At 38.0% G+C, this 144,179-nt stretch overlaps 1 protein-coding gene across 4 annotated transcripts; it reads left to right on the forward strand.

The window, feature by feature from the left end:
- The first annotated feature begins 21,923 nt into the window (after positions 1-21,923).
- On the forward strand, positions 21,924-114,052 carry MME (membrane metalloendopeptidase). 4 transcript variants are annotated; one of them, XM_057545997.1, is made up of 23 exons: positions 21,924-22,021; positions 27,320-27,489; positions 28,221-28,256; positions 55,844-56,005; positions 56,972-57,052; positions 57,139-57,234; positions 57,353-57,468; positions 59,434-59,499; positions 67,693-67,827; positions 69,815-69,916; positions 71,608-71,744; positions 71,854-71,947; positions 73,098-73,226; positions 73,999-74,097; positions 76,679-76,759; positions 78,112-78,215; positions 91,130-91,188; positions 96,657-96,776; positions 98,521-98,654; positions 98,768-98,833; positions 101,841-101,936; positions 102,280-102,356; positions 112,843-114,052. In XM_057545997.1, exons 2-23 carry the CDS (start codon positions 27,330-27,332, stop codon positions 112,940-112,942), a joined length of 2,250 nt encoding a protein of 749 aa, XP_057401980.1. In that variant the 5' UTR covers positions 21,924-22,021; positions 27,320-27,329; the 3' UTR covers positions 112,943-114,052. The 4 variants fall into 4 exon arrangements, with proteins under 4 accessions (XP_057401980.1, XP_007164872.1, XP_007164870.1 ...); XM_007164810.3 differs by lacking the exon at positions 21,924-22,021 and adding an exon at positions 22,591-22,734; XM_007164808.2 differs by lacking the exon at positions 21,924-22,021 and adding an exon at positions 26,909-27,012.
- The last annotated feature ends 30,127 nt before the right edge of the window (positions 114,053-144,179 follow it).

Below are 144,179 nucleotides of genomic sequence, written 5' to 3' on the forward strand. Positions count from 1 at the left end.
AGCAACTGTTTCTCATTATCACTCTCTCCCCTACCAGACTGAGACTCTTAAGGAGAGAGAACACATTCTGTTTATTTTTATATCTTAAGCACCTACTATATATACTAGCACATGTATGTCCTTAATAAATGTTTGTGAAATGAAATGAATGAATTACCCTTCACCTAGATCCTGAAGACCCTCCAGATATAAAGACAGGTGGAACTGTTCTCCTTTAAATCTCAGCTAAGGTAAAGTAGAATGGAATATAGTAATACACAACTTTCAACAAAGTACAGGCTATAATTATCCTTAATTCTTTATAAAATCTATGTCAATAAAGTGAAATTTTGTCTCTTTATCTGTTACTACATAACAAAAAATAGCATAACAGAGTCTCACAAAATTTGAAGGGGCATTGTCTAACTTAAAACATGAGCTATATGACATAAACAAAATCTACTTTGTAGAGCCCTGGGAGGTGCTTTAAATAGACAGGCAGTCATCGTCCAGAGCAGCCAAAGCTGAGGTAAAGCGAGGGCAGTGACTAATTAGAAGAAGCATTCCATACATAATAAGACACTGTGGTCATAAAAGAACAGTGTTTTCAAATTTGAACCAAACTGTGCTGATATGGGCTGATGTTCCAAATTACTGTTGTTGCTGTATATGGAGCTGTTTTCACACGGGCAGCTTCGTACGTACGTATAGCATCTTCCAGGATGAATAAGGAGGGATTGATTTTTTAAAGCCATTTGGGAGCTTCTAGCTGGTTCACTTAACAGAATCAAGGACTCTTAGACCAGGAAAGTATGTTAGATAACATATAGTCCAACTTTCATTTTGTAGAAGTGAAACTGAGGCTCACCGATTGAATAAATATTCTGAGTTTCAAAAATCAACTTTGAAAGACTATTTAAGATGGAAAATAAACATTTCCCAGTATTTATTTCTTAAAGAAGTACATAAAATTATGACATAATCTCATTTATAAAATAATGTATATGAACATAGAAAAAGAGTGGAGGATGTATAGTAAAAGCATATACAAATACAGATGATTATTGTCTTCTTTACATTTTCTGATGTTTCCTATTTTCTATAAATAAATAACATGAGCTGCTGTGTTTGATCCCAAGGCTGGGCTCCCTAAAGTTGTTTGCTCACCTCTCCTTGCTCACCCATTGCCAATAGTGAAGGCACCTCCATGTAAAACTTAGTTTTCTGTGGAGCAGAGTTTTAAAGTAATTACGATAAACATTAAAGCAGTTTTCCCCAAATTTCAGTCATTTGTATATCATGTTAGTGAGTTTGACATATCTGAGTACAAGCTGAATATTACTTACCTTATTGAAAGTTTTTAAAAATTATTTTTGAACAGACACTTTAGCAACAAGATATAAGGATACCAAACAGGCACGTGAGAAGTTATTCAAAGTCACTAGTCCTTAAAGAAATGTAAACTGAAACCACAATGAGACACACTACACACCTGTTCCAATGGCTAAAATTAAAAGATTGACCATACCAGTGCTGGCAAGGATGTGAACCAAACAGAACTCTCATACATTACTGGTGAGAATAAAGAAAGCTAAAACCACTTTGGAAAACAGTTTGGCAGTTTGTTAAAAAGTTAAATATGACTACCATATCCAGCCATTGCACTGCTAGGTATTTATCCAAGAGAAATGAAAGCATATGTTCATATAAAGACTTGTACATTAATTTTCATAGCAGCTTTATTTGTAATAGCCTAAGTGGGAAACAACACAAATGCTAATGGATAAACAAACTGAGGTGTATCCATACAATGGAACACTACTCAACAATAAAAAAGAATGAACTTTTGCTATTACATGGATGAAGATAAGAATAACTATATTAAGTGAAAAAGCCATACAAAAAAGAGTATACTTTTATAAATCTAACTAACTACATATATATGTGTATATATATATGTAATGATTACATTTACATAAAATTCTAGAAAGTGAAAACTATCATATAGTGACAGAGAGCCAAAAATTGTTGCCTGACCATGAGAGAAAGTTAGGGGAGGGCAGGAGAGAAAGATTATCAAGGGGCAGGAGGAATTTTTGGAGAAGGATGGATAAATTTATTTTCTTGATTGTGGTGATTCTTTCATGGATAGGTACATATGTCAAAACTTATCAAATTGTACACTTAAGTATGTGCAATGAATTATATGTCAATTAAACATTTATCATGGCATTGAAGCCAAAATAATTCCCCCCAAAACTTGGATACTGTAAGCTTGTCCAATGATACAGTATCATTGGTGTTATTAATCAGCTACTTTTTTTGAAGTCTCTATACTTATAACCACCTTTTCCATTCTAGCTGGACTACCACTCACTTAACAGAAAAAGTTTTACTAAATTTGGCTTAGTGTGAGTGACATTTGAGACCACAGAATTTTACAGCAGTAGGGAGTAATTGAAAGTTTTTGAACAGCGGAGGAGTGAAATAATCTGAGCTTCTGTTTAAAATAATCAACCAGGGAGTAAAGTGAACAATAAATTGGGATAAAGAAAAGATGAAATTGTGTATTTGTAAGGACAATGATTAAAATGTTAGTATAATAATTCAGAAAAAAATAAGAGCATTCATGCTGGTTAATGTTGGCTTTGGGAATGGCATGTAGGGGAAGAATTCAAGAGATCCTGTGGAGATAAAAAATGTTAGTACTTGGAAACTTCCTGTTTGGGTAGTAGTATAGAAGTCATTAAAGATCACTTGGATGTGTCAAGCCTAGATGAACTTGGACAATGTTGATTCTATAAAATGTATGGGTTCACAAAAGCATGGGTATGTGAAGTGTCCTGCAGATGGAAGGATAGGTGGGTCTACCACTCAGGAAATACACTGGACAAACTGATGTAGACTTGGTAGTTGTCTGTCATGAGATCATAGCTGAGATAATGAGAATGGATAAAAATAATCAAGGAAGAAATGGTAGAGAGAGATTGGTTCAAGATGGTGGAGTAGAAGGAGGTGCACTCACTCCCACTTGTGAGAGCACCGACCGGAATCACAACTAACTGCTGAACAATCATCGAAGGAAGACACTGGAACTATCAGAAAAGATACCCCACATCCAAAGACAAAGGAGAAGCTGCAATGAGATGGTACGAGGGGCGCAATCACAATAAAAACAAATCCCATAACTGCTGGGTGGGTGACTCACAAACTGGAGAACGCTTATACCACAGAAGTCCACTAACTGAAGTGAAGGTTCTGAGCCCCACATCAGGCTTCCCAACCTAGGGGTCCAGCAATGGGAGGAGGAATTCCCAGAGAATCAGACTTGGAAGCCTAGCAGGATTTGATTGCAGGACTTCAACAGGACTGGGGGAAACAGAGACTCCACTCTTGGAGGGCACACACAAAGTAGTGTGCACATTGGGACCCAGGGGGAAGGAGCAGTAACCCCATAGGAGACTGAACCAGACCTACCTGCTAGTGTTGGAGGGTCTCCTGCAGAGGCGGGGGGTGGCTGTGGCTGACCGTGAGGACAAGGACACTGACAACAGAAGTTCTGGGAAGAAGATGGTGGAGTAGAAGGACGTGCGCTCACTCCCTCTTGCTAGAGCACCGGAATCACAGCTAACTTCTGAACAATCATCGATAGGAAGACACTGGAACTCACTAAAAAAGATACCCCACATCCAAAGACAAAGGAGAAGCCACAGTGAGACGGTAAGAGGGGCACAATCACAATAAAATCAAATCCCATAACTGTTGGGTGGGTGACTCACAAACTGGAGAACACTTATACCACAGAGGTCCACCCACTGGAGTGAAGGTTCTGAGCCCCACATCAGGCTTCCCAACCTGGGGGTCTGGCAATGGGAGGAGGAATTCCAGGAGAATCAGACTTTGAAGGCTAGCGGGATTTAATTGCAGGACTTCCACAGGACTGGGAAAAACAGAGACTCCACTCTTGGAGGGCACACACAAAGTCGTGTGAGCATCAGGACCCAGGGGAAGGAGCAGTGACCTCAGGGGAGACTGAACCAGACCTACCTGCTAGTGTTGGAGGGTCTCCTGCTGAGGTGGGGGGTGGCTGTGTCTCACCATGAGGACAAGAACACTGGCAGCAGAGGTTCTGGGAAGTACTCCTCAGCATGAGCCCTCCCAGAGTCTGCCATTAGCCCCACCAAAGAGCCAGGATAGGCTCCAGTGTTGGGTCGCCTCAGGCCAAACAACCAACAGGGAGTGAACCCAGCCCCACCCATCAGCAGACAAGTGGATTAAAGTTTTACTGAGCTCTGCCCACCAGAACAACACCCAGCTCTACCCACCACCACTCCCTCCCATCAGGAAACTTGCACAAGCCTATTAGATAGCATCATCCATCAGAGGGCAGACAACAGAAGCAACAAGAATTACAATCCTGCATCCTATGGAACAAAAACCACATTCACAGAAAGATAGACAAGATGAAAAGGCAGAGGGCTATGTACCAGTTGAAGGAACAAGATAAAACCCTAGAAAAACAACTAAATGAAATGGAGATAGGCAACCTTCCAGAAAAAGAATTCAGAGTAATGATAGTGAAGATGATCCAGGACCTTGGAAAAAGAATGGAGGCAAAGATCGAGAAGATGCAAGAAATGTTTAACAAAGACCTAGAAGAATTAAAGAACAAACACCTAGAAGAATTAAAGAACAAACAAACAGAGATGAACAACACAATAACTGAAATGAAAAATACACTAGAAGGAATCAATAGCAGAATAACTGAGGCAGAAGAACGGATAAGTGACCTGGAGGACAGAATGGTGGAATTCACTGCTGTGGAACAGAATAAAGAAAAAAGAATGAAAATAAATGAAGATAGCCTAAGAGACCTCTGGGATAACATTAAAGGCAACAACATTCACATTCTAGGGGTCCCAGAAGGAGAAGAGGGAGAGAAAAGACCCGAGAAAATATTTAAAGAGATTATAGTTGAAAACTTCCCTAACATGGGAAAGGAAATAGCCACCCACGTCCAGGAAGTGCAGAGTCCCAGGCAGGATAGACCCAAGGAGAAACATGCCGAGACACATAGTAATCAAACTGACAAAAATTAAAGACAAAGAAAAATAATTGAAAGCAACAAGGGAAAAACAAAAAAATATATACAAGGGAACTCTCATAAGGTTAACAGCAGATTTCTCAGCAGAAACTCTACAAGCCAGAAGGGAGTGGCATGATATATTTAAAGTGATGAAAGGGAAGAACCTACAACCAAGATGACTCTACCCAGCAAGGATCTCATTCAGATTTGAAAGACAAATCAAAAGCTTTACAGAAAAGCAAAAGCTAAGAGAATTCAGCACCACAAAACCAGCTCTACAACAAATGCTAAGGAACTTCTCTAAGTGGGAAACACAAGAGAAGAAAAGGACCTACAAAAACAAACCCATAACAATTAAGAAAATGGTCATAGGAACATACATATCAACAATTACCTTAAACGTGAATGGATTAAATGCTCCAACCAAAAGACACAGGCTTGCTGAATGGATACAAAAACAAGATCCATATATATGCTGTCTACAAGAGACCCACTTCAGACCTAGGGACACATACAGACTGAAAGTGAGGGGATGGAAAAAGATATTCCATGCAAATGGAAATCAAAAGAAAGCTTTAGTAGCAATACTCACATCAGATAAAATAGACTTTAAAATAAAGAATGTTACAAGAGACAAGGAAGGACACTGCATAATGATCAAGGGGTCAATCCAAGAAGAAGATATAACAATTATAAATATATATGCACACAACATGGGAGCACCTCAATATGTAAGACAACTGCTAACAGCTATAAAAGAGGAAATCGACAGTAACACAATAATAGTGGGGGACTTTAACACCTCACTTACACCAATGGACAGATCATACAAACAGAAAATAAATAAGGAAACACAGCTTTAAATGACACAATAGACCAGATAGATTTAATTGATATTTATAGGACATTCCATCCAAAAACAGCAGATTACACTTTCTTCTCAAGTGCTCATGGAACATCTCCAAGATGATAGATCACATTTTGGGTCAAAATTCAAGCCTTGTTAAATTTAAGAAAATTGAATTCATATCAAGCATCTTTTCTGACCACAATGCTGTGAGATTAGAAATCAGTTACAGGAAAAAAATGTAAAAAACACAAATACATGGAGGCTAAACAATATGTTACTAAATAACCAAGAGATCACTGAAGAAATCAAAGAGGAAATCAAAAAATACCTAGAGACAAATGACAATGAAAACATGATGATCTAAAACCTATGGGATGCAGCAAAAGCAGTTCTAAGAGGGAAGTTTATAGCAATAGAAGCCTATCTCAAGAAACAAGAAAAATCTCAAATAAACAATCTAACCTTACACCTAAAGGAACTAGAGAAAGAAGAACCAACAAAACCCAAAGTTAGTAGAAGGAAAGAAATCATAAAGATCAGAGCAGAAATAAAGGAAATAGAAACAAAGAAAACAATAGCAAAGATCAATAAATTAAAAGCTAGTTCTTTGAGAAGATAAACAAAATTGATAAACCATTAGCCAGACTCATCAAGAAAAAGAGGGAGAGGACTCAAATCAACAAAATTAGAAATAAGAAAGGAGAAGTTACAACAGACACCACAGAAATACAAAGCATCCTAAGAGACTATTACAAGCAACTCTATGCCAATAATATGGACAACCTGGAAGAAACGGACAAATTCGTGGAAAGGTATAACCTTCCAAGACTGAGCCAGGAAGAAATAGAAAATATGAACAGACCAATCTCAAGTACTGAAATTGAAACTGTGATGAAAAATCTTACAGCAAACAAAAGTCCAGGACCAGAAGGCTTCACAGGTGAATTCTATCAAACATTTAGAGAAGAACTAACACCCATCCTTCTCAAACTCTTCCAAAAAATTGCAGAGGAATGAACACTCCCAAACTCATTCTATGAGGCCGCCATCACCCTGATACCAAAACCAGACAAAGACACTAGAAAAAAAGAAAATTATAGACCAATATCACTGATGAATATACATGCAAAAATCCTCAACAAAATACTAGCAAACAGAATCCAACAACACATTAAAAGGATAATACACGATGATCATGTGGGATTTATCCCAGGGATGCAAGGATTCTTCAGTATATGCAAATCAATCAATGTGATGCACCATATTAACAAATTGAAGGATAAAAACCATGTGATCATCTCAATATATGCAGAAAAAGCCTATGACAAAATTCAACACCCATTTATGATAAAAACTCTTGAGAAAGTGGGCATAGAGGGAACCTACCTCAACATAATAAAGGCCATGGACGACAAACCCACAGCGAACATCATTCTCAATGGTGAAAAACTGAAAGCATTTGCTCTAAGATCAGGAACAAGGCAAGGATGTCCACTCTTGCTACTATTGTTCAACGTAGTTTTGGAAGCCCCAGCCACGGCAATCAGAGAGGAAAAAGAAATAAAAGGAATACAAATTGGAAAAGAAGAAGTAAAACTGTCACTGTTTCCAGATGACATGCCACTACCCATAGAGAATCCTAAATATGCCACCAGAAAACTACTACAGGTAATCAATGAATTTGGTAAAGTTTCAGGATACAAAATTAATGCACAGATATCTCTTGCATTCCTATACACTAATGATGAAAAATCTGAAAGAGAAAGGAAACACATTTACCATTGCAACAAAAAGAATAAAATTCCTAGGAATAAACCTACCTAGGGAGACAAAAGACCTGTATGCAGAAAACTGTAAGACACTGATGAAGGAAACTAAAGATGATACCAACAGATGGAGAGATATACCATGTTCTTGGATTGGAAGAATCAATATGTCAAAATGACTATACTACCCAAAGCAATCTACAGATTCAGTGCAATCCCTATCAAATTGCCAATGGCATTTTTTAAAGAACTAGAACAAAAAAATCTTAAAATTTGTATGGAGACACAAAAGACCCCGAATAGCCAAAGCAATCTTGAGAAAGAAAAATGGAGCTGGAGGAATGAGGCTCCCTGACTTCAGACGATAATACAAAGCTACAGTAATCAAGACAGTATGGTACTGGCACAAAAACAGAAATATAGATCAATGGAACAGGATAGAAAGTCCAGAGAAACCCACATACCTATGGTCAACTAATCCATGACAAAGGAGGCAAGGATATACAATGGAGAAAAGACAGTCTCTTCAATAAGTGGTGCTGGGACAACTGGACAGCTACATGTAAAAGAATGAAATTAGAATACTCCCTAACACCATGCACAAAAATAAACTCAAAATGGATTAATGACCTAAATGTAAATGGGACACCATAAAACTCTGAGAGCGAAACATAGGAAGAACACTCTTTGACATAAATCACAGCAAGATCTTTTTGGACCCACCTCCTAGAGTAATGGAAATAAAAACAAAAATAAACAAATGGGACCTAATAAAAGCTTTTGCACAGCAAAGGAAACTATAAACAAGATGAAAAGACAGCCCTCAGAATGGGAGAAAATATTTGCAAATGAATCAACAGACAAAGGATTAATCTCTAAAATATATAAACAGCTCATGCAGTTCAATATTTAAAAAACAAACAACCCAATCAGAAATGGGCAGAAGACCTAAATAGACATTTCTCCAAAGAAGACATACAGATGGCCAAGAAGCACATGAAAAGCTGCTCAACATCACTAATTATTAGAGAAGTGCAAATCAAAACTACAATGAGGTATCACCTCACATCAGTTAGAATGGCCATCATCAGAAAATCTACAAACAACAAATGCTGGAGAGGGTGTGGAGAAAAAGAACCCTCTTGCACTGTTGGTGGGAATGTAAATTGATACAGCCACTATGGAGAACAGTATGGAGGTTCCTTAAAAAACTAAGAATAGAATTACCATATGACCCAGCAATCCCACCACTGGACATATACCCAGAGAAAACCATAATTCATAAAGACACATGTACCCCAATGTTCATTGCAGCATTTTTTACAATAGCCAGGTCATGGAAGCAACCTAAATGCCCATCAACAGGTGAATGGATAAAGAAGATGTGGTACGTATATACAATGGAATATTACTCAGCCATAGAAAGGAACGAAATTGGGTCATTTTTAGAGACGTGGATGGACCTAGAGACTGTCATACAGAGTGAACTAAGTCAGAGAAAAACAAATATTGTATATTAACACATATATATGGAATCTAGAAAAATGGTACAGATGAACCAGTTTGCAAGCAGAAATAGAGACACAGTTGTAGAGAACAGACATATGGACACCAAGGGGAGAAAGTGGGGTGGGGGGGTGGTGGTGGGATGAATTGGGAGATTGGGATTGACATGTATACACTAATATGTATCAAATAGATAATTAATAAGAACCTGCTGTATAAATAAATAAATAAATAAAATTCAACAAAACAAAACAAAAAAATAAGAAAAAATAAGAAATGGTAGAGAGATGAAAAGAGAAGAAAAGATGCTTAATTTGCTGGACACAGAGAGGGAAAAGAGGACAGGGGAGGCTAGTGTAGGCACAGTGATAGCATAGTGTTGCAGAAGCTGCGAATTGAAAGTTCAAGAAATATATGTGTTAAAGATTTCAGGACTAGAAATAATGGAGAAAATTAAAGAAGGTTTTCAGTAAGAAGGGTGAGAGTGGACAGCTCAGAGTTAAGAGAGGTTTGTCCAGGCCCAGGATAAGGTTGGAGGGACCATGAGCATCCCTGTAACAGAAGAGCACTAACCTGACACTTTTTTTTTGAGGCACCTTAGAAGAATATTAATCATTTCTTGCTAGAATGTGAAATGGTGCCCTAGCAATTTATTGAAGATATTGGAGGAGAAGAAAAATTGTACTTTATGGAGAAATCTGTTTTACTTTTATATTAACACCTACTTCAAAGAGTTACTGGAGAAATTAATCTGGCCCTGGATTCCTTAGCAGAAAGAAACTCACTGAGTTTCAAATGAGTGAAAAGCAGTACCATCAGCTTACTGGACTGGGAAGAGGCTCCAGTACCTTCAGCTGCTTTAATACCCGGATACTGGCTCAATTTAGCAAGAATGTGACTGAACTTATCCCTTATCTTGTGACGTCAGGCAATCCTAGCAAAAACACCTTACTGAGATCTGCCTTCCTACCCAGCTCCAGAAGCAGCCGGAAGTGGGCATAACCAGAGAGATGAGGACGAGATTATTTTCCCTTGGGAACGTAACTGCCACCTCTACCCAAAACCAACAGGTATCACAGGTGGACTTGGGGAACAGACAATAACTCTTCTATAAAAATACAATTTGTTTGATAGGACAGAAAACATGACAAACCACAATGTTTAATATTTTTGAATCTTTCAGTTATATCAGTTTTGTCCTAGTCAAATTTCTTTAATTTTCCTGGCCTAGTTTTGAAAGTTACAATGTATTAATGTGTACTGAATAAACTATTGTGAAGTAGCATTCCCAAATCACTATACTTGAAAAGGTTTTTTACTTTAAAAAGCATCCTGCAGCAATGAGCTGTTAGTTTTACTTAGGAACTGGCATTCAAATATTTTAAACATTCTTAAATAATACATGCACTAAAAGCCACTACGTACATACGTCTGCATGTACAGATCAGATTGAATTTTTAAAAGTTTTCTTTACAGTTGAACTTAATGTAGGTAAATGCAATAATCTGAGTCGGTAGGAATGACTGTCTGGTGGAAAGGATAAAGATTGATGGGGTTAAAATAAGCTTTATCTTTGCAAATGAATTGGTACAGCATAAAGCAGAAAACATAAGAGTCTAAAATCAAGATATTTCTATTTCACTTGGCACTTTTCCTGGAAACATTAGGGATTCAGGAGAAGTTGGGAATCAATTATATTTAAAATATGAGTATATCAAGGTAAGATGCAAACTTCCCCCTTCAGGGGTTGCTTAGAAGCCACATTTCTTTCCTTTATCTTACTTGTCCTAGTTTTGACTATTTGTAAACAGCCCTCTCCCCCCTCCGCAGTCAGAGTCAGAAAGTACCAGAGATTTAAATGTAAACTGTGCCAAGGCTAAACAGCTGTCCCCAATCTGGGTTCTGCCTGTGGCTGCTGCTGTGTAGTATTCAACTCCCTGCTCCTACCCCCAGAGCCAGGGCCACAGATGTCCACAGGAAATGCATCAGAGAGGTCTAACGGGAGTGAATCAGATGCATATGTTTCTTGGTATGTGGTCATAGGCATCCTCAAAGTGCCTGTCACAGGCAGTACTTCCTCCAGGCCAGAATTTGTGAATTTAGGTTCCAGGCTTGTGAACGCCAAGTGTCCACACAAGTTTGCTGTAAAACCACCTCTCCTTCCCCTTCTCTGTACATGATCAGTTACGGAACTTTGGAGAGTTGCTGTGATGAAACGCGTAATCATCTTGGGATGTGGAGGGATGAGCACATCTTTGCAATTGAGCTTAGTCAGGTCCTCATGTGAGGGGGGAGTGCAGGCTGTCCCCAGAGGGACTTCCCTGCCCCTCAATATCAGAGCACATGGAACAGTTTAGCCGGAGAATAGGCTCAATTCCACGTTTTAAAACGTAATTTTCAGTCAGTTATAGTCAATCAAAAAACTGCTTGATGGGTGAGGCTTGAAGTTACAATGTTTCTGAGCCTTATTTGTTCATCATCACAATTAAGTATTACCTTTGGCACATAACAAACATTTAGATCTTTTGCCAGATTGTCAGAAACAACAAACATCCCATTGTTATGTTCTGTCATATGACAGAAATGCTACAATTTCAACAATTTGTTCAACATTCTATCTACAACTCACCACCGCCAGCACCAAATATTCCCTGTCTCAGTGCAGTGATAGATCCAACTATTTTCCCCAAACTACAGGAGTCATTCTAGATTCCTTCTTCTGTGCCTTCAATATTAAAAAATCCTAAGGCCTATGGTTTCCACCTCAAAAATCTCTCCTTTGATTGCCTTTGATCATGTGTTTTTAAGACACCTCTCATAGGAATTACTGCGCTCGCTTTCTAACAGATCTCTCTGCCTTCATTTTTGCCTCCTCTGGCCATGCTTCTCATTACCATCAGTGCGGCATAGGTATTCTCATGTACAACTCCGACCTTATTGCTCCCTTGCACAAATTTTACCAAGCTTTCTATTGCATGCAACCAAATGTAAGCAATTTACAGAGCATAAAAATTCCTTCATTATCTGGTTCCTACCTCTTCAGTCTTCTCTTGAGAAACTGCTCCCCCCTCTCCTCCCTCCCCATGCCTTTTATACTTCAGCAGTACCAAACTGCTCAAAGTCATCAAAATTTTGCAATGTACCTCATACAATATTCAAGACATAGAGAAGGTTCTCTATGTTCTCTCTGTCTTGAACATTCTTATCCTCTCCTTTTTCTGCCAAATACCTCAAATCAAATAAGAAATGTGTTAAATGATGGAGCGTTCTGATGTACCCAATGGTAAAAAGTTGCCCTGTCACATAGTTCAAATGAACTTCGTATATATTACTCAATTATAAAAATAACCATGTTCTATTGTAAATGCTTGTTTGCATTTCTCTTACCCACTAAACTATGGCTTCCTTGATTACCTAATCGTCTTATCTTTTGTTTTCTTTGTATCTACCCAATCTTGCAAAGGATTTGCTTGCTTTTTCACTCAACATTATCTTTCTGAGTCATCCATATTGATTCGTTTAGCTGCAGTTGGTTATTTTGCCTTCTGGGTAGTATTCTAGTATTCCATTTTATGAATGTATTACAATATTTTATCCATTCTTCCATCAATGGACTTTTGTGTTCTTTCTAGTTTTTTTCTTATTATTATTATAGACAATGCTGTTATGAAGCCTTGCACACATCTCCAGATGCACATGTGCACAAGTATGTATTTGAAGGTAGACTTGCTGGATTGTGAATCATGTACTTCTTCAATTTTTCTAGATAATGCAAGTATTTTCCAAAGTGATTTGCTAAAGTGTAGTTTTGTTTTGTTTTTTTTCAAAACTATATTGGCCAGTCAAAATTTTATTGGCCAATGCCAGTTAAATGTTATGTTTGGCGTTATCTTTTCAATGGAAATCAGTAGAATCTCTGTCAGAAAAAGTTATTTGCATTGTTTTAAACAACAATCATTTCTATTGCTATCAGTTTCCTATAAATTACTAAATCTTTGAATACATTTACATTACTATTGATTTCCAGAAAGGGATACCTTTTCAGAGTTGTAAAATAGCATGGCCCATTGAGAGTCAACCGCTGTATAGACCAATAGAATCAGTTAATCCTGGAGGATCTGCTAGCCAGGGATCTGCAAACTATAGCTGGCTGGCCAAATCCAGTAGTAGCCTGCTTTTTAGGCCCAACATACTAAGATTTTTTTTTTTACATTTTTAAAGAGTTGTAAAAAAAAAAAAAATAAAGCAACAAACATATGTGGACAAAGCCTAAAACATTAACTATCTGGCCCTTTACAGAGTAAGTTTTTCTACCTTTGTGCTAGCCAATTCCCCAAATTCCATTAAAAACAATCTCTTTTTTTTTTTTGTAATTTATTTATTTATTTATATTTTTTCTCAGTTTCCCCATTTTTATTTTATTTTATTTTTTTTCACACACACACTGTATTTTATTTTTACAAGAGATAAATAAACTGACACCAAGCATTGTAAATGGATGACCACAACAAAAGCAACGATTGCAATTACCAAACACGAGACACACTCATACTATGTCATAATATTGACATTCAGTCCAGTAATCTTCCACTGTAACAGCTCCTTTACTTTGCAGTGAAAACTGATTTGTATATTTTTTGCCTCTGAGTCCTTGTGGAATCTCTTTTGTCCTTTATAAGGACAATTTTTTTTTCCTCCAGGCAGATTGTACAAATTAATATTCTTACCAGTGGTGTGTAAGAAGTCAGGTGAGTAAAATTTGGTTTTATGTTGGAATTTTAATTGGCATTTACCTATTAATTAGTGAGATTGTCTATTTTCTTATATGCTATGGTCATTTCTATTTAATATTCATTTTAATGCCTGATTATGTCTCTTATTCATTTGGGGTGATTATTTGGCCTCCATTTGCAGTTCTTTATATACTCTAATAATTTTCCACTTTTATGTGTTGGAGATACCTTTCCCTAGTGCATTGCTTGTCTTTGTATATTCTTTGCAAAGTTTTTTTGGCAAGGAAATAGAATTTAATTTGTAATTAAACTTATCAGTCTCTTTATGTTTTGAACTTTTTGGGCTTTGAAATCACTCCATATCACAAGGTCATAAAGATATTCTCTTATATATATTTCTAACACTTTTAACACTTTAAAAAAATTTGTTTACCACATTTAAATTTCTAATTCATGTATAAGTTTTTGTACTGTGTAGAAATGCAATATTTTTCCATCTGAGGTCTCATCACAATTTAAAGAATTTTAAATCCTTTCTCTATCTGTAATGTCAACTCTGCATATATCAAGTTTTCTTAAATACATGAGTCTACTTTTTCTATCCCTATTTTATTCCATTGATATATTTTCTTTGAACCAATAAACTACTGCTAATTAGTAAGTTAGTAAATTGCTATTAAAATTACTTTGTAAGTCTTGTCATCTAGATGGTCAAATCCTTTCTAGTGGTTCTTCTTTTTCAGGATTGCCTTGGCTATAATTTTCTCTTTGTTCTTTTGTGAACATTTTATAATCAGCTTATCATCTTTCAAAAAAATATTTTGGGCATTTGATTGACATCTAATTTAATCTATAAATTAAGAATAACTGATATTTCTATAATATTGAATACTCAACTCTGAGTTCTTGATTTGTCCCTCAGTTTACCTGGTTTTCTTCAGTAACTTTCAGTGAAGATTTATAACTTGCATGTCTTTTATGAGATTTATTTCTAGGAAATATCTTTCTGTATCTGTAATTATATTTATATCTATCTGTCTATACAGATATATGTATTTGTTACTGTAGACAGGACTTTTTAAGGTTACATTTTCTAAATTTTATTTCTGTTGTAGAAAAATGCAATTAACTTTTTAATACTGACCTTATATTCAATGATCATATTACTCTCTTACAAATACTAATTTTTTTTATTGATTGCTTTCATTTTCCAGTATTGACGTTCATACTATTTTCAAACAATGAAAGTTTTGCCATCATTTGCTTAGTTCTTTCCTTCTTTTTTCTTTTCTCCTTCCTCCTGCCTTCCTTTTCCTGCCTCCTCTCTTTCTTTCTTTGTTTACTTTCTAACTGTATCGTCTCAGTCCTCTAAATACTGTACTTAATGTTGAACCAAACTTGTATTCCTAGTTTTGGGGTCATTCTTATACATTGCCTGCGTTCAGTTTGCTATTATTTTGTTTTTGCTTTGAAACTCATGAGTGAGTCTGATCTTAATTTTCCCTTCAGATACTCTTCTGTTATTGGTGTCAAGGTTATATTAACCTCATAAAATGAATTAGGAAATATTCTTCCTTATTATATTCTTCAGGAAAGTTTGTATGAGAATGGAATTGTCCATTAATAAGGTAGAATTTGCCTAAAAAAAAAAAGTCTAGGCCTGTTTCTTTTTTCTTTCTTTATGGGAAGATTCTTAACTGTTAGTTAATTTTATTTAATGATTATAAGATTATTTAGGTTCTCTATTTCTTCTTGAAACAGGTTTTGCAATTTGTATTTTCCTAGGCAACTGTTCATTTTATCCAATTTCTTAAATATATTGGATATAGCAGAATATAACATTTTCATTATCTTTTAATTTCTGCTTTATTTTTTGTTTTTTCTTTTATTCATGCCATATAATGTTCAATTACAACCTCCCGACTCATCCATCTTATTTAGCCTTGCCAGTTTTATTTGCCTTTTCAAAGATCCAACTTTGGATTTGTTGCTCTTCCCTATTATATATATTTCATGAATTTATTATTCTAAGGTAATTATTTCTTTCCTTCCATTTTCTTAGGATTTATTCTGTTGTTCTTCTTCTAACTCCTTAAGTTGGATGCTCACCTCATGAACTTTCAGCTTTTTTCTTCTAAAATAAAAACTTTTAAGGCTATAAATCTCCTTCTAGATAAGTCAATTGTTATTGATATGCAATATTTTCATTGTCATCCAGTTATGTTTTTTTAACTTTCGCTATGATTTCATCTTTCATTCATGTGTTATTTATTTTAAAACACAGTTCAATTGAGTAAAATATAAAGATCTAATGGTATTTATCCAACGATTCAGGAAAGAGGCAGCATTCAACCTAGCAGGTAGATAGGAGCTCTGAAGAGCTATACAGGGCAAGAGATTTTATAGACATAAGGGAGCAGGAATATGGAAGTTGTACTAGGGAAAAAAAAGCAGATTAGTTATTCCTTTGGAGGATGGCAGGGGTCCACCAGGCAGATTACCTAACTAGTGCTGATCAGGCAATCCTGATTGGCTAGTTTAAAATTCCATTTTTAGAATAGCCAAACCTGTAATTAAGTTCAGTCTCACTTTGGTGTTGTGGGGCTTAACATAAGCTAAACTCCATTTGGGGCCTGTTATCTTGTCTTTAACATATTTAAAAGTGTCTATGTGCATCATTTAACAATTTCTAAATGTACATGTGGTTTTGATTTAGCTTTCCTTAGTTGTGTTAAGTTCCAAGAATGTGTTATTTATAATGAAAAGTCTTTGAAATTCATTGGACCTTGTTTAATGGCTTGGTATATAATCAATGTTTATAAATATTCAATGGATGCTTTAAAAATGTGTGTTCTCCAATTCTTGGGTAAAATGTTCAATACATTTCCATTAGACAAGCTTTTAGTATTGTTATTCAGATCTTCTGTATCATTACTGATTTGTGCACATGGTTTATCAAATATTGTGGACAGTGTATAAAATCACCCATTATCATGGTGAATTATTAGTTTCCTCTTGCAGTTCTTCTGTTATTTTTTTATAGTACACAGTTCAACTTTATGCTATTGGATGTAACCAAGTTTAGAATTGTATCACCCTTCTGAACTGATTACTGTCATTTTTGGTAAATTTTAAGTTTATTTTGTCTGATTACAATATAGCTACACTACACCAGCTCTCTTTTGGTTCATATTTGTTTGACATATCTTTTTTCCATCATTTTGCTTCAACCATTCTATATTATTATGTTATAGGGGTGTCTCAAACAGAAGATCGCTGGATTTTGTTTATTTGTTGTATTATACAATCTTTGTCCTCTAACTGGAGAATTGGATCCAATTATATTTATTGTAATTAATATATTTGGATTTATTTCTACCATCTTATTTTTAATATTTCATTTTTTCTCTTTCCTTATCTTCATTTAGATTGCTTTTTATTTAATTCTAGTTTTTTTCCTTATGTGAAATTTGACCTTATACACTCTATTCCTATTTTTTTGGTGGTTACACTAGTAATTTTTACATGTATAATTAATTTAATAAAGTCTAAAATTAATCAGTATCATTATCATTATATTAGAGTGCTTTAACTTAATTAACACTTTCCCAAGTTACAATCACCATTGTCCAGTATTTTAGTTGACCTTTTTTCCCCCATATATTTTTTATAGTCTGTGTTTTCTTAGATTTACCTATATTGTTACTGTTTGCTTACCAGTCCTTCTTGCATATCAGATTTTCTATCTAGTATTATTTTGTTTCACAAATTCATTCTCAACAAGTTCCTTTAGTGAGAGTCAGGTGGCAATAATTCTCTCAATTTTTGTTTGGCACAGTCTAGATGGGACCACTTTACTATAATTTTTTAACTTGGGAATTTTCAGGTTGCACAATTAATATAAATCTCAGCCCTACATCCATCTGAAGTCTGGTCTGATCATGAATTTTCACTGGAAGCTTTTTGGTATAAATTTGCCTGCCTGAAGTAGAGGCTAAAAAAGCAAATATATTTATGTTTGGGGAGTGGGAAAGAGTGGAAATGGGATTTGAGTTTTTTCTTTTTTCTAGTTCACCTCTTCACTGCAGATGTTTCTTTTCAGTAGTCTCTGCTTTATGTAGGAATCTCTGACCTGACTTTCACCTTGTTCTGGACTAGGTTTTGTAAGAAGTCACAAGTTGTGTTAAAATTGAAGCTCTAGGTCACCTAGGTTTGACAAGGCCTCCTGAGATAGGTAAATGTCCCTAGGGCAGCACCATCTTCATCACTCAAATGCCTTTCTGGATTCCTAGCTCTCCATTTTTTGGCTTCTCATGTTTTCCTTCCCTTTCTTGCTGGCTCAATGGTGCATTTAAAGGGGCTTTAAAAAATACTTTATCAAGCATTTGTAAGTGTTGCATACAAGTACAGCTTTTAAGGATCTACTCTGCATCTTTCTAGAACCAATGCATTCCACTCTTAATAACTTATGCATGGCAGCCAGGAGGACTACTGTTGTTACCAAAAGGGGGACCCCTTCCAGGGCCTGAGAGTGCGCTCTTGTCTAACACTTGGAAATGAATTGTCTGAGGAGAAACATGTGCTGACAAAGCCAAAGACTTTATTGAGAAAGGGCACACAGGTGGAGAGCAGCAGGGTAAGGGAACCCAGGAGAACTGCTCTGCCACGTGGCTTGCAGTCTCACATTTTATGGTAATGGGGTTACTTTCCGGGTTGTCTCTGGCCAATCATCTTGCCCGTGCCCATATTTGGCCTGATTCAAGGCCCTCCCTGGCAGTGCGTGAGAATTTCTCAGACAGCATGGTTTCCAGCACAAGGATTTCTGGGACGTTGGTGGGACATATTATGGGCTGACATCTCCTCCCTCCTTATGGCCTCTCCCGAATTCTCCAAGTTAGTTTTCAGCGGCAGCACTGTGTTCCTTATCGTGACCTCCTGTTGTAAAACAACTTATACAAGCGGTTATTACCATGCCTGGCCAAGGCGGGCAGTTTCAGTCAGCAGTTCCCTAACATTTTCTCCTCCATCCCTGTAACTCACCAAACTGCATGCCTTTGGACAACCTCTGCAAACCTCAGTTTTCTGAGTTTCATTATCTGGTGCCTCCTTATTAGATCCGTTAAAAGAGAAATTTTTTCAGTTTACATAACCTCCTTCTGGGAAGAGATTTAGCATTTTTGATAAAACCCTTAAATTTCTGGGGAACTTTAATAAGATTGAGACTTCTTGTAGGAAACACACACTTGCTAACAGGCGAAAGTCTCATTCTAAAAATAACTTTACACTTTGATTTTCGTTAGCTGTATACTCTATATCCATTCTTTTCCCCTATGAAATACCCTTATCAAGAGTGAATCTTTGAATTGGATTCCTGCAGGGTTTTTTTTAAATTTTACAGTAAGATAGATAAATATGATATATGCTCATAACTGAATAGTCTGAAAAGTTTTTATTAGCTAATCTTTAATTTTTAAGAAAATTTAAATGAATTACTTTTGTTTTCATCTTTCAGCTCTAAGATTAGAGGCACTATAAACAAATCAGACTATCTTAGTTTCTACTGGAAATAAGATATTCCTGAACTGCAAGGATAAATATTACCTTCCAAAGGAACTTTTTCTGTTTAAAAATTTTGTGCAAATTTGAAAACAGAACCTAGCTTGAAAAGTTTAAACAAAAATGTTAAGACCAAGCCTATAAGTTTTACTTGCATTTCCTGTTGATATGCAAATTTGGTGATTATTCTGGCCAAGGCATTCCCCCTCTACCACAAACTTTCATCCTTATGTTAATCAGAAGAAATGTATTAAATTTTTAATGAACATGGCTCCTTATGAAGAAACTAAGGACTGGCTACATGAAAAAAAGAAAAGACTTTTCTAGCTCATTTTAATTTATTGTTAATTATGTAAGTTTGAAATAACATTTTGGTGATTTAGCTGAAAAGTAATAAAAATTAATTACTGGAGTGTTAGAAAATCTAGATTTCTCACAGATTGAATTTGAGTAAATCACCTTTCTATGCTTCAATATTTTCTATAAAGTGAGGATAACAGTAACTCAGCATTTGAGTCAAAATGAACTGGATTCAAATTCCTGGTAGTTTTAATTTAGAAGAGCTCCTTATGCTTATTTGTGGGGTAATTACATCCATACTGTAATACTGTGAGGACTAAGTAGTATCTGCACCATGCACCAAGAAAGAGTAAAGAATAGAGATATGAGGAGAGTAATTTTGTTGCCGGTGAATTTAAGGTTCTTTCTTCGTCGCGAAAGAATTCAGAGACGAAGTGATAGGTAAAAAGTGGATTAAGTTAGAGATACCACAGACAGAGCGTGGGCCATCTAGGAAGGCAAGAAGCAAGAGGCCTTGAAATATGGGGTGGTTAGTTTTTAATGGGCTGGATAATTTCATAGGCTAATGAGTAGGATTATTCCAACTATTTTGGGGAAGGGGCGGGGAGTTCCAGGAATTGGGCCACTGCCCACTTTTTGACCTTTTATGGTTGACCTCAAAACTGTCATGGCACTGGTGGGTGTGTCATTTAGCTTATGCTAATGTATTACAATGAACATATGATGAGGCTCAAAGTCTACTGAAAGTCAAATCTGCCATCTTGGATCCAGTTGGTTCTCACTAGTTTTCGTCATGTCCTGTGGCTATGTCATTCTTTTAAAGGTTGTGCCCTAACCCCCTTCCCTCCTGTTTCATTTTTGATTTTGCTATATTAATCTAATTATTTAATGATTGTTTTAACTTTTTCTTAATGTCTCGCCACTGTATTCCATTTACCCTTTCATTAGCAAGTACCACTTTTTCTCCTTGCTTTTCAACTTTCTCTACTATAAAAAGGATGCAAAATTTGTCAGTGCAAAGGGACTTCTCTCAAGCACTGCATCATTTTGATGTTAAAAATAGCAATTGCATGTTCAGGAAAACCCACCTGTATTTCCCTATGAATTCCCCAGGGGGTGTGTGTGTGTGTGTGTGTGTGTGTGTGTGTGTGTGTGTGTTTGCAAATATATAAGGAAAAGGGGATCAATGTTAAAGCTACTTATATACTTGGCATTGATTCATTGAACCAAAAATCATGGAAGCAAAAAAAAAAAAATTAGAAGAGGTTTAGTTCTTCTGAGTTTATAGCTGCTAAAAACAGCTTTTATAAAGGAATCGCCTTTGTGCAAAAAGTATTTTCTTGTTTTTTACGCCCTTGAAAAGGAATCACATGTCTTACATGAAAATGGTGTGCTGCTTGACTGCATTAAAATGACAAGGGTCCAGCAGACACATTATAGCTAATTTTAGTAGGTAGAGCAGACACACTTGAGCTTATTCTTCTCTGACTTTCTCACTCCCCATTCCAGCCCCTCAGGTACGCACGTTACAAGATTCCCTAGAGTCAGAAGATGGGAGTGGAGAGTTTCAGTACAGAATGTAGCTCTGGACATCACCAAGAAAAAAAAGGAAGGGAAGAAAGAGAAGAGAGGGTAAGCAAAAGGGAGGGGGAAAAGGAACGGAAGGAGAGAAGGAAAAAAGGAGGGAGGGAGCACAAGAGAAGAATGAAAGAAAAAAACCAGAAAGCAAGGAGAGAAAAAATAAAGAAAAACTGAGAAAGGAAGGAAGCTTCGCTGAAGGGAGGAAAAGGAGCGAGGAAGAGGGGAAAGAAGAGTGTGAGAAATGTTTTTGTCTCAGGTCCATTAGAGAGAGAAATAGAACCCGTATCAGCACTACAGAATCTCGAAGAGGCAGTGTATTTTCTTGAAAGCCCCGAAGCTAAGCAATTCCAAGAATGTTTGGCAAAGCCCTTTGGGGAAGGGTGAGGTGGGGGACGGGCGTGGGGGGGGGCTTTCTCACACCCCCACCCCCGGCCCCGGCCCCCTCACAGGATGTGACAGGATTTGGGAGACCTAGCGGAAACCTTCAGGTCACCCAGGGAACTGCTCCTCTCGCTGGTCCTGCAGTGGCGAGGCGGGGTGGGGGGGGGGGGGGTGAGAGCGCCGAGACGCGCGGGGCGCGGAGATGTGCAAGTGGCGAAGCTGGACCCAGCGCAGGCGGGAGAAGCCGCCCGACTCCCGGCGCGGGATCTGCTGAGAGACCACGGTGAGTCTCTCCGGGTGCGGGTCCGAGGGATGCCCGGGTTCCGCGTCGCCCCCGGGCCCGGGCCGAGACGGGTCTGGAACCTCCCCGGAGTCCGGCCTGGGCTCGGCGCCGCCGCCCGCCGCCAGGAGCCCGCGCTGCTCCGGACGCGCCTGGGCGGACGCACCGACCGACCAGCGCTCTGCGGCGCTCCCCGCCGCCCGCCGACCCCGTGCGCTCATTGGTCGGGACATGTCTGCTCAGCAGCCTCCAACTTCTCCCGAATCCCACGGGTGAGTCCCGAGAAAGCGAGCTGGCACCTGGGAGCTGGGGGGAGATGGGTCCAAAGGGCGCGAGATCTCCCCCGGGGGCGGTGGGAGCCGTTGGGACGGGAGCCGGAGGGGAGCGGCGGCCGCGCGGAGCGGCTGCCTGGGAGGCGCACGGAGCAGGGTCCGCGGCTCAGGTCCGGCGCGATCAGAGCGCCCGGGACCCCGCGGCCGTGGGCGAGGGAGGCGTGCCCTGGGAAGAAGCTGCAACTGAGACTTGAAGAGTGAGGGACTGGGGTTAGAGAGGGTGACCTGGACGAGGGCTCTGCAAGTGATGTCAGGTCGACTGTTCAGGTTCATTTCCATAGCTTCCTGCAGCCTCTGCCTCGGAGAGTTATGTCCGGTTACTGAGATCAGCGCTACGAAATTGCAGCCTGGCTGATTTGGGGGCTGGGAATTTGCCATTCCGCTGTAAAGATACTGTTTCTGTTTGTTTGTTTTTGTTTTTTGTTTGTTTTTTAAAGTAAGGTTTGTTTTCATTTTGGTTTCTGTCAGATTTTCTTGTCATTTGTAACTCACTTTTCTATTTTTACTTTCCCTACCCTGAAGATCTTTTCATTATCCTACCTCTTCATCTTGCTTTAAACCATAGTTTCCTCTTACATAATTTATGCTGATAGAGTGCTTAAATCTCGAGGGTTGGTTGGTGGGAGTGGTGGTGGGAGTTCTTTTGCAGATGAAAGTTTCCTTAATCGGTCTTAACCTATTTGTATTATTTGAACAAAAGAGTAATTGCAACTGAAGTGTTCTCTTTATTTACTTATTTTTAAATAAATTTATTTATTTTTGGCTGAGTTGGGTCTTCCTTGCTGCGCGCAGGCTTTCTCTTGTTGTGGAGCACAGGCTCGCGGGCTCAGTAGTTGCGGCTCGCGGGCTCTAGAGCGCAGGCTCAGTAGTTGTGGCTCACGGGCTTAATTGCTTCGCGGCATGTGGGATCTTCCCGGACCAGGGCTCGAACCCCTGTCCCCTGCATTGGCAGGCGGATTTTTTTTTTTTTAATTTATTTTTGATTTATTTATGGCTGTGTTGGGTCTTCGTTTCTGTGCGAGGGCTTTCTCTAGTTGCAGGGAGCGGGGGCCACTCTTCATCGTGGTGCACGGGCCTCTCACTATCGCGGCCTCTCTTGCTGTGGAGCACAGGCTCCAGACGCGCAGGCTCAGTAGTTGTGGCTCACGGGCCCAGCCGCTCCGCGGCATGTGGGATCCTCCCAGACCAGGGCTCGAACCCGTGTCCCCCGCATTGGCAGGCAGACTCTCAACCACTGCGCCACCAGGCAAGCCCGGCAGGCGGATTTTTAACCACTGCACCACCAGGGAAGTCCCAAACTGTTCTCTTTAGCTGCTTGATCAAGTTTACTCCTCCCCCATATACGATGCAAATGGTAATTTTATTAAACTGAAAAGAAGTACCTCGATTTGCAGTGTCAGCATTTGGAAGCTACTAGTCCGCAAACCGGCTATGAAGGCATCTAGCTGGCATTATTGCTGGGTTCCAGCACTTTAAAAAAAACTGTCCGACAGTTTCTTGGACTCCATGCTGTGTCTTTTGTTGTATAGCTACACTGCACATGGGAGTAATGTGTTTGGGGCTTTACGTTCAGAACTCCGTATATCAGATCCGGGAAACACCTACAAGTTTTCCTTGTCTGGAGAAACAAGGATGTGATTCCTCTACCACATGTGCCTCCTCAAATTTGCAGCTATCGTCTAAATATGGAACCTGTTTCTCTCTGTATTTTTTGAATTGAAGTACAGTTGATTTTAAATATTGTGTTAGTTTCAGGTGTATAGCATAGTGATTCAGTACTTTTGTAGATTATATCCATTATAGGTGGAACCTCTTTCTCTTGCTTCCTGTACCTCAGTTTCCATAATACAAACTGTAATTGCATTGAGTAACCTCAGAGACTTGCAGAAATGTTAATGTACTAATGTGTTGTGAAGATGAACATTGTTTTGGTTTATAGACTTTTCAACAAACCAGTTATCCTCTGGGTTCTTTGATTTGACGATGTGATAAAATAATGTGTACACTCAACTGGTATAAAAATTGCTGCTGTATATTGCTTTGAAACTCAGTTTCTACTTAAGCAAAAAAATCTTTTATTCTTTTGGAGATGTTGTCAAGCTGAAGTTTGCAGTATTCTTGTTAAGGTAGATGTCCTAATCCTCTATCCTCTCTTGCGGAAGTGTCTACTTTTTGGCTTGAACTTTCCAATATATCTCCAATTGAGTTGGAATACTTTAAGGATGTAGGTATGTTTTGGCATATCCTGCTTTATATGGGACTACAAGTATCGACTTTATAATTTTTGTATTCTTTTGTATAATTGCCTCCTTTCCCCCCATCTCTAAAATGGGGTTGGGTGTGGTTGCATTGGACATCCAAGTATCTGAGGGATGGTGATATGTTTTTCCCTGAGGTTCAAGATTCTGATCCCTATTTTCTTAAAAGAAAATAGGGAATCAATTGGAATTACTGGAAATGAATGACAAAGTTAATTAGGAGGTTAAACTTGCCTCATTTCTGCTTTGGTCATTGCTGTTGAAAAGTGCATCTTAGGAGCAAAAGACTGAAAATTTGCAGGACGTTTATAGGAGGGGCAGATGGAGAGTTTGCAAGTGATTCAAAGATGATATTATTTTGATTCAGGTATAAGGACTAAACAGCTTCAGTCACTGCCTTCATTTCTCCCTGTAACAATTTCTGCTGTCTAAGGTGCAGAACCATTAAGAGCCCAGCTGCCTCAGTACCCCAATCTCAAGGGTAAGAAGTAGACGCCAGGGAAAAGTAACCCAGAAAGGAGAAAGACATACCTGCCTACTAGTTTTCCTGCATGGTGGAAACCTGGTGGCGCCAATGAGCAGCTTCAATTTAACCCGTGGCTGCCCTGGTTCCTGGCCCTAGATTTTACTAGAGAAACTAATTGTTTTTTCTAAGAAAGAACTAAAAAGAGAAGTGGGTCATATTATTAATATATCAGGAGAACATTTCTCTAGATTGTTTTCTGAAATATTATTAGAGCAGGGGGAGAAATACTCAGGAAGTGGAAATACTCAAGCAAATGTGATTAATATTCAGATGTTCTTGAAGTCAGTCTTGAATTCATCTGGGAGAAGCGGGAAAATTATTCTTTATTGTTTACCTCTCTGTATGGTGTCCAAGCGTTAAGTGTGTTTCCATCTTTTCTTTCCCCACCCACCTCCCCTATTAAAAATCCAAGGACTACTATCAATGCAATTCCATATCATAACCCAAGAAAGAGGCTGTGAGACTAAGCCAACATGAGTCATATAACCATTAAGACATTTTAACATTCAGGTACACTACATTCCACTTTTATTGAGCAGGCATGGTTTTCATGGTCTAATAAAATATTTTTATTTGATAGTCTGTCCTTGGTTATAGCCTCATGTAATGCCGGGGACAACATGCTTAAGACTTTGTATCCAGAACTTTAAAGTCCAGTTGTGGCTCACTTATTAATAACTCACTGGGGAAATTAAATTCCTAGTTATCTGCTGATAACTGATGGCCTGATCACCCAGGCCATACTTCAAATGTAGAATCCGTTTCTACTTTATCCTGTGCCTCAGTTTCCACAAAACACACTCTCAGAAAATTATGTGTATTCAACAAAGATTTCTAGCTATGAGAGCATCTCTGAGCAGTCACTTCATCTAGGAACTACATTATATGCTTAATTTGCATCAAGCTATAAACAGCTAATCTGTTAGTTTACGATGCTCTTTTCTACAGTCAGGCAGAAAAATTGAACTTGTGTGTTCTAAGCTTTGGTGAATGGCTGATAAAGAGTCACTAGACCTCTAAAAGAAACATAATGAAATCTAATATTTAGGCTAATATCCCCTTAATTTTGCCCCCTAGACTTCTGCAATAAGGTTTAAAGTAGCTATCATTGTATGATGATGCAATTTTCTTTCAAAATGTGTTCTTTGTAATTGTATTCTTTGAAATGTGTTCACTGTAAATGTGTACTTACTTGTGTAGCTTTTGGCAAGTTACCTGGCTTTTCTGTGCCCCACTATCCTAAGGTATAGAACTGGAATATTCAAATCCGCCTTACAAAGATTCAGTGAATTAGTACATGCAAAGCACCAAGAACTGTGAGTGACACATGGGAAGTACTCAATAAATATCGGCTATTATTAGCAGAAGTATTAATATTATTAATTTAAAAACAAGTTAAGTATCTTAACTGTTATCCTGACCTGGAAGGTTGAATTTTTTTAATCATATTTTCTTCTTCTTCAGTTGTACAAAGAAACAGTACTTACAGTTAGTATCTTTCATCCCAGATTGTAAACCATGACTTTTGGTCCAGTGAGTGACCATTTTCAAAATGTTGTCTAACCAGTTAATAGATACCCATATTAGCAGTTGTTGTAATTTTGAACTGTAAAATAAAAGATGTTTTTAAGATGAAAGAAAAAAACTACTACAAGTGTTTGTTCCTTTTTGTTTTTATCTGTACTCATATTTAAAATTATTGCTTAGTCAAAACCTCGAAGCATTAGTCATTGATTTCTAAGCTTATAAAGGAAGCCAGTGGAGCAAGCTATAAAATTCACCTTTGATGTTGTACAAAGTTCAGAAGGATGAGTTTAAAACTTTCCTTAATGATGGTACAGAAGTTATTTTGCTTATGAACTGCTGAAGGAATCCTCCGTGAGTATTTAACTGAGTTTCCTTGTCTGATTTTGCTTGGATCTTCAGTGATATGTCAAAAAAATCCAAAAGATTGTGACCAGGATCTGTCTAACTTATGTGACTATATACTCTTTGCTTTCAGAATCAAAACTTTGACTTTCAGCAAAAAACTTTTATTTCTAATTTAAAATGAGTTAACCTTTTACTTTATTCAGCCACATTAAGCATTTAGAAAATTGTATATAGATCTCTTCTTTTTATCTATTGATTAATTTATTATGATTAGTTTTTTTTAATTTTTTAATGTGTTTTTTTTTTTTTTCAGACTTTAGGTAATGGGCAGATCGGAAAGTCAGATGGATATAACTGATATCAACACTCCAAAGCCAAAGAAGAAACAGCGATGGACCCCACTGGAGATGAGTCTCTCCGTCCTTGTCCTGCTCCTTACCGTCATTGCAGTGACAATGATAGCTCTCTATGCAACCTATGATGGTGAGTTACTCACACACCTGTGCCCACAAACATGCAGAAGACAGTGAGATCTTCATCTTAGGTTTTTCCCATCTATTAAACAATGTGTTAAGGAAAGAGACACTTAAAGATGGTGATATAAAGGTTCATTTATAAAATGTAACATCAGTATGCCAGAACAACTAACTTTGACTAAAGTACAATGTCTTTTATGCTTGAGCTAAGTTATTAATTGCCAAATATGTTTAGTGCACTCATATGTATTTTATGAAGATTCTAATGTATAATTTTACTTGATGAAAGTATTCACAGTTTCATGGCCAACTTCAGTTAGTCAACTTTTGTTGTGTCATTGAAATTCGAAATGGCTTTATAAGAATTTAAGAGGTCTAATTTGAGCCTTAGAAGTTTTTCACAATAAGGATTAGAAAAGATGGGTTCATTCATGGAAAAAAAAATGATTACCAGACTAAAACAACTGATGTTTCAACTTAATAGACCTAGGGCTTAGTGGTCAGGGATGATATAAGAAATACATTTTTTTCCTTCATTTAAAAAATTTTAAATTTAGGATTTGCTTATTTTATTCCTCTATATTTTCTTCTAACTACTGTCAATGATATATAATACTTAGGTTTTAGTTCTTGCTTTAAGGAATTGATTATTTAATTGAGCGTCTATAAAAGAACAAAAGGTAGGGAGAAAGAATATGTGTATTGCAAATATTTATGCATATATCCTCCTTTTTCTAGACGGTATTTGCAAGTCATCAGACTGCATAAAATCAGGTAAGAAGATAGTTTTTAAATTTAATAGTTTTACAATTAATGTATAACATTTAAAAATCAAATGCTAATAGATCTCTATATTTGCTTTGTGTATATTTTTATGTGTTATAGGTCATTAATTGTCAAAGAACATCAAAATATACTTAAGTAGTAGATTTGTTAATTTATTCATTCCAAAAAAGAATTCACTCTTTTCAACCCCAGAGTTTATGGTAGGGTAGAGATGGAGAACTATATCTGTAGCTTTATGGAGCTTGCCATGTAATTGGAGAAAGAAAATCAGCACTTGAAATGGCACGCATCATATCATTAAGTGCTAAAATTCTCAATGCAGATCATTAGAGGGGTAAGAATGAAAAAGGGAGTGACATATAGTCCTGTAAAGCAAGGTGGAGAAGCTAGATTTGGGAGGGGTCTTGAAGCAGGGCTAGCATTTGGAAGTGGAGGTACAGAAGAGGGAATTCCAAACTAGGAGAAAGAACAGGAATAAATCGTGTAGAGAAGCAGTGCAAATGTAGGCATGATAGATAGGAACATGTTATGGAGAGCTTTGAAAATTCATGTTTAGCCTTGATTTTGCAGTAAAAGAGAAAAGGATGTTTTCCTGAACAGATCACTCGTTAAGGCAAAAGTTGGAAGATGATTCTGGGAATGCTAGGCTGGGTGGATTGAGTGAGAAGCTAGGGAGGGAGGGCAGGTAGGGGCTGCTTCTGTAATCCAGGTGTGAGCTTAGGAGGGCTGCCTGCGGTGAGATGAAAGAGCTATGAGGCAATGTGAGGAACAATGGGATGGCTCAATAGCACTGACTTGCTAAATGAAGGATATGAATACTTTGAAAATGACACCAACTTTGAAACGTCAAGGGACTCGGGAGACTGTGGCAGCTCACACAGAAATAGCAAAGTTACGACGTAAGTTTGTTTTAGGGAAGAATGTGATTAATGTGGATTTAGACCTATTGCATCTAAGTCAGGGGTAACATCCAAGTGGAGATAGACAGCAAGAAAGTAGAGATCGAGTGAATTTAGGATCTGTCAGCCAAGGGGTGATAGCTGAAGCCTTGGGAATATTTGAGTTCCTAAAAGTAGAAGAAGTGTAAGAGCTGAACTTAAGAGGACATCAAGAATTAGAGTAGAAGGAAAAGAAAAGTCAGAGAAGGGAACAGAGAAGTGTATGGAGCTATAGAAGTCACATCAATTAGAATGTGGTGAAGAAAAGAAGAACATTTTGACAAGGAGAAGAAAGGTGGTAGCTGGCATAGCACCTTGGATATGAACACAGTATTTATGCCCTTTGACAAGAGATTCTAAACTTCCTTTCTGATGCCTACATTTCTTCCAAGAAATAATCTGTCCCAAATGATTTTTAACCATTTTCTGTTGGACTGTCTTATCTGGGTTTTTGTTATTCACTGACCTTTGCAAAATAGTAATGGGAAAATATTTTGGGATTCTAGGTTATAGTCTAATGTCCTTACTATGTATGTGCTCTTTGTTTTTCTGTATTGCTTTTTGCCTTTTTTTCCCCCCCACTGCATCTCAAGTGCACATGTACACTCTGGGACATGATGTGGGTAGCTTGAGGGAGACCTGCTTGGGATACCAGCCATTTGCTCCTCAGTGTAATAACATGCACTTTCCCATCCAAGGGCCTTCCCAGAAACAAAAGAAGTTTCTTTATTCCTCAGGGAAATGGCTGCACAGGTGCCTTGGCTGGGAGATGCCCAGGGTCTCTGTGCCAGAGTTGGTATGCGCCCAAGTTGTCAAAGTTACCATTTGCTTCTCCCTAAATCCTACCTCTCCTTTCTCTCTACCAGCTGCCCTATTATATGCTCATGCTATTCTGTTTTGAGTAACTCCCACTTATGTGTTGCCCTCTAATTATCTCTAAGTTTCTCAGTCCTCAATACACTTGATGCATCTATTAAGTCTCTTAATCTGTAGGTTCTCTCAGATTTTTCTCCCTCTCACTCTTTTTTCTTGGATTTTATTTTTGAAGAAACTAGATCCTTTGACTAGGTAGGCGTATCTTTGTAAAATCCTACAGGAGATTGTACCCCAGAGATCTGAGCAGGTTCCTTTAGTGGTACCCACCCAAGGAGCAATATGACATTTGGAATCTGGAATCTTACATGTGACTTAATGTTTAGAGGTATGGCTTTGGCTTTTTTTTATACTGGTTGGCAAGGCTTAACTCATTAAAATGTATTTAAACTGTATCCTTTAATTGTAGTTTAGAAATCATACCAAATGTAAAAAGCACCTCACAGAACTATATCTTGGCAGAGAAATGTATACAATAGAAATAGCTTCAGTGGTAAACAATGTTGCTGAATAGCTGTGTGTTTTTCTTCATTCTGCTCTGTTGGTTCACAAGCTGCTAGAATACTTTCATATTCGTAGTTACTATTCCTCCCTGGGGGGAAAATGATGAAACTCACTCTTATGGATAAAGTTTTCACGCCCTACACATACACACACACACACACACACACACACACAGAGTCCTCTACTGGTTAGAAAATATTTTCTGCCACAGAAAACATAACTATTGCTTTTAGAACTTGCTTCAGATTAAGAAAACTCTAGGGGAAATCTTGGACAGAAAAAAAAGGGAGAGAGTGAAAGAGTGGCGTGGATGGAAAGAAAAGAAAGACAGAAAAAAAGATGTTGAAAAAAATATAAAGTTTCCTACCAGCAATTCTATAGATTACTTTAAAAGATTGGGAGAATTCAAACCTGAGCACAGAAATTGTTGAGAATTGGAAAAGTTAGGTATTGATACCCAAGGTGCTTATTTCAAGTGAAAGTTGGTTTTAGCTGAAATCTTTCTCCTCATGGAAGGGAAAGTCATGGCAAGTGTACTTCTGTCTTTGATCCTTTGAAGTCAAGGGATGGAGGTCAAGCCACACCAAGGCAAAAATAGAATATTGCAGACAGCTGTGGATCATCTTGAAATTTGTTTGGTGTTGGGTCCTTTAAATCTGAGCCTCTACAAATTTAAATATTTGTAATATACATAAAATGCTGTTTACAATACATACTTTAAATTAACTTGCCTGTATAAGAAATGCATCCCTGTGAAAGATTACACCAGACCTAAAATGAAACAAGCACTTCTTAACAAATAACAAGTTAAGGCAGTGTTCAAAACCCTACTATTAAAGTATGAGTAATACTATTCATCTCTTATTTACTATATAAGATTGTTAAAAACATGGAATTATAGAGCTTGGATGTGATTTCTCAAACGTCTCTGTGTAAATCTAAATCCTGAAACTGGCTTCCATTGCATTGCAACCTTACTAAGATTTCAAGGAATCATATACTTTAAATCAGGGTTTCTCAGCTTCATCACTGTTGACATTTTGGGCTGGATAATTCTTTGTTATGGGGAGGGGGGCAGCTCTGTGCATGGTAGGATGTTTAACAGCATCCTTGGCCTCTACCCACTAGGTGACTAGCAGCACCTTCTCCCAGCTGTGACAACCAAAAAGTATCTCCAGACATTGCCAAATGTCTCCTTGGGCAGCAGTATCATCTCCACTTGGGTACCACTGGCTTAAATAATCTCAAGAGATCATCTAATGCTTTTCCCTTTGTGGTAGACAGAATAATGCCTCCCTAAAGATGTCCACTTCCTATCCCTGGATCTTATGAATATGTTACCTTATAAGGCCAAAGGTACTTTACAAAGATGATTATTAAGTTAAGGATATTGGGGAGATTATCCTGAATTATCTTATGTGATCACAAGGTTCTTATAAGGGGAAGGGAACAGGAGGGTCAGAATCAGAGAGAAAAATGTAACAACAGAAGCAGAGGAAGCCAAGTTTGGAGTAATACAGCCATGAGCCAGGGAATGTGTGCAGTCTCTAGAAGCTGGAAAGGGAAAGGAATGGTTCTTCCCTAGAGCATCCAGAAGGAATGCAGCCCTGTTGACCCCTAGAGCCATAAGATAATAAATTTGTGTTGTTTTAAGTCACTGCGTTTGTGGCCATGTTTTGTAGCAGCAATAGGGAACTAATAATACACCCTTCCATAGTTCTTTTATTTGGGGGCTGTCTTTCAAGAGTTAAAACACACACACAGTGTTTCTTGCTAAACTAGTGTTTTATTACTAAATTGAGGTATGTAACATACAATGATAAAGAAGAAATGTTAAATAGGTTAATAGAGGGGTATAACAATACAGGAGAATATTAATAGAATATAATAAAGTAAAAATAGAAGATAAAATAGAGTAATAATAGCTAACACTTACTGAATGTTTATGTGTCTGACACTATTGTAAACAGTTTACATTTGATCCTCGTAATGACCTTGTGAGGTAGGTACCATTATACATTCCTTTTACAGATGAACAAACTTGAGCTAGGATTGCACTCCAGGCAGCCTGACTCCAGAACCTGTATTCATGACCACTTTTCCCTGTTACCTCAAAGGAGACCAGGAGTCTATCAAACTTTTAATACTCTATGCCTGTACGTACAGTATTTGAGAGCAGATTGCCTCCGCTCATGCTAGAACTTGGAACTAAAGGACATAAGGTGACTCTCAGAGAGTTGAAATAATTAAATACAGACTTAAGAAGGAGGAGGATGAATATCTCTTTGACCAAGAAACAAGCTACTTTACTAAGGACATATGATGACTCTCAGAGAGTCGAAATAATTAAATTCAGACTAAGAAGGAGGAGAATGAATATCTCTTTGACCAAGAAACAAGCTACTTTACTGAGAACAGCGATCAGCTTTATCAGTGATTTTAGTACATCAAACACAACATGGAATTGAGGGGTTTAAAGAAGCAAACATTAGCAGTGTAGTCCTAAACTCTCCAGGGGATAGAGAAACCAAGTTAAGGTACATGAGCAATACAGTTCTCAAGAGAGAGCAAGACCATCTGTACAGTTGTGCAGGTTGTACACTGCACAATTGTGGCAGCCCTGAGGGACAGGTTTGTGGAGCATCAGGACCTGGATGAAACCTCTCATAACTATCCATTTCCTTTACTTTAATTCTCTACTCATCACGCAAACTTTTGATGAGTATTTGAATATTAATACAAGGAAAGGAGGCATTCTGTTCACTTGAAAGATATGTTAAGCTTGGTGAGATCATGTATTCATATTCTGATTTATAATCACTTTTGTGTGGCTTGAGCTATAACCCTTGAAGTAAATGAACCTTCCAAATATCTGATCATTTCTTCAAGGGCCAGATCCTGGTAGTGCCCTAAGTGAAGTATCTTGTTACCAGCTGGCCTTTTCCTGGCAGCAACAAGGAATCTCTGCATCGCTGTGGGCCATGGTCCCTCCTTTCTTGCTTGTTAACACCCCAGAAGCCTCCACGAAGAAAAATGACACAACTGGATGAGTACAGGAAAGACCACAGACTGACTCTTGAGGGCTGCCAGGCATGTAACAGCCTTTCAGAGTGGGAGATGAGGCTATTTCATTATGTAATTTAGCTTGAAAAAATCCTTCAGGCAATAAGAACGCAGCTGGCATCTTAGGGGAAAGGCTGCTGAAGCACACCTTTGTTAATTTAAACGTGGCATGTGGCAATTTGCTTTGGGCGGCTTCCCTGACACCATTCTCCTGACAGTTGTGTAGCAATACTTGCTTCAAAAATTCTCCAGTCAAAATTAGCATCTGTCAATCACATCCTTTCCAAGAAAGGGAATCAGTGATGTGATAAATACATATGTAACTTTTTTTTTTTTTTTTTTACCTTCTGGGTAGATTTTAAGCAGTAGTGCACCATCTTTTTTTAGTGCAAGGTCAAGGTATTGAAAACATAGATAAGTTGGACTAAGTGGTTAAAGGGAAAGAAAATTAGCGATGCCTGATAAGCTTATTTGGAATCTTAAGGTTTATTTTACAGCTGCGAACGTTACCTGTGCGTAAAGGAGTGGATATAAACTCCAGCTTGTGGGGGTGGGGGGAGTGAGGACTCCAGCTTTATATTCAACATTGTAGACTGAGAAATATGGGAAGACCCCTCTGCAGTTGAAGGGTCTTGCTTTGTCCTGCTTGCCAAAATCCATGGTGTAGCAAGGTGCTTCCCAATAAGCCTTTGATATAATATGAAGCTCCAGTTAATAATATTAATAGATTTTTAAAGGGAAATTGAAAAATAAAGCGTTAAAACGCCTATAAGGGGAAAGTTACACAAGCCCTTGAATCTTGAAAAATTTTGTTCTCTGAGATCATTCAGCAAAGGAAATTCTGGGGTGGGGGTTGGTTGTTTTGATCCGATTTCTGAGTGACTGAAAACTGGAATAAATTCTCTTTGTACAAAACACCCTCACCCCATACCCACTAGAAGGGCTATAATAAAAAAGATAGACAATACCAAGTGTTGGTGAGGATGTGGAGGTTAGAACTATCATACATAGTGGGTGGGAATGTAAAATATTTCAGTACATCCCAATGCGATATATAAAAACCACTTTGGAAAACATTTGGCAATTTATGTGGAAAATTAAACATACATTTTTCCATACAACCCAACAATTTCACTCCTAGGTATTTACCTAAGAAAAATGCAAATACATGTCCTCAAAGGGATTTCATGTGATTTTTAAATTACAGCATTATTCATAGAAGCCAAAACATGGAAACAACCCAAATACCCCTCAATAGGTGAATAAACAAAATATGGTATGGCTATAAACGGGAATACTACACAACAGCAAAAAGGAACAAACTATGATACATGCAACAATAAGGAACCTCAAGAATGTTATACTAAGTAAAATAAGTCAGACAATAATAAAACCTGCATATTATATAATTTCATTTATATGAATTTACAGAAAAGGCAAAACTATAGAGGCAGAAAGTAGAATACCTATTGCCTAGGGCCTGGGAGTGGAGCAGGGATTCCTGCAAATGGGCACAAGGAAACCTTTTGGGGTGATGGAATTTTTCTAAATTGGATTGTGGTGATCGTTGCACAGCTGTATAAATGTATTAAAAGTCATTGGGTGAATTTTATGGTATGCGGATAAAAAGCAACAAAATCACCCTTATCCCTTTTTTTCCCATCTCTCCAGTGTCCATTTGTAAGTAATTATCTTCTGTTTTGATCTTATGCTTGTTATTGTAATTAAATGTTGAGTCCCGTTGATTCCTATTTCCACAATTCAAAGTGATTATGTGTAGTTTTCAGTGCCTACCAAGTCACTAAATAACAAGCTTCTCAGTTTGAGTGAGTACCTATTATTTGATCATATTACTGTTATATTGATGAAAAGTCTGTGGAAATTGTAAATCAACTAGGAAGTTGAAATTATTTCGGAATTAGACATTGGAAGCATTGTTTGCATGTGCTGGAGTTTCACTTTCAGAGGAAGTGAGAGATATATGTGGTATGGTAGGGCCAGGTGGACCCGTCATCTCTAAATCAAAGGCAGAATACTGGGTCTGCCACAAAGTAATTACTGGGGATAATCATGCTTCTGGGAAAATGTGTTGGTTTTTCATAAGGGTTCTATGAAATATTTCCCTTTTCACCTTGACTACGAGTGTGTCAGGAGATTTGTTTTTAACCTATAATTATAATCTTTGTATACACTTGATTCATTAGCATTATTCCTGCCCTCCTCTTTCTTTCTCAGCTAATGTATTTGATTTTATTTCCTGTATCCCTGTAAGGCCACTTTGAATTCTTTTATGAAGAATGTAGGTTAATAATTAGATGACTAGAATATAGATAAATTCCAACAATAGATATGTGCAGGAGCAAGGCTGTTAAATAGTAAACTTGATTTCAAAGAGATGCAAGTGTTATGAACAATTAAGGCACAATCTTTTGAAAGATTACAGCTTTTTTTTCCACTAAGCCAATAGCATGGTAGAACTAAGATGTAAGTTCAGGCCACATCCTGTGTTGTTAGTAGGCAATCTTAATTAAGTCAGTTTAGCTCTCTGCATTTCATTTTCCTTATCTACAAAATTGAAATTAAAAGTGTCTTATTTTACAGAGAAACAGCAAAGATTAATGACAGCCTATTTCACGTTATGCATCCTTCAAGGAGATGCACCACATGTATAATGTACAGATATATCCCATCTAATGTGTTCTTTCATGAAAGTTACAGATGCGCTATTTAAAGCTATTTATTGAGAAAAAAAAAAGCTATTTAGTGAGAATCAAAAGAAGGCAGTCAATATATTTTTTAAGTGGAAGGTGTAGCCAAAAATAGAGAGAGGGTAGGGGGTGGAGAGAGAGAGAGAGAGGGAGAGTAGTACTTTTTAGATAGTCTCGGGTAAAAATGTGTCATCTCTTATTAACATTTTCCTTGACTACTGTGCTCTATCTTAGCACAGGGAGTGACAGTTCAGCCTGTGAATGAACTGTAAAATGAACACAATCAGAAATGGGCACTTGGATCCATGTTTCCTGTAAAGCAAAACGCTTTTTTTTGTTTGTTTTCTGTAAAGCCAGTCAAGCACAACTTGATTTGAACACGTAGCTATTCTGTGCTCACCCTTGCAGACATTCACTGTTAGCCCTTCCCTCCCCAGTGATTAACCCCTAAAAGTAAATAAGCCAGAGGCCTGTGGTAAGAGGAGAATAACTAGATTCTTGTTATTCAAAGCGTGGTCTATTGTACCATCAGCATCAGCTGGGAACTTGCAAAAATGCAAATTCTCAGGCCCCACCTCAGACCTATTGAATCTGCAGCTGCATTTTTAGTAAAGCCCCCAGGAGAGGAGAGTGCACAGTAAAGTTTGAGAAGCGCGGAAGACTAGTGATTCCCAACTGTGGCTGCTTATTAGGATAACTGGGGAAGCTTTTAAAATATACCCATGCCAGACCTCCCTCCTCTCTCACACGCAGAGTTCCAATTCCTTCAGCGGACTGGTCTCTGATAAGTGTTGGGGGAAAGGAATTTAAGTAAATAAATTGACATTAAGATATGTAGGAATTCCCTGGACATTTGCATTTTTAAAAGAAGGTATATGTTAACCAACTGGTTGCTTTAACAGGTGCGATTTCAGACTGTGCTGCTCAGTAAAAACTAAGTCAGAGCGGAAGGTCACTAGGCCTGTTTTTCTACTAATAATGGAGAAGCTGAACCTGGACTGTCCCCCTGAATTTCCCCAGTAGAAAGCGGGCACGGATGTTTTCATAGAGACTTCAGAACGATGTCTTTCCTCATCCATTCGATCATTTTTTTATATTTCTCAAAATCATTAATTGTGCACCTTCTAAACATTGAGCACTTTTCTAGACACTGGGAATATGAACTAAGATAAACCCTGCCCTCAGGAAAGTGACAGTCTGGTCAGCATGACAGACCAATAAACAAAATTACCATACGGTTTGGGTAAGTGCTAAGGCAGAGAGAAGCAGTGCGCTACAGGCACTCTGAGAACAGGGCGCCTAAACCACATCAGTCATTATAGATTGGCAGCTAGAGTGATTGTAACTAACAGGGCCAGGAAAGCATTCGCCAGAGGAAATGTCACCTGCTAGTTCAGAAGGCCACTCGGAGGTTGCCAGGCCAGTGGAGCAGAGGGCAGCATGTGCCCAGGCTGGATGCAAGATGCATGCAAAGGCTGGGTGAGTGTAGGATCTGCAAGTGGTTCATGATGGCTGGAGTGTAATGTGAAATGTGCTGGGTTATAATTCCTCTTCAAGTCTATAGAAAATGAATAAATATGTTATGGGGAGCATCTAAAGGATTTTAAGCAGAGGTGGGGCGTATTCAAGCTTGCCTGCTGGCTAGCGCAGACTTGGTGAAGTGGAGACAAAGATTTACCCACACAAGGGAATACTATTTCTGGGTCCCGGGTATGAGGGAGAGCTTAGCAAGGTTGAAGAACTGGAAGAATGGCTATAGGGCTGAGTCACAGCGGGCATGAATGTGGATGTGAGGGTGGGGGTGAGAAGGGTGTTTGAGTGCTGGCACAAGAGATAGGCAGAAACTGAATCTTGGAGTCTGTGGTAAAGTGTTTGAGCCTTCCTAATAGCAATGGGAAGTTACAGAAGGAAGGGTTTTCAGTGAAACATGACTTGATCAGAATTGTTGAGAAGGATCACTGACTGTACCTAAAGAATGACTCTGGGCAAGGAATTGGGCTACTGCGCACTTAATCTGGATGAGAGCTAATGGTTGCCTGGATTTGATGGTAACAGGGTGGAGAGAATAGATGGGTCTGAGAAATATTTAGGAGGTAGAATTTATAAGGCATAGTGTTTATGTAAATATGTGAGGTTGTGAAAAAGAAGTGAGTGAAATGTAACTCAAGTTTCTGGCTTGAGAAACTAGGTGGTAAGTGTTGCCAGTCACTGAGCCAGGGAACACAGAGGAAGAGCTGGTTGGATAATAGGCTGGGGCCCTTGCAGCGAAAAGTTCCCTTTGAGACAGTGTAGATTTGAGATACTGGTGAGTCTTCTGTGTGGCGAAGTTCAGGAAAGTCAAGGTTGGAGACAAGGATTCAGGAGTCATCAGCGTAGGGGTGAGGTGGTTGAGATTTCCCAGGAAGGAATGGAGATTTTTTAAAAGAAACTGAAGAGGAGTAGGCAAGGAGGTACAAGGAAAATCAGTAAAGTGTAAAATCGCTGAAGCAAGAGTTAGAGAGTATGTTAAAAATCAGAGTCTGATCACTGAAGTTAAATGCAGCTGAGAGGTTGAGTAGGACAAGAAATGAAGGCAGAAAGGAAGAGGTTGGAGATTCCATTGGAAGATGGGAAAGTTGATGGATCTTGTTCCTGGGGATGTAAGAGAGGATATATCCAGAGAAAAGATGGCAGGACCACTCTTAAACAGAGGAGGACCCCCTCTTCCTCTCTTACCAGGGGGAAAGCAGCAATGATAGTGTGCATGCAAGTACGGTTAGAGGCTGAGAAGGACGGGAAGCCATGTGGCTCAGCATCCAGTTACTTCAGTTTTCTCTGTGTACGAGGAAGTAAGGGTATTGAAGGCTGGAAAGGGCCAGTGTATGGAGTGGGAGGGAAGGCTAAGCAGGGCCACGTAGAAGGGCTGTGCACAGAACTGATGGCCCTGTTGAAGCTGAAGGCCATAATTTGAAATGGCATTAAACCAGGAAGTTATGGGGTTTTCCCAGCCTCACAGGTAATATCTTCCACAGATATTTACTGAGTACTGTTCTAGTTGCTGCAGATGCAGAAGTGAACAACACAAAGTCCCTGCTCATAAGAAGCTTGCAATAAAACAGTCAATCAATAAATCTGTAGAAAACATTCTTAAATATCTTAGCCTAGAGTTGGAAGGGAAAAGGTAGGCAGCTGGGAAGATTCAGGGTAGGCTCATTTGCAGGGGCGAGGGAATGAAATACTTTGCTGGGTTGATGGTTTAAATGATGACACCACAGGATGTAGGCTGGATAGAAGGTAAAAGAAAGACAAAGGAAGAACAGGGTGAGCATGAAGTGAGAATTCTCAGTAAAGTAGAAGAGCAGGTGCAGAGGGAATAAAGAAATGAAAAAACTCCTAAGGATGGGAAGGCCAAAGTGTAGGTTACTCAAGTTGAAGATTTCAAAGGTAGAACTATTCTTGGTGATAGCAACATTAGGACCATGAAAATGCAGGTACAGATGTGGAATGGAGGTGAAGGCCATGAGAGTTTCTAAGGTTAAGAAATTCTTAAGCCAGATAGTAGCAGAGATTGTCCGCATAGTCCCTGATGTTACTTGGGAAGACGGTAGAACGTTCGTGGAAGGGAAGACTGAGCGAGCTGTTGAGTCTTTAATAAACAAAGATGAATGTCTAGGAAGTTAGTGGATGACAGAGATAAAGTAGATGAGGTGGGTGGGGATGGTCAGCTGGCAGAAGCCTAAATAAACACAGTGGAGAGGAATGATTTGGAGGCTACATAGAGTGATAGAAGAAGACTGGTTTTGTTTTTCAGTGTGCAGAGTGCTGGGGGAGAGAGAGCTTCAGGGGAGAGGGTTTCTCTTAAATCAGAGAGCTGAAGGGAGTATCCATGAGTAGACTCAGGGCTTAATAAATCATGCCTTCTTGCCCAAGATGACTCTAGAAACGCTCTTCTAATCCTGTTTCCTCATACAACCCAAAGCCCTTTCTTTCATTCTCTAGAGGTAGGTTTGTAGGAGATACCCTTCTGAATGGAGGGAAATGTTTGCTGACAAGAGTCAGATTCTAGAATCATAGTATGTGCCACCCGATCTAGACATTAGTCCACACGGGGTAGGGTTTTCGACTTCTTTGTTGTCACATGTGATAATATCACTCCAGTGGATCAACAGCAGCCGGTAAAAGGAGACACTGGAGAGCTGCCTGTCTTGGCATGTTGTGCGGGAACTCCGTTTGATGGAATTAGAATTACTCATGAATTCATTTTTATTTATTTTTTCACCAACCTAGATAAAAACTCCAAGTGAATCAGTGAGTTCTTATCTCAAAACAAAATGTTTGTTTAAACATTTTTCAGAGGCACGATCTTCCTTCAAAATTAAAAGAAAAAAAAAATGTCCAAACGGAATTATCACATTTCAGATACCACATGTTTTTTTAAAAAAACTTTTCAATCCAGAGAAGTCTGACGGTAGGTACCTTAGCTTGAAACTAATAAAAAGGGGTTTGGTCCACAGCACAGACTAAAGGATTAGGAAGTCATACTGAAATCAATTAGCAGGTAACCAGTAGCCAGCAGTGTATCTGTTTCTTTGTGCTTGATGCTTAAAGCAAAAACAAGCAAGCCAACTATAAAATGGTGAAGATGGCTTAGGCCATATCTTTTAAGTAGTTCCCTTTGTTAGTCAAGGCTTTCTTGAACTTCAAAGAAATTCTTATTTAAAGAACTCCCAAATCATTAAAGACTTATAATAAGATGTGCTTGAGGATCTAGTAGTTATTTAAAAATACTTCCGGGAAAGAAAGTTTTTGTAAAATCTAGGGGCTTAATTTTCCGGTATAATGAAATTAATTGAGTGAAATTAGGATGTTTCTGATACCTCTGCCAGTCTGAAGCCAAAATGAATTCATTATCCCTGAACACATGTATATAGCAATTAATGATTTCACTAACTTAGAAGCCAAGAAACAAAGTATTAATAATTGTATTTGTTCAGAGAAATAATTTAATTATATTTAAGTGAATCAAATAAAAAAGCAATATATGAAAAGTCATTAACTGAACAGAATATTTCTCAAAGCCCTGTGTATATAATATTCTGTAGCAAGGAAATGACAGTGTGTGAGAAGAAATGGCACAAGTGAAACCTTGAAAGTCCCGTTAAACTCGTATCCATGCAAATATGAATCTTTAAAAGAGAATATAAGTTAGCAGCTATAGATGCTGTGAAGCTTTACATGATGTATTTCAACAACTATGTAATAAAATTAAAACAAAAAAAAGAAGTGGGAAGATTTGCAAAGCTGACAAACTGGTTGAGTTCCATGAAGGCCCTTGTTGCAGGATCAGCCCCATTCCAGGCCCAGGCCCTTACTAAGAGCAAGGTCAGCGATTCTGGCTCCATCTCCAGTCAGTCTCACGTCTGGTGAGCTGCCTCTGACCCCAGCTCTAGTGAGTGGGTTCCTACCTTGTCTCTTGGGACCTCACTTCTGGCTCATTCCCTAGCTATGGAAATTGAGTTTCTGCTTTTTCTTCCCTGTCTTCTGGGACTGAAACCCAGCTTAGTTCTTAACCTCATTGCCTTTTTTTTTAAAATAAATTTATTTATTTTTATCTTTGGCTGCGTTGGGTCTTCGTTGCTGCACGCGGGCTTTCTCTAGTTGCGGTGCGCGGGCTTCAGTAGTTGTGGCACACGGGCTCAGTAGTTGTGGCTCGCGGGCTCTAGAGTGCAGGCTCAGTAGTTGTGGCGCATGGGCTCAGTTGCTCCGCGGCATGCGGGATCTTCCTGGACCAGGGCTCGAACCCGTGTCCCCTGTGTTGGCAGGCGGATTCTTAACCACTGAACCACCAGGGAAGCCGTCATTGCCTTTTGCCTGAAGAACTTTCTTGGATCACCACACACCGTCTGCTGGGTAGAGCTCCCTCATCACAGCTGCCTGCTGCTCCTTGCCCCTGTGTAGCTTCTCTCCACTGCTCTTAGCCAGGAACTTCCTCTGTCGCTGCTTCCTTGTAGTCTATCTAAAATAGGATTCAGTCTCACTGGATTGGCTCAGACTACTTCTACCTGAGCCCAGTTTATGTACATGACACACATTTTATATGGAAGAAAAATGTTTCTTCGTTTGCTGAGGAAGAAACGACTCCCTAATGTTGTATGCCAACACAGAAAGCCAAGGATCCGGCTTTTCCCTCAACCATCAGCCAACCACACCTATTAATTTTAAAAACTTAAGGAGGGAGGAATCAGTTTTTTGTCTTCTTTTATTTAAATATAAGAAAATCTAATAAGTGTTGAAAGTTCAAAATTTTTCAGATACTGCCTATCTGACTTTAAATGAACAATAAAAGCCATTTTTATTCGAGTGTAGTAACAGGCAAAAGAAACGAGTATCAAAATATTTTAAGATCTGATAAAGTAAAAGTATGGCTTTTAAATAACAGGTGGTGATAATTTACTAACAGAAGACTTAATTGAGAATGAAGGATTCTTTTGCAGTGTCTGTTATGAACTAGTCATTGTGCAAGGTGTTGGAATTAGAATCGCTGCTGTGGGTAAAGGGTGTACCTATAATTATCATTGTTTTTATATTCTGTGGATTACCTGGAAATATACTTTGAGTTATTTCTTAGAAACTGCACATCTCATACTGATAACTTATTGCATGGTTGATGGTCTAAGGCTCCATCTCTCACCTAGCCATACAGTCATACAAATGATGCCATGATGTATGAACCTTACAGAAGAGGTCATCCAGCAGCTTAACATCTGCAATCCATGAGAACTCTGTCTAGATTCATGGGGAGACCTTGTCCAAGCTAGGGCTCCTGAAAGCCTAAGTTGACTTGGCCAGGGCATGTGTTGAAGAGATGATTTGGAACTTTTTGACCAGCCATACAGATAGATTGAGGATGAAAGGACCCGCTTCTATTAGATGCCCAAGATAAGGACTTCTAGGACAAGGCTGGCTGTTTCCTGCAAGTTCAGCAAGAGTAAGTCTTTCTTCCCATGATCAGATCTCTTTCCTAAACCGGACAGGGTGACAAAGGCCAAGCCCCTGACTATTAGTTCCCACAGGTCTCTTTCCACCAATCAGAGACAGGTAGGGTTCCTCCTGGGATGCTGAGGCCCTGGGGATCTAGCTCTTCATTCTTTATCCATCCTGTATCCTTCCTTCTGAGAATGGCCTATCTTTCCACACTCACAGAGAGCCGCTCTACACTCCAGTCCTCTTTCGGTTGCCTCTTTTATCAAGGCTGTCACTCACCTTCTCTGCCTGGACCACAACTCTGTTCCTGACTCAAATATCTGTTGAATGAATGAAGGAATGAAATGCCTTCCCTCTTCCATCTTTGCCTAGCTAACTCCTTCGCTCCGAGCACATCCTATGTGCTTACCCATAACTCACGTCTCACTTGTAGTTAGTTGTCCAATGTCTAGTTCTGCCCCCTGTAATAACTATTTCTATCTTACTTATCAGTCTGTTTCCAGCAGCTAGGAAGGTGCATGGCACATAGTAAGTTGTCAATAAATATTGGTTGCATAAATGAATATTTTATTTATTTTTTATATTTATTCTGTCAGGTTCCTTATCTTGGTCACAAAACCAATGTTGTCTAGGCAAGGTGTTTGTTAGGGCACCTGATACACAAATACAGCAGCAAAGAAGTGGTCTCATTCTGGCTTTGTCCCACATATGTAAATCAGATTTCTCAGTTCTGTATCTCCCTGTCAAATATCCTGAGTTTAGCCCTTTTCTGTCTGATCTATCTCCTTTACTAGCAGTAAAGTCAATTACTCTCTTCCTTGGTTGTTTAATTTACCTAGTTAATTCTACCCTCCTAAGCTAGAACTGGGTCAACAAGGAAACGGTTTCTGTATGCATTTCTCTTTCCCACTATTTTCCTGTTTCAGGGAGATTTTTCAACTAATTTCCTACTCAGGTAAGCATTTCCAGCTCCTTGTGACCAAAATCTCCACTAGTCTGGCCTTTCTTTTCCAATTCCAGTTCTCTCAGAGCCTCTTCTCAGTAACTCATCTCTGCTCTCCTTTAATAAGGTCCTGTGCTCGCCTTCTCTTGAATGTCTCTATTTGGCTAAGTGCTGCTGGTTTTTGATCATCGTCCTCGAAGTTTCCTCTATCCCAGGTTGCTTCACTCATAATACGCTCATTCAGACTCCTGGTCAGCTCACACATACACGCATAATAAGCCTATTTATAGACGCACACTGCAAGTGACTCCTTACCTCTAAGTTACAGAAAATAGGAGCTTTACTTGTCAACTGAATACTACATAAGTTCAGGAATTGGAAATGAGAACAGAGCATAACAACCCTTCATTTCTAGATATAGTTACATTATAGGAGTTCAGATGCATCATGAAGAAACAGTCTTGTGTCAGAGGAAGCCCTGCAAATTCTGTGAGGGCAGGGATTATATCTGTTTATTCACCATGACATATATTCAGATCCCAATAGTGTCAGACATGTAGGGGTACTCAAAAATAGTTGTTGAAATGAAATGAAAAGTTTCAGAGTCTTTTCATGGTCCACAAGGAAAAAAGTCTTTTTTGGAGAAGGCAAATGATTCAGCATAATCCTCTGAGTCTTCTATAATAGAACAGAGATACGTATTCATTAAAAAAATATAAACATGTGGAGCCTAATACCACCTTGTGTCAACTAAATGCCTAGTTTGTTAATACATACTAAATTTCATAGTGCCCACTGGAGAAGAGTTTTTTTTTTTTTTTACAGTTTTGACTTCGCTTTAAGTAGCATTCTACAGCACCAGTGACCCAGCTAATCCTTTTGCTGTGATCTTTTTGTACCACTCCCTAACCAAAATTGATGCAAAGGCAGAATGTTTTGAGTTACTCTCAGTAATTACATATTACTGAAGTTGGACTGATCATTTTTGTTCAACAGTGTGATCCAAAATAGCAAAATGTTTAAATGGGAGAAACATGGGTATGTAATTTCATTGCTTCCTCTTCAGAAACATCCACCAGTGTCCAGGAAGCTTGGGATCTAACTGATGAGAGTTACTTAGGGAACAGTGTAGCCTTTTCATAACCTTCTATATCTTTCCTTAAAAAAGGAACATTATTATTCATTAACATTATAATCAACACACAGCCTTGATAACTTATTTTAAGTGATATATTGTATTTAAATTGCAGTATAATCTCTAATAGCTTTTTGCCAGCAAAGACTCTTTTTGGATTTAAAATGCAAATTGGACTTGAAAAAGAAAATTTATTTTTAGACTTACAGCACTTTAACTTAACTGTAACACAGTTTCAGGGCTTCCATTTGTTAACAGAATGTTTTTGGTTGTGAATTTTGGAGGAATCCCTACTGGAAAATTATTGACTGTCCTCTCTTGGCTGTGAGCCATTCATTTAAATGGGCTATGAGATAAGGCTGAAGAATTCCACTAATTTGGGGAGAGCCAACTAAGGATTATTACTGTAGGTCCATTAGACTTGAGATTTCTGTAATTATCTCAACAAGTTCTAAAAATCTAGGGTCAGACGAGGTGAAAAAGTTTATGTAGCTATGCTCATGTTATGGAGCAATAAAATCTTAATTGGGCATCAGAAAGACAGTGATTGCTACATAATTTAATTTGGATTCTCTCTCTCTGTGGAGCTTCCAAAATTTTTTTAATGCTATTTGGAGTTACAGAAGGATGATACTGTAGAAAAACATCAGTTTAAAATTAGACCTAGGCTCTATCTAAAGTCATATTGGTGGCTTTGGGCATGCAACCACTCTATGCCTAGGTTTCCTTAAAACAGAGGTAACATGTCCTATTTATAGAGCAATGGGAAGATATTATAAGGAAGAAATATAATTAAAACCAGAGAAGCAGTTTAACATCATAGTTAAGAGCCCAGGCTTTGTCCACCAGACTGCTTGAGGATAAACTTCAGTTTTGCTACTTACCAACTCTGTGACTTTGGGTACAGATTCCTTACCATCAATTTCTATAGCTCGAAAGTGGGGACAAAAATATTGTTACCGTATACAGTTAAATGAGAAAAAGTGTCAAGGAATTTAGAAAATTGACTCGCATGAAGTAAGCACTTGGTGCCTGACACAGATCAAACATTGACTTTTTATTATTATTATGACATAAGCATCTTTGGCTGAACCCTAATGAAAATCCTGTAGTTTACATTTTGCCTGTAAATCTGACAGTGAGTTTATCTGTAAATCTGATAGCAACTGGATTCCAGGTTAACTATGTATAGCTTGTGCCTGTGTGTATGTGGGTGTGAGTGTGCGTTTGTGCCTAGGCATTCAAGGTAAATTGGTCACATGTGTACATGAAATACAATTATAAACTACTCGTCAAGCTAAAACACAAAAAATAGTTCTCCTTTCCTGAGAATTGCAGCTCTACAGAAAAAATTCACTATCTTGGAACTTCCCTCAAATCTACTTGTGTAAATCCACAGATAATTTCTGAACAGTTGTATAGAGATGACTTTTCTTGGTGCTGACCAATTGGACTAGTGCAAGACTTGACCTTGGCTTAGCTGGAACTTACCCAGTGGCTGACAGGGAGTGTTTGACTAAATGATTAACTAGCAGTCCTGATTACATCCAGCATCGGGTGTTCCCTCCCGTTCTTCCCCCCAACCTTTCTACAACCAAGGTATCACAAAAGCAATTTGAAACAGGGATTTCGTTCAAAAGAGAGGATTGGATTTTGCAAGAACCCAGAATGTTTGTAATGAAAACTGTTTGGTTTTATTAGTATTAGTTTGTGTGCTTGCTAATTTTCAGTCATTTTCTCTTTAGGGATGGTCCCCCAGATTCTAGTTTCCACATTGCTGCCTTCTGAATAGAGTCCTTTGTGACCCATTGTGATTACATTGCATTTTCCTTGTGTTCTTTCAAAACGTTCTGACTCTGCCTTAATTTTGGTCAGGGGATGGTGGGAGGAGGGTGGCAGCAGGGGAATGAGGTCAGCAATACTTTCAGAATGTTGTCAAAGGAGATTTTTAAATTGTCAAAAATTGCCTAGTAAGTAATATCAAGCTTGGTATCTATTAATAAAGCAAACATTTAGGATAGGAGTTTTGGGTCAGAAATGAATGTCCTAAGGCCTTCACAGGAGCATTTGCTCCTGGGTGCCCCAGCATTTCTCTGACCTCTTCTGGACACTTCCATAACAGTCATAAGCCAGGCTGATGATTACAGTGATTTTTAAGATACCAAAATGAAAATGTTGTGTGAAAATGTTTTGGGAGCAAAAAACCAAGGGCGTAGGCCGATTGGGAGAGAACAAACTGAAAACAGTTTTGCTCATAAAGGCTTCCTTAAACCTTACTTACGCAGGGCAAGAACAATCAGTGAAGAAGTTTTGCTACCAAGCCAGATATGTGGCATACATGTTATAAATAGATGCCTAGCCTATTTAAAATATTCAACACCAAACTATATAGTGACCAGGATTTTTTAAAAAATACAGTAGTAATTGAGAAAGAAGTGATTTGAAACCATTCCCACTTAATACTGTTGCTTGTTTTGCACATTTTCCTGGATATTTTTTAAAAGCCTCAAAGAAAAAAATGGACAAAAGTGTAGTCAATCCTAATCACTTACAAATTTCCTATTTGCTAATTCACCTACTGGCTAAAATGTATTTGTTACCCCCAAATCAATACTCACGGTGCTGTCGAGGTCATTTACAGACATACACAGATTGATGAAAGATTTCCATCACTCTGCACACGTGTACCCAGCTGAGGTCCAACAAGGAGATTGTAAACAAGGGTCCTTCTCTCAGTCTATTTAGTGCCATGTTTTTCACATATTCTGTGCTTTTTGTTAGAGATTTAACTGTTTAACATGGCCCCCAAACCTAGTGCTGAAGTGCTGTCTAGTGCCCCTAAGTGCAAGAAGGCTGTGATGTGCCTGATGGAGAAAAGACATGTGTTGAATAAGCTTCATTCAGGCTTGAGTTGTAGTGCTATTGGCTGTGACTTCAGTGTTAATGAATCAATGATATATATTAAATCAGAAATTAAACAGAAACACACATAAAACAAGATGAGGTATTGATCAGTTGATGAAAGTACTGTGTGATCAGAGGCTCATGGGAACCTAACACTGTATTTTCCAAAGGTCAATGATTCAGTATTTGTTAATTCAATGTTAGTGTTGACTTTAGAACAAAACCCCATCAAATAACGAGAATCAGCCCTATGCATAATTCCTGTTAATTCATTCGCATGGGAAAGCATCAGTGATCTACTAAGTAGGGATCCACATTAAATAAAATTAAACCCACAATTAAGTGCCAGCAGAGAGCTTCATGCTATCCAGTTTATTCATTTGCTGCTTGTGGCAATCATATTTATTTGAGATTTTCATTATTTTACTGAGAGTCTCCCCAGGATTACTTGACACATGCAGAAATCTCTTTAAAACACACATGAACATTCACACACACAGGACCAGAAAAGTAGCCTCTATGGAATGTACATGTATAAACATAGAAATATTTCTTGTGTATAGTGCCTAAAATTCTATTTTCAGTTAGCAAGCTATTGATGCTGTTGGAAAGCATGGCATATAGATAAGAAAGGGGGATCATGTGACATTGGAAGCCATTGGCATTCAAAGACAGACCAAGGATTGCCCCTTCTTGAGGTAGACATGTAGCAGGTTTCCAGTGTATCTGGAATTCTGCCATGTCTAATCATGTCTGGCAATGAGTAGAGTGGTTGTGTCTCTGGTCTGTTGCCTGAGAGGGCCAGGAGCCTCCTCAGAGAGAGCTCATCTCAGAGGAATAAAAAGTCAAGCTCAACAAAAGTGTCCCTTGAATAAAGCCTTTCCCATCAGAGAAGTGATTCTGAATATAGTTTAGCTTTTGCTGTTGTAGTCTTCCCCCAAACCAGGCCCATTGGTCCTTGTGGTTCTTGGGAGAGGGAGGCATGGAGATAAAATCTAAGAGAGCTCGTCACCTGGAGGCACCATGAGCCCTCCTCGGAACTCCTCTAGGACAATGATGATGGAAGAGAGGCATTCTCCCTGTATCACACGGCTCCAACCCCAGAGGTTATGGATGGGGTCTGGGGCAGGAGGGCATGGAGGTAAAGCCAGTATAGAGAGTGGAGACCTGAGGAGAGTGGACTTGTACAGGAGACACATGTGTGGCTCCCTGCCGTCCTGTGCCAGGGACTCAGAAGGGACAACTGTACTTAGAAATATGGGTTGTCATGACATGGGCCCATTTGTACTTACAGACTGGAAAGGCAAGAAGAAATAGGCCTGATTCATCTAAGTATGGGACCATCTTTACTTCCTGATCTTAGATTCCCTTGTGTTCATCTTCCATGTTTCTCTATTGTCTAATCTGATAGTTCTCCCCTGGATGGACATTAGAATCACTCAGGAAGCCTTAAAAAAATGCCTGGACCACCTCAAAGATTCTGATTTAATTGATCAGGGATCTATCCTTGGCATCTGTATGTTTAAAGGCTTCTAAGGTGATTCACATGGTTAGCCAGGGTTGAAAAATACTGCTGTACAACGTATCACTGAGAATTTTCACCCTCCGTCATCCATCCTGTTCTATCCAGAGGAAGGTTAGGCAAGAACCCTGCTACGTGTCCCCCTCAAGAAGATGCACTTCGGGGTGTGCCTTTGAGTACGAAAGGCCTCCATGCCGCTTTCCTGTCTGTTTGCCCCACTGTGAAGAATTCATCTGTTTTTTACCCTTTCTTCCCGGCTACAGACTCCAAATTCTCCAAATTCTGGAGACTCCAAATTCTGATGCTTTCTCCTTCCTTGGACTCAGCACCAGTTGCCGGTGATAAGGCTGACACTGAGGAGGGAGGGACGCTGTGGCGACAGAAAGGCAGGGAGCAGACAAAGTAAAGAAGGGGGCATGGCAAGGGGAGAATAAAGGCTAATTGGGAAGGAGTGGAGGAGGAGAAAGCGCTGGAGCATGCTCGCTGCTTCTCACACACTCCCACCTGATGCAGCCAAAGGGTGGAGGGGAGAGGGTGAGCTTGGGGCCACACACACCTAAGTGCGAGTCCTGGGTCTCCATCATTTACTAGCTGCTTGATCTTGGGGAAGCTACTTATTCTTGTACAACAAAAAAGTGGGGAAGCTCAGGGATTCAAAACAAGTCTGCCTGATTTAAGCACTGCAAACATTTTCTCAGCTTATACAACATCTCCTAATCCATACCCTCACAACAGACCCTGGTAACGAATACAGTAATTAATAACATCCCAGACGGTAGTTGAGCTTGTTTTTAAATTCCTATGATCAAATAAGTTGGGGAAATGGTACAAGAAGATTAGTTGGGAAAAGAATGGTGTGCCCTTTATTATCAGTGTAGAGCAGTCAGAATCGCCATTCATAGGAAGTGAGCTCATTATTAGTAGATTACCTTGCTTGTCTTTATGTGACTACTTTCTTAAATTAAAAACAAACGTTTTTCTTATTGCAAAAGCAACACACGTTCATCTAATACAAATTGGAAAATAAAGATAAGCAAATAAAACAAAATTAAACACACTCATAATCCCTCCACCCAGATATAACTGCTGTAAAGGCCTTTTAGACTTTCTTTGTTTTTATACAGATTTTCAAAAAATCATAATATACACTTTCTTTCACTTTAGAAACATCTGGTCAACAGCATTCCATGTCAATACATTGGCCTTTTACTACATCACTTTTTATGTCTGCTTACGAAGGTGAAATAATTTTATTTGTTTTTAAACCACATTTGTTTACTCAGATGTCAGAAACCCACAGATAAGGAAACATCTGAAGAGCCCAAGTGTGGCTATGTGGAGAGGCTGAGTAATTCAACGTGCAAAATATAAAAACAATTATAACCAGTTTGACGGTGGTGCGTCTGTTTCCTATGGCCCTTCTACCCAGGAGTCTACCGCCGACTTCAAAGAAAAGTCAGCACAGAGAGGGTCCAGAGGATAAGGTGCAAAACGAGAATCAAACCCATGATAAGAGATTAAAGGAAGGTTGATCAAAGCCCCAGCATAAAGGTGCTAGCCCATGACTTGCCTTGGCCCATGGCCCCAAAATATTCATAAAAGCAGAGCTCTCTTTGAAGTGATTGGAAGCGCCTGTGCTCAGATGAGCTCTCTGGTCAAAGGGCCGTTTTAAAAGTGGCACAGAAGGGGTTGGCAGAGTTGCCTCTCCCTCTCTTGTCTGCACATCCCTCACAAATTGCTTGAACGCTGCTTCTTTGGTTTGTTGTCCAGATGTAAGTAGTGTAACTGGGTATCAAGTGAGCAATTCAACCTAAGAGGGAAAGGATCATCTTTTTCCGTCATGGGAGATGTGGGAAGTAGGGCTGCACGATCGTGGCGGTGGATTTGCGCTCATGAGCATGGAGCTGCAGCCACTGCTCGTCCTTCTCAGGCGAGGCAGGTGGTACTTCCAGAGAGGCAGTGAGACTTGTTCATTACTCTCCCTGTTCATTCTACTTGCTCGTTCCTTGTTCGCTGCTCCCCCAAATAGGAGTTTATGGCCCTTTGTGGTGTTAGGACATAAACCACCCATTTCCTCAGAGAAGAGAAGAAAATAGAAGTGCTCCCAAAATGGCAGTTGCCTTTACGACATTCAGCTTACATTTTTAAAAGTATGTTAAAAGACAAGAGTTAGGGCTTCCCTGGTAGTGCAGTGGTTGAGAATCTGCCTGCCAATGCAGGGGACATGGGTTCGAGCCCTGGTCTGGGAAGATCCCACATGCCGCGGAGCAACTAGGCCCGTGTGCCACAACTACTGAGCCTGCGCGTCTGGAGCCTGTGCTCCGCAACAAGAGAGGCCGCGATAGTGAGAGGCCCGCGCACCGCGATGAAGAGTGGCCCCCACTTGCCGCAACTAGAGAAAGCCCTCGCACAGAAACGAAGACCCAACACAGCCAAAAATAAATAATAAATAAATTTTTTTTAAAGTAAAAATTAAAAAAAAAAAAAGACAAGAGTTATATAAAATTGCTAAAAATGTGTGCTTAGAATGTCTTTATGTAGCAGTTCTTTCAGGCTCCGATTTTCTGGTTTTTCACTTTACAGGATAATCTTCTATTCTTTAGGGTCTTTATTTTTACTTCCCCTGTCATCAAATCTTCATTTCCTTCAAAGTGCAAGGGATTTGCATGTTCTCTCTACCTTTTTTTTTTTTTTTTTTTTTTTAAATTTTATTTATTTATTTATTTATGGCTGTGTTGGGTCTTCGTTTCTGTGCGAGGGCTTTCTCCAGTTGCGGCGAGCGGGGGCCACTCTTCATCGCGGTGCGCAGGCCTCTCACTGTCGCGGCCTCTCCCGTTGCGGAGCACAGGCTCCAGACGCGCAGGCTCAGTAGTTGTGGCTCACGGGCTTAGTTGCTCCGCGGCATGTGGGATCCTCCCAGACCAGGGCTCGAACCCGCGTCCCCTGCATTGACAGGCAGGCTCTCAACCACTGCGCCACCAGGGAAGCCCTCTCTACCTTTTTTTTTTTTTTTTTAAAGGATTTTCTTTTTATTTATTTATTTATTTATTTTATTTTTATTTTTATTTTTGGCTGTGTTGGGTCTTCGGTTCGTGCGAGGGCTTTCTCCAGTTGTGGCAAGCGGGGGCCACTCTTCATCGCGGTGCGGGGACCGCTCTTCATCGCGGTGCGCGGGCCTTTCTCTATCGCGGCCCCTCCCGCCGCGGGGCACAGGCTCCAGACGCGCAGGCTCAGCAACTGTGGCTCACGGGCCCAGCTGCTCCGCGGCATGTGGGATCTTCCCAGACCAGGGCTCGAACCCGTGTCCCCTGCATTAGCAGGCAGATTCTCAACCACTGCGCCACCAGGGAAGCCCCCTCTCTACCTTTTTAAGGTCAATTTCTTAATCTTTACTTGAGGTTTCAAGTTAGAGTTTTTACTGACAAGTCTTTACTGAGCACAACGTTAGGCCCTGAGAGAAAACTGGAAAATGCATCTCCTCCTTTTCAGGAACCACAGTACAGGTGAAGAGACAATGAATTTTCCAACAAAAAAATGAATATGATGTCAGCCGATATGGGCTTTGTAAGGATGGTCCTTCGTGAAGAAGGAGAATTTGAACTGGGCCTTGAATATGCCTGAATTATGGTCAAAGTTACAGAAGCAGAGAACTGTAAGGTGTCTCATAGCAGAAAATGAATACATTCATTTAATTGGGGCAGATGGCTCACGTTAGAAAGCAGTGAGAGAAGCTTCACTAGGTATATTAGGGTTAGAATGTGCTGTGAATCTGGATTTTATTATGAATGCAAGAGGATTATATTGAAGACTTTGGCGTGGAAAATGGTGTGCTGAAATGACAGGACGATGTGAATCTGACTGACACACAGGATGAATGGGGTGGGGAGAGACCTGGGGCCAGAGTCTGGTTGAAAGGGCATGAATAGAGCCTGAGAGAGGAGGGCCCAAGAAAGAATAGAAACTGGGACCTGGAAGGATGGGATGGGCTCTGGAGGCTGTGAAATGCGAACTGGTCTGACCTGCAGGAGCTGGGGAGGGGGACGTGTAGGAGGAGGAAAGAAGAGGACTCACTGATGATTCAGTAATGTCATCACACATAAACTTAACTGCATGACTTTTACTGAAGTGCTAGGTGATGGAATTACAAAGAGGTTAAGTTCATCAACAGAATGGTTAGGAAGACACAGTAGGTATTCACCTGAGAAATTCAAAGTAGCCTCATCTAAAGCCTCTTTTAAGACCGAGTGAGGCAGTGAGCTCTCAGGAGTTCAGAGAAAGAAATCTTCCCTAAAGTTTGGAGTCATGGGAGCTTCAGGAAGAGATGGGACATAAGCTGAACCTTGAATAGTGGGTAGAATTTGGAAAGAATGGGAGGAGGAGTTAAAAGGGTGGGGTGAGGGGGAGAGAAACAAAGGCACGAGGTAGAGAAGCACAGGAGTGTTTGTGACACTTGGAGTTAGCCCATCTGGCTGGAGCAGAGTTTGTATGAAAACTCAGAGAGGAAAAAAAAGATAAGGTAGAGACTTTTGATTAGCCAAGTTAAAGAGTTTGTAATTTAACCTGGGCAACGTCAAGCCACTGACATTTTTGAGCAAGGGAGTGGCCAGAGCAAAAGGGTATCTGGTGAAGTTTAATCTGTGAAAGATACGTGACATATGTATAAAAGTAGGGAGATAATACTAGCAAGAGGAGTAGTTAGGTGAGTTCTGGTCAGAAGGGATGAAGATGTAAAGTAGGTTAACACTGATCATCTAAAGAGTATAGAAAAGAGGCAAAGAGTTACTGATAAGCCCAAGGGAGAGCAAGAAATACAGAATTTTACTCGAGATTTCAAACATGGAAGGCTGTGATAACGATTGTGCTGTAGACCAAAGTATAAACGTCCAGAGAGGACTGGTTTGGAGGCAACCCAGAGAGTTTAGTCTTAAAGAGATGGAACCTGAGATGACAGCCAGGCAAACGTGTCCAGAAGCGTTTAGAAGCGGGGGCTTGAGGCTCAGCTGAAAGAGAGATTTACCATTCCAAGTTGGAAAAATCCACAGAGCTCAGCAGTCCTTAAAAGTGTTTAATTAACTTATTTATTCAGAAAGTGAAGTATTTTCAGAAGCTCATTTGAGAATTTATACTCTCTTGATGCAGATGAATTCTCAATTGCTCTTTTGTTTTCCTTGCGAAACAGTTCAACTTGTATGAGAAAGAACGTGGGGAGGGCAGTGGAAGGGTTTCCTCACTATTCCAGGTGTAGAAATTGTGGGCATTGAGCCTCCTGTACGTAATATTCTTCTCTTCAGTGGTAATACTTTATGAAAATTTTATACATCTTTCTATCAATTGCCACACCCATCACAGTCAGTGTTTTGCACACTGTAAATACTCAGTGTTGGTTGATTTGCACTTTCATCATAAATCTCAAAGATAAAATAGTGGACATAAGAAAAACTAACAAGCTTACAGCTAATCTTATAATGACAGACTCTACATAGACAAATGCAGAGCGGATATCAAATGTGAATTGCAAAAATTTTGTAAGCGAAGTACAAGAAGCAATAACTGTAGTTTCAGATCTTTACTAAAATGATAAAATCCATTAACAATCCCACATGCCTTGGAGCCAGCCTCCCAGACATTCAAAGGTCACAGCACCTTGAAGAGCGGAGTCAACAGCCAAAGTTATCAGAGTGAAGAGTGACTCCAGGCCCAGGACGGCTAAGGCAGACCTGCATTCATTTTTTCATCTGAGATAGGAACGAGCAAGAACCTCAGTTATTTAAAGGAGGGGGTGAGATACAGGATAGGAGGACCCAGACGTCTCAAGAATAAAACCAACCAACTACAGTAAAGGAAGGAGGACTATACACAGATAATATTCATCATTCTACCTGAATCCACAGTTACACAAGTAAAAAGAGGAGCATCAGTCTGGTTGACTAGATCATAAAGAAGCAATGTGTCTCTTTTTTCCCCTTCCAAACTTACAAGAATACACCCTCCATGTTATCTCATCCTTTCTGTGGTCTTTCAGCCGCTCGACTGATCCAGAACATGGATGCCGCCGCTGAGCCTTGTACAGACTTTTTCAAATACGCCTGCGGAGGCTGGTTGAAGCGCAACATCATTCCTGAGACCAGCTCCCGTTACAGTAACTTTGACATTCTAAGGGATGAATTGGAAGTCATTTTGAAAGGTTAGTAGTGGAGTTTGTGTCTGTGCATCAAAGATTTCTCTCTTAATATATCCATTTCTTAAGATACAGCTCTTAGCGATTACAGGGAGTATCGCAAAACATTAAAGTCGATAATCCCTCCAAGTTTTGGGGACCACCGCTGAGTCACTCTGAGGGTGGTAGACGCTGAAATGGATATGTTGGCATCTCTTAGCATTCCTGCTTTCATTTGTAGGTACACACGATAAAGCTCTATTATCCCTGGAGATGGCATCTTTATGCCATTTTATTACAGAAGAAATTAAATTATTGCCAGTAAACACCACCTGCATGTTCTTTCTACCCTGGCCCTGTGTTGAGGTCACTGTGAGATGTTACTGAGATTTGCCTTCCCAGAGTAGGTATATCTGTTCTAACCCAGTTAAGACACTCTCCCTGGGAAGCTGAGAAAGCAGTGTCTAGTCCTTTGCTATCCTCCATTCTCTGTTCTCCTCTTTTAGAAGTTACTTTGTAAAAAAAAATTTTGCTATTTTCTAATATCCAAACAAGAAGAACAGTACATTCATTTCATCTGGAGCATGAACAGTACAATCACACAAAGATAATTATTTTCCAACCATCAAGAAGACTATCATATTAAATTCCAAATTCCTCTGTAGTATTTGTTTTCTTTTTAATCTCAATTTCAAAAAAAGTAACTTCTCTATGGTAGAGCAGTACACATCACTGTTCACAAAAAAAAAAAAAAAAAGCTAATCTAGTCAAAAAGACTTTCATCTAAGTTGGGTAATGAAACTAACTCCCAGTTCTGCACCAGGAATAATGATCTGGTGTAAGGGGTTTGGTTTTTCCTATAGGGTTTTGGAATGGGAGATGTGTGAACATATGTACAAAAGTTTTTTTTTTTACCAAACCTGCATTGAAAATGTTAATTGCAGCTGCAAATAAGCAATTATACTGATGTGTTTTATCAATACCCTATTTCAGATGTCCTTCAGGAACCCAAAACTGAAGATATAGTAGCAGTGCAGAAAGCAAAAACATTGTATAGATCTTGTATAAATGAATGTAAGTGCTCTGTATTTTATTTTATTAGGAGTATGCCAAAATATGCATAGTCTTCATAATATATTTATATTCATTATTTTCAAAAGCTGCTATTGATAGCAGAGGCGGAGATCCTCTACTCAGACTGTTACCAGATATATATGATTGGCCAGTGGTGACAGAAAACTGGGAGCAAACATATGGTAAGGCAATTTTCCTTCTTTTAAAAAAAATTATTTCCATATAAAATCTGTTATTATTATAGTATCATATCAATGCACTAAAGCATCTAATGATATACTTCACCTTTCATTGCTTTAGGTTCTTGGACAGCTGAGAAATCTATTGCACAGCTGAATTCTAAATATGGGAAAAAAGTCATTATTAATTTTTTTGTTGGCACTGATGATAAAAACTCTACGAACCATGTAATTCATGTAAGTTTGTGTGGCCGACAGCCAAAGTTACTTGAAGTTGCAGTAAAACTTCCACACGCATTGTTGTTATTGATATTTAGAAATAATGCATATTCTCATTTGAATTGCATGAGCAAGGTGGTAATAAGTTCAAGGACAGATGCCTGGATTCCCAATTTTGAAAGTGTTTTCTTGATGCTGTGTTTTAGACATTCAACTCTCGTTCCTGCTACCTTTGTTTTAGATACCTCTCCCTTTATAAAAACAAATGATAAGAAAGGAAAGACTTCAGGTCTCTCCTGTTTAGAAAAAGCACCTGATTTCTCTGTATGTTCATGAAAGGAACATGGTCTGGTTTATATAAGTAATACAGGTCAGAAATCAGAAATCCCTAATTGATTCCAAAAAGATCATAGAAATGGGATTTTTAACACAATTTTGGTCCTTGCTAAAGAAAGTCTGTACTTTTTTCTCAATTAAGGTAAACAGAATCCCATTCTTTTTAAATGGCTTTATTTGATTTTTTTTAAAGTGTAAGCCATTCATTTAGGTTTACCTAGGATTTACTTAACGAGTTTGTTCAGAATAGAGTGAAACATTTAGGGAGCTTTTATTTAGTCTCCTGTAAAAGAAACTAACCAAAAGTTGCAGGTCACAGAAGCATAATTATGTCACTGTTGCATAAATCTTTATGGTCATTTGTATTAAAATCATGAAAGAGATTGAACCCAACTCTTGCCTACAGTGGACCCCTTTCTCTCTTCCTGCGTTCTCTCCTTTGGCTCTCAAATGCCAGTATCCTGCATGATCGCCATGAGGGGGTTTCCTAAGGAGGGTCAGGAGGTTGGAGAAGGAGCAGGGCTCTGCCCGTGGGGATGCCTTCTGGCTCTTTCCTTACCAGTCCTCTGGGTTCTGTTTCTTTTGTATTGGCCTGGCTCTTTACAGCTGCTAGGATTCTCACTCTCACCCATAAATGCTCGTTTACCTTACCCATCTTACCATGCGGCGCGTAAGAGGGACTCTTCCCAAAGCCGCGAGTACGTCCAGAAGCTTTTGCTAGGTATCCAAGGTGGACTGAGCATACTAGAACCGAGATGAGTTGCCTCTTTCTCACACTCAGCTGGCAGCTGGGTCTGCTGATGTCCTGAGCAGGACAGCTTTGGCGAGAACCGAGGAGGAATCTCCTCTATCCCCTTAGGGTAGAGGATCTCAAAAAAATCTCCGGCAAGATTTCTGCTAGCTTAGAATTTCTTGAGTTACCATAGAGGTTTTCCACCTTTTTTTTTTTTTCTGTCCCAGTTAAGGGTGGGGGTAGAAGAGAATGTCCCTCAGGGGAGCATATTAGAATCTCAGGAAGCCAAAATGTCCTGTAAAAGTATAATGCTCCCTAGTCCTAGATTCTAACATGTATTTGTTCACCTCCCCCTTTATTATGCATTAAAAATCCTTCCCTGTGTGCTTTTTTTTTTTGTTCAAGATTTCTTTGGTTTTTCTCAGATATCTGCAGCACAGACTTCCAGATTATCTAGCTACCCATCAGTTTAACACTTGGAAGCAGGAGTAGTGTGGAAACCATTTCCTAACTATGTATTCACTCAGTGTCTGCTTGTTACCCTTATAAAGAACAAGAACACTAGGATCTTTATTTTTTTTTAAACATCTTTATTGGAGTATAATTGCTTTACAATGGTGTGTTAGTTTCTGCTTTATAACAAAGTGAATCAGCTATATGTATACATATATCCCCATATCCCCTCCCTCTTGAGTCTCCCTCCCTCCCACCCTCCCTATCCCCCACCCCAGGTGGTCACAAAGCACCAGCTGATCTCCCTGTGCTATGCGGCTGCTTCCCACTAGCTATCGATTTTACATTTGCTAGAAGAACACTAGGATCTTGCTCATACATAGATAGGCGTGCTTGTAATTTGTCCAACTGTTCTATATCAACTGAATACTTTATTTTCTTCTTCGCATATTTTTGTATAGATTGACCAACCTCGACTTGGCCTGCCTTCCAGAGACTACTATGAATGCACTGGAATATATAAAGAGGTAAAAACAAAAACAAAAATCCAACAAAATAAAAAACTACAGAATTTAAACTTAACCCTCTATGTCCTTCACTCAGGCAGATACTGAAAATCACATGTAATAGTGAGCTTCCTTTGACTGAATGAATATTCTAAACTAAGAAACAAAGAAACTTGAAATTCCTTGTTCGTGTCTTGATCTTAGTACTTAAGTCACGTGACCCATTTTGAAAAGTCAATTTTAAATGTTTTATTTTCTCTATAAATTTGATCATTTAAAAAATGAACAGATTAATCATGGTCTAGGTCAGTGCCAGTGAAGACCAGGGAATGGTCCAGTATCAGACACATCATACACTGCAGCACTCTTCTAGAGCCTTCTGATTTGACTTTCAGAGGACTACCCAGATAGGGGCATTGGGTTCAGACAAACCTTTGCAGTCACCTTCTGATTCTAACATTCATCATACCCCACAGAACTGCTTCTCTTTGCCTCACAGCCTTGCCTCCCTCAGGCTGGTGTTGATGTGCTTTTGCTTCTTGATATAAAGGAACCATAGATGGTAAACTTAGCAGCGTAATATATTATTAGGTATTTGGGGAAGGTGTTGGTTCCATAAATGTTTTCCTCCTTATTTTGTAGCTCAGAAGTAAGTTAAGTTTACCTTTGATTATTCTAATGGGTCACAATGGTGGTGTGGCTGAAATTACTTCTTAATTAAAATTATTAGCTTTATATGTTTATACTGAGTGTGCATTTTGCCTCATTATTAAGTTCAAAATAGCATGGAATAAATTCATTGTAAAGTATCTTTTTGAGTGGCTATACAACATTGAAATGAAGAAAAAGATATATTGTAAAAGTCCACAGTTAATAGCACAGACAGTCAAATGGGTGTGGGATATTTGAGTTCATTACAGGTATTGTGTGGGTTGCAGCTATTGGCTTTATGAGCTGTCTAGCTGCTTCCTATTGCAGAGTTGAGGGTGATTGAAGAATTCTGGCTCATTATACTACATTTTCATTGTCATCAACTAGGATGTTTTTCAAATTTAGGATTTTGTCCTACAAACATAGCAAATTTGTCCAATCCTAAAAAGATGTATTTTTTTTTTTGTATTTTAACATTCCTGATATTAAAGTATACCCAGCAGTTAGTGTATACATTTAATGTGGTAAAGTTTCTTTTTTGTGTTTTTTCTTTTGGAAAGGATCCTGTTGTTAAGATGATAGTGTATTTGTGCATTTTATATTCAATGCTATCTCATAATCAAGAAAATGTCATAATCTAGAGCTGTCTTTCATGGGCTTGGGTCATATGGAAGCATTTTGTTTAACCTGTGACTGTTTTTTTTTTTTTAATTTTAGATTAGATTATATTTTGAAAAATGCATATTGTATTCCTCTGGTTATTGTTCTAAACTTAAATACCTCAATTCCTTTTTGTTTTCTGTACTTTCCTTCCTAAAGAGAGAACAGGCCTTAAGGCAATAGAAACTCAAAGATATGTATTCTTATATTTTTTACATGGCAGAATGGTATGTTTTCTTACTAGTTAAGGTTACTTATGCACAGACTTTAAGAGCTAAATGGGACATTAGAGAATTTAGTTCAACCCCTCATTTTACAAATGAGAAAACAGAGACCCAAATAAGTAAAATGATTTGCTTAAGTCATGGATTAGAAGATCCACGTGTCAGGAACATTAATTGTAAGCAATAGAAACCTACTCTAACTTAAATTCTGTAAAAAAAAATGTTTTCTGTTTGTCACACCTAAATGTAAAGTTCTAGGGATGAATCAGGCATGGTTGGTTCCAGGGGTTCAACTGAACCATCTTACCTCTTTTCCTGCTACTTTCTTCTGTGTTGGAGTCCTTCTCTAGCAGGCTTTCTCCATTGTAGCATCAGAGATGATCCCTGGCTGCCTTACAATCCAGAAAAAAGAAATTCTGTCTCTCTTATTCCTATCAGTTTCTGAGGAAAGGGCTCTGATTGTTCCTGCTTGAGCCACCTGCCCTTCTCTTGACCAATCACTGTGTCCAGGGAACTGGGCTCTCTGATTAGGTAGTTGGTACTGCCAACCCATCTCTACAGCTCAGGAGGGGAGACCCCTTGATCGATAGTTCCACCAAGAGGAAAGAGAATAGAGAGTTCTGTAGCTACTATAGCCCCCCTCATCATGATCCTGTCTCCTGGTTCCCAATCTATCTTTCCTTCTAGATGGTGCTATTTCTACAGAAAAACCTGGAGAGCAAATCTCATTTAAAATTATGCATTAAGCCAGCTCATGTGGATGACACAAGGTGCCAAACAAAACTACATAAACACTCTTTTTCCAGGAGTTTATAATGTAAATTTAATAATACAGTGTTCCTACCAAATGTAAAATAGCTAGTGGGAAGCAGCCACATAGCACAGGGAGATCAGCTTGGTGCTTTGTGACCACCTAGAGGGGTGGAATAGGGAGGGTGGGAGGGAGACGCAAGAGGGAGGAGATATGGGGATATATGTATATGTATAGCTGATTCACTTTGTTATACAGCAGAAACTAACACACCATTGTAAAGCAATTATACTCCAATAAAGATGTTAAAAAAAAATAACACAGTGTTCTATAGGCCAAATATTAGTCAGAAGGCCACATAGCCATCTGTATAAATACTGAACAAATACATACATTTATTTTAAAAATTGGGATTTATCTGTGTGGCACCTTGTTGTGTAAAGTGTCCTTTCCCAGGAAATAAATAGAACTTCCTAAATGTCGTGGCAGAAGAAACTGTTCTCAAAATGGGTTCATCAAGGAGCCACTCATGCTGGATGTCTCTTGTTAAAGAGATAGAACCTTATTTCTGAGGTATTCTGATTATCTGAAGAGATCACTTAATGACACATTGCTACCTCAAAGGACAGAAGTAGTGAGATGTGAAACAGTTCTATCCCATACAAGAGTATACATTTCTATGCTAGGAAAACAATATGAAAGATACATATTGCCCATAAAAAATAATCATCCCATTCATGGAATTTTAAAATGGAACCAACCAACTACTTCATGTGAGAAAGCTCTTGCTTACTGATTCACTGAAAGGAATGACAACCTTAATTTTCTTGAAAAATCACCACCTCCAGAAGAGTCTCTGAACTCTATTGGGATGAATTGGAATTGGTCTCAAAGTTTCCCTTTCTCTACCTCTTTAGCTTTTCAAGGCTGATTGCTGCCTTGTCCTCCTTCATAAGGAATCTGCAGGTTAGGTACCCAAAATATTTGAGCATAATTGGATTATAGATATGTTTATGTTCTGTGTGTGTCTGAAAAGGTAGAATTAGCCAGGGTAGTGGTTTCTGAACCTAAGGACCACTTTGTGTGTGCCAATGACAGTGCTCTCTGTAGACACACCTTCATGTTTACATTCTTCAAGATTCATTTTACTTATTTATACATTAACAAAACATTATTTGAACAGAGCATTTCAGGGCTAAAAGAAAAGTGAGAAAACCACTGATCTAGCAAATGAGAGCCCTAGGAGGTAACAAAGGAATTGGAGATTAGAAGCTATATAGTATAATGCTATGGGGCCTGGCAGGGGTGGAGGAGGAGGCCAGAGTCATGAAGAAATTTAGAGCACTTAGAAAAATTTGATGTTCATTTAAAAAAAAGGAAATATTTCAGGGATGAAGATAGAGGACTTGGAATATGGCCAGGATGGTTAGAAGCCAAAAAGAGGTGATCTGGGGCCTGTGTACTAAATAAAACACAGTCCAGGGAAATTCTCTAAGCTGTACCTGCTCTGGAAAGAGCACAAGCTGAGTTTTGCAGTCCTTTAGATGAGCAGTTATTGGAAATGAGGGTAAACCTATAGAGGATTTTGTTTGCCCACTTACCCAAAATACAAGCTCAGAGAAACTGCTCCGGACTTGGACTGCCATTAGAAGCCTGATGACATAGGAGGTGAGGGAAACTTACTCAATATACTTACAATTTAACTTTATTTTTATTGAGCTTCTACTATGTGACAGATGCTTTTCTAGGCAGTAAGGATACCGAGGAAACAAGGCAGAAATGGTCCTTATTCACATGGAACTCATGTTCTAATCGGAGGAGACAGATGATAAAGAAACAAGTAAATAAATTAAATAAGATAAATGAAGATAGTGTTATAAAAGAAATAAAACTGGATGATATGATACAAGGTGAATGACTGGGGGTAGCGGTCGGTGGATAATTTAGACGTGATTTGATTTGGTTTTTAAAAAGATTGCTGTGACTGCTGCTTGGTTGACTTGATAAAACGGATCCTGCAAAGGAAACGGCTGACCTCATTTTGTACTTTCTGGGCACCAGGTGACTAATAGACAGGAGGTTTCACCCAGTCCACAAAACATAAAGGAGCTTTTGAACGTGGGACTTCCTGGATATGACAAAAGAAATTTTTTAGATCAACTGAACTCAGTTTGTAAAAAGAACTACATGCACCTTCCCAAATATATGCAACAAATCTTAGAAGTTACCCAATAAGTTCTCTCATATGTATCTGCAGGCTCTCTCATTAATAACTTGATGAAAGCCCCCAACAGTCCCCATGCTGGTCCATAGTGGATCCTCTTGTATCCTGTGTTTCTCCTGCTCCAGAGCCCTGCTAGGACTGGGGGGCTGTTTCTCACTTCCTGTCCCCAGGAATGGCTGCGTGATTCTCTCTGTCTGTGCCCATCTTTGGGGAGTAAGCCTCTGTGTTCTGGCAGCTGCATGATCCCTGACATGCTGCTTCAAGTGGCAAAAACTTCCAAGCCTTCTGAGAGGAAACATCTCTCTCCTGCTGGGGGCCCCTGTGTGTTCCCTCAGGAAACTTTTCTGTGTAACACTATTAAATAACACCACCCGCATCAGTGGCTTAGGAATAAGACAGTTCTGTGACTTTTCAGTCACCTCATGCTCCACATTATGTCTTGGAAAGGGAAGCGCAGAAAATTGGTAAGAGCTAGGTGTCCCGGAACAGAATCTTTCAAAGTGAAACCCCTGGTCCATAGTTGTTGGCACACCAAGGTGCACAAATACCAGCCAACCGGTCCAGAGAGCTATCTGTTCCTCCTTGGGACTTGCTGTTACTTATTAACAAAGATACCAAGTGTGAAGGACAATAGTGGAATGGCATCGCTCTCTTGCTCTTTGGCAACTCTAACAAATATCAGCTTTTTTCTAAGCAGGAGAAGTCCAATTTCTGAACAGAGCCAATATATAAATATTATTGCCTGGTCCTGAAATATGAAGATAGTCCTAATTAGAGTAACAATTCATGGTGTTGGGTATTGGTAAATATCATCTCACCAATAGTGTGTAATTTAAAAGCTCACAAAACTGCAATTAGGGATTTTACCCAACCATTTAAAACCAATTAGCATCTTTGAACCTGCTATTATAAGCATTAGGATTTACAGTGTTTTATTTTTAAAGGAAGGACTACATAGACATTTAGGTTTTTGGGTTTTTTTCATTTGTTTTTGTTTTATCACATAAAGGATTCACTGTATCAAAGCTTCAACTAGGCTACCTTATGACTGTCGAAAAAGGTAGCTGCCTCTGACCCTTGTCGTAATAACTAGTTGCTCTCTTAGCGACAGAAAAGAAAAAGTGACATCTGATTTTAAAAATATCCTGGCCAATGTACTTTTTAAATGTTAAAATATGTGTTGATTACTTTCTCCCCAAATTATGACAATTGCTATCATTTGGCATTTTACAAATCTAGAAGTATCTCAAGGAAGAAAATCAGTACCTTAAGGTAGAATCATATCTTGTAGAAAGGATTTAACAGCAGCAGTAAGCCTGGGTTCTGACAGCTACTAGATAAATTTGGAAGCCAGGAAAGATAATCAAGATACTAAGACATGTTTTAATCAGTCACATTGTAATAGGTTGCCAGGTAGTGGAGCTCATTAAAGGAAGTAGTGTATTCCATGTAAGTGTATTAAATATTCACGCATCTCAGAAGTTCATGGTATAATATGCTTCCAGTTTTCTGGGAAACTTTACCAGCTCAGAAGACTAGAAGCATTTTCCAAAGTTCTTCTGCGTGCCAAATTCTATAGTCTTTAAATAGATCTGTAAGGATAAAGATACTGGAGTAAAACCAGTTTGCAGAGTCAACGAAATGGAGGAGAACACTCATTATTGTTTTTCTCACCTCATTAATGAAAAAGCATCCCATAGAGTAAAAAAAAATCTCAGTAGATTGATACTGGAAAATTTAAATTACCATTTCCTTCGTAGGCAGTAGTAATACCCTGCTGAATGCAGATGAATTTATATGATTTGAAATGCAGTTAATTCAAAACACTGCATGCTTGTACTTTGGAATAGTTGGTCCCATGAGGTATGAACTCAGACATATTTGTTTTCTTCAAAGTGAAACAAGAATTCTGATTACTTTTTAATAGGAAAAGAATGGAGTTGGCAAGAATATGCATAAAAACATCCTTTTATCCCTGTTACCTTAGTGATTTGGTTTTTAATACAGACACATGGCTGAAAAATAGTTTGTTCTATTGAGTAGCAGATCCAGGGATAGAGATGCCAGCGAGACAGCCTCACAATCGCTCCGTATCCTTGAAAGAGAGAGCCCTCTCCCTGGGAAATTGTTTACTTAGCATTTAGTAAAGGTCATGGAATGCCAGTATCTAAAGGTGTCCTCTTGAATTTGAAATTAATAATGACTTTGTACATTTTGCTTAGGTTCTTGCTTGATAAAATATTTTCATTTCCCTATAAGTTTTATGTTTGATCCTCTTAATGAGTCACTGTGAATTTATTTTATTTTTATGGCTGTGTTGGGTCTTCGTTTCTGTGCGAGGGCTTTCTCTAGTTGCAGCAAGTGGGGGCCACTCTTCATCGCAGTGCGCGGGCCTCTCACTATCGCGGCCTCTCTCGTTGCGGAGCACAGGCTCCAGACGCGCAGGCTCAGTAGTTGTGGCTCACGGGCCCAGCTGCTCCGCGGCATATGGGATCCTCCCAGACCGGGGCTGGAACCCGTGTCCCCTGCACTGGCAGGCAGATTCTCAACCACTGCGCCACCAGGGAAGCCCAGTCACTGTGAATTTAGATGTGCCTTTGCACTCACAGTGACTAGAAGGGTACCCCTTTCACTGATAATCAATTAGTAGGTTGTAAAAGCCCCTTGAAAGTGTGGAATTGTTAAGCACTCTACAGCTTTCCTTCATATTTACCCTGTGTGGACAAGTCTTTGAAGCATAGAACTACCCATTGACTCCAAACTTGTGTGGTATGGCTTTCCTAATTGTGGTCGCCTGCGTGTCGCCAAACTGGTGCTGGGACTTGAGTTTTGAATAAATTTGAATGTGGCGGGATCATAATTTATTTTAACTGCTGATAGAAAATAATAGCTAAATAGCAATGTTATGAAAGTGGTATTAAATTTCCTGGGTTCAGTGCCACTCTGAACTCGAATAAGGTATTTATATATTCTATAAAAGGTCAATAATAAAACTAGTTTATAGCTTATCTTCATGAAGTTAAAATGTGTGTGAAGATAAAATGGAAAGAATTTGAGTTCTTAGAAGAAAGCTGATATTCAACTCTATGGTATCTTAGAAATTTCACAGTAATGACAGCCAGCTTTGGAATTAACTAAAACCCACAGATTTGTGTTGGAGGAGCTCATGAGAACACATTCTCATTTTAAAAAAAAAAAAAAATACTGCTTGGCCAGAGAAGACAAATAAAAGATGTCCTGATAATGTAATATGTTTGTGGCCATCTCTTCATGGATAGTTGAAAAAATATATATATGTGTGCAGAGAAAACCTGATAAAAGGAAATTTGGCAAAATAATTTATTATTATTTAAGAAAAAAATACTAGGTTATTGCTTACCAAATGTTTTGCATCTGCATTCTTATTAAAGCAATTTAGTTTGATTAAAAGTTGAAAGTTATAAAATCTCCGTAACCAAATGGTTATAAGTTACTTAGTACTTTCAGAGTGATCCTTTATTGTTCTGCTATAATTCAAAGACACATTGACTTTCTGAGAATCTGTACAGGTCATTTCTTTTAGGATTCAAGAATGGATTTCTATTTTGTTGTGCTTTATCTGTCACCAAAAATTAATACTGAATTGAAAATAAGTTTTAAGTTAAAGCGCCGTGATGAATATTTAGAAGGTTCTTCAGCAATGTACCGTCATTTATTTCTTGCAGGCTTGTACAGCATATGTGGATTTTATGATTTCTGTGGCCAAATTGATTCGTCAGGAAAAGGGACTGCCTGTCGATGAAAAACAGCTTTCTTCGGAAATGAATAGAGTTATGGAATTGGAAAAAGAAATTGCCAATGTAAAACACATTTTCTCTGATACACTGAACAATGTCAACCACTTTTTATTTCTTTCTCTTCTCTATCGTATTTTAAGGGTAAAAGGTACATCTCCTTAACTAAGTGATAAAAATGCATAGCTCGGTAATGGATCATTAACTTCAAGAGGACCTTTAAAACTGGAATTTTACAGTAAACCAGGTTCCAGACATCCAAGAGACATACTTAATTTGACAAATATTAAACTAGATGTACTTAATGACCTATTATAAGTGGATTACATCAATATCCTAACTATTTACAGTCAAACTGTTGTTGAGATGCCCTTGAGATCAGGACACACTTGATTGCTAGCTATTCAGCAAAGCTGTTTTAGTTTTGATATGTACAATTTTACTTTATTTTATTTTAAAGTTTAAGGTGACCACAGAAATTGTCTCTATCCCTTTGCTAAGAAGTATTAGCCTCTGAACATGGCCACACTACAGTACGATATCACTGAGTTCAGACTGTCAGGCTGCTTATTAGCTCAGGGGAGATCCAAGAGGAGGAGTTTATCAGCAAAGCCCAAGGGGTGTGTTCCTGAGTTTCCTCTAGTTCCAGGTCAATCCTTAGAGTCTGAGTTGGCACATTCTTGTCTGAAGTTCCTCTGACGGGGTCTGCAGTCTCAAGCGAGTGAACTCTGTAAACAGCATCCAGGTTATTGATTGAACTCACGGTCAGTTTCAGTCTAGGATCCACAGAGCTCTCTGACATTGTAAACAGCAACCTGCACTCCTAAATCCCGGTCTGCTTGTCACTTTACCATCAGAATCTTGAAGACTGAAGATCTTTGAGGGCAATTTTGGCTTTCCTGGGGCTACATGAAACTGAAAGTCTAGAATCAGAACCAAACTTTGCTTGGAGCTGCAGCTGGATGAATGGCAGCTTGATGGGTTACATGTGGTTCAGTGTTGGAAACAGAATTTTTAGAGAACAGTTTATTACCCTGGGTTTTTACCTCTGGCACCTTCCAAGACCGTGTTCTCCCTTGATCAGCCTCAGCTTCTGTAGTAGTTGTATCTTACCTCAGAATTCTTTGTGTCTACATTTTCTCTCCCCTCTGACACTCTGAGATTGTAGTGGGGTCTCAGTCCTCCCTGAATCTCCTATGTGTCTCTAACAGTGTCCAGCACGTTATTGCATGCAGATGTTACAAACATAGTTTTTAAATGAATAAATAAGTGACCTAAAGGGGAAATTGGAGCCGTTGTCACTTGAGAAATAATTCCCATTTTTACATTTTGTTTCTTTTTGCTTAAAATTGCTTTTACTCCTTTCAACCACTAGTTGGGCAGTTGTTATTGAAATTTTCTTTTTTGATTCAATGAAAAAAATAATACTGGATGCTGTTGATAACACTGAACTCGTTAGGCCAGATGAGCGGACAGTCACAAAAGTAGATGCTAGAACTCTCTTCAGATAATTTGCCACCTACCTGTGTTATGTACTAGGAATTTTCTCAATTTTACTTGCTTTAAATTCTTGTAGAAATCATTGTGCTTTTTTCTACTCTTTTTCCTGTCTGAATTTTAACTGGGACACTGAATGGTGGTAGGTGAGAGAAAGAGTATTTGAGAGATAAACTGGAAATGACTATATTCAAGAAAGTCATTATCATATGAAATAACCACAGACACAACTGAGCTGCCCATTTAGCCATAGAAGGAAAGAGGCCTGTAAATATTGCTGATGTGGTTTGGCAGTTATGAAAATATAAAAAGATTTTTAAAAAATTTTATACTTGACACTGTAGCCAAATCTTGATAATTGTTACTGAATATACTTAAAATCTCTTATATTTCTCTTTTCTTCTTGATAGGACAAAATAAATTATAACACAAATACAGAATAGAACTTAAATATAATTATGTTGTACCTATGCCATATTTCTTTTTCCCTTGTATATAGTTATATTTTTCTAAAGAGTTCTTGATCCAAAATAATGATAAGAAATTAAATCCATAGGCTACAACTAAATCTGAAGATCGAAATGATCCAATGCTTCTTTATAACAAAATGACATTAGCCCAGATCCAAAATAACTTTTCACTAGAGATCAGTGGGAAGGTAAGTAGCAGTTTTATGTACTCTCTTATTGTGCCATTTCTAAAATTATAATATTAAAATGCAGTTTGTTAAAATGTAATGATTTTTTTATTTATTGAAATAAATTGAACATCAAAACGAATTTAGACGACATCAACCATTTGACTTCATGAAAAGACTTGAAAAAAAACTATTTGAAATAATTATATTTATATTTAATTAGAGTGAATTTCAAAGGTAAAAGTCCTTTCAAGGCAACTATGTAATAATATTAGAAATTATCATAGAAAAGGGTTTGGAAACATTAAAAGCAAAAATCCTTCTGAAAGACCATTATATAGCCATTGGACTTGGACAGTCAAATAATATAAGTACCAGATTTCTTTTTAACTCTGAAAAAGGATAATTTATTCATAGAACTTGCCATGTTCTCATCAAGGCCATCTATGGAGGTGTTCAGAGCAAGAATGGAGAAATAGAACACAAGAAACAGAAAAATCTATAGATTCCATTTATAAACATCAATTGATATCTTTTTGCTTAGTTGTAATTCCTTAGCTAGTATCTAATAATCTCTTTTAAGGCTATGCATGTATTCTATGTATTAGTTGATGCACACAATCAGGTAATGAAGCAACATTCATGGAAAAATCTACAAACCACCACATTCAGTGATGGAATTCTCTTTGGCACTAATTGCTGAAAACAAGGACTTTTTAAAGGCATAACCTACTGAGTTAGGAATTTCTTACATAGAGCTTTTTAATATAATAAGTGTTCAATAAATGTTTTGAAATAATGGTCCAGACTGCCAAAGGAAATCAAGAAAAGCACGTAGTATCTCATACTTAGTAAGTGATCAGTGTATTTATATACTTCTAGGCATATATATATAAAATGATAGAGCCTAAGATATTGGTAATCTTAAACATTCTCAAACATTGAAATGTGGCATTTCAGCAAGATCTGCATAATCTCCACTTCTGCTGTTTTTTCTTATATCCATTGGTGGTTGAATAACCACAATTCCCATTTAAAGAATAATAGATAAGACTCCATCTTCTGGCAACTCCAAACCCAGCTTCTGAAGTGTGAGAACTGCATGCCTGTAGACCTGATATTGATAGCTTAAAGTACATTTTGTTCATCTTCATTGGACCATCTGTGTTGTATCTATACATCTACTATACCTCTGCTAGGACAGCAGTGTGCTTTCATTTACAACACGAGCTCCACTGAGATGTATTACTGTGTTCAAATGGATTGTTTATTAATATCTACTTTTAAGAGATAAACATTTTATACCCATTTAAATTTTTGCATAAACCTAGGAAACTTTATGTTTACAGCTAAATTTCTTTTTCTTTTTCTTTTTCTTTCTCTTTTTCTTTCATATTGGTTAGACCAAGAATTTGACACTGAGCCTAATTTCTAGCATATGTTCACTAAACTTAGAAGCTTTGCTTTTGCTCTTAAATGGTTGGTTTAATTCTTTTATTTAAATAATTATGCTACAGATCTAATTTTTATTCAAAAATTGACTGAAGCAATTAGAGAAAAATCCCAAACAGATATCAAACTGACCATTGTGATAATTATATAGTGATGCAACTGACACTGTAACCATGTCTGACCCTGTAACCATAACTGAGTCTTGGAACCAAGAAGAGAAATCCATAATTACTGAATGTTTTGTGCCTGCTTTTTTCCAGCCATTCAGCTGGTCAAATTTCACAAATGAAATCATGTCAACTGTGAATATTAATATTCCAAATGAGGAAGATGTGGTTGTTTATGCTCCAGAATATTTAACCAAACTTAAGCTCATTCTTACCAAATATTCTGCCAGGTAGGTATGTCCGAGTGCCCATGTCCCCAAAGTTTACATTTAATATCACTCTTTAGAAGCTTTGCAGCCTCATCTTTTCTGTTGCTGGGTGGTGGGTTTTTTTATGCAGAGATCTTCAAAATTTAATGTCCTGGCGGTTCATAATGGATCTTGTAAGCAGCCTCAGCCGAACCTACAAGGAGTCCAGAAATGCTTTCCGCAAGGTGAAGAAAAAATCTCTCTTTTCTTAAGACTTAAAGCATAAAGCGATCCATGGTTATGAAGGCTTGCCATGTACATTACTAGAAGTGGTAAACTTTGCCAAGAGACAAAATGCCAAATGCTGGGTATGTTGCCTGTATTTAAGCCACGTTGCCTAGGAAAGCCAGTTTTCGGGTGCTCTGTGGTCCTATGATTGTCTACTCTGGCACCGTAATTGAATTGCCCGGGAAGGGCATGTATTGGTTATTTGAGCAGTTCATGGAAGAATACTAGCTTGGTTTTTTGTTGTGTTCAAAGTGATTTCAGGGGTATCTATCTCAATTAATTTGATTTTTCTGGTGCTTGTAACATACTAGACATTCAGACAGTTGGACCACATTGATGTGGACAATCCCCTGAAAATATACCTACCTGGAGATAGCCTTAAGACCTTTTATTAGACTGGACCTACATTATTGAAAGAATCATCATTTTCGTCCTATTGTGAGGGGAGAGGGCAGGAGGGATTGAGGAAGGAGAAATTCTCACAAATGTATTGGTTGGTGTCATGCAAAGGAAATAACTCCCTGATTGATTGAAATTTTTAGTTTTTACCCTTTAAAAGAAAATGTAGACATATTTTTTAAATTAGAGAATGTAAAAATGGTGTTTTGCTAAATTTCCCTTCCGTAAGTTAATCCCTTTATTGGTTCTTAAATTTGTACACATGCATGCAGTTCTTCTAAGTACTGGAACTTCAGCAAAAACTTTAGAAAACAAGAATGTGTTTTCTTGTATACCAGATCTCTCCCCTGTTACATTTATTGAATATTACTTCACATTTATGTTTATACAGTGGCAACAGTGTTATTTTGTTTGGTGGAGAGGGTTGTTTTTTCTAACGCTGTCTAGAAAGATATTAACTTGCAATAGCCAACAGTTTTTCTAGGACGTGCTACTGAAAATATACCTTATTTCCAGATCATATGTAAGTAATGATTCAATTGGATTACATTTTATCCTATGCAAGGACATCCTGACATGTGAGGAGAAGCAATGAATATTGCAAGAATTTAGGAGACATAAAGAATAGAGTCCTGTGAAATTTGTGCTCTTACCACACTTCGGCCGTCTACTCTTGGTCAAATGCCATTTCCTTTTTCTCTCCCGTAGGCTCTTTACGGCACAACATCAGAAACGGCGACTTGGAGACGTTGTGCAAACTATGTCAATGGGAATATGGAAAATGCTGTGGGAAGGCTCTATGTGGAAGCGGCATTTCCTGGAGACAGTAAACATGTGGTAATGTTTTCTGCACAATACTCTATCAGCATGTGTTTGCACTGATGGGCAATTACAATAGTCCATCATTTGGTTAAAATTTTATTAATTGGCAGAGAACTTCTGAATCACAATTTGCCATTATTTCCCAATAAATCTTATTCTCCCTCTCCCGCAGGTCTGGTTATGTTTCTGATCCTAATATTGTTTAACCCAAAACCAATTGTCCATTTTCCAGAAGCAATGTATTCACAATACCCAGTCACATGTTCTAATGATACAGTCATTTGTAATCTCTTCTGTTACCAAAATTGACTAAGAATTAGTATTTTCTTAAAAACCAGAAAGTAAACCAGGGTTTATTTGAAGTGTAAGACATGTACTTTATTTTTTATTGTTACTGAAATGAATACAAGGGAACTTAAAGACATGGTGAAAGAATCTATTGAAATGCTACCTCATGCTTAACTAAACTACTAATAGTAATGACAGTATTTTATGTTAGTTCGTCTTTCATGATAATGGAAACCATACATTCTGAAGGTGATTTGTATTAATGTATGCATTATGACCTATTTAATCATTAGTGTTGATAGTAGCAGTGTTGCTTTAAAAATATAATTACCCACATATATCCATTTGTTTAGATCACCAATTTGTTTACAAATTTACATTTATTAACATATCATTGAATCACATAAAGACAGCTTATAGCTCTATTTTTTTTTTTTTAATTTGTGTTATAAAAAATTAATTCATGGCCTAAATTTGCCTTCTGTTCTTTTGGTTTAAGGTTGAGGATTTAATTGCACAGATCCGGGAAGTTTTTATTCAGACTTTAGATGACCTTACTTGGATGGATGCTGAAACAAAAAAGAAAGCTGAAGAAAAGGTAAAGAGCAAGGCAGGGCGAATTATCAAAGAAAAATCTATAAGAAAAGATTAGCTTTTAAGAAATTTGGGGAAAACATAGTATTCAAAGATTGCGTAAAATAAAAGCAAGCTCCTTCAAGATGTAATGTTTCCAGGAACACTTTTCATGGTTGAAGATTTTTTTTTCCTATGATTTTCATCTTTTATTATCTCTTTGTAACTAGCTCCTACTCTCCATGTTTGGCTCAAAACTTTGAAAGATCTCCAATTTTCCTTTTTTATTTTTTTAAAGGAAGTCTTCACAAAACAAGAGGAAAATCTTGTGTGAACAAGAAAGCATTAAAAGATATTATCAGTGGTTCATATTTTTCCTCCTTTTATGAAAAATATTTAAAAGACCTCTACCAATATCTAAAAATATCCCCTAATCTTGAATGTAAACTTCTAGCTAAATTTTTTTTAAGCATGCACTATTTAGTTTTTTTTTTAATGACCTAGGGAGAAAAATACTAAATTTCTATTCAAGCAAATGTAAGGTAGTGCATTATTTGAGTACTATAAGGTGACCTACAGTTAGAGGGATGTTGAAGGAGCTTTTTATAACTATTCTTATTTACCCCCATTGTGCACCTTTTATTGGGACTCTTAGTATCTTGCATTAGAATAAAAGTGAGATGTCTAAGGAAATCTCAGGTTTAAATTTACTATGCCATTGTGTTCATAACTATATAAACCTAAACGGAACCTGTCCAGTGAAAACTGTATGTGTTTATGAGCAGTATTCACATGCAGCCTGATTATTGCTCTGTAGTTAGGGTAACAGGAAGAACAGACCATTCTTTGAACTAACACAGAAAGAGTCCATAAATCTATTATAATAAAAGAATCAAGCTGTAGTCTAGTTCTCTTTCAGGATTAGGTCACATGGAAGGATTATCTTTTTCCGCTATCACAGAGCCCTGAGTGGGTCAGGTCTAGAATTTGGCACCCCAGTATAGCTATCTTTCCATCATTCTGTAGGTCCTCAGAAGTTCAGGCTGGATTTGCTCCTTTCATGTTCTAGCTATCACAACATGGTACTATTTGATGTAGCCAATCAAATTGTTCTAGGTAATCATTTCCCAAGGTGGTGTCATGAAACTCTGGACCTGCCAAGTTGCTCTATGAAAGAGTCCCATGGTCAAAAAGAGTTTAGGAAACATTTCCTGCAGGAAGGCTTCCCTGATCGCACCCTCGACTAGGTTTTATACCTGTAGGGTGTGATTTTTTGGCAACATACATCACACTTGAGAGTTAATATTCATTTTATTGCCTACCATTGACCATTATAGTAGACTCTCCAGGGGTAGAAATGTTTGCCTAGCATTGTATCCTCAGCCGCTTACAAAGTACCTGGCTTGTTGTATACCCTTAAAGACAAATTGAATGAATAAATAGACTAATTCATCCCATTGGACACTTACAATTACTTAATTTTGGACTCTAAGAAGTCTTTCAATGAAGAAGCCTGCTTAACGTTTGTGTCACAGTATTTACCCCAAATATTTGACAATATATCCTTTTCATGTAGTACCTCCTATTTCTGTAGATTTTATATCCCTTAGAACACCTTTTGGGGAAATATCTTCTAGAAAATAAAGTGCCATTGAGAGGAAGATGATTCGTTATGGGCTGATGGTATGGAAAGGAAATGGGCTTGGTCAAACTGATTTAGTGACACATCTGTCTGATCCACTGGGGAAATCCTATGCTTATGAAACAGATTTGTAACAAAACCACATCCATTTGATGGTAAAACAAATAATTCAGAGATGCAAGCTTAATATCCCATGAAAATACTAAATTTGTTAAATTATTTAAGAGTAATGTGATATGATAAAATCAAGTCAACTATCTTTGAGAAAAATGAGAGAAATAAAAAATAGAAATAGCAAGTAGTAAACAAGTGGTACTGATGAAATAATTACAATAAGTAAACAATTTTAAAATAATAAAAATAGAAATAGTAGTAAGGTAGCGGTAAATATGAGATGGTATAACAAGGAAAACCCTGTTTTCTACTTGTTTAACTAATGTCATTCATTTAACCACGGGAAGTTAGGTACACTAGCTCTGGAGACCAAAGGAGAACATAAAAACTCCAGGAACCAATATTTAGAAAGAATATTAGCATTAAACCTGTAAGCCCACATCTGTTTTCTCAGCCAAATCAGTGAAGTGAAAAGATAATTATAAGCTGCTAGAATGGAAGTTCTAAATATTACCCCTCCTGTAAAATTGAAGAAAAAAGCCTTTCAGAGAAAAAGTTCATAAAAGTACAATACATGTGGAACAATGACTTGTCAGTTTTCATTTTGGTTTTCTTGGGAAAGCTGCAGCCTATGAGAATAGGGTATTAGAAGCTAAATTTCAGAACTATTTTTTGTTTATTTTGAACTCCAAGAAAAAGCCAGTGCAGAAGATCTCTGTTTAAACGTTGTCAGGTACTCATCTTGTACACAGTATGGGTCAGGTTATTCAACTGCTGTCAAGGGCAAATTATAATGTTTGCATTTGAAAGTTCATAATCATGCTCACATTCAATATTCTTATTTTCATAGGCCTTAGCAATTAAAGAAAGGATCGGCTATCCTGATGACATTATTTCAAATGACAACAAACTGAATAATGAATACCTTGAGGTAAGTCTTTATAAAGACTGCACTGATGATGCCTGGGGCTGGTGGCAATGTCATTTCTAGCTATGGGGGGGGGGGGCCAGAAATTATGTGAAATAGCCTACACCCAGAGGTCTTATTATATTGATATTAAGCCTTTAACACTGAAGCCAGAACTATGTTTGTTTTAGTTTTAGCCTATTGTTTCATGGGCTGGTCTGTATTTGGTTTTGTTATTTTGCTTTCCATATATTCCATTTTAAAAGTAGTGATAAAAATCTGGTGTTTTTTAAAGAGCATTAAGACATAGACATTTAAGTGATGAACAGGCAGTACTCAGGCTTCTTATCTCATTTTATACACGCCTGAAAAGTCAGATCTTCAGCTTTCCTTCCACTTTCTAATTATTCCTCCACTGGGTAAACCAGGTCATGCCTTCTCTATTTGAAAAAAAAAATCTACTATTTGAGAATGGGGAACTATTTTATTCCCCTTTGGTAATGTAACAATGAAAAGAAAACAGAGTTGATTGAAGTCATTACAGTATTGATTTCAGACTCAGCTAAAGGTCCTGTTGTTAACCTTGCAGTCACCGCAACTACTTGAAACCCTGGTGACAAGGTGACCCTTGCCTAGATCTGGGGATGACAGCGATTCCTAATCCGTTGAGTACACGGGAGTTTGCAAGGCACAGTGTCCTCTTTTCTTTTTCCATTTGCAGAAGAGCTTGACTTTTTAAAAAAATGAGCTGGCTGTAGCATGTGAGTCCCCGGGGCCCTTGTGCAGGAGTCCAGTGGCTGAGCACATAGTCTCACAGCTGAATTGCTTGGGTTCAGATCTCAGCTACGCCTCTCACTAGCTGGCTAAGAGCATAAGCTCAAAGCCGGACTCCTAGGGTTCAAATCTCAGCTCCATCACTCATTAACTTGGGCAAGTGACTTAATTGTGCTTCAGTTTCCTCAGCTTTAAAATGGTGGTAACGGCCCACCTTCATAAGATTATTATGGGGATTAAAAAATGTGATATATGAAGTTCTTATAACAGTGTTCTTATAACATAGTAGGTACTAAATATGAATGCTTTTATCTTGTCTGTCCTGTAAGGATGAATATCAATATGGAAAAGCTTGTTTGACATTAGTTTCATTTGACTCATTACAAAAGAATAGACTGAAGTAGTGATTCAGCCAGAGCAGCAGTGATCTGTAATATAGAACTAAGCTAGTTGGAACTTAACTTTTCTTTGGCAAGTTTTAATGTCCTCTGTTAACTTTATTAAGTGATAGAATTTAAGAAAATATCTCTTCATGCTATTTAGCAAAAACTTTGAAGATACCGGTTTTAATATTTTTCCCCAAATCTTTTAAATCAATATAGTTGAGCTACAGGGAAGACGCATACTTTGAGAACATAATTCAAAACTTGAAGTTCAGCCAAAATAAACAGCTAAAGAAGCTTCGAGAAAAGGTGGACAAGGATGAGTATGTATATTCCAGTTTTCTAACATGTTCATTCGGAAGAGGGCCTTTGTCGCAGTAAGAGAAAGAACCTGACTTAGAATAATGTTAGAAGGTGTAATGTTCTCTTTCTGTTGAGTACTTCTAAGAGCATCTAAGAATGTACTAAAGATGAGTCAGGGATTTAATCAAAATTTAAACTTTTTTCATTAAGGCGTCCTTAGACTACCTTTGGTTTCTTCTCATATTACTGTCTGTCCCCTCTACTTTGTCTGTGGACAGGGCTCTCAAGAACACCTTAGCCTAAGTAATCCATAGCTCCTTCAAGCCTTCTCTGAGGCTGTATTACTGTACTCAGCATTATCATCTGCCCTCAGCCCCACCTGTGTTCTATCGGTCCGTCATCCTGCAACTCCATCCCCTTCCTAGATTGCTCCAGGTAACACTTCTGTCAACCTTGTGGTAGCCAAATATGAGATATCAGGAATCACTCTCATTCGTAGTTTTCAAATGCTCTTAATCTCTGCTTACTAGTGGCATGAGTACATTGTAGTAACTATTAGCTTAATGTTCATTATTCTGTTAAATGGATGTGTCTAACATATTTATCAACATAAGTGTTTATGCACTTAAATCCCTAGAACTGCTTGTGCTTTTAGCTCCTAGAGAACAAGGGACCATTCAGCACAGTGCTGGACACATAGGAGGTTTTCAGTTAAAACTAAATTAATGAATGAGTGAGCAAGTGAAAAGTCAATATACTAATTTGATTTTTGTGGTAACTGACACAATACCATACCAAGTCCAGGTGTCACTGGGAACTGGGAGAATCAAAGGTGAGCTTTGATTGTATTACATTACATTACAACAGCAGAGGGTATGGAAGACATGTTATAATAAACTGTATCACCAGGAGGGAAATGTGCCAAGAAAGGTACAAAGTGCAGAAGGACTATTTGATAACAGGGCTCTTCTATTAGTAAGCCAAGTCCAGGTTGGACAAAATTCCTAATATGGAAATGCGGGATTATTTCAATCCGTGTACAACATTTTGAGCCCTTAAGGTACCCCGAAAAAGAGATTGATTTCTTTTGCTGACCTCTGTGTTTACACTGGAGCAAATGTTATATTGTCTGGTGCTAAAAATGAGACAGCAAATGTCACAGAATGTTTAGTGTCCCAGGTGGGAAAGAAAGATGGAGAATGGGCACGTATGGTTTGTGTTATAATCGGTTGTCAATCCTATCTCTAGAAACAAATAAAAAGTCATCAAAAATAATATCCTGTGGGAAAATTTATAATCTGAGAAGCTCCTTATAAGTCTGAATATTTTTATTTCTTTAAAACTACATATAGTTACACTTAATGGTTGTTAGCACTGCGTAAAATATCTACATACAAATATCATCAAATATTCTTTTTGAAAATAGCTAATATAACCTGCACCCACCTGACGTCAGAAGATTTCTTCATAATTTTAAAAATAGTTGTTGAATTATTGCTTGATGTTTTCTTTAGAAGTTAATATAGTCCCAGCTCCATAATCATTTTGTAATATGGTGTGCAGTTTTCATTCCGTTTTATCGTATGTGTTGATTTTCTCTGAGTCTTTTTCTCTTTACTATAGATAATCAAAAGTGACAGTTGTATATAATATTTAAATGAATATTTGCTCAGTAGCATGCATAGCTCAGTAGTACTTTGGATCCTTTCCATGAGCTTCTGACTGTTAATCACAAGTGCAATATGACGTATAAGGTCTTCTCTGCCATACCAGGCTAGTTTTTCTTCCTTCCCCATCTTCTACCTGTATGCTGAGTTCAAGGGTTCAAAACTCAGGCTGCACTTTAGAGTCACCTGGGGCAGAAACAGAGACACAGATGTAGAGAACAAACGTATGGACAGCAAGGTGGGAAAGTGGTAGGGTGGGGTGGTGGTGGGATGAATTGGGAGATTAGGATTGACATGTATACACTAATATGTATAAAATAGATAACTAGTAAGAACCTGCTGTATAAAAAATAAATAAAATAAAGTTCAAAAAAAAAAGAAATAGTACTGATTCCCCAGCTCTACACCACCCTAGATTGTGATGTACATACCTGTAGGTGGGGACCCAGGTATTGGTATTCTTCTTAAGTCCCATGCCCCCTTCTCAAGTCAGAACCCCTGCGTTAGTGTTTGTTCCTTTTTGTGTTGACTCATACTTGCTCATATTCAATTTTGTGAAATTTTTTTACAAGATCATGTCTTTAATTTGGCAATTTAGCTTTAAAATTTAGTGTTTGTCTTCCAAAATATTGGAAGTACTTTTGACAGTGATTGCATTAAATCATTAGGACTGTACCCTGTAGATTACAACATAATAAAAGTTCTTCCTATTTTATTGAGTTTTCTTATAGTGAAAGTTTTTGACTTAATTTGTACCTGCTTAATAGCAATAAAGTCACTATGTTTTCTTTCCTTTTTCATATAACATCAAGTTCAAGTCCTCACTGTGTATGTTCAGGCAGATAACATCTATTGCTTCTACTTTATTCATGTAGCCTGCAGTTAACTCAGAGAATTACATTTTCAGGTGCTCAAGCCCTCACTCCCAGGGTCTTGCAGGATAAACAGGTGTCCATATCCACAGTAGATGAGACAGAGATGAGAAAAGCTATTGATTATAGTACGGTTATATTGTAGGATATTATAGAGAAATGATGATGCATTAAATTTTCAAGGCAGCAATTAATTTAAATAAATTCAGTCAATTAACCAAATAGTGAACTTCAGGACTTTTTCTTTTCTCACTCCACATGCTCTCACCGGGCAAGCTCGTATACTTATTTGCATCTTCTACTATCATTATGACCACTGAATATATGTATCTGGCCCAGGTCTGTTTGCTGCGCTCCAGATCCAAGTGTCTAGCTGTCAATGAAACATCTCCATGCAGGTGTTCCATTGACCCTACAAACACAGCATTTGCCTTTTTGAGCAAAAATTTATCATCTTTCTCCCTTGATCCCCCTAGTTTCCAACTTCTGTCTTATTGCTACCAAGACAGAAACCAGGGGTTCATCATCCTAGACCAATCCCTTTCTATCATCTCTGATGTCTACAGTGATACCTACTTCAAATCCCATCCAAAAAAAAAAAAAAAAAAGTTTACATCCACCAGCTGCTAATTAAATATTTTATAGGCATGAGGGGGTGTGGATCTCCATCTTAACCATCTCCATTGTCATGCCTTGATTCAGACATTTCTCATTGTTCACCAGAGTGATTATAATATTTTCCTAATCTTATCATCAATCATCTCACAGTCCTTCAGTTAACTCTCCATGCTACTGCCTTAGAGAGCTTTTAAAGACACAAATTGAGTCATGTTATTTTCTGATGAAAACCTTTCAATACGTTTGTTTTGCCCATCTCATGAAGCGTGTACAGGGCTCTGCATACCTCCCTGTAATAGCACTCCAGAATTCCTTTAGAGTCACCCTACCCCACAGCATTGCCCCAAATCTCCACCCACAGGAATTACTGTAAAGTCATTGCTGCATCTCTTCCTCCTCCTTATCCCTTACCTTGGGCTACCCTTTCTGCCCTGCTCATTTAACAGAAACCTACACATGGTGTGATTCAACTTGAGCGTTATCTCCTTACTCATAGCACCCCCTTACATTATTCTCTTCATCTTGTCCCTGTGCTATACGTTACACACATTTTAGTCACAGCACCAGTACATATGATTACATTTAGCTGGACTAGGCCTTGCTGAAAGCAGAAACCATGTATTTGTGTCACCAGAGATTGAACATTGATGAGCAGAATGTCGACATTTCCTCAATGATGATGGAGTGAATATTGATAAAATTGCCAGTTTGTAATAATGCTTATAAAGTGAACTCAGCCACTAAAGTAAATATTGACACATGCAAGCATTTCACCATCATTGTTGGTGAAGATGTCCAACATGATCTCTGCTGTTCTCTCTGCTTAAAAATTCAAAAAATTAAGGAGGTCAGGAAGTCTGCATGTGATATGCCTGAGTTAATCATCTGGCTAAAAGGACTTCTGCCCATTTGAGCCCCTGGCAACTGCAAAGGACAAAGATTTAAATTTAAAAGGCTCTTGGCTCATGTGGTTTCTGAGTGCCTAGCTTGTGTTTCCAAAATTATCTCAAACATCATGTTCTCTGGGGACTTAATGACAGTTTGTAAAGAGTTTCAAACACATCATGTTATCAAATAGTAATAATGTTAAATTGAGACTGTAATATCCATTGGCAAAATTACTTAGTGATATATCTAAAATGATTTACTTCCAGTAACATGATTATTCACTTAGACTCCATGGAACAAATGTAAACCTCTGAAAAGAAACAATGTACTAGAACAAAATAAAATGAATTCCTTTTCTTATTTTTAGACTTGATATTATTTTGTTAGTTTCTCAGGACAGAATTTTCTGTAATATAATTGGGACAGATAGTGCCAGTGTTTGTAAATTATGACCACTGAGCATGTGGAGTTGCATTTTGTAAACTACGAAGACTTATTTCATTGCTGCTTCTTTCCTGCTGTTGTACATCAAAATAAAAACAAGCTGACATTAACAGCAGCCAGCTCAATAAACATTTTATCCAGCAGCTACAGTGTGCAAAGCACTGTGCTAAGGATATAGCACAGTAATTAATGAGTAAGGATAAAGAGGATAAAGTAATGAGTAAGACTCATAGCTTGTAATCTAGTAGAAGAGGCAGGTGAGCAACAATGAAAGCTGATAGAAAGCAGAGTTGGTTGGTGCTATTACAAGACAACGAAGTGCTAGGATAGCACTGTTTTTTAAACCACAATTAAACCTTAACTTATTAGTAAAACATTCTCTGGAAACAACATGTCAGCATTTAAATTAATATTGAGGTGAACAGAGGATTCACTTAAAACAAAACCAGACAGAATGGTTGGTTCATTTCTGTCTTCTCCTTCATTGCTTCAAGTCTGCTGTCTTTTCTAATCTGGGCTAATTGAATGTTTGCAAGCCCCTGAAATGAGTGGTGGTACTGAGGTTGGCAGCCCAACAGCTGTGGCTTTACGTGGTTCTTCCTGAAAGGCCAACACCACCAAAAATAGCAGGGTGGCTGGTACCACCATAGTTTTGCCACTGCCGTGAGTTACTATCACTTTTTCGTGTCTCAGTTCTGCCAGTTACTATCTGTGGCCTTTTAAAAGCCATGCAGTTTCCTTATTTATAACATGAGCAGGTTGATTTAGACGCCATAACATCTCTAAGGTTCTTCCCAGCACTAAAATTTTCTGGCCCTTACTGTGAAGTTTTGACAAGAGCCAGGATGTTTTACTCCCTGGCTTCTCCACGTCAAGTGACCCAAGAGAAAAAGAACATGTTCTTGGGAGGTAGGGAAGCACCTCACTTCTTTCTAAAATATCTCTTCTGATATTTCCCCTTCACTAATGTTTCTAGACTCAATCTTCTGTTTAAGTCTGTATCACTGAACTTAAAGAAGAATAGTTATAGAGGACGTATGTGGGTAAATGAGATGGCACACAGGCGGAGAGTTGATAGGACCTGTCCAGGGTGGGCACGCAGAGTGCTGGAGACTTGGGACACAAGTGACTCTCCATGATGTAGATGTATGGGGAAGATACACCAAACAGATTATTCGGCTCATCAAGTACTACTCAGCCAGAAAGACAGAATAACAGATAAACTAAACTTGGACAAGTCACTCTAATTCCCTATGGCAGTATCTGCCCTGGTGTGCCCATGTTCTACACATATTGTAATAGATTAAAATGTTAGAGTTCCATCTTTTAGATTCCCATTAAGCCAACAGACTATGCAATTTTTCAACATGTTTTTGGGTTATAAGCAAAATACATTTTACCAGTAAAAACATTTCTGCATTTTAATTAGCACCCAAGCAGGGTTTTGTTTTCAGAGGGGGAAGAAGAAGTAGGGAGGGAAGATAAAAGTTAAAAGGTTTAAACAGGGAGAACTTTGCAAAAGAAGTCTAGAACTTTATACCAGTGTACCCTCTTGAGAGGGCAATGTCCAGATAGTACATGACTTCCAGTTTCCATGGCTCTCTACAGCCTGCATAACACCTAGGCTTAGTGCCCTCCACCCTCCCAGGGTCCCAAGGATGAGAAGGGTCAGTAGTCTTGGGGCTTGGAAGGACCCACTGATATGCCAAGACCCAAATATGTATTGAGTGCCTATCATGTTCCCAACGCTGTGCTAAGCCCTAGAGACACTATTAAGAACAAAACAAGAAATGCACAATTGGGACTACATTGAGCTTAAAAGCTTCTTCATAGTAGAAGAAATGAAAAGGCAACCTAAGGAATGGTAGAAAATATTTGCAAATCGCATATCTGGTAAGGGGTTAATCTCCAAAATATATGTCACTCCTACAATTCAATAGCAAAAAAATTAATAACCCAATTAAAAAATGAGCTAAGGATTTGAATAGACGTTTCTCCAAAGAAGACATACAAATGGCCACCAGGTATATGAAAAGATGTTCAACATCACTAATCATCAAGGAAATGCAAATCAAAACCCCAATGAGTTATCACATCACTACCGTTAGGATTGCATATTGTTTTTTTTAAAAAAAAAAAAAGACAAAAAGTGTTGGTGATGATATGGAGAAATATGAACCCTTGCACAAATGGTGGGAATACAAAAGGGTGCAGTAGCTATGGAGAACAATATGGAGGTTCTTCAAAAAATTAGATACAGAACCACATGACCCAGTAATCCCACTTCTGGGCATATAGCCAAAAGAATTGAAATCAGGATCTCAGAGAGATATTAGCACTCCCATGTTCATTGCAGCACCATTCACGTTAGCTAGGATGTGGCAACAACTTGTTTCCATCGACAGATGAAAGGCGAAAGAAAATGTGGTCTATATATGAAATGGAATACTACTCAGCCTTTAAGAAGAAGGAGATTCTGCAGTATGCAACAACATGGATGAACTTAAGAACATTATGCTAAGGGAAATAAGCCAGACACAGAAAAATAAATACTGCATGATTCCACTTATATGCGGTATCTAAAATAGCCAAATTCATAAGATCAAAGGAGAGAATCATGATTACCGGGAGCTGAGGGGAGGAGGAAATAAGGAGTTGTTCATCAACAGGCATAAACATTCAGTTAAGCAAGATGAATAAGGTATAGCATCATACCTAAGGTCAGCAATAATGTATTGTACACTTAAAATGTGTCAAGAGGATAGACCTCATGGTGAGTGTTCTTACCAAAATTTTAAAAAAGAACAAAACATGGGACATTCCTGCCTTCATGGAGTGACTGTCTAATGAGCTAGGCAACAATGGACTTCTAACATCACGTTATATCATTGCTGAGGGTTATACAGGATGTAAGAGCTTTCAATTCTTTCCTGAAAGATCGCAAGTTTATTCTTAACCAGGAGAACAAGTACCAAAAGAAAATTCTGACAGAAAAAATCCACCCACCCATATATGTTCCAAATTGGGCATTTCTCTGAATTTGGCCCATGACCCACGTGAGGGCACACGTGCATGCATGTACACACATATAGAGTTATTGAAGACTAAAAAGATGGAGTCTTGCTGCCAAACTTAGAACCACACACAACCAACTGATGACTTCTAGGAAGAAAATTATAGTGATTTGTGTTGCTTTCTGTTGAAAGAGAAGTGGATTCTCCCAATGTCATGTCAGCATAGGAGTCCTGGCTCTCACCTCTCAGACGATCAGGTGAGTCACTCAGAGTACTTCAGTCATGTAAACAACTCTTATGCAACAACAGTGAACAGTGGAATAGGCTCTTTGGTCCTACCGTGCTTTTGCCTTTGGGTAAAATATTGTACCTTAGGCAGCAGTGGAAAGAGCTTGTGCTCTGGAGTCGGGGCTGTGATGGGAGGTGGGGGGTAGACGGAGTGGGCAGTCCTGAGGTAAGATTCTTCCTCTGCCACTTATTCGCTGTGTGAACTTAGACAACCTACATAATACCTCTGAGCCTCAATGGTTCCTTTATAAACTGAGGATAATAGCATTTACTTTTGCCTTGTGGGTCATTGTGTTGTGTATTGTGTAATGTGCTTGCCACATAACTTAGGTGTTCATTAAACAGTAGCTGTTGTTGTTAAGATCTGGTCATGATGAGACTTCAGGGTGGCATAGAGGCCAGCATCCTAAAGTTTGTTAGGGAAAGGGGCAGCCCTAAATGTGAAGCAGTCTAAAAATGAGCACTTTCATTTTAAAAGAGGATGGCAAGGAAATGGCATTCAGTTTTGTGATGAAATTTTATGTGTGATGCAGATCAACATGTTAGAAGTAGGGGATTTGATTGGAAGATGAGAGGGTCCTCTTTCTCCCTAGTTTATATATCCTTTTCCCAGTTGTATTGCTAAGTCTGTAAATAGGAAAAAGAGTTTGAGCTATGATGTGCCTTAGTTTCTACGCCTGAAAATTGGAGGTGTCCTCTATCTTATATGTATGGTTTGAAAGGTGAATGAAAATATGTAGAAAACCTTGAAGTCTTGATGAGGGAGTATTAATAAATATAAAGCATCACAGTGGCAACTGCAATTACAAAATGAGAATCCTCCTTTCCAGAAGTACTTGAGGAAGACAGAGAAAACCATTGTATTGTACTGCTGATTTCAAAGGAGTTGCTTCGAGGCCACAAGATGCTAAGAAATTGAACGCTTTCAGGGAAAGGGGCATTAACGATTTTGTTGCTTAAATTTTTAAAGTTACACATGAGTGAGCAAAAGAAGTTTTATTCCAGGTGCCTTTGCAATCCAGTGGGTTTATTATTTCCATAAGGCTATAGGATCAGTCTGTAGACTTCTGCTTTTCTTCCCTGCAGTAAAAATGATGTCTGTGTGCTTTCATCTCATCACCACTTAGGTTCTTCAGGGTAATCAGAGATAGAAGAGAAACACACCTGGTCCCCCTCTCAAGGGTATTTCAGTTATATTTCCCAGCTACATTGTTAGTTCAGCTTCGAGGGCCATGCTGCTTATAATGGCCCTTTGTTCTACTGTAAGTGCCCCAAAACAAGAATAAGATTACCTGACAAAATTATGTCTCAGAAATTTAAAATAAAGTTTGCTTACTTCTTGCTTCCCCACCCTTCACTTTATACCACACACACCCATACTCCTACACACATACCGGAGGCAGGAAGAGAATTCAAAGAACAGGGTGATATCTACTCCATCTCTCAGGTTCAATACCTGCTCTAGGAGATGCTCGTGTCTGGCCTCCATACTTTAAAGGTATCTTCGGATAACCTGCACTATCCATTATGTTAGTGGATACTTGGTTTTCTCTTTAGTTGTGCAATTTCTCTTTTCTTTGCTGCTATTCAGGGTCAGATCTGTCTGTTTCCCATAAATGAAAACTTCTCCTGAAACTTTGAGGCTGCATCCAAATCAAAAGAACTTACATTTTTTGTTACATCACCGTTTACTTTGAAAAATATTTTCTTTGTCCTATTAATTTGGCTTTTATAGTAACATAGTGAGATATTTCATGATTGACCACAAATATTAGACATTGAGTCTGTAGCTGTTATCATCACTTTAAGATGTAATGATCCAATCACAGTACCTCAAGTTCTCATCATTCCCAGCGACAAAGTGCCCTGTACTTTTGAATCTGGGTAATTACCCAGAGGTGGTCTGAGGACACACTGTGAAAGATCTCAAGGAAGAAAAGGCACACACTACACACTAGTGCTCTGTGAACCTAACCACCATAATTCTAATTTTATTTGAGTGTCCTGTGGTCATACATAGCTACCTATTTTCGTGAAGGTGTAATTCACAGTGGACATTTTAATATGTAAAACCCTCCCTGCTGGAAAGTTACAGACAGTAATCAAAGTGCAATCTTAAACCCCCTCAAAGTAATGTAACAGAAGAGCAGAAAAATCACTAAAACAAAAGGTGTGACATTTATTTTTACAAAAGCAATAAACATGAGATGGGTAATATAAACTTCATTCATCTGTGTCCTACTTCTGAGATCTGTTGCTATCTGAAACATTAGTTTCCTATATCTAGTTCCTTTCCTCTGTAATATAATAATTTAAAAAAAACAAAAACATTTTGAAGTGGCACCTTTTGTATTTCATTATTAGCATTGTGCCTGAGTCCAGAACCAGCAATTTGCATATTATTTGTTACTACCCATTAAAGTCCATGCAGAGTATACCATCACTAAATCAGAAGTTCATAATTGAACAAATGAGACCTGAAAATATGTTAAATTAATTTTTATAACAATTGAAATTTAATAATTTTAATAATTATAAGCTGTTTATGCATAAAATCTACTGCCATATTTGCTATTACCAGGGAGGAAGAAATTTTCCTCTACCCTTCTAGGATCTTCTGGCTGGTCTAAGAATTAAATTGACATGAGACAGATTAACAGGAGAAAAGTCAAACAAAGTTTAATAACACGTATACATGGGAGAGACCCAGGAAAACTGAGTAACTTGCCAAGATGGCTGAATCCCTCACCTTAAATACCATCTTCAGCTAAAGACAAAAGGAGGTTGGAGGAGTGGCTGGAGACTTCAAAGGGGAGGAGGGCAATTCACATGGAGATGAAAAAGCAAATGTTTGGTAAACACTTGTTCTCTGGGTCATGCTGAGACAATGGGATACAGAGTGAACTCTGATCTCTGGGCTCTGTCAAGTTTCTCCCGCCACACCTGGCCCATATTCTTTGAACTTACCTCTGCTGATGGCTCTATTCCAGGAACAGTACCTCTATCTAAAAATTTTTTAGTCAGTTAGGGGGCAGGTCAAAGTTTCTTCCTGAGTCTTTTGGGCCTTGATTTGTTTTCAGGTCAAAATAACCCTCATACCAAAGAGACATTTTGGGGTGGCAAGTTATGCTCTCCTACACTATCAGAATGTTGAGGACACGTCAGAGATATGTTTCTAAAGTCACTTCAAGGAACAGCGTTTCTCCTCATGAGTAGTATGAGCACATTTCCTATTTTGCCCCTCCTGCCAGACAGCCTTGAACCAAACTTGAGTCATAATAACTGTGTGAATATATATAAACATAGTCCTAATACATCATTTTCCCTGATCCTGAGCTTTATTTATACAAATGTTTTCTTTCATAATCTTTTGGGTCACACAAACAAAATCTACCTGTCCTATGTAGTTTCTGATCTCTAGATTTTAGACTAACACCCCTGGGATTACAAGTATATGTTTTTGTTGTGAGTCACCACAAAGCATGTGGGAAAAGGTGGAGTTTAATTAAAATAAATAAAATTATATGCTTGTAATCAACAACTTGCAAGAAATTAAAATATTGATGACTCGGCTGTGATGCAATTAGGGAGGACTGAGCTATCTGTCACACCATCCTGTCTGAAAATGTTTTCTGTTTGCGACAACAAAATCAAACCAAAGAAGAAACACATTGATCAACTATTCCCCCACCCACACCCTCCATCTTCAAAGTTATTTTCTTCCTAAAGAAAAATTCACAGAAATTCTATCTGGATTTTCTTTTCAAGTCCCAAATCCTTTATATGAATGTCTTAGTCCTGTTATTGGAGACAGAATTCATGCTTAATTAGAATTTATCAGACAGTTGTTATATGTGGCCCTCCCTGAGTTATTTTTAAGAGATCAAAATAGGACTCACATCTGAAATCCGACAGTAGTTACTGAAATTGTAGCTAAAATGCTGATTTAGGGGTGCTGACTTTGTACTGCTTACCTTGCAAAGCAGGGTCTGGAAACAGTTCTGATTTAACCTCATTGCACTAATTACTATAAACTCCTTCCATGAGTAGGATAATAATTGCCACTCTAATTGTTGCCCTAAAAGTGGAATAACTACAATGCAGCCATTAGATAATAATATATGATTGTCTTAAGTGTATGCATGTGTGCTGACATTTAAGGAGGTATCTGAAGTCAAGCAGTACCCATTTTTCAATGAGTATATAAGGATATGTGTAATAGTCTATTAAGATGGTAATCTTACTCCTGTTGCACAAAAGTGTTTAACAGTGATTATTGATGTGCGGTCTTCATAACATCTGAGCAGAAAGACATGGGAACACGGGCACCATCCTTTAGCTTAACGCTGGCTGGGTTGTTCTTGTTTTTTTTTCTCATTCTGTCTTGTATTATAGTTATTTATGCCTCTTTATCATCTCCTCAACTAGAGTTTTCTAAAGTCAGGAATTGTATTTTATAAAATCTTTAGATTCAATATAGAGCCTAATTCATGGCATACACAGACAAATCTACTTAAGAACCACTGGATTTCATTTTACAGTCATTATACAAAAATATACCTTTGCTCTCGTAGCTGGTATGCCATATTTTAAAGAAATAATTTTAAATGGCAATAATCAGAGGCGGCACATTACCCAAAACTAAATACCTGCCAAGGGGATCTCTTAGTCCCCAAAAAGGCTCCTTGTAAACTATGAATTTAAAAAAATTTAATTCATAGTTTACAAAGAGTCTGAAATTTTAGCAACCTGTATTTCGATATTCTGTCAACTGCTCCAGAATTGTTGGCATAGTTTACCTAGTATCAGAAACACGGAGCTAAACACATTCCAATATAATTTTAATCCATTGCAGTTTCCAAAGAGATACATTAGAATGGGTTTTGTACTGTCGATTGCCTCCATTAAAAATTGATGCAAATTAAAAAAACAGATTGCAGACCTGGATATATTCCTATATTTCAAGAAGTGGAAATACTTTCAATGAACTCTCTCACCTAGTGAGCTAATTGTAATTTGTTGATCATATTTTGAACAGAAAGTTAAGATTCATCTAGGAACAGTGATAATGCTTTTATTGTGGTGAGCAGATTAAATCAGATAATGCAGTATCGTTTGTAACAAGTTCTTATGTTTTCTATAGGTGGATAAGCGGAGCAGCTGTAGTCAATGCATTTTATTCTTCAGGCAGAAATCAGATAGGTAAGGTCTACTTCTAAATAATTATTTAATATTTCTCTGTTGTTCCCAAGCGGTAGTGCTTTGCGTGACCAATTTATTTTACTCCCCATAAAAGCACAGCGAGGCTGAGTTACGGATTTATTGAATATCCTCCTTGAAAGTAAATGCATCCGTGCACCTCTTTTCACTATAATAGCAAAATTTAAATCAGTATAAATCACATTAAGTAGTTTTATTTCTTTTACAATATTCTCATTTATAGTTGAATGGTTTATCATATTTCTAACTACTTTTATTTTATTTTTAAATAATTTTTAAAAGTCCCTTATATCTCCATAAAGTTATATTAACTTTAGGACTTTCTAAGCGTCAGCATCTTAAGTGGTTTAAAATTCCAAGAACCAAATTTTCAGAAATCCAATTTTTCTGTCAATTTTGTACACTGGCACTGGTAGAGATGGTCCTGTTCTGTATCATCTTTTTTTCTAGAAGATTCCAAGAGGCTCAGAAAGTTGAAAAGTCAATTATACTAGGTTGAACCATATGCAATTTTATTTATTAACCACTTTTGATCAAAAAAACTTTATATGTTCCCTAGTAGTAGTATCACAGAAATATGCATAGAAATTAATACATGAGTGAATAATATAATGAATAATGAAATGGCTTAATATAACTAAGATATATTTTTTTCTTTTCCTGGGAATACTGCGACATCTTGAAACTCTCTCTTAAGTATCTCACAAATAGACCCATTTTTTCCCAAGGGTTTTTAGTATGTAGAAAGGCAACCAACTGATTCAGTACTTCAGTGGCAGTATTCTAAACAAAGAGTACAGGCAACTTCTCCAGGTGCACTCAGTCCAGCCCTTCATTTCTAAGTATAATCAAGAATCAAGAGGGAAGATAAAATTTGATGACACTTTTCCCCATTGCTTTTATTTTATTTTTATTTTATTTATTTATTTATTCGGCCACGCCACACAGCTTGTGGAATCTAAGTTCCCCGAGAACGGATTGAATCCGGGCCCTTGGCAGTGAAAGTTGTTGAGTCCTGACCACTGGACCACCAGGGAATTCCCCCCCACCCCCATTGCTTTTAAACCTAGGAAGTGTTAAATTAAGAAACCATCCACATTTTCTTCTAGTATTTTTATAGATTTTTATTTTTGGAGCAAATCTTTAGTCTATCTGGAATTTATTTTGGTACATGAGATGAAAATGAATTATGATCAGAAAAAAAAAAAAGTTTGTCTTTATATAACAAATAGGTAATAAGTAAGGCATGTGTACTGGGTTAAAGTCAGTTAGTTCGAAGTCTAGGGTAATACATCTCCCAGATAGTGAAATGATTACCTAAACCTAGATCAGAGCCTGTTTAATGATCAACTCAGAACCCATGCAGTCTATCCTTTGTAATGTATTCCTAGACACCATTCAGACCTTTTCTTAGAAGCGCCATTATCTTGGGAGAGTCTTCACTTTGAAGACCTCTTGAGGTCTGTCAGTGTAAGATCTAGTTCATTGTAGACTTGGACAGAACAGGATAATTGACTTTTAATGGAATCCCAGGGCAGATTGAGGTGGCCTTGACTTGAATTCTGCATTAGGGCAGACTAAGGGATATTGCTTTATTTTAATCCAACGCAGGATCCTATCAGACCTGACACTGATTTATCCCCATAAGAAGAGCCATACAGACCTTCTGTGGGAACATTCTGGCATGTTCATCCTTTCATTTCTTCTCTAGAGCAGGTCCACCCAGTTTAGGTCAAGACGGGCCTAGTTTGGCTTTGAATTACCCCGTATCCCTGAGGCTGGCTCAAAATTGGTCCGCCTCAGAGATTCCCTGATCTGAGAAGACCTGGGAATGTTCTCATTTTGAATTTAATACCCTCAAACCAAACAAGCGTACAGCAAAAGGAAAAAGAAGGTAAAAGTTGGCTAACATTTCACAAAGTAGACAAATATCCTCTGAATAGTCAAGAATTGGCTGTGATAAGCATCCTTAATATATAAGAAAGACCTTTTAAAGATACTCAAGATAAATTCATATGATGGAAATAAGAAATCCGAAAAATTGCTAACCTCTTTTCATATGCTTTTCATATGCTTATCTGCTAATAAAAGCAGTTCAGAGAAAGGGAAAGTGTCATGCAAGAGGAGAAATATTTGACATGTGTACATTTTCTCCTTAACAATTCATTTAAATCTCCGAAGTGGGGATTGTCTTAACTAAAAACAATTGAAGATCCAGATCTGTATCTTTCTTCTTGATAAAAGTGTATTTGTGTGTCTATCCATACCTAGACATATAACTTTTGCAGCACTATCTTAATGAACTTGATATGATGTGCATTACAGAATTAGAATTGGTATAGAATAACATGTCTCATAAATGATCCTCCCACCTTCACACAAATACCCTAAGCTAGATCACATACAATTTCTCATGGGATTAGTCTTTTTATGTTATGGTGAAAAATAACTTGTTTTATTATTGTATAGGGAGTTATTCATATTAGTAATTTCTACTGTTTAATGCAATTCCCACCACTTTTGTCATAACTCACACATGTAGGCTACATTCCAATTTTTATGCACCCTCACCACTTCACATAAATAAAAAAAGCCAACCTCCAGGACAGGAAGGCATGCTGAAAGTGTTAAATTCTCTGGTTCCTATTCCTTGCATAGTTACTCCATGGAACTTCAGGAATCTTTCATGCTGTAAGGAAAGCTGCGCTTGAAAGTTTTGTCAAATGTTTCTCTGTAAGTTTCAGACACCACTCAATCATCCTATTAAACTTTCAGGTCGTTTCCAAGGAAATGATCAAGTCACTTGGGAAGTCTTACTACTGCTGCATTCTCCTTTTTCATTAACAAGAAATTTTTTTTTCAATTTTAGGAAATTTATGGATTATTTAGTGTATTCAGTCTGGGTGATCTATGACTACCTTGACATAATTAAATTTTCTAAAGTTGTCTTAGTCATTCTTAGGAGTCTTATTTTCAGACCTGAGAATTAAGAGTAAATGTTTCTGAACATATTGCTATTTCATTTAATATAAAAAACAATGTTTAATTTTTTCCACCAAAATTGAGTTTATCTGAATGCACTCTGAGCTTTATATCAAAGGTTCTAAAGTCGAATTGCTTGCAGCCTTAAAAAAATAAACCAGGGCAGTGAGTGGCTGGGGGTGGGGAGAAACAGCCTTTTGTTTCATGGACCAATGACTTATATAATTAACTAACTTGTTGACAATCATGAACATAAAAAATGCACAACTAAGCAGTTGGTTATTATCAGGAGTTGTGATGTCTACTAGTAACAGTGATAAGGCTGATGGGGAAAATCCTCATCATAGACATTTAGCTGACAGAGTAAAAGGAGAAATCATAATTTGCAAAGTTGAGCTTGAAGACTAGTATTTAATATGAGCCATGAAAATCTTATCACTTGCCTGAAGAATGGCATATCAGGGTATAATTAAAGCAACAGGATCTTTACAGTTAATGTTTAGTCTTGATAGCACATTTCATAAGAGCATTTTATATAATGGATGGATTTTAATCAAAGTACATAGTGTGGGAGATAGTGTTCACTTTAAGTTAATAAAGTACTGCACATAATTTTTGTACTTCAAGCTAAAAATAATTTCTTGGCACTGTTGATAGCTCAGGCAGCTACATGTGAGGTATAACGTTCATCAAAATTCTCCAAGGACAAAAGTATTTTTTTTGTAATTTTGTCATTTTGAATGTTATGGCAACTTTCCAGATTTTTTTTAAAGATCTGGAAAGCACTTAAATTGCCCAGTGTATTTTAAAGTCTCCTCTGTAAATATCTAATATTTATCCCTGAAACCCTTGCAAGGTTATGTCATACTCACCCCACCTGAATGACAAAGAAACAACATTTGCTACTCTGTATTAGCTAGGTCTTAAATTTCTTAAGGTCAGGGCCTTTCTCTTGTACTCTTGATATCCCATGTAGCAATGGCCCGGGGCTTTGCATGCATAGTAGGTGTTGAAACTAATGATTTTTTTTTCAATTATAGAACATAATGCTTCAGTGGATACTAGAATTGTAGAACATGAAAGATAAAATTACAAAACCATGGACGTTATGAGGGAAGGGGAGAGTACGGGGGAGGCGGAGAAATAGAAGACCATAGAGACAAAGGCCAGGAAGAAGAGGCTGTATTTAGTTAGGGAGCAATGATAAGCCATCAAAGGTGTTTTAGCAGAGGAGAGATAATGACTACAGTGGCACTTTAATTGGCAGACAAGATAGGTTAGATTTAGGATAGATTGTAGTAGGGTGAAACTGGAAGTAAGAAGACTGGTTAGGAAATTAAGTTCTTGAGGCAAGGAATGAGGGTGTGAACTAGGAAGGTGGCAGTAGGACTGATAGGAGGAGATAAACAGAAGAGATGCTACTGGAAAGAAGGTACATGACCTGATCTTTTCCTAAATAGATCATATGAGACTTTGTAAAAGAAAGGAGACATCGAAGATAGATAGAAAAATGTTCAGTCTGGGTGATTGAGACCCTTCACACGCTATTAGCAGAAATAATAAAGTCAGAGTGATGGCTTCGAAGGGAAAATGATGGGTTTGATGTTTGACACATGAAATTTAAATAGTGTGAGACACCTAAGTGTGGAAAGTTAGCAAGTTAAGACAGATGTCAGGGTAGACATAAAAATTACAGTTTTTTTATTTGCAAAATCTTTAGGACATCGTAGGAAATTCACTCATTCATTCATTCGTTCATCATCATGTATTATTCATTTATTCAACACATTTCCTGAGCACCTGCTATGTTCCAGGCACCATCCAGTTTCAGGTGCTGGAGATAATGAACTGAGAATTCAAATGGACTCAAAAACCAACAAACACATGTATGTACAAACAAATCTCTGCTCTCAAAGAGCTAATATTTGAGGTGCCATGGGGACAGACAAGAAAAAGAAGGACCAAACGACCATAAATAAATAAATAAACAGTCATACATGCCTTGATGAAAATAAATAAGGGTGGTGTAATTGGGGGATACTTTCGATTGAGTGGCTCTGTTTATTTACTAAGCTATTGTAGATGGATAAAATATTAGACACATTAAAAGTAATACTTCCATTATTAAGTAACTATTTCTCCCAAATATTTGCAGCGGGGAAAAGACCTTCTGAATGAAGATGATAATTTTCCTTTGCTCTAAACTCCTTACAGTGGGAAAACAATCTTAATAGATGTTACAAAGTCAATTATGATTATAAATCGCAGATGTGGTGCCACTCTGAGATGAACTCTTCACTGTCATCAACAATAAAAGACCTGCATTTGTTTCTATCACAGAAGATTTTTGTATACAATTAAGTGAAACTGACATACTGGAAAACAGCTCAGCAGGCAAGAAGCCAACCCCAGCCCTGTCATCACAGAATAAAACCACAAGTAGTCTTAACTATCTTCTTTCCTCGTAGTCTTCCCAGCTGGCATTCTGCAGCCCCCGTTCTTCAGTGCCCAGCAGTCTAACTCATTGAACTATGGGGGCATCGGCATGGTCATAGGACACGAAATCACCCATGGCTTCGATGACAATGGTAAAGTGCAATTGATGCTTTTCTTTGGCTGAGATATACCCTAGTAAACCTCATTAAGAGTTATTATAATTTATCAATACAAAAACACATTTATTCATCAGCATATCATTGGTCTAATAATCACCACACTTTTAGTGTTCCTTTAAAGTTGTTGCTTAAGAAGATCAGAATTTTCTAATAGTGAGGTTAGCAATGTGTGCTTTTTACTCTGACAGAATAAAACAAATATTCACATTGAGAAAACATTGTGATATTTGTCAACACCAATGATAATGTTTGGTCTTATTTCATGATTGTTTATGTCTTATCTCTCTAGACTTTTAGAAGGCAGAGTCCATGTCTTAAAAATCAGATGTAAACTCAGAAAGTAAGGTGCCCACAGGACTTTTAACTGCTTGTGGTCAGAGACTTTTTTTTTTGCTGCATCTTACACCTACTACCTAGGTTCAGGGCCTTGAAAACAGTAGGCAATTAAACGTTTACATGCTGCCCAAAACGCAAAATAGTTTTAGAAATGAAATTTGAGAGGAATGGAAGTAAGGATGTGAAATATATAAAGAGGTAATAGTTGAAGTTATAACAAAGATTGATTCACAAGTGGAAAGAAAATAACAAGAGAACAGTAGAGGGAAAATAATTAAGCTTTAATCCAACTTTAGAGAGCCAGAGGAAGAAAAGGAGACAAGAAGGACTTAACTAAGCTTCTGTTAACTCAAACTATACAACAAACTTCACAGGTAGGTATTAATACTATTTCCATTTTTCAAACAGAAAAATATAGATGCACATAAGACTTGCTCAAAGTTACAAAACTGGGAATTGGTGGAACCAGGATGTGGGTTCAGGTAGCTTGTCTTTATAGCCCTTTTCTTATTCACTACATCACAGATAACTGTTTAAAAGATAATAAGATCAAGTATCAAACATATGACGTATATAAATGCTGCTAAAGCTCAAAAGGGGAAAGATCAATGTAGTTAAGATTAGCAACGGGGAAGGGTTGGGCAGAAGGGATAGTTAGGGAGTTTAGGATTGACGTGTACAAACTGCTATATTTAAAATGAATAACCAACAAGGACCTACTATGTAGCACAGGGAATTCTGCTCAGTATTATGTAACAACCTAAATAGGAAAAGAATTTGAAAAAGAATAGGTACATGTATAACTGGATCACTCTGCTGTACACCTGAAGCTATCACAACATTGTTAATCAACTATACTCCAACATAAAATAAAAAGTAAAAAAAAAAAAAAAAAAAAAATTAGCAAGAAAGCTCCAGGAGAAAAGGTGACTTTTTCTTTGTACTTGAAGTATAGCAAAACTATGAGTCTGCAATGTCTAATGAAGGGTTTGAGATATGAAATGAATGCCAGAGTGAAATATTAACATCTTCACAATCTCAAAGCATCAAATTAAACAGATTTGGTTCAGGTGAAAACCATCCGACAGAAGCAGGTCATGATTTCAGGAGTGTTTGTCTGGTGGCCTTGGCTGAGACATCAACAGCCAAGTGGGTGAAATACCTGGATTAATACTAAGACACAACAGCAAAGAGAGTCCCAGCAGCCCGGGTTTCATCAATTCTGGATGAGAAAGCAGAACAGTTTATCTCATCATCTGTCCAGTTTAATGTTCTCTCACATACTGGTATTTCAGTCCTTGCACTTTGAATTAAAGATATCTTACTGTAATTGATTAATTGTAATAAGTTCCCATTTTAGTTAAATAAATATATATTCCAGGCAGAAATTTTAACAAGGATGGAGACCTCGTTGACTGGTGGACTCAACAGTCTGCAAATAATTTTAAAGACCAATCCCAATGCATGGTGTACCAGTATGGAAACTTCTCCTGGGACCTAGCAGGTGGACAGCATGTATGTCATCAGCATTCTCTTGAAAAGTTATATTCAATCTTAAGTGAATTATTGATGCTTTCTTAACAATCCAAACATAGTTAAGGGTCTTTAAGTGTCTTTTTTTTTAACAGCTCAATGGAATTAACACACTAGGAGAAAACATTGCTGATAATGGTGGTATTGGCCAAGCATACAGAGTGAGTAATAATATTTTCTTCCCCTTTTAGTGATTGGAGTGTATATTGATCATATTTAATCATTCATTTAAAGCCTTTTGCAAAAGACATATAATGTAAGCAATAAATGGATGACTAGAAAATGGAAAATTCACAAGGAGAAAGGGGATTGTAAATACGCTAACCAGAAGGGGCAATACAGTTGATATGATTGAGCTGAATACCAGTCTCTAAGCTTTGAAGAAGCCAAGCAGAAAAGGAAACACAGAATATTTGAATGATAGAATTGAGATAAGCAAGTTCCACAGAGGAGGCGATATTTTTCTAAGAAGTAACCTCTGAAATAGTTTTTTTAGAAAAGATAGTATATAGAAAGGTTTATTTCAGAGTCATTGATTGATGTACTGAGCATGACCCTCAGTTTCATGGCAGATGAAGCAGTATTTGAGAACAATAATCAACATAAACCACAGGCATAATATTAAACTACAGTCCATTACAATGACAATGAGGGACTGAAGTGATATGGTCCCAGCATGTGGCCTTGTAATGGTCTAAACCATTAGACTCAGAGGAATGTATTGTTGGAGCATCCCTTAGAATCTCATTTGGGCTTCCATTCATTCTTAACATTCAACGATACTCTCTGAGGGCTTTACTCTGTGTTTGGCACTTGGTGCTGGAGATCCAGCTTCGCACCCTCCATAAAATACGCCATTATTTGATGATTTGAACAAGGATTAAAGATGGTCTAGTGAAAAAAAAAAAAAAAAAAAAAAGATGGTCTAGTGGATACTATGTGCACAAGAAAAAGTAGGGGTTTTCACAAAACAGTGGAGGAATAATGGTCTTGGAAGCAGCAAGAAGTGAGCATGATTTTGAGTTGTTTTCCCAACGCTGAGGTAGCCCACATGTGGGAGAAAAAACAGAGTCTACTTGAGAGGGTACAGGGTACAAGGCGTCCACAGGATAGAATCAGGCTACTGACATAAAGATGGATGGAATGTTCATTGGAGTGGGGGAGGATATAGGGTTATTTGTCCTCCATCGAGATGTTTGGGTTGGAGGGGAGGAGGGAATATCAGAGCAATGCGGAAGAGATGACTGGTGGGGCCTGTGACTTGGCAGTGACCCTGGATGATCAAAGTGTGAGGCTTGGGAGATTAATCTGGCTGCAAAGTTTCCAAAAGAATGAGTTCCAGCCAAGTCCTGGGAGATGGTAGATTACTGCTTCTTTGAATACTTGGAAATTTTTTTACTGGATGCCAGACATTGTGCATTTTACCTTTTTGGGTGGTGGATATTTTTGTTTTCCTCTAAATATTCTTGAGCTTTATTCTAGGATGCCATTAAATTCCTCAGAAATGGCTTGGTCCTTTTAGATCTTGCTTTTACAATTTGTTAGGCATGTCTGGGGTAGTGCTCAGTCTAGGGATAATTATTCTTCACTGCTGAGGCAAGAACCTACAGTATGAATCTTGAGGTCTTTCGTTCTTGTCTTGCATGATACCAGACATTTTTATCTCTAATCCTTTTCTGTGGTTCCTTCCCTAGCCTTGGGTAGTTTGCTCACATGCATACTCAGGTACTCAGCTGAATACCTGAGGGGCCATTGATCTCTGAGAGTCTCTTTCTCTGCAGCTTTCTCCTCTTCATTACCCTTTCCTTGGTGTCCCTGAATTCTCAGCACCTTCTCCTCACCCTCTCAAGGAGTCCGCCAGGCTCCCACTGGGGTTTCCCACTCTATTTTGTGGCCTGGAAATGCTCAAGTCAAAAAGCTGGGGCAATCGTAAGGCTCCTCCTATTTGTTTACCATCTCCCAGAGATGACTTTCCTTTTTGCCTGATGTCTAGTGTCATGCAAACCATTGTTTAATATATTTTGTCTATCATTTGGTCGTTTCAGTGGGAGGGTAAATTCAGTCCCTGTCACCCCATCTTGCCTGGAAGTGGAAGGCATTGGGCATTTTAAACTCCATGGTGATTCTAATACCCAACCAGATTGAGAATCACTGCTGTAAAAATTCGGCCAAAGTCTGGGTTAAGGGTACTTGCATGGAGATCCTCATGTAGAACAAGTACAGATTTATAATAATGAAGCAAATTACAATTGTGCAAATATGTTATTATACATGAAATCTTGACTTGTAATGCTCCCTGCTAGATTGTGAGCTCCCTAAGAGGAAGAGGATCAAGTCTTTCCCATATCCCCAGCATCTTTGCACATTACAGACTCAATAAATCTATGTTGATGGCAAGTAAGAAGAAAAGAAATATATCTTCTGTGTATCTAGTATCACCTTTCTTTGTATTAAACTGAAACTAACACATCTCAGAAAGTTTGTTGTCAATCCCTTTCTTAAGTGTATTTAGTAGAGGAAAACTACATTTTTCAATAGTGTCTATAGATCCTTAAGAATTAAGAAAATTTCCTGATGTTCAAGTAATCTAAATTCCTTCTTCTTAATGTGACTGAGGTTCAATCTATTTTGCCCTGTCTTCAGGGGGCCATAATAATTGCACATCCTTATTCTTAGAATCATAGGGTGCTAGGCCTCTAAGGGCTCTTAAGAGACTCCCTTGACTTTTGTCAGGAATCACTCATATGAAGTCTGGTGTGAGTCTCTTTTGCTAAGAGTAGTAACCAAGCCAAGTACAGCAATTACAGACTCCCTTGGCAATCTTTTCTTCCAACTGGCTAGAATCACCCATCTATATAACAACATTTAGATAAGTTTTTCATCACTATTTAAGTCATCCATTCATTCAGCTAACATTTGCTGATCATCTGACATATGCTAGGCTTTTATCATCTGTTAATCATTAATCTTGTTCTTTTCAGAGCATTTGTAAGTAAATTCTAGTTTTCTTTCTAATCCATTAAATACTTGTAGGTTGCCATAACTAAGTATATTATTATGGTGATTCTGACATAAAAGGTTAATTACTTGGTTACATGATCTTTGCATAGATTTATATATAAATTTGGAAATTATAAACATCATGTTTCTCTTCCATTAACTGCCTAGGCCTATCAAAATTATGTTAAAAAGCATGGTGAAGAAAAATTACTTCCTGGACTTGACCTAAATCACAAACAACTGTTCTTCTTGAATTTTGCCCAGGTATTGTATCCTTCTTGATTGATAGATATGAAAATCATTTTGAGTTATAATTTCATAGTAAGTTAGATATTGCATGCTGAGTTTTCTTGTTTTAATCAATTGTGGCAGAGCATTTGATTGACTAACTTTCATTGTGTGTAACAGACTGTCAGACCATATTAATGATAATTATGTTCCTGGCTGCCTATTATTGAACATTATTTGAAGAGTAATTGGTTGAGGAATGCAGAATTCCAATTTAATTTTTGCAATAGGAAGTTTGCTTTTCCTCCAGATTGCCCAAACAAATAATCCTTGATGGAACCTAAGTATGCTGCTTTCTTTTTTCTATTTCTGTCCCTAGGTGTGGTGTGGGACCTACAGGCCAGAGTATGCAGTCAACTCCATTAAAACAGATGTGCACAGTCCAGGCAATTTCAGGTGCGTGGTTATGAATAGCTGTTGAGGTGCTCCAATATTGGCTCCATTATTTCAAATTTGGAGGGTATTTTCTAACTCTGATTCTGTAAAATTTGGAAATCCAGTACTTTTCTTTTTCCTTCTTTTTTTTTTTTTTTTCTTTTTTCTTTTTGAGGATCTCCGAAAGGAGTAACAGAACACTTCAGCATAGATGTCATGTTTACACAACAATAGCCGTGACTGCTCTTATCCTCAGAATGTATGTGACCTAGACCCAGTGCTTGATGAATTCCAACAAAGATGTCACCTCAGAAGAGTGGCTCTATTTAAAGCTAGCAGAGACATTTGTAAGAGGCTGCAAAAGGCTTAGGCCTAGAACCAATGAGTAGCTGTTCCAAAGAAAGATTTCCATTCAACACAGAGGGAAACTTTCCAGTAATTAGAGGTCCCAACCTCTAACAACTTTGGAGCAAAGTTATCCCCAAAGCTCCAGGAGAGAGTACCATGAAGAAGAGGTCAGAGAACAACCTGCTAGGGATGCTGGAGAAAAATTCTGTGCAGAGTGGAAAGTTGAGTTATAAGATATCTAAAATCCATCCCAAATCAGAAAACCTAAGAGAACACTGGATTGAAAGAGAATCAACCAACCAGCATTTGAATGTCAAATTCTAGACCCCCATGTATCTATTTTAGGACTGAATTCCTAATTCCCACCTCTTCGGCAGGCACTAAAATCTTCATCACCGATTCACTGATCAACAGCAGCACCTCTCAGGCATGAGTGTGTGAAAAACAAATTAAAAATTTTGTAGGTTTATTGGAAAACAGAGTTTGAGAACAAAAGAAAACTAATGGGCCAATTTTAAAAGATCTTCCTAAAATAGACATGAACATACTGCCCAGATCATTCACTCCTGGGGAAAAAACTCATGCAATTGTGAAACAATAAAATAGCACATTTAAAATTAAAGAATTTACTCAGCTTGTTCTAGTATCATCATCATCATCATTTGGTGTTTGCCTTAACAGTTTTTTCAAAATTCATTCACTCCACAATTGATTATTGTATGCCTATTATATGTATCGTGCAAGCTAAATTTAGTCTTGCTAGGATATACAAATTAGCTTCTTTTTCGGTAATGAGCAACGAAAGTCCCTGGATCAATTGTCATTATGGTTTTGTAACTTTTAGTTTTAATTTTTCTTTTCTTTTCTTTTTAAAATTTTTCTTCCAGTTTTATTGAGATAATTAAGATACAGCACTGAATAAGTTTAAGAGGTACAGCATAAGGGTTTGGCTTGCATACATCATGAAGTGATGACCATAATAACTTTATTGAGCATCCATCATCTCATATAGATACAAAATTAGATGAAAAAAACATTTTTTCTTTGTAATGAGAACTCATAGGTTTTACTCTCTTAACTGTCATGTATAACATACAGCAGTGTTAATTATATGTATCATGTCATACATTACATCCCTGGTACTTATTTATCTTATAACTAGAAGTTTGTACCTTAAGTTTGTACCTTTTGACTACCTTTATCCAATTCCCCTCCTCCCCACCTCCCACCTCTGGTAACCACAAATCTGATAGCGTTTTCTCTAAGTGTATTTGTTTGTTTGTTTGTTTTTGAGTATAATTGACTTACAACACCATGTTAATTCCTGGTGTACAACAGTGATTCAATAGCTTTAATTTTTTAAAGTTGTCTTTTTCCTTACTGAAGTTTCAGAGGTTAAGATCTAACAATCTGAGGATAACAGAGTATTTATAAGCTCACACAAACGACCATAACAATCTAATTTGTCAAAGTTCTGCCCTACATATCCTCAGGAACCAAAGCATATATCCATAAAAAGCCTAGGTGAATTTAAGTAATATTAATATAGTACCTTGTACATCTGGCATCCTCAGAGAACAAGAGGTGGCACATTAATTTTTGACAGCTAACATTTGTCTCTTGAGTATTAACATTTTTATCTTAACCCGTGGATTAAAATTTCTCTGTTTAAAATAACTTTTCTAACTTCCTCCCTTATTAACACAGTATCCTGAAGAAAACCTAAGCTTTCGTTTTTTGATGACAGACTTCTGTTATGACTATTACTTATGGTTTCACTGTTTATTAGGTTAGTGAAAGCCTCAGAAGCTATAACATGTGGAGTTATTTATTCCTACACTACAGAGCCATTAATGGTGATTTTCTTGACTTTTCAGTTTAGTTTTTTATTAGAGTTTTTCTATTTGTTTTTCTCTTCCCTAGTTCTCTTTCTTGTTAAGGTATTGCCTGCATTCAGCTGTGCCATTCCTCCATTCCAATTAGCTCAGAAAACATATCATTATAATTTACGGTAAAAAATGAATGCAAGCTTTGAAGTAAGAAACCCTTGAGTTCCATCAATGGCTCTGCCGTTTATGAGCTAGTCCTTAACCTCTGGGTCTCACTTTCTTGATATATAAAGTGAGGATTAAATTATCATGAGAGCTGCTAGGAGGATTAATGTTAATGTATATGAAGTGCCTATTACATATATGTGTTTGAAAATTAGTACTTGAATTACTTTTACATGAGAGAGATACAAACAGAAAAAGAGTTCCTATGAATAAAGTATATGGATTTTGCAACATTCCATATTTGCTGACAGTTAAGGGCTTTTTTTTTCTTTTTTTCTCATTTCTTATGTCTGCATAGCTCAAAATGTCAGTAACTGATCACTGGTTAAGTGATCATGTAGGTAAATATGTAATTGTTTTCTACCCCCAATTTTAAATTGAGAAAAGTATTTTATTAGAAATATGTGGAATTATTTGTAACTTTTATTTTCTTTGTTCTGGTCCAAAAGATGCCTCTTTGACTATTTTTCATTTATAATAAGAGAAGTATGTGTTGATTTTTTTAAAAGGGTAAATGGAATGCCAACCTTTTGTCAAGGAAATTATTATTTTCTCTGGATGTAAAGGGATTTCCTTGGCAAAAGGTTGAGGTCACATTTAGTTTTGGAAACAGGCTGCTTCCTGGCTGTGCAAAGTAAAACACATTTTTTAAAAGAACCTTAAAAACTAATAGACATTGAGTTGCTATTGAAAAATTGTGCATGGTGGTTTCTGTAGAAACATTTCTGAAACAAAGGGCGATTTTGTAACCTTATGCTTAAATAACCACAGTATCAAAAGCAAAAGGCAAAGTATAACTATAAAGAATCTATAAAACCATATAAAGCTGAATCTATAAAACCATGTTAGGTCTAAGCTATAATTATTTTATTCTTCCTAACTAAAGTTTTTTGTACTTTAAAATGAACTTCTAAAACTTTAGTATTTAAAGCAAAACCATTTCCCTCTGATATTCTAGAAATTTAAATGACTTCATTTTGGAAATCCAGCTTCTGTTAGCTGTCTACAGTTGCTTCAGGGAATGGTTGTTATGATAATATTTACTATATGATCTATAAATGTGTTTCTAAAGTTATTCAGATATAATATTTCTTTTTTTTAACATATTTATTGGAGTATAATTGCTTTACAATGGTGTGTTAGTTTCTGCTTTATAACAAGTGAATCAGCTATATATATACATATATCCCCACATCCCCTCCCTCTTGCGTCTCCCTCCCACCCTCCCTATCCCACCCCTCTAGGTGGTCACAAAGCACTGAGCTGATCTCCCTGTGCTTTGCGGCTGCTTCCCACTAGCTATCTATTTTACATTTGGTAGCGTATATATGTCCATGCCACTCTCTCACTTCATCCCAGCTTACCCTTCCCCCTCCCCACGTCCTCAAGTCCATTCTCTACGTCTGTGTCTTTATTCCTTTACGGCCCCAGGTTCCTCATAACCATTTTTTTTTCTTTTTGATTCCATATATATGTGTTAGCATACGGTATTTGTTTTTCTCTTTCTGATTTACTTCACTCTGTATGACAGACTCTAGGTCCATCCACCTCACTACAAATAACTCAATTTCATTTCTTTTTATGACTGAGTGATTTTCCATTGTATATATGTGCCACATCTTCTTTATCCATTCATCTGTCGATGGACAGTTAGGTTGCTTCCATGTCCTGGCTATTGTAAATAGAGCTGCAATGAACATTGTGATACATGACTCTTTTTGAATTATGGTTTTCTCAGGGCATATGCCCAGTAATGGGATTGCTGGGTGGTGTGGTAGTTCTATTTTTAGTTTTTTCAGGAACCTCCATACTGTTCTCCATAGTGGCTGTATCAATTTACATTCCCACCAACAGTACAAGAGGGTTCCCTTTTCTCCACACCCTCTCCAGCATTTATTGCTTGTAGATTTTTTGATGATGGCCATTCTGACTGGTGTGAGGTGATACCTCATTGTAGTTTTGATTTGCATTTCTCTAATGATTAGTGTTGTTGAGCATTCTTTCGTGAGTTTGTTGGCGATCTGTATATCTTCTTTGGAGAAATGTCTGTTTAGGTCTTCTGCCCATTTTTGAATTGGGTTGTTTGTTTTTTTGATATTGAGCTGCATGAGCTGCTTATAAATTTTGGAGATTAATCCTCTGTCAGTTGCTTCATTTGCAAATATTTTCTCCCATTCTGAGGGTTGTCTTTTCATCTTGTTTATGGTTTCCTTTGCTGTGCAAAAGCTTTTAAGTTTCATTAGGTCCCATTTGTTTATTTTTGTTTTTATTTCCGTTTCTCTAGGAGCTGGGTCAAAAAGGATCTTGCTGTGATATATGTCATAGGGTGTTCTGCCTATGTTTTCCTCTAAGAGTTTTATAGTGTCTGGTCTTACATTTAGGTCTTTAATCCACTTTGAGTTTATTTTTGTGTATGGCGTTAGGGAGTGTTCTCATTTCATTCTTTTACATGTAGCTGTCCAGTTTTCCCAACACCACTTATTGAAGAGACTGTCTTTTCTCCATTGTATATCCTTGCCTCCTTTATCAAAAATAAGGTGACCATAGGTGCGTGGGTTTATCTCTGGGCTTTCTATCCTGTTCCATTGATCTATATTTCTGTTTTTGTGCCAGTACCATACTGTCTTGACTACTGTAACTTTGTAGTATAGTCTGAAGTCTGGAAGCCTGATTCCTCCAGCTCCGTTTTTCTTCCTCAAGATTGCTTTGGCTATCTGGGGTCCTTTGTGTTTCCATACAAATTGTGAAATTTTTTGTTCTAGTTCTGTGAAAAATGCCAGTGGTAGTTTGATAGGGATTGCACTGAATCTGTAGATTGCTTTGGATTGTATAGTCATTTTCACAATGTTGATTCTTCTAATCCAAGAACATGGCACGTCTCTCCATCTGTTTGTATCATCTTTAGTTTCCTTCATCAGGGTCTTATAGTTTTCTGCATACAGGTCTTTTGTCTCCTTAGGTAGGCTTATTCCTAGGTATTTTATTCTTTTTGTTGCAATGGTAAATGGGAGTGTTTCCTTAATTTCTCTTTCAGATTTTTCATCATTAGTGTATAGGAATGCAAGAGATTTCTGTGCATTAATTTTGTATCCTGCTACTTTACCAAATTCATTGATTAGCTCTAGGAGTTTTCTGGTAGCATCTTTAGGATTCTCTATGTATAGTATCATGTCATCTGCAAGCAGTGACAGCTTTACTTCTTCTTTACTGATTTGGATTCCTTTTATTTCTTTTTCTTCTCTGATTGCTGTGGCTAAAACTTCCAAAAGTATGTTGAATAATAGTGGTGAGAGTGGACAACCTTGTCTTGTTCCTGATGTTAGAGGAAATGGTTTCAGCTTTTCACCATTGAGAATGATGTTGGCTGTGGGTTTGTCATATACGGCCTTTATTATGTCGGGGTAATTTCCCTCTATGCCTATTTTCTGGAGAGTTTTTATCATAAATGGGTGTTGAATTTTGTCGAAAGATTTTTCTGCATCTATCGAGATGATCATATGGTTTGTCTCCTTCAGTTTGTTATTATGGTGTATCACATTGATTGATTTGCATATATTGAAGAATCCTTGCATTCCTGGGATAAACCCCACTTGATCATGGTGTATAGATATAATATTTCTGTATAAGATATAAGGGTCTGATCATTTTTTTAAATAAATAAATAAATTTATTTATTTATTTATATTTTTTATTTTTATCTGCATTGGATCTTTGTTGCTGTGTGCAGGTTTTCTCTAGTTGTGGTGAGTGGGGGCTGCTCTTCATTGTGGTGTGCGGGCTGCTTTTCGTTGCAGTGTGCAGGCTTCTCATCATGCTGGCTTCTCTTGTTGTGGAGCACGAGCTCTACACATGTGGTCTTCCATAGTTGTGGAATGAGGGCTCAGTAGCTGTGGCTCATGGGCTCTAGAACGCAGGCTTAGTAGTTGTGGTGCACAGGCTTAGTTGCTCTGCGGCATGTGGGATCTTCCCGGACTAGGGCTCAAACCCATGTCTCCTGCATTGGCAGGCAGATTCTTACCCACTGCGCCACCAGGGAAGTCCCTGATAATTTTTTAAAGTAAGTCCAAATAGACAAAATGATATCAATGTCTGCTACCTAAATAGTAATGGTGCTAATTTAGATACTTATATTGCTTGAGATCATCTTCCAGTCAGAATAAAGGACACTTTATAGAACCTACGCCACTAATAATGCTAGAAATGTTTTCCACAGCTTAATATCTAATACTTTTAAAAAAATATTCTTTCTAGTGTTTTATTTAGACATTTTAAAGTAATATGGCTATTTTTTTCCTTATTATTCTATGATTTAGCATGCCTAAGCTAAACCCTCTTTGAAATACTGATGTTTCCTCCATTTACCTTAAATATTAGCATTGGTTTCTGATATTTTATAAATGGTGTGGATTTTGGTGGGCCTTGTAGAATTTCTATTAGCACTTACTAATCTTTAGCCCATACCTGGGAATCTATTCAGGCATTTATTTCTTCATGAATTTATAGAGTAACATGTGTAGACCAATGTGACCTTACTTTAAAAGAATCCTGAACATCAGTTAATGATAAAAATTGGACAGTTTACTCATGAATGAAGCTGGTTAACCTTGTAGCCCAGTTGTTTATTTAAGAGAAGTAGTAAAAGATTGTCAGAGAACTCATTAATTGTAAAAAGCTCATTCGGTAATGAAAAAGAAAAAAAAAACAGTTAAATTCAAACAGGAGTAGTCAGATATAAAGTTCATTGTTGGTTACATGATGTTCAATTCCACATCTCTTAGGTATTTTCAATACAAGTGATTATTTGCCGTGGGAATAAATAGCAGTAGTATGATAAAACAGCAGCAGTATATATTTTATATAATAAAGTAAAAATTTCAAGTAACTTACTTTAGGAAATAATCAATAAAAACCTTTATTATCTTCTGTTATTATAAACACAACACAAAAACTACATAGTTTTCATATAGCATGAACTTCATGTAAAAATGTTAATGAAATATGATTCCACTCTTAGCGAAGGGATTCACTTTAATAAATGTATCCACATTTTGAAATAGATTATGTCATCCATCCAAAGATTTGATGTTATAAACAACCAAACACTAATTAGAGTCCTAGGAAAATAAGTGAAGCCCTGGTACATTGTTGACCTAATTATTCAGAATCATATTATCTAAATGGAAGTTTTTGGATGGAAAGAGAGGAGCTGGAATGGAGACAGAGGGCTGAGTGTGCATTAGTTTGGGTGTTGCTGCATGGCCAAATCCCGTGGTGTCTTGTGAAGACTTTCTTGTTTTAAGGTTTGTGTTTTATTTAAATTTCTTTAATATTTTTAAGAGAAATGTAGAATTAAGTCTTGGGTTTGGACAATTTTACTGAAGTACTTATCTCCATATGGTGATATCTGAGACAACAATCCCTTGAAAAAATGTTAATAGAGTAAAAAACAAAAAAGAGCAGCTCTTTCAGCCAATGACCCTCAAATGCTTACCCTGTCCATCAGGGAGCTTGCTTCCCAGCTAGAGGAACAGTCAGACCACCAGAATACTGTCCCTCAGCCAGTGTATAGGGCTTCCTAATGTAGGAAGAGGATCAGATTAAATGAATCAAAGCACCTCTCTAACTCAGAGTCTGTGAGCCTAGAACCTTAAAGACTAGGTACTAATATAAATCCCCGATGTCTAAAATCTTTATATTCTTACATATATGATCACTTTGACCATGTATCAAGTGAACTTGTTCAAACTTTCAGGTGTAAGAAATGACACATTATTATTATTATTATTATTAATCAAATTAATTCAAACTCTAGGCTCCCACCCTAAGCCAAGAGGTGAGAAATTTAATTTCAGTCATTTTCAGTGTACTCCTTTCTAGGGTTATACTGGAATCCAAAGGCATCTCATGAGCCTAGAAATTAGGGAATAACCTCCTTTCCCAGCCTGCTATGAGTGCTGACATCCTTGCAGTCTGATCGCCCTATCTGAAGTCGGGTAGCTCCATTTCCTTCCATTGGTCATGGTCAAGGGAGGCAAGAACCGCCACTCTGGACATTCAGCCTCCTCGACAGCCACGTACCATCCTATCAGAAGTCCTCTCAGGGCCCTGCTCAGAGTGACAGGCACGTCCTTGTCATTCATATAACCTGCCTTTCCTGGGCCCCTCTTCAGTCTTGGGGAGGCCAGTCTTCTCCCTCTCCAGCCAGTGGGCGAATAGATGTAAATTCCTCTGCTCTACCCTCCCCAACCTCAACCCCCAGCCCTTCATACCAGAGAGAGTCCTTTCAATCTTCAAGACTCCTCTAGGAGTCCTCAAAAACATACAACCAAAAAAGTTTTCCTGCCTGAAGGATAGGGGAGTTTGAGAAATAGCTGATGTGGTGATGGGTGACACAGTAGGAAGGAGAACTTTTAGAAATTCGACATGGAATGGAGATAGGGAAAGGAAATGCTTTCTTCCTCTCTGGTTGGTCCATAGTAGCAAATAAACCAAAAACACTGAGCAGTGTTTTTCTTCGTAATGCCCTGTTACTCTCTGCATCTGATCACCATGGCCAGGTGACGGGCTCATTCATTATTTCCGGAGTCCTGCAATAAGCAAAGCACTGTGCTGGGCTTTGGTGGTGCAGCGAGGAACAAGGTATACACAGTATTTCGTCCTCATAGAGATTATAGTGTAGAGAGTATGTCGGGAAGTAAAGAAGGAGAGAAAAATCATTGCACATCGTGATAAGTGCTGTGACAGGCTAGCACAGGTGGGAGAGACTCACGTGGACTGTATTCCAAGAGGACCTCTGAGGAGGTGTGTTGAAGCTGAAGCAGAGGCATGAAGGCTGAGAAGGAGCTAGCCGTGTAGGCACCAGGGAGTAACTTTGCAGGGAGTGTGGTCGGCGGGAACAGCAGGTCCGGAAGAGGGTGAGAGCTTGGCGAGTTTGCATGATGGAGAGTGAATCCGTGTAGTTTGAGCTTAATGAGGAACAGGAGGAGAAACAGACCATGAGGAGGTCTACTGGAAGGTAGGCTGGAGCCATCAGGACGTTGGAGACCGTGGAGAGCAGTTTGAATTATCCTTCAAGCCCCTGGAGGGTTTTAAGGAAGAGAATGACTGAACTTGATTTAAATTTTAAAGCTCCCTCTGACTGCTGTGTGGAGAAGGGGCCAGAGGGGAGAGAAACACTAGGACGTATACACGTCCACACATCTGCCATGTAGGGAGATGTCAACAAGTTAGAACGACCTCCTAGCTTCCCGCCACTCCAGCCCACTTGCCTCCCAGCCCCCTGCCCCCAACCCAAGGTGGCTGAGGTGGGATGGTCCCAGTGGGAAGAGAAGGGAAGGAGCTGGTTCAGGCTTGATGGGAAAACATCACCTCTGCATCACTGTACTGCCCTGTCCGTCCCTCAGATGCTGCTTGGTGCCAGTAATGGGCTGGGCAGTGTTGTTTTTGCCTACTGGGGTTAGAGTTAAGAGGAAATTGACATCTCGCCAACCCTTTCCAGTTACTCAGGCTGAATCCAGTTTCTGATATCTGTGGGGTTCTTTTGGGAAAAAAGAAAATAATTGTTATCTTCCCTATTAAATCAAATATCTATTTAAAGTCTTATATTGAGAGTTATTGTGTGAGGCCTTTCAAGATACAGTAAGAAATCATAATTTTATTCTTTAACCAAATTCTTCTTAAAATAACTGCAATTCCAAATATGAATTATTCACTTATCTTACAAACACATGTAGAGTGTTTATAAATTAACTCCCCATACCAAGCCTAAGATACAGGTAATATTATTATATGCATTTTACCGAAAAGGAAACTGAGGCACAGAGAAGCTAAATAAATACAGTTCATAACCAGGATTCAAACCATGCAATCTGTCTTCAAAATCTGCTTTTAACTCCTGTAGTTTGCTACCTCTGCATTTAAACATTCTGTTAATGAAAAGGAATGGGCTCATTCTACCAGCTGTTTTTTTTTGTTTTAATTTCCTTTTAAACTGAAAGTTCCAAACCCACACAGCTGGCCTACATAAAAAAATTCTGTAGAGCTCCTGCATGGTATGGACATGAGTATCAAATGCTGATGGTGACTTTTGTTTGTTTGTTTCACAGGATTATTGGGACTTTGCAGAACTCTCTTGAGTTTTCAGATGCCTTTCATTGCCACAAGAACTCATACATGAATCCAGAAAAGAAATGCCGGGTTTGGTAATCTTCAGAAGAAGCGGTGCAGTCCTCGGCTAGACTTGCCCACATCACAGAAATGGGGAACTCTATCTGAGAGAAAAAGGGCCAGAGAGGTCACTGATTACGTGGAGGTAGTTCACGGGGATGAGAGCAATAAAAATGAAGCTAGGTTACTCTGGAAAAATGTGGAGGGAGGAGAGGTCTAATGTCTATCAAATCAATCACTTCTCACTGTGTAAATAATGCTTAATCTCTAAAGAGAATATTGCCATTCATTTCTGTTTCTCATATGATCTGCCAGTTTGATGTTTTCTCTTGATGTAGACCGGGATTTCTAATCAAAGGGAGAAAGAAGAGGTGGAAGAATTCAGTTGGCACCAAAAGCACAGCAGTGACGTGAGAGTTAAAAACATGTTGCCGATGTACTTATTTTTACTTTTATTTGCAAAATTTATGCTCCTTCAAAACTCTTCCAAAGAATTCTTATACATATTGGGGCCTTGGGACTTAATGTAGTTTTAATCTAATTTTGCCAATCATCAGTTTTTTTCATTCTGAGAGCATTGTATTTTAAGCACTCTTAGGGCAAAAATGAGTGTCTAAAACTGTTTTTTGTTGTACCTGCTTTGACTGATAATGAGATTCTTGAGGCTCCCTGCAATTTTCTAAGCAATTTCTTGTTCTCTCTCTCTCTCAAAACTTGGTCTTTTTAAGAGATTTGTAGTAATGTGTAAATAATAATTTTTATATTTAATTATTAACTACACTTATGACTAAGTAATTGTTATTATAGCTAATCATTGAATATTGAAGCTTCAGACCAAGATAAATAGTTATGAACCAAGATCTGTAAAGTGATGTACAGATGAAGATTTGAGACTTTTTAAACTTATAAATCATATTGATGAAAAGCTTTAAACACAAACTTTGGGTTAAAAATTGCCATTGGACAGTGGTCTAAAGATACATAAGAGTTGTGGTTTACAAGCAGGATTTTCAAAATTAAATCTGTCCCTGAAGGTGGCCATGATAAAAGGGCAAAACTGCATCTATGTAGCTCTGCATCTCCTTATCTTTTCAGGTTTGTCATCTGATGGAAATATTTTGATAATAAATTGAAATTGTGTACCCATTACTCACTAAGCTTATTGCGCCAGCCATCTAGCTTTGGAAAGCGCATTTCTGAATAGAAATGAGAGGCCTCTACACATCCAATGGACTTGCTTCTAAAATTCTAACTCACCTAGAGTTTTGGGAGGGGGAGGTCTAGTCCCTGATAGCAACTCAGCTCTTAAGGCTTTTATGTTCTCTTTTCCTGTCCTGTTTGCTAGTTTAGTTCATTTCATTACTTGATTAATATTTTACAAAGAAGTCCAAAATCCTTATTTTTCCTAACAAAACATGAAAATGAAGGAACATCCAGAATATGAGTGTTGGTTTTCCTGCCTCTTGAAAAATGTCCATTTACATGTTTTTTAAAAATGGTATTAAAATATAACATATATACCAAAATTTAAAAGCATAAGTGTACAGCTCAATGAACTTTCTCCCACTGAACATGTCCCTGTAGCCAGGACTTCTGAGAAACAGAACATTACTAGCGCCATAGAAGCCCCTTCTCCCAACTATCACTTCACTCTTCCAAGGACAACTACTGTCCTGACTTCTAATATCATCCATTAGTTTTGCCTGTTTTTGTCTTTTATGTAAATAGAATCATTCAGCATGTATTCTTTTGTGTCTGGCTTCTTTCACTCAGCTTTCCGTTTGTGAGATTCATCTGTATTGTTGCATGTGATTGTGGATTCTTTGTTCTCATTGCTGAACAATATTCTGTTGTGTGACTATACTGCAATTCATCCCTCCCATTGTTGATCCACTTGAGAAGTTTCCAGTTTGGGGCTGTTACAAATAGTGCAGTTATGAACATCCTTGTGTATTATCATCTTTATGTACTTGAGATTTTAATGGACTAATTTCCACAAGTCCTTCCTAAAATTATTATAAATATTGAAAATACAGTTTCAAGCTATTCAAGGATAAAACTTTATCTTTTTCCCCTTTATCACTACCACCTTTATTGTGGATAATTCAAAGTATACTTATGTGTATATTTCCTTAAAGTAAACGTAAGACATTCCTAAGTAATATTAATAGTTGGAGCATCCAGTGCTGAAGAGAAAAGCTATCTCTGAATTATTTAATTTCCATCCTGTCAGAGCAGCTGAAGAACCAGAACTGAAGAGTGACTAGTACAGATTATAAAAAGGCACTAGACTCCCCACTGCCAGCTCTATAAAACAGCCGGCTCCCATCCTTATGAAATAATTTGAGTGAAATTTTCTGGAAAAAAAAGTTTCTCCAGTGCCTGGATCTTTTACCTCTAGAAATATAAGACTTTCTGAGGCCAAGGGCTAGACCAAAGTCAGAATACCAATACCTCCCCAGCCCTCACACGTGCGGACATCACTAATTGTACGTGGCACAGTTGTTGAGTTGTATGGGACGTTACGGTCTCTCATAACCATTCCCAATCACTTGGTGTTATCCCATCAGTTAAAACCTATCTGTAATGATCTCACACATAAGTCTAACCATGCCCGACTCCGGGTCAAGGAAAGAGTTAATAAGCTGAGACACCAAGGGTTGGGAGCTGGTATCACTCAGGGATGAAGATAGAAAAAGTTCTTGGCAACATCATTGGTAAGGTGTCTGCTCCATGCTGCACCGTCTGTGTAAATTCTAGGTGCAAGGTGGAAAGGACGCCAACCTGTCCTGGGAGAAGAGTCTTTTCTTATTCTAATCTGATTCTGCCACTAATGGCAAAGTGACCTTGGGCATTTGATCTCTTCTCTTGGGCCTCTGCTTTCCCCACCTGAAATAAAGAGAATTAGGTTTTGTTAGTAGTTCTTAGTAAGAGAAGGAGAATACGTCCAGTGCTGTCTTAATCTATTCCCCAGTTAAGACCCATTGGATAAAATAATCTCAAAACTCCCATGTAAATGTCTGAGTCCAGTTAAACCACATTATAATCCAAAGAACAAAGACCAAAGTTTCATCGAGTTTGGGTCTGTGCTGTTGTTAGAGTTTCCTCAAAAGCCTTTATCATTCCTGTTGTCCCAGATGTAGTTCTTCAAGTAGACGATAACTGTTAGTTTGGAAATAAGACTCCACCCTGCCAAAGATGGAAAATCGGGAAGTTTTATCAGGTTCCAGTCTTAAAAATGCAAAATAAAAGCAAATATTTTTCATACTATTGCTTTTATTCCTAGTCGGCTCTGTTCCAGCCTCCCCACCACCATCCCTCCCACCCCACCACCCCCCACGTAAATCCTCACAGCATTTATGTCTTGAAAAATGTTAAGGCCAAATGGAGCTTTTATCTCTGTAACCTTACACTTCCTGCTAGCTTCAAATTGAATCTTTAAAAATGAATGATAGGGCTTCCCTGGTGGTGCAGCAGTTAAGATTCCTCCTGCCAATGCAGGGGACACGGGTTCGAGCCCTGGTCCGGGAAGATCCCACATGCCGCGGAGCAACTAGGCCCGTGCACCACAACTACTGAAGCCTGTACGCCCAGAGCCCATGCTCTGCAACAAGAGAAGCCACCACAATGAGAAGCCCGCGCACCGCAACAGAGAATAGCCCCCGCTTGCTGCAACTGGAGAAAGCCCGCGCGCAGCAACAAAGACCCAACGCAGCCAAAAATAAAACAAATAAATTTATTTTTAAAAAAAGAATGATAGAAACTATTTGACCAATATTTTCTTGTTTCACCACCCCATTCTTGCAAAGATACCACAGTTTTCTGATCTGATTTGTTTTCAAAAGTTAAGAAAAAAACGTGGCCAAATGCTATAGGGAATTACAGGCATAATCAGGTGACTCAGGCGGGAGCCAAAACTGGTTTTGTGCACTGTCCCTGGACTGAGGGACTTGACTTTTGGTTGATCAGGTGAAGAGAGGAGCCACGTGTGACTGGTGTCCAAGTGGCACATGTTTATTGCATTCTCATCTTTAACAGTGTTGTCTTCATTTCAACTCCTTTTTTTTTTTTTTTTTTGCATTTCCTCTAAAACAGTGGGAAACTCTACTAGCGTTTTCATCCTCATAGCCAAACTGCTTCCATTTTGTTTGACAAAGCAGATCCTCTAGGTTGTGCAAGCGAAGTCTGGCAGAAGAATGAGCATTGGCTCTTGCTGGAAACAAGGTTGAGCTCTGATCCTGGGCAGTGAAGAAAGACGAAGTTCAGCCATTGTGACTAATTTTTATACTTCTGGATTTCCTTTCTAGCCAAAAATAACAATTTTTTCATGTCTATCAGGCATATTAACATCTGATTCCACTTCTGTAAGTACACTTGCTGTCATTTCTGACTTGATCATCTCAAATTATAATGCATCCTGAAAGTTTACTCTATATCCAGAAGACAAAGATGGGGTCAAGTACCTGGATTATCGATTACCTTGGTGTTAATCCTTCAACACACATGCTATCCAAGCTCTGTGTTCCCTACAGTACATCGTCAAAGATGTAATGGCAAGATGGTCACAGCAGCTTTATCCATGACATCAAAGAAAAAAACTAAACAGCAGAAAATGTTTAGATTTGTTCAAAGAAAGTATGGAAAGGACAAAGTGCTGAGTATGCATCATGATTTCAATCATGTTAAAATACTGTTGCATAGGAAAAGAGTTGGAAGAATATATGCGAAAAATTAATAGGGAATATCTTTGGTGATATTACAGATGATTCTTATTTCCCTTTTTTCCTGAATTTTAAATATTTCTGTAATGTGAAAACAGTACATTTTAAGAACCATTTTAAAAATATCATTTGGAAGAAAAGAGGAAGTATGCGAGAAAAGATGGAAGGGAGGGAATGATGGAAAAGTTGACCAAAAAGAGAAATAGAATTCCCCTGGGTTTAAGCTGTGTTGATTTATTTTAGAAGCTATTCACTTTGGTATCTCAGTCGACTTAGATTCAGGGAATTCAGGGCAGAGAATTTGGGTCAGGAGCTTCCCCCCCACCCCACGACAGGCCAGATCTCAGATTTATGGGGTGGCTTTTACACACACGGCTTAACGTAGGGCAGAGGGATTTGGCGGACTTCCCACTGACTGCTCGAAGTGGTTCTGTGAGAACAGAGCATGTACTCCAGAGGGGTCTGTTTGGGTTCTTTTACCCCTGAAAATACTAAAGGGCTGAACTGATCCGGCCACACTCTTCCATTGGTCTCCCTCCACACAAAACCCTAGCATTTGCCAAACACTGACAAAAGTTAAGGATACAGTCTATGACTGTGAAACAGAAACCAGTAAATTAGACAGTGATCAGACCTAAATGCTCCACCTGGTAGGCACCATGATTTACCTGGGGATCAGATGCTAACGTTTAGAGGTGGATCGGGAGGAGGGAGCAGGATACAGCTAATTCTAGGCGATTCACTGCTTATATTTGACTTTGGTTACAAATGTGAAAATCAAACTCGTGCTAGTTTAGCCAAAACTGGAGATTGTGTTGATCCCCATAACTAAATTTGGGGCAAGTAAGAGTAACTGGGCCTTCTTTCCACGTGGTCTGCTTTATGATTGCCAATCGACTTTCTCCACAAGGAAGCCATGCTGGTCAACCATGACAGGCTCAAAGATTCTCTGCTTCCTTCCCAGGGGAAGCACAGCCGCTAACTGCAGTACCTTTGACAAATCCTGGAGAAAAACCAATTAGCCCATTTTGGAAACATGCCTACCCATGTGAATAGGCCATGGGGAAGTGAGAAGGTTGTAGAAATTATGATCATTGATCCCCTACAGAGTAGGAGAAGGGCAGTTTCCCCAAAGAAGAAAAGCACCATTCCTAGAAGAGAAAGGAAAAGACACAAATGTCCGAAACGCCAAGTTATATTAGATATTTCTTAAAAGCTTTGCAAAACATCTCAGTTTGGATTACATTGTGCATATTAAGTTTCAAATGTGTCAATATTAATTTTGTTTGACCAAAATGAAGATACTATGCATTTTACTTAGATTTAATTTTTAAGAAAGTTTTTAAGAAAAAAGGGTAGGAAGGAAGGAAATAATACATTTTATTTATTGTGAGTAAGGCCCATGATTTAGGTGGTTTGTATAAAGTTTCCATTTAATGTAACTTTCCTGTGAGTTAATGTTAGTACTCCTATTTTACAGATGGTGAATTTGAGTTTCAGAGAGGTTAACTGATTTGCCCAGATTCACAAAGATAGTAAATGACAAGGGACCAAATCAAGGTATGTTGAAGTCCAAAATCTATATAAATTTACTATCAGAGTTTTCTGTGTCACTAAAAAATGCATTTTAGCCTATCAGAATCAACTCATTTGTAGCTAATAATTCCCAAAACATATCTTTTATAAGAAACAATATATTTTCTAATTTATTACTTTACGTAAGCCTTTGTTATTTTTAAAAGGATGTTTAGTGTTTTAAACAATTATAGCAGTGAACACATTGAGCATCTGCTATGTTCAAGGTACTATATTAGAAGGAAAAATAAAAATAGCTAGAAAAGAAAAACAAGATAAACTGATATTTTTGGTTGGCACTACAATTGTCCACTACACCCATTCACTTACTCATTGACCAAATGTTCAGCACCTTTTATGTGTGATGCACTATATCACATATAAAAGAGTCCTTAGAAGATTCTTCTACTGGGGTCATTAGAAGATAAAAATAAATGAAAACAGCTGGCCTTTTAATTTAGTAGAGACATTAAAATGTACACAAACACATTATGCAGCTGAATGTGCGATATGTCAAGAGATACAGAGAAAACACAATTTGAGAATTCAGGGGAATTTCCTAGTATGGCAAAGACATCCGATGGAAGTAACACATTGCATTTGACAGTATGGATGGGGTTTTGACAGTTGAAGAAAGAGATAAGGAAATATTGCTGTGTACACCTCATATACAAAATTAGGCAACTAAAAAGCAAGAACCAAATTAGTCTAGGTAGAAATGCTAATTCTGGAAGGAGACAGCCAAGGGGAGTATGCAGTCTGAGATTGACACAATTGTTCATTATTCACAGTTGGCTCTTGACATGTCTTATACCAAGAAAAGCTTTTTAAATTTTTTCAGGTATCTTATGCTGTTCTCAAAGTTTATGCATTATCATTTTACTTTGAAAGAAGTTCTGTGCATTTCTTGCATTTGCTAGAAGTTGGGTGATAGGATAACGTTTGTTTCTATTCTTGGGAATTTAGAATACTACTCTTATTCCAGTCCTGTTGCTAAGTCACTGCATTGAGCAAATAACTAATTTCTCTGCATTTTCATTGTCTCAGAATTAAAATCAGAGTAAAGATCAAGCCCTTTTCCAAACCAGAAGGCAGGCAGGTGAAATGTTTTGCAAATCGAACCTTTTGGAGATGGCGAAAGATATCAGAGTGCAGAACTAGGGCACAGTGTCATGGAAAAATTTGAATCCAGAGTGATCCATATAGACCCAGGGACACGCGGTCAAAGCAAAGATCAGCCAAATGGCTACATGGGAAACATTTGACTCCTCTCAGCTTCAATTTCCTCCTCTTTAGAATGGTCATAATCACTGTACCTCTCTGGAAAGGGTATTGTACCAGTTGCCAGCAAATTGTATTTTCAACCACATTGAAATTTAATATCTTGATTAAGCCTGTAGGTCTTTAAAAACATGGGGACTTTTGGCTTAAAGACTAGAATTTTATTTTTTTCTTTTTACCATATTGTCTGTTCTGTTGCTCTAGGTGAGTCGCTTACTTAATCCCTGTTGAATCATTTTTCTCACTAGACACTCTTGAAACAGAAAAGGCACAAAACGTGCAATCCTTTAAACAGCAGAGGATTTCTTCAAAAGTAAAAAAAGCAAAAGGAGCACACTCAAAACAAAATTGAAGTTTTGAGCGAGATGACAATTTGGGGGAAAACAGTTTATGCAAGTACCTTTACTTTGCTCAGAAAATGGCACTGGCCCAGAGATCTTGGAAAAGCTATTTAACCCCTTTGAAACTTAGTTTGCTCAGAAGTAAAGTGTAAAAATGTAACTGTATTTTTGTCATGTGATTATGTAGTAGGCAGAATAATGCCCCCCTCCCCACTCAAAGATATCCACATCCTGAGTCCCAGAACCTATGAACATGTTAGGGCACGAGGTAAAGGGGAATTAAAGCTTGCAGATGGAATATAGGTTGCTGATCAGCTGACCTTAAGGTGAGATTATCCCAGCTTATCCAGGTGGGTCCAATGTAATCACAAGGGTTCTTAAAAGTGAAGAGAGAGGTAGAAGTCAGAGCCATGTGATGTGAGAAAACAACCAGCTGTGGCTGATTCTGAAGATGAAAGAAGCGGGTCACAATCCAAGGAGTGCAGGCAGCCTCTAGAAGCTGGAAAAGGTGAAGGAGCAGATTCTTCCCTAAAGCCTCCGAAAGGAACCAACCCTGCCAAGACCTTTATTTTGGCCAAAGGAGACCACTGTCCGATTTCTGACCTACAGAACAGTAATGTAATGAATTTATGTTAAACCATTAACTTCATGGTAATTTGTTGCAGCAGCTATAGAAAATACACGATATAAATAAATATTCACTGTATAATACTTCAGAATTATTTAAACTTTTTGAAAATTATGCTAAGCTTAGATATTATCTTCTAATGGTAAAATATATGCAACTATAAGAAGTTGGTCAAAAATATTTATTATTCTTCACTTATCTGTTATTAGATTGTGAAGTATATGGATACAATACCAGTTTGAGATAACTAGATATGAGTTACCAGTATTTTCAACTAATGTGAGTAGTCAAAATTGATTCACTCATGCAAAGACTAAAACATTGGCCTTTATAAAATAAACATAATCCATCTTACAGAAGTTAGGTATTTGACACTTAACGAGCCTTGCCTATCACCCACCTTTCATCTCAGCATGTAAACTAATTAACCACAAAGGGGACCTTACTTGTATAAGCATTAATATGCCAGGAAAATATTTATAGCTTTATCCACTAAAGTAGCTAAAATATAAATTGTTTAGGCAAAGCTTTGAGAAAATAGAAACCTAGGACCATGGAAGTACTAACAAAGCAGCCTTAAGATTCTACTGTACTTGGCACGTTGCATTTTCCTGAAAGATTATTTATAGGTATTATTTTTATTATTTAAGGTATTATTTTTACCTTAGGCAAGCTAATGAATTGCTATGTTCTCAGGAACTTCTGTACTTCAGCCTCAGAAGTGTGTCGTAAAAAAGATATGTTGCCCCAATGCTCAAATATTAAAGAGATAGTCACACTGGCAAGTGCTGTTGTCCTTGGTAGCAATACCAAGAATGTTCCTAATTTTTTAATGTACAACACCTGTAAGTTTCATATTTATGTTACTTAGGGCTTCTTCAATATTTATTGAGTTCTGTAGATAGCAAAAATGAATGAACAAAGCCCAACCCATGATGTGCAGGAGTCAGCTCTTACTAGCTCATGAGAGCCCATTTTTAAATTTGCACGGATTTTGCAAGCCAGTTGATGTCATCTTGGTAGTTTGACATCAGCCAACACTACAAATCAGGGTTGTTTGGTTGCTTAGTTGGTTGGTTGGTTGATTGGTTGATTTTCCCAGAGAGCCAGCTATTCAAAATTTACCAGCACACCACTGACCATGACCAATGGCAAATCACAACCTAGTAAGTAAAACCAGAGTGACCATCTAAAGGCCAACACTATCTAGGGGACTTCTTACATGTCTTAGATATCGTAGATTTGTATAGTGGTAACTTTTTCCACAGATGGCTGTATTTTTTTTTATTCTAACACGTAACAACAATTTTCTAATAGATGAAAGTAAAGTATCTTGAGGAAGGGGTACTTTTTTCTAATTCACCCAGTGGCAATGTGTGGGCTAATGGTAATTTAAAGGAGTTAAGTCAGAATAACTATGGTATAGGATTTAATCATGATACAAATGCTGAAGGAGTTCAAATGAGGAGACCACATCTATTTGCAAATATTTGCAAAAGCTTTAGGAAGATGCATCATTGAGCTAGGTTTTAAAGATGGAGAGACCTTCCTCGGGGAAAGTAGCAAGACCGGAATTGCAAGAGACTAGAACAACCTGGACCAAGGTTGGTAGTTGGGACAGTTCTTCAAAGAGCCAGTTGGGTTGTCTCAAACTAACCAGAAGAAAATTCACTTCTCAAGGTAGTTTGTGGCCTAATTGTAGGGATCTAGAATTCCAAACAAAGAAGTTTAAATTTGGAAATGCATTTGCGTTTTTAAAGCCTGATTTTCTGCCAGAAAGGGGGTTGTACTAACATGAAACAAGAGACCTAGTAAACAACAGGAGAATTCACGTCTGTTTTATTCACCATTGTACCTTCAGGGCTTTGTATAGCACCCAGTTCATCACAGCACTCAAATTTTTTTCTGTTTGGGGACCATGAGCTGAGTTTATGCCATTGTCCTTAATCCTTCTACCACAAAGCACACTTGTTAAAATACTTTTAATACATCCCAACTAATCCAATACTAAACCATTTCTTAAGTCATTTTATAAAGTGACTTTTACATTCTTTCCTCTGGTGAGGTATTTTGCCAAATTAAAATTAAGAGGTTAAAGTTAAGATGCAAGACTAATGATAAGGAGACATAATTAGCATAGAAAATTGTGACAAAAGGCTAGAATAAGGGAGACTTGCTTAATAGTGTGGTTCTCATTCTGTCACTAGAGCCTTGAATCAGAACCAGCAAAATGGTACTCAAAGAGTGGCCAAGACAACAAAAGAAACAATGGAGTTCAATGAAATGGGAGGATACTTTAGTAAAGAGGATCATTTAATTTCAGCCTCAGGATCGTTTGTTCCTTGAATAGAAAGTGCGCTAGGCTGGAGCCCTTCCCTCTTCTGAGAGTCCGAGCAAATCAATAACAAAGGCCAAGGGTGGTAAGGTAGCAAGGTTTGGAGCTCTACCAGATAAGGCCTCAAGCCCTAGATCAAATAGATCAAGAACATTAGCTGTGAGGTCCCTATTTATAAAACAAGGAGAGATGGTAGAGAAAGTGTCACAGTAAGTGTCACTAAACGGTCTCCCTGTCTTCACTCCCATCCATCATGTAGGAACAAGTTCCTGATCCCCTCAACTTCCTCTCAAATATTTCTGAGAGTCCTATAGGGACCTCACACATGTACCATGTCAAACCAAGTTCAGTACTCTTGGCCACTCAAGAATTCTCTCTGGCTCCACTTTTCTGCAAAGACTTCTATTAATGCCAATTCCTTATGCAGCAGCTATGCTCCTGTGATCACAGAGGGGGCTACTGCTGCTAACCCCCACAAAGGCACAGCCATGTCCCCAATGATACAGCTCTCAGAGTGTTGAGCCAGACACTGAGGACATTGTCATCTGACTGAAGGGCTCTGTCTCTTGTTACTGCCAAAGACTCCAGCATGGAATCTTTCCATTGCATCAACTACCATGTTATTGACATCTTGTGTTCCCACATCCCACAAAGACTTTTATTTTTATTGGGGAGGAGGGAAAAAAAAAAATATATATATATATATATATATTTTATATATATATATTTTATATATATACACATATATAATGATGCCATATAATATAGTTGCTATCTATATAGTATTTGCCCTGTTATTGCAGACCCCTTGACTTAGGACTTAAAATCTGAACTCATGGCAACATTCTGAGTGACAGACAATGCACAATCTCCCTTCTTCCAAGCCAAACTTTTGAATCTCAACTCTCACTTCCCTGAGGATAAATTATTTCTATGAGGCTCTTCACTTCACTCTAAACAAACTCCTGTTGAGCTTTCCCCATCTTAGCCAGGGCTAACACTCAGCTGGTAGGTGTCTATATGGGTGTACCCTTTGTTTACAGCTGTCACCCATCCTGATTGATTAATAAGAAATATTTTGGCTAGTCTCCTGCTTCCAGAACTGCCTAAATCCGAGGGAAAATACAGTGGAGGCTCACAGAATGACACTTTTAAAAATATCACAGGAAAGTATATTTTCCATGTCTTCATTCCTTAATAATGGGAAAAAATATAAGATTGCTATATGATAAAGGTATTGATTATTAATTTCAGGGAATGTCAATGCTTCTCATTTGTAAGGGTATTTACTATAGAACAGTACAAAATATGGCAAACAGATCCCTTCTGATACTGAAACATGGCCAAAGGTCCCAATGTGGTTAGGTAAAAACTGCTGTGTTCCCATGTCCCTTCTCCTCTTCTTCCTTTTTATAAAAGAATTTCTGAGTTTTGTCTGGGCACATGGCTACTCAGCTTGAGACACATTTTCCAGCTAGGGGTGGACATGTGATTATTTTTCAGCAAATAGAATGTGAACAGAAGCCATATATACAATTTCCGGGTCATGTAGTTTAGGAAGGAGATTGCTTGCACTCCGTGGTGCAGACTCAGACATACAGATGTGATGCTGACAAGCTAGAATCCACCTGGGATGGAAAAGTAACAAGATGGATAGAGCCTGGGCCCCTGGGCAGCCTCACTCTGGGCCTATTCTGGACTACTTAATGAGAGAGAAATAAACTCCTATCTTGTTTGAATCAGAGCATTTGGGGGTGAAGAATAGGACTCTTACAGCAGTTTAGTCTGTGTGCAAACAAATACAAGGAGTCATTATAAAGTCATCAGCCACAAAGGTTTGAATATCTGTATTTGAATGACCAGAGAAACTATATCATACAACCTCAGGGACTGTGCAGTCTATGTGGGAATAATAGCTATTGAGAAAAAAAACTGTGGACCTAAACTTTAGATGTGCAATATTACATTACAAACTACACAGCAGTCTGGAAATCTGCATTCAATATGACAAAAGAGAATTATATTAGGGAAATTTTCTGATGTCCTCTAAAGCCACCACTTCATATTAATTCCTAGGCCATCATAGTCAAATGAATACATAACTAAAAGTTAAAAGACAGTTGGATGTGTCTGGGTAATTACTATGAGCTACTGTAACAAACACTCCCCAACCTGGAGAGCACAATCACAGAACTTCTCCTTCACATGAAATCCACTGGAGCTGGGCAGTTTTACTGGGTGGCTCTTCTCTTACCCATGACTGTTACCTGGCTCCTTTTTGTATTTTTACCCACTGTCTTAGAATTCTTTGCTTCCCACCACATGGATGGGGGTTGAGAGTTGGGGATGTAGAGAGAGGGCCTGAGGATACACAGAATACACTATCACCCAGGCCTAGAAGTGAGAGCCAAAATTTTCACTCACATTTTATTGACCAGAACTAGTCAAATACAAGACTGGGAAATATAGGGAGCTCATCAATATTCATGAGTGTTTTCAGTCTCTTCCACAACAGCCATTTTGAAAGCAACAGCCCAAAACATATAACATGGTTATAATCTGTTGTCCCCTTAAGCACTTGATCCCCTCAACTCTGTGAAGTATACCCTGAAGTGTAGTCTATAACATATGTCAGAGTTAGGAAGGATTCAGAATAGCCCCCATTCTACAACATTGGTCCTAATTTTATGAGAGCTGAGAGATTGAAGTTTATTTTCTCATTATTTCATTTGAAACCCTTGATGAAATGCTGAAATTACATCTTAACTTAGTTCCAACTCAGAATTTAATTGGCCTTTTCAGGTTATACCCATAAACTGTTGTGGGCAGTGATAAACCACCTTTAAAAAAAAAAGCTGTGTCAGGAGACAGAAGAGTTGTGCTGTCAATCAAGCTGTGTCCCTAACTGGCTCTGTGGATTTGGGAGAATCACCCTGTCTGGGCTCCCTTTTCTCATCTGTGAGAAAATAAACGAGTAAAACGTTAAAGGCTAGAGAGAAAGGAATTGAAATTAATGATTTCTGTGGTGTCTGCCACATCCAGTATTCCATGAATCACTATTTTTTTTTTAATTTTTAAAATTTTTTATTTTTATACAATTTTTCAAGGTACTTCCACTTATAGTTATTACAAAATTATTGGCTCTATTCCCCGTATTGTACAATACATCCTTGAGCCTATCTTAAACCCAGTAGCTTGTACCTCCTACTCCCCCGACCCCTATATTGCCCAGCATCCCACTCCCCACTGGTAACCACTATTTTGTTCTCTATAACTGTGAGTCTGCTGCTTCTTGTTATATTCACTGTTTTGTTGTATTTTTTAGATTCCACATATAAGTGATATCATACAGAATTTATCTTTCTCTATCCGACTTATTTCACTTAGCATAATGCCCTCCAAATCCATCCATGTTCCTGCAAGTGGCAAAATTTCATTCTTTTTTATGGCTGAGTAATATTCCATTGTATATAAATACCACATTTTCTCTGTCCATTCATCTGTCGATGGGCATTTAGGTTGCTTCCATGTCTTGGCTATTGTAAATAGTGCTACAATGGACTTTGGGGTGCGTGTATCTATTCAAATTACGGCTATCTCCAGATACATGCCCTGGAGTGGGATTGCAGGATCATATGGTAGCTCTATTTTTAGATTTTTGAAGGAACTTCCATACTGTTCTTCACAGTGGCTGCCCCAATTTACATTCCCACCAACAGTGTAAGAGGGTTCCCTTTTCTCCACACCCTCTCCAGCATTTATCATTTGTAGACTTTTTGATGATGGCCATTCTGACCAGTGTGAGGTGATACCTCATTGTAGTTTTTATTTGCATTTCTCTAATAATTAGCGATGTTGAGCATCTTTTCATGTGCCTTTTGGCCACCTGTATGTCTTCTTTGGAGAAATGTCTGTTTAGATCTTCTACCCATTTTTTGATTGGGTTGTTTGTTTTTTCTGATATTGAGCTGCATGAGCTGTTTGTATATTTTGGAGATTAATCCCTTGTCGGTCACATCATTTGTAAATATTTTCTCCCATTCTGTAGGTTGTCTTTTCATTTTGTTTATGGTTTCCTTTGCTGTGCAACAGCTTTTAAGTTCAATTAGGTCCCATTTGTTTATTTTTGTATTTATTTCTATTACTCTAGGAGACAGATCCAAACAAAAATTATTGCTGCAATTTATGCCAAAGACTGTCCTGCCTATGTTTTCCTTTAGGAATTTTATAGTATCCAGCCTTAGATTTAGGTCTTTAATCCATTTTGAGTTTATTTTTTTGTGTATGGTGTTAGAGAATGTTCTAATTTAATTCTTTTACATGTAGCTGTGAGTTTTCCCAACACCATTTATTGAAGACGATGTCTTTTCTCCATTGTATATTCTTGCCTCCTTTGTTGTAGATTAATTGACCATAGGTACATGGGTTTTTTTTCTGGGCTTTCTATCCTGTTCCATTGATCTAGAAATCTGTCTTTGTGCCAGTACCATACTGTTTTGATTACTGTAGCTTTGTAGTATAGTCTGAAGTCAAGAAGCATGATTCCTCTAGCTTCATTCTTCTTTCTCAGGATTGTTTTGACTGTTTAGGGTCTTTTATGTTTCCATACAAAATTTAAAATTATTTATTCTAGTTCTGTGAAAAATGTCATTGGTATTTTGATAGGGATTTTATTGAATCTGTAGATTGCCTTGGGTAGTATAGTCATTTTGACAATATTGATTCTTCCAATCTAAGAACACAGTATGTCTTTCCATCTGTTTGTGTCATGTTCAATATCTTTCATCAGCATCTTACAGTTTTTGGAGGACGGGTCTTTTGTCTCCTTAGGTAGATTTATTCCTAGGTATTTTATTCTTTTTGATGTGATGGTAAATGGGATTCTTAATTTCCCTTTCTGATCTTTCATTGTTAGTGTATAAAAATGCAACTTATTTCTGTATATCAATTTTGTATGCTGTAACTTTACCAAATTCATTGATGAGCTCTAGTAGTTTTCTGGTAGCAACTTTAGGATTTTCTATGTGTAGTATTGTGTCATCTGCAAACAGTGACAGTTTTACTACTTTTTTTCCAATTTGGATCCCTTTTGTTTCTTTTTCTTCTCTAATTGCTGTGGGTAAGATTACCAAATCTATGTTGAATAAAAGTGGTGAGTGGACACCCTTGTCTTGGTCCTGTTCTTAGAGGAAATGCTTTCAGCTTTTCACTTTTGAGTATGACTTTAGCTGTGGGTTTGTCATATGTAGGCTTTATTATGTTGAGGTAGGTTCCCTCTACGCCCACTTTCAGGAGAGTTTTTATCACAAAGTGATGTTGAATTTTATCAAAAGCTTTTTCTGCATCTACTGAGATGATCATATGATTTTTATTCTTCAATGTGTTAATGTGGTGTATCACACTGATTGATTTGCAGATATTGAAGAATTCTTGCATCCCTGGGGTAAATCCCATTTGATCCTTTTAATGTATTGTCAGATTTGGTTTGCTAGTATTTTGTTGAGGATTTTTGTGTCTATGTTCATCAGTGATATTGGCCTGTAATTCTCTTTTTTTGTGATATTTTTGTCTGATTTTGGTATCAGGGTGATGATGGCCTCATAGAATGAGTTCAGAAGTGTTCCTTCCTCTGCAGTCTTTTGAAATAGTTTCAGAAGGGTAGATGTTAACTCTTCTCTAAACGTTTGGTAGAATTCTCCTGTGAAGCCATCTGGCCCTTGACTTTTGTTTGCTGGGAGTTTTTTAAACACAGATTCAATGTCAGTACTTGTAATTGGTCTGTTCATATTTTCGATTTCTTCCTGGTTCAATCTTGGGAGATTGTACCTTTCTAAGAATTTGTCCATTTCTTCTATGTTGTCCATTTTATTGGCATATAGTTGTCTGTAGTAGTCTCTTATGGTCCTTTGTATCTCTGTGGTGTTTGTTGTAACTTCCCCTTTTTCATTTCTACTTTTATTGATTTTGGCCCTCTCCCTTTTTTTCTTGATGAGTCTAGCTAAAAGTTTATCAATTTTGTTTATTCTTTCAAAGAACCAGCTTTTAGTTTCATTGATCTTTTCTATTGTTTTCTTAGTCTCTATGTCATTTATTTCTGCTCTGACCTTTATGATTTTTCTCCTTCTACTAACTTTGGGTTTTGTTCTTCTTTCGCTTGTTGCTTTAGGTGTAAGTTTAGGTTGTTTATTTGAGATTTTTCTTGTTTTTGAAGGTAAGATTGTATTGCTATAAACTTCCGTCTTAGAACTGATTTTGCTGCATCTCAAAGGTTTTGGAGCATCATGTTTTCATTTTCACTTGTCTCTAGATATTTTTTGATTTCCTCTTTGGTTTCCTTAGTGACCCATTGGTTGTTTCATAGCATTTTGTTTAGCCTCCATGCGTTTGGGTTTTTTGCAGTTTTTTTCTTGTTGATTTTTAATCTCTTATCGTTGTGGTTTGAAAAGATGCTTGATATGATTTCAATTTTCTTAACTATACCAAGGTTTGCTTTGTGGCCCAGCATGTGATCTATCCTGGAGAATGTTCCATGTGCACTTGAAAAGAATGTGTATACTGCTGCTTTTGGACATGGATCACTAATTTTAAATTTTATGTCAGTCCTAGAAACCAAGGCATTTTAACAGCTTTCTAGACCTTGGGTATTTTTACTTTTAAAAGCTTCACCCTACTTCATACCAAACATATTGAAATGTACTCAGATTTTACATAAAATATAATTTATGTGTATCTATACATGTGTTTCATACTTTTGAGCCAGTAACTTTTTTCAATTATAAAATATTTCATTTACCTTAACACTATGCATATAGGTTCCAATGATACATTGATCCTCCAAAGTACCATTCTCCGGATTCCCACAAACTACATTTCAGTATGACTCAGTGGGTTCCACCATGGAGAGCTCCTCCAAAATGAAACATATATTAAAACACTCTATTCTTAAGAAATGGTGGCCACACAAGTCACTACACTCACTAGGAAAATCAAAGCAGCTGGAATAAGGATTGGCAGAAAGGGTAGCCTAACAAGATGAAGAGACCCAGAGCTATTCAAGCAATGTGGGTCAGCAGGCTTGATGACTCTTATGTGCTCTAAGAATGTGACTGTGGGAAGACATTAGGTGTATTTAAAAGGGTCTAGAGATTTGAAAGGGAATTTTATGTGAAAACATGATTTACAGCAGTTGAGGTACAAGAATATGAGAAGTAGTCACCTCAAAAATTACATGTGTTATCAGACTAATTGGTCTCTGTTCCAAAGAACTTCAGTGGGTTGAACCCTTTCTACAAAAGGTTAGGCAGCTAGTTCAATCAATATTTTGCACTAACTTCCATGAGCCCCCAGAGAGAATTGTTGCTAAAGTCTAGATCTGCTCTTTAACCCAGAAGGGCAATCCAGCTGGAGACACTACTTAGGGATTTTTGAAAAGAACACTTCTTTAAAAGGACTTTCTGCCCAGGAACTGCATGGCCTGTAAACCCAGACTCAGCCCAGCCAGGCAAGTACCCATTTATGCTGCTCATTTCTTAGGATTCCAGCTCTTCCTTAATAAAGTCATCTAGGAGTCAGTGAGAAAATCTGAGCTGGTGAAGACTTTATCAACACTAGAAATTCTTAATAGGCTTACCAACAAGAGTCAAAATAAAACAACACTTGTGGCAACACAGACTTCCACGATGTCTGTCACCACAGGTTGACCTGGTGACCAATAAGCTTATTTATCACGTGGGTCCGCAGGAGGAAGATAGGGAATACTTCTTTCTTGACACTAATAAAACTGAATATTTATTCAATAAATGCCTGCAAGATACCAGCTTTATTAAGAAATATAGAACTAACATAATAATCCCTTTGTTGGAATGCCTGTGGCTGATGTACCATGTAGAACAAATTTAGAATTATGTGGCATTCCCAGACTTGATCATTATAACTCTTTTTTTTAACGCAAGATTACAAATAAAGTTATCATGTAAGGCCAGTAGTAAAAATTAGTGAAAAATATTTTAAAACCATGGTTTAGTCTGAAATGAACTGAATTTGGAAAGTATCTAACTAGTGACAAACCTATTTTGTAACTTGGAATTAGGCCAAGCCATTAAGATAGACTGTACAAAACAGGCCAGGCTAATATAAGAGGAATTCAAAAATTAGGATGAACCCAAAATAAGCAGAGCAGCTGCCTAACACCTGGCAGTTAATGAAAATCAAAGTTAAATGGTAAGAATAACTAGCAAAATGGCTGAAATATACACAGTAATAGACCATGTCAAGACAACTATTTATAGAAAAAGAAGGAATACTGCAAGGAGGAGGAAAGGATTCAGGTTTCCCAAGGTAATGAATTCTATTTCAGACAACCCAAGCTCAAATCACAGAGAATCTCAAACCAGCCAACAGCTTAATTTTGATAAAAGTGAGGAAAAGATAGGAGAAAATTCATGTCTCATGTATAAGTATATATAGAGAAATTGACAATTATAAAATTAAAATCTTATTACTGTCTCTTATCTACAACTCCAAAAGGAAAGAGAATAGGACTGGAAGTAAGAAAACCTGTTATGCAGGAGGCTGTGACCTTGGACAAGTTACTTGATCTCTACATGCTTCAATTTCTCTTCTAAACTGGGGGACTTGGACTAGGTGATATCTAAAGTCTGTCCCAGCTTTAATATTGTATTTTACCAAAACATTTGCGAAGTCTCAGCATGATTAACTAAGGGAAATGGTACGTTACAGTAAGAATAAGAGCCCAAGGAGGCCCCATGCCCTCTTCATTTCTTATCACTGAATTAGGCCCGTAGTGCCTAGATTCAAAGTACTCGCCAAACTTCCTTAATAGGACATTGTTTCCAGTGTTTAATAGACAATATTTATGATATCATGCAAAGTTGCCTAGAAAGTTTTCAGTGTGCTGTTTTGAAGTGTATTCTTAATAGTATAGCCATAACAAAACTATTGAGCCTTACCTTATCACAATAATCACCGTTTAAAGGGCAGTGTTTACTTTTTTCCTCTTCCATCAGGACCAGTTCTAAGATATGTGAGTCTTGGGAGCCTTACCCTTATCACCCATAACTTTAATAGCATCTTTTCCTCAGGACCCTCCCTGTGTACTCACTGGCCCTCACATACAGGACCGTGCTTGTGCAGACACCTCTTTGTCCACAAACACATGGGCTTCTCGTGGGAGGAAAAAGTAAACCTTGTCAAAAGCAGCCACCAGCACTGATCAGAATGCCTGGCAAAGAGAAGGAGCTCCATTGATACCAGGTGAATGCCTCACAAGCATTTTAGATGTAACAAACCTGATCTTATCACATTCCCTCAAGACCCTCTGGCTCATCCAATAAATAGCCTCCACCTCCACGTCCCCTAAGAGTCACTGGATGCTAATGTGTTCATGTGACAATCTCCCAAGTCAGAGGAAAACACTTTTTAAAAACTGTTGAGACTAAATGCCTTCAGGCTAAAGCCTAACCCAGGAGTCAGAATGGGAAACAGAAGAGTTCAGAATCATTCCTTTTTTAAAAAAATTTTATGCATTTATTTATTTATTTTTGGCTGCATTCCGTCTTCACTGCTGCGCACAGACTTTCTCTAGTTGCAGCGAGCAGGGGCTACTCTTGCAGTGCGCAGGCTTCTCATTGCAGTGGCTTCTCATTGCGGAGCGCAGGCTCTAGGTGCGCGGGCTTCAGTAGTTGTGGCTCGCGTGCTCTAGAGCGCAGGCTCAGTAGTTGTGGCGCACGGGCTTAGTTGCTCCGCGGCGTATGGGATCTTCCCGGACCAGGGCTCGAACCCGTGTCCCCAGCATTGGCAGGCGGATTCTTAACCACTGTGCCACCAGAGAGGTCCCTCATTTTTACAATACATATGCAGCCTCATCCTTCAGACACATCTTAAAAAATTACAATATGATGCTATATATTTTTCACTTATTTAAAGTCATTAATATGCACAATTTTAAGGCTTAAAGCATAAAGGGAAGGAGAATGGAAAAGGGACTGGGAGAGAAGGAAGTTCTATTTTTGAGCTGGGCTAAATTACAGGTACAGTTCTGGGTGCTTTACATAGAGTGTCTCATTTAAGCCTCAAGCTGTTAGATCTTCTGTTTACTGACTAGGAAAAAGAGACTTGCAGAATTTGATTTGCTTATACAGCGTTATTTAGCTGGAAGAATGGCAGAGCTGGGACTGACATCCAGCTTTTTTTAATGTTTTTTTGTTCTTTTGTTTTGTTTTGTTTTTTTTACTATTTATCTCTTTTAATAAGAACTTTCCACTTGTGCGTGGCTCAGGTGTGACATAGTAATCAAAGGAATCAGAGTAAATCTTTATTCCCATGGCTTGTGAAGTATTTTGTCTCTCTCCACCAGCCCTTGTACTCTGCCCCTTCAGAGCCCAGCTCAACACTTGAAAGAGATTTTTATTTCTTATTCACTTTGCCTTACACCAATCCCTGAAAATAATATGCTACTGTTATGGATTGAATTGTCCCCCCACCCCGCCCCCAACCCCGGAAAGATGTTAAAGTCCTAACCCACAGTAGCTGTGAATGTGACCTTATTTGAAATAGGGTCTTTGCAGATGATCAAGTTGAGTTCATTAGTGCGGGCCCTAATCCAATGTGACTGGTGTCCTTGTAAGAAGGGGAAACTTGGACACCAAGGCAGACATGGTAACGGGGAGAACTGCATGTGAAGATAAAGACAGGGTTCAGGGTGATGCATCTACAAGTCAAGGGATGCCAACATTTGCCAGAAATCCACAAGAAGCTAGGAAAGAGGCCTGAAACAGACTCTCCGGCACAGCTCTCAGAAAGAACTATCCCTGCTGATACCTTGATTTTAGACTTCTAGCCTGTAGAACCATAAGACAATAAATTTCTGTTGTTTAAGCCAGTCCACTTTGATGTTTTGCTATGGCAGCCCCAGAAAACTAAGACTGCCACTGTGCAGTAAACACTATAATGTTATACCCAGGGCAACAAGAGAACAGCTGCAAATTATATAACGCAAAATTATTCAGAAAAGTCAAATAAAAATTCAGAAGGCAAAAGTAATCCAATATTTGATCAATGTGTATTTATTCTACTTTGATCAGTACAGTATTCAGAAAATGAGGCAATCAGATGTAACCAAGTATTTTAATTATATTAATTGCTCACAAAAATAAAAGCTTTTAGTCTGGTAAGTCATTTCAATGCCTCCTAAAACTGTATTCTCTAAGATTCATGCATGTGAAATTGACAAACATGTTTTCAATTCACAGAGGAAATCAACATTGCCCAGAAACTGAAAGATATTTAACTATTGAAACACAGTCATAGCTTTCAGCTCAGTGCAGGCAAGTTGTGATTCTGAAGCTCTAGGGAACGAATGGTGACAGGCAAGGACAGCCTTCATAAATACCTTTTTCCAGAATCGTTAGGAGTAGCTTCTTACCATCAAACTCAGGCCATACTTTCATATGCATTTCTAGTTTGCTTAGAAGTATGAAGGGAAAGAATTCAAATAATATGAAAAACAAGATTGTGTTTTAGTGGACCCAGTTTAGTTTGTTGGCAAATATTGAAACTCATTTGTGAATTAGTTGGAAAATCGCCAGGCACAGAATTAAGATAACAATGATTCTATTCTGTAGCAACTGAAGTTAGTTGGTACCAAGAAAAGAAAAAGACACCATGATAACTGGTTATATAGATTAGCACATTCTGCATTTTTCTGTCTTATTTCTCATCAGCCACCAATCACCACATTTCTTCCAGCTCTAGCTTATAAGAATGTATTATTCAACAAACTGTTGATATTTTAAAAATTTACTGAGAAGCTATTAATTCTTTTATTAATTCAACAAATATTTATTTTGCTTCTATAGTGGGCCAGGCACTGTCCTAGGATACACTGATAAACAGAATTACACTTTCTGCTTTTATAAAACCTACCCCTTGAGCTCATTTGTAAACTTGTGTTTTATACCAAGGAGCGCACAGAAATGTAATATCCCCATGAGACGTTTATGGTGTATTGCCTTGGCCAGCCGTACCCAAGATCTCTCAAATAACAATGCAGTATACAGACAGGGTTAGGAGGCCAACTGGTGACGTTAACAATTACTGCTGAGTTAAGGAAAATCACTGTTTGTCACAGACACCCGTTGCTCTTCTACCTGGAGCCCCTCCTCTATGAATTGTCCTCATCATCCCTCCGTATCCATGATTGCACCAAAGGCAGCCACGTTTTAATGTGACTCTGACCCCAGGAACTGTACACATAAACTGCAATCATCTTTAATCTAAAATGGATTGTGATAATTGGTGTAATTGCGTTGAAGTAGATAGCAGCTAAGGTTTTGCTGTCACCTGAGATGTAAAGAAAATTGGCTTAAATCCCCAATTTTGTCCTGTGCCTCATAAATATTTTCAGCCTCCAAGTTCTGCTCTGCTGACTGCTTTTTTTTTTTTTACTCTCCCTTGTGAGTGTACCTTTCCACGGTTTCGAACCAAATATACCTCTCCAAAATGAATAAGTTAAAAGCCTCACTTTCGTGAGGACTTTAAATGTGCGCCATACTTTACTGAAGGCTTTAGAAACACAGGTAGGATGTGTCTCATTGAAACAGAGACCCTTAAATGGAATATCAGTGTCCCTATCCCAGCTCTTTAGGCTCCTCAGCCATGTTACTCAACTGTTTCCCCAAACCGCACCCCCCCCCCCACTCACTGCAAACTCCGGTTCATTTCTCATGCACAGCAATTGGGCCACTTACTTTATTGCCAGGTCTTTTGCTATTCGATTACCTGTTTGGGGGATGATCAACACCATTTCCTAAACAAAAGCAAATTCTTCCCTAAAAAAATTCTGTTCCCTGCTAATGAGATTTTTTTTTATCCCCACTACAGGCTAATAACAAAGTACTTTGGAAAAATATAAAAAGGAGACCGTCATTCTGAGAAGACTTAAGTGAAGAGGTGATATTTAGTTGGGTTTTAAAGGATTAGCATGTTTCCTCTGGCCAAAAATGAGATGAAGGGCATCCTGAGTGGAGGGGATCACATAAGAAAGGATAGAGAAATATAAGAATACAGAGCAGCTTCCAAGAGTCGTTAAGTGATGTTACAGGCATCTCACAAGTAGAATTCCAGGTCAGGTTGAAAGGTGACTTATGGTGAGGGAGGAAGTCTTGAAAGACTGACCTTTATTATGTTGAGGTATATTCTTCCTATGTCCACTCTCTAGAGAGCTTTTATCATAAATAGATGTTAAGTGTTGTCAAAAGCTTTTTCTGTATCTATTGAAAAGATCATATGATATTTACTTTTCAATTTGTTAATGTAGTGTTTCACATTGATTGATTTGGAGATATTGAAAAATCCTTGTATCCCTGATAAATCCCACTTGATCATTTTGTGTGATCCTTTTAATGTATTGTTGGATTCAGTTTGCTAGTATTTTGTTGAGAATTTTTCATGTATGTTCATCAGCGATATTGGCCTGTAATGTTTCTCTTTTTGTGATATCTTTGCTTTTGGTATCAGGGTGATGGTAGCCTCATAGAATGAGTTTGGGAGTGTTCCTCCCTCTGCAAATTTTTGGAAGAGTTTGAGAAGGATAGGTGTTAACTCTTCTCTAAATGTTTGGGAGAATTCACCTGTGAAGATCAGGACTTTCATTTATTGGGAGTTTTAAAATTACTAATTCAATTTCATTACTGGTAATTAGCCTGTTCATATTTTGTATTTCTTCCTGGTTTAGTCTTGAGAGATTGTATATTTCTAGGAACTTGTCCATTTCTCCCAGAATGTCCATTTTAATGCCGTGTAATTGTTCACAGTAACCTCTTACGATCCTTTAGTATTTCTGCTGTGTTGGTTGTGACTTCTCCTTTTTCATTTCTGATTTTATTTATTTGGGGTCCTCTCTCTTTTTTCCTTGATGAGTCTGGCTAAAGTTTTGTCAATTTTGTTTATCTTTTCAAAGAACCATCTCTTAGTTTTACTGAACTTTTCTAATTTTGTTAGTCTCTATGCTGTGATCTTTATGACTTCTTCTACTTACTTTGGGTTTTGTTTGTTCTTATTTTTCTAGTTCCTTTAGTTGTAAGGTTAGGTTATTTATTTGATATTTTTCACGTTTCCTGAGGTAATGTTTGTATAGGTTTGTATTGCTATAAACTTTCCTCCTAGAATTGCTTTTGCTGCATCCCACAGATTTTGGATCATTGTGTTTCCATTTTCACTTGTCTCCAAATATTTTTTTATTTCCTCTTTGCTTTCTTCAGTGATCCATTCGTTGTTTAGTAGCACATTGATCTACTCCTTTTGAATAATTTCCATTTCAGCCACATCTTTTTGTGACCTTCTTAAATATATCCATCGTGCTATATCCTTCCCTTGTCACAGCATCGACCATCCTGTTCTAGAATTAGTTTATTCCCCCACTAAACTGATGTCCAAAAGCGGATTAACCATTGCTCCCATTAGATCTAACATCCAGGATAGTGCAGATGGTCAATAAATGTTTATTTAATGAAGAGTTGGATGATTAAATACTGGGTTATCTGCTCTCTTTAGATGGCTTTACTCTCTGATAAAATCCTCTGACCTTAAAGGAAATCTGTTAACAGGGCTATTCCCTGAAAAAAGTTACATCTCTTTTCATCCTAACGTTAAGTCTTTTATATTGATAGCTCAGCTCAAAGAGTTTCTGTAGAAAGCTCGGATTGATCTCCTTGATGTCAAGGTTTAGACCAAGGCATGATCTAATTTTTCTCTGTTCTCATTTTTGTCTTTGTCATCCCTCAGCAGTTTGCCTTATCTTTTTTTTTTTCTTTTTTAGTCCTGGGGGTTTTAAATTTTTAAAATTTTTACTATAATAAAAGTTTAAAATGTACATGGTTTAAGAAGTCAAATAGTTTTATAAAACTTGTTATGAAAAACAGCAATCCCCTAGCCTCTCAACCTATTCCTCACTCTCCAGAAGCAACCATTTTCAAAATGTTAAGCTTTCTAAATAGGACACTTGTGCTGATACATTTTGATGTTTTATTTTTAACCATTATATCTTGTTTTCCCACCATAGGAAAACACAGCCCTTTCACCACCCACCCACCACTGCACACCTGTACACTTCCTTTCCCCCTCACCCCCCAATATTCAGTTTTTATGTAAACTCTTTTCACAGCTGAGTCATGCAGTAAACTCTGATAACGCTTCCTTCCCTGCATATTTTTGCATCCATGGTGTTAATTTTCTTCTTTTTATATTTGTTTTGTTTCCTCTATACCTATCACTAACTCTATACCAAACTTTCTGCCAGTTGTACAAATCTCCTCCCTATCCCTTGCTGTAGATATTATTTCTGCTTCATCTATTTGAAGAAAATTTTCATGGAGTTTTCCAATGGGTCGCACTGTATTCTCAGTGTAGAACTTTTGTCCCAGCATCCCTTCTCTATCACCATGGGGAATTCCCTTCCTGTCTTTTGTTTCTTCCATATCTACCTTGGGTGTACATAAAAATCATCTGGGGAACTTTAAAAAATCCTGATGCCCAGGTCTCATCCAAACCAATTACTTCAGAACTTTTGGGTATAGGGCCCCTAAATCGGTATTTCTTAAACCATTCTGGTTGATTCCAATGGGCAGCCATGGATGAGAACCACTATTCTATCTGTATCTTTCTTTGTTTACTTTCTAATTTTGGTGAACTTCTGAGAAAAAGTACATAAAAGATAAAATTTTGAGATTTTGCTTATCTGAATATGCTTTTATTCTGCTCTCCACTTGACTTATAATTTATCTAATGTAGAATTCATACTCAGAAATAATTTTTTCACCAAATTTTTTAAGGCATTGCTCTACTAGCTCTCAATATTGCTTTTGAGAAATCTGAAGGTGTTCTGATTCCTAGTCTTTTGTATATGACCTGTGCTTTCCCCTCTAGATTTCTATAGGATCTTCCCTTTGTCTCCGTATTCTAATTTTTTTAAATAATTGCCTTGGTATGTGTCTAACTTCATCCATTTTCTTGCATATTCATAGTACCTGTTAACCTTGCAACTTGGGTCCCACAGTTCTGAGAAATTTTCTTAAATGTCTTTATTAAAGACTTACTTTCCTCTTTTTTTTCCTGTTCTTTTATTCTGGAGCTCATATTTTTCAGATATTGGATTTTCTTGACCTATCCTCCACCATTCTTTACTTTTCTTTCCAGTTTTCCATTTCTAAGTCTTTTTGGTCTATGTTATGGACTGAACTGTGTTCCCCCAAATTCATATGTTAAAGTCCTATCTGCCAGCACCTCAGAATGTGACTGTATTTGGAGACAGGGTCTTTAAAGAGGTAATCAAGTTAAAATGAGGTCATTAGGTGGGCCCTAATCCAATCTGACCGGTGTCCTCATAAGAAGAGGAAACTAGGACACAGACACACATAACGTGAGAATGCCATGTGAACATGAAAGTGGTTACCTACAAGCTGAGGAGAGAGGCCTCAGAAGAAACCAAACCTGCTTACACCTCGATCTTCAACTTCCAACCTCCAGAGCTGAGAAAATATATTTCTGTTGCTTAAGCCTTTCTGTTGCTTAAGCCAAGCAATCTGTGGTGCTTTGTGATGCCAGTCCTAACAAACTAATAATCTGCTTTTCTCTATTTTATAGAATTAATTTTAAACTTTTATTCTATCTGCTACCACTTTTATTTAATTTCTGGGTTTTTTTTTAATGTTCTTTATAATAGCATCTTGCTCTTGCTTCAAGGATGTAATATCTTTTCTCATCTCTCTAAGGATATTAATGGTAATTTTCCTTTCTATGTTTCCATGTTTATGCATAGTTTTGGTTTCTTCAGGTTGTCTATTTTGTGTGTGTGTTTTTTAGTCTTTATCTTTTTCGTTAAGATTTCTCAGGTGTCAGACTATCTGCTCATCTTTTAAGAAAAAGGCGATAAAAAAGTCGATTTGAAGCACTGAGGGGTTTGTTAACTGTGGGCTTATGCCCTTTGATCTTTAACCCAAGGGTTGAAAACTAGCAGTCCACAGGCTGAGTCTAAAACAAATACGTCTGTGTTTTCTTTTGTTTTTCAATTAGAATTGGGTGCCTCTAGCTGGGAATGTAACCTTTAACTACCTGCTCACTGCTCCTTTTTGATTCAAGCTACTTGTAAGCTTGAAACTCCTACCTAATACTTTTTTCTAGGAGGGAAATTCTTGCTTATCCTTTAACACAAGCTCAGGTGTCTCTTCCTCTGTGATATCTTCTCGGATACCCTCAGGCTTTACCCTTTAGCTACTCTGGATTTCACCATTTTTTTTTATAAGTCATTCTTTTTTTTTTTAAACTTGCTTTTTAATTAATTAATTAATTTATTTATTTATTTTTGGCTGTGTTGGGTCTTCGTTTCTGTGCGAGGGCTTTCTCTAGTTGCAGCAAGCGGGGGCCACTCTTCATTGCGGTGCGTGGGCCTCTCACTGTCGCGGCCTCTCTTGTTGCGGAGCACAGGCTCCAGATGTGCAGGCTCAGTAGTTGTGGCTCACAGGCCCAGCTGCTCTGCGGCATGTGGGATCTTCCCAGACCAGGGCTCGAACCCGTGTCCCCTGCATTGGCAGGCAGACTCTCAACCACTGTGCCACCAGGGAAGCCCTTCACCATGTTTAATTTCTCCATTAGAGCCCCTTGCCATGGTCCTCCTTCGTGTGATAGACACTTGATGTGTATGTTGGATACTCCATGCGACTGTCCTGTGGAGGCAGGTACTCGACTTCAGGTGTGTTAGTATCTCATATAGAAGCTTTGGTAAAAGCTCAAGAAAAGTTACTTGAAAACCTTTATGCTCAATGGGGTAGAGAAGGAAAGGGGGAAAAGGAGAATAGAGCATAATTTGCTGTTCTTCCTAGAAGATCACATTTTATACTCATCCCTGAGTATTTGATTATTAAAATCATGAACTGTAATTCCCCCCACCCCACCCCCAAAGTAAGCAACATGCCATACCAGGCTGCAATGTGGCTTTAATATATGTCCAGATGATTTCACAGAGCATGATCTGTTTCACATGATAGGACATTTCTCAAGCTGTAACAACGGAAAGAAGGAAAAACACAAACTATCTAAATGAAAGAGGGAATCTTTCTGCATTTGGAGAGGTAATTTATCCTCATTTGTGAGCATGTGCCCTTTCAGAATTCAAATCAGATAAAGCATAAATCTTGGCACGTCTTCAAAATTGCCCAGTACAATAAATCATAGTTTCTGGCAATATTCTGAAAGCAGTGTTCAAGTATCTGAGGCCTTAGCATTTCGACTGCTTTTATTTCACCATGGTCTCAGATGTAAAATATCCTCGGTGCTCCTTAGCCGCATGCATTTTTGCCATGCTTCCCATCCATTTCCACTTAAAGCTCCAGGAACGCAACCTACCCTCTCATCCTGGTAGCGTCCCATCCATAACTGAACTTGTCTTTTTCTTTTTTTACTCAGCCACTCATGCTGACCCAGTTAGACAGCATTAGCTAACTCTTTGTTCTTATTAATCTTTCCCTCCCAGGACAGTTTGAACGTTGTGGTTTTTAAATTATTAAGAGAGCCCAGGGGGTTGCCAAATATAGACTCATTCATGTGAACAGTAAACAAAGTAAGTTTGGATTCACACAAGTTTATGACTCTGCAAAGACCTTGAAGCCCAGGTGGGTGTCAAGAACTGTAATTCCAAGTACTCTAAAACTGGACATGCTGTTTAAGGGTAGAATGTGGTACAGACAGCCTGAGTTCCCAACAAGCCACTGCTTTATACAAACTGGGTGGCCTCAGGAACTATTAGGCTCTCTATAAGCCCCAGTCCCCATCTGTGAGATGGGCAAAATAACTGCACCTATTTCAGAAGACGTTTGTGGAGATCAAATGAAATAATGCGCTTGGCACACACTCTGTAAATATCCTTTGCTCTATTTTTTTATGAATGAGAACATCTCGGCTGAAACACAGCATCATACAAATAAACTACAGGAACCATTGACCATAGTTTGAGAAACCGATTAGACCCCTATACCAAGCTGAATTTCAGTCCAAGCTGAAATAAACTGGTTGAATGAAACCAGAAATATTCAGAATTTAATATTTAAACAAATAATTTTTAATACAACATTTGGGAACTAGAATAATAAAGGAAATGACAGCACATGGCTTCCAATTTTCTTATTATTATAAAGAAAACTTCAGGAAAAAAGCAATAAACTGCCAGGTTAAAACCAGTGTTTCAAGAATCTTTTGCTCTTATTAGAAACGTAAATTTGATGGACCCTAAAATTCAAATCCTTCCTCCTTCCCAACAGTGTATATTGTGGCCCCTATACAGAAACCAGCCCACTTTCAGGAAGGAGGGCCTGGCTGGTAATGACAGAGGCCATTGGCAAGTCAAACTGAACAAAAGAATAAACCTTTGCCTAAGAGAGAATTAGCTTAACCACTTTTTTTTACCCTTCTGGGTCAAAAAACAAAAAAAGCAATATTTTTAAGGCAGGAGCACATTATAAAATGTACTTTGCTTTGCTTTCCGTTTGTTCATTGTGTTTAGGCTAAGTAGGTGGTAAGTTGACACACACAATATACAATAATGTTGTTTTCCCTGAGTATTTGGATAAATTGATTAATTTAAAATTAATCTAAATTAGCCTTTCCCTAACTGTCAACCACAGAACAGTGTTCCTAGAATGTTAATAAATATGCTAGGAGAAAAATGTACCAGCACAAATAAGTTTGAAATAGAGGTGTTCATTACATACATTTATCAGCATGTCAAAAGCACATTAGCATATAAAAGACTAAGTTGTCCTGTGGTGAAGAAACCTATTTTGTTCTTCAATCCACATTTTCCCAAAATTACTTGAGCCTGGAATCCAGCTCCCTTTTAGCATCCTACAGAACACAGTTTGCAGAATTCCAGTTTGGGGATACATTGAGTACATTTGGACAGGGCTCATCTTGCAATTAATCGAAAGGCTATCGAACTAAAATTTGTCAGGGTTCCACATATCAATAATAATAATAGTAGGTACCACTTGTTGCGCATTTAGTAAATCTTAGGGAAAATGCTTCTTCCACACTCCTTACCTTCTTTTTTCCTTGAGGAGGATCTGCCCCTCAACACCCCTGGCTTCTTGTCTCACTCTCTGAACTCTTCTCCTTGGAGGTGGAGAGCTCCCAATGGCTATCAGAATAGCCATTGGTCAACATTTCTCAGTTAGATGGAGCTAATATGTCAAAAGTGGGAATGAATAAAGACACTAAGCCTTTTCTCTCTCCTCTGCATCTGGACCAGGGGCAGTTAGTACCCTGGGTTACATGTCTGCTCCCGTGAAACAAAACTTCCCTCAGATAGATTATTCCAAGACCAAGAATG

This window comes from Balaenoptera acutorostrata, chromosome 4 (genome assembly GCF_949987535.1).
Source record: "Balaenoptera acutorostrata chromosome 4, mBalAcu1.1, whole genome shotgun sequence".
In the NCBI taxonomy this organism is placed as follows: domain Eukaryota; kingdom Metazoa; phylum Chordata; class Mammalia; order Artiodactyla; family Balaenopteridae; genus Balaenoptera; species Balaenoptera acutorostrata.

Coding starts and splice junctions, on each gene's coding strand:
- MME (XM_057545997.1), top strand. CDS start 27,330: ATGGGCAGATCGGAAAGTCAGATGGATATAACTGATATCAACACTCCA. Junction 28,257..55,843: donor ATCAGACTGCATAAAATCAG/GTAAGAAGATAG, acceptor GTGGTCTTTCAG/CCGCTCGACTGATCCAGAAC. Junction 67,828..69,814: donor TGGAAAAAGAAATTGCCAAT/GTAAAACACATT, acceptor TTAAATCCATAG/GCTACAACTAAATCTGAAGA.